Here is a 141,730-nt window from a genome sequence, read left to right as displayed (position 1 = left end):
TCATATGGATGGGTTGTAAATGCTTTTAATTAAGAAAAAAAATTATAAATAAATAGAAATTGAATGCGCAAGTAACATGTAATTTAATGACATTTTTAGGTATTGGAGAATTAACATCTAAGCCTAAGATTTAGTGAGCAAATTAAAGTAAATGACCCTGACACAATCTTATTGCTTTCAATACATGACAATAATTGGATGTGAAATTGTATATTACTGCTATATTTCTCAAATATTATGATCAAGCATATGTTAGCAAGTATTCCATGATTTTGGCTAAATGATATTCATCAGGATTGCTATATTGTGTACATATGATTTATGATGATGTAGAAAATTGCATGGAAAAATAAAGTTGCAGTATGATCATGGATTTTTGCATATTGTGACGCCAATATTCAATTTCTAATATACTTATGAAGTAAGATTTATGAAAAGCATGATATGGTTTATGAACTCTCAGATTACTATATACGGCCCTCACCAGCAGGTTATAATAGCTTGGTTTAGATCCTACCAACGGAAAATAATAGTTGGCAAAGATTATGGCCCTCGCTAGCAGGTTATAATAGCTTGGCTTAGACCCTGTCAATGGAGAATAATAGTTGGCAAAGACTATGGCCTTCACCAGCGGGTTATAATAGCTCGGCATATGGTTCTCACCAGCAGGTTATAATAGCTTGGTTTAGACTCTGTTAACGGAGAATAATAGTTGGCAAAGACTATGGCCCTCGCTAGTGAATTATAATAGCTCGGCATATGGCCCTTACAAGCGGGTTATAATAGCTTGGTTTAGACTCTGCCAACGGAAAATAATAGTTGGTAAAGATTATGGCCCTGTCACGAGCAATAATAGTGACCATAGCTGCACTACCATCTGGAAGCACGGTTTTCAAAGTATGAAATAATGGCAATGTTTTATGATGCACAACCATATTTATGAACTTGCATGATTGGCATGCATTGCTTAATGACTGATTTGGATATATGCTATATGAAATGCATACTTTGTTATAACTGTTAATTTTCTAAATTAATATACCAACATTAAGAATATTATGCTTGATCTGGTAAGATTTTACATGGTTATTTATTGAGCTTTTATAGCTCACGCCAATTCATTCATGTCTTTATAGATAAGTAGGACTGCTAGGAGCAAGGAGCTTGACTCACTCCAGAGTTTGGGATACAATGAATATTGTACAAATTTTTAGAAGTTCTATATCGCTCCTTATTGTTCAAATACTTTATGACATTCATTAATAATATAGTTCATTTGGATTTAAAATTTTATATGGTTGTGTGCTATTGCGGGCAAAGGTTTGCAATAGCACAGCCGTGTCATGATCCGAATTCGGGGCATGACAGAGAGTCTCCATGCGGAGTCGTAGTACTGTTGAGCCCTAGGGCATACTTGGCTTATTATATATTGTTGGATAGAAATGCCTGTCTGTTTGAGGGCAGGATCAGGTCGTCTCCAAGGTTGGTGGTGGACAGAGCTATGCTTCATGCGGGGGAGGTCACCACGATTGCCGCTACGTTCTCTTTTGGGATGATCAGGGACTCACTGTAGTTAGGGCAGAGCTTCGAGCAGCCTGGGAAGATATCTCTTGTGCGAGACGGGTACTGGGTGCCGAGCGTGTGTGCCTTGAGAGAGATTCTTCTATGGTGATCGACTGGATTCGGGAAGTGGACAGGTATGGCGATGCTCATTCTCTCATCTGAGAATCTCATGGACTAGTTCGGGAGCTGAGCGATTTTCAGGTAGCACATGTGTTCAAATAGGCGAACAGTGCAGCAGACTAGGTCGCTTCCTTCATCGTCCGTCACTCCGGAGAGTTTCTTTGGATGTCGGCAGTAGACATATCCCTTCCCCTGTACTTTGTACTTTCTCTTGAATTGGCAAGATGTACTCACGTTAGAGCTATATAAATTGCCGCTTTTTTAAAAAAATAAAATAAAATAAAATAAAACATAATCTCGTAGGATCTCAGCACCTCCTCCACCTAGAGAAACAAACTAGATTATAAGCATTGTGTTCTTTTTTTTTTTTTTGGTTATAAATAAACTTTGTCTAAGAATTGACAAAATGCCTCTTTTTTATTTAAGTGCGCACACGGATAGACCTGTTGTCCACGGCATTCATAAAGTATATAATAGTCTATAATTATTACAAAACACGATCTCAACCTCCATATTTAGCCTTGTAGTCATTCCATAGCTGATCGATCCACTGTCTTGCCAAGAAGCTCCATAAAGAAGTCATCACTATACCCATTCTACATCTTGGCGTTGAGTTGAGCCACCAAACCACTCTTAAGGCTGTCACAGTAGTCAAGGAACCGATCGAGCAGTGACATCGTAACCTTGATCCCACCAGTCTCCCAGCCCGGCTGCCCCGGCTTAACCCAGTGGCTTGGAACATTCCCGGCCTTCAGCCTCACAGAGTCTGCTATCCCTTCTATCAGCCCTCCCGGCGTCAACCGGTCTTTCTCCTTGAGGGGGCTGTGTTTTTTCGCCATCTGATGTTATCTTCAACGGCTGCCACTGCTGATGATGATTAGGTCGTCCTCGTTTTTTTGTTAATGCTTCTTTCACTTTAATTAATCAATGAGATCTAGATTTTGAGGTCTTCGTAAGAAGTCCTTGCGTCCGCAAATAAGATCCGAGCTCCAGCCTTGCTACCTTATGCCAGAGTTCATAAGGCTCTGCTCCTCTCTCCTCAAAAATTAGGGTTTTTTATGTCGTGCTCTTCATGATTTGCATTTCATGAAGAAGTTTGTGTTTCAATTTTTGTTATATGCGCGCCCTTGTTTCTAGAATTCGTACTTTTGGTTGCTCCATTGTTTTAACTGGATCCTTTGCAAAACCCAGCATCAATTTTGCTCGAGTCATCAAGAGAAAGAAAAATTATCGTTGCCTCACATTCGGTATATTTCGAGTATATTTGTGCACAGACTCTAATATAGGTCGGTATAATATTATGCTAGCAAAAAAAATATTATTTGATGATACAAATTGTACCTGCTGGATATTAAATAAAAACAGAACACCAAGGTAATCATCGACCTAAAATAGTACAGTGGAATCAGGTCAAAGATTACATATATATAATCATTGACCCATTCGTTTACAAATAATTTATTTTGTTTTCCTCGTTTTACATATTATCAGACCATCAGCAGCAGCAGCAGCAGCAGCAAAACCAGCAACGTCGATAACCATACAGCGGAGAGCCGATTTGTTAAGCAGCCATGACAGGCTGTGACAATGGCATGCGCATGATCGAAAATTGATGCTGGGTTTTTGCGGAGGATCCAATTGAAACAACGGAGCAGCAACATCCATGGACCTCGATCGAGAGGCAGCAAAGGAACCGCGCACACCGAGTACACAATCCAAGGATGCCGGACGGGAGCAACGATGCAAACCAGCGACCCGAAAGTGGACGCCACGAAGAAAACAGTGATGTCTTCAAAGAACGAGGCGATGGAGGGAAGTTTAGGACGGAACGTGATGGATGCTAGAGAAGAGGAGAAGAGGCCGAGCAAAGAGAAGGCAAACATGTCCATCGAGGTGAAGTTGGCGACGCTGGGCTTCATCAAAGCTTGCCCATCTCTCATGGCGATGTGGGACGAGAAGAGTGTCCCCACCACGCCTAGAGCGAACATGGGCATGCCTTGGACCAAAGTGCGCAGAGCTGAGTGGTTGCAGGCCTCCCTACCATCTCCATTTCTATGTGGGTTCGTGCAGGAGAGTCGGGATTCCGCGCCCCGGCAGCTTCCCATCTCAGACATGAGGAGAAGTGTTCGCCGTTGCACGGAGGCCGTCGCAAGTTATAGATAGGGAAGGGCAGAAAAGAGCTGGTGGGAGGGGATTTTATAGGCATGGAAGGTCTCTTGTCGAGCATGTGAAGCTTAGCATGAGATGTTCATTTCATCATGAGTCATGAGATGTCAAGCTTAACATGATATGATGGAATGTGATTGGCGTAATGCACGGAATCTTAGCTTCTCATGGGATTGGCGACGTAGGACGAGAAGTGCGTCACCACCACGCCTAGAGCGAACATGGGCATGCTTTGGACCAAAGTGCGCCTCGGCGGTAGGGAAGGGCATTTTTTTTTTTGGGTGAAGTTAAAAATCGACGCACACGCAGGGTATACAAAAGGCCGGATCCTTTTAAAATAATGATAAAATTATGACGTCATCAAGACTTTCGGTAACTTACCTGCCCCCTCAGCCTGGCATTTTCAAAGCGCAGGCCAAGACTTTTGACCAAAAGTGAAGATCCATGGGCTGAACTTGGATAATAGCTGATTTAAGGATAGGGCACATGGAGAAGTGAACTTTGTGGTTAGAGATCATTTAGATATGGAGGACGATGTATCATCGACCGGATCATCACTGAGGTAGAGCTGCAGGCTGCTTGGAAGGACGTCCTATGCGAGAAGGGTTTTTGGAGCCGGCAGGATATTTTTAAAGGGGAACCCTGTCACGATAGTTGACTGGATACGGAGAGTGGATCCGGAAGGAGACGTGCACCTATTGCTTTGTGAGATCCGCGGCTTGGCCAGGGAGACAAATTTCTTCCAGATAGCACATGTTTGTCGGGTGACGAATAATGCGGCAAACTAGGTCGCCTTCTTTGTGGCCTAGCATTCAGGTGAATTGATTTGAGCTAGGATGAGAGATATACTCTACCTTCTATATCACTTTTTTTTCTTTTAATTTGGTAGGTTGTACTCGTGTGAAAACTATATGAATGCCACTTTTAACCAAAAAAAAAAAAAAAAAAGAAAAAAAAAGAGAGCAGCCCATGGCCAACACTTCCATGCGGGTCCCGGCTAACTTTTGGCCATGGGTGATCAGCGGACAACCATCGGGCATGGAACGGCGGCATCCAAATTTCAGCCCAAATATTTGCAGGACCAACGCTCCCGTGTGTACACACGACGATTAATTGCAATGTCCTGGACCTCTATTTTTGGATTGGGATATGTCTAATTAATCGCCGTGTGTACGGCAATTGATTAGACTTATATCCCCCTCGTACGTAGGCCATGGCGTCGTTATAGTTGGTTTTTCCTGGTCGACTAATTTAATTGTCGAGACATCTAAGGCTTCACGTGCATGTCTAAACTAAAGGGGACATAAGTATTCGTGATTTTTGAAATCATTATTTTAAAAGGATCCCTCCTTTTATACACCCTGCGTATCCGTCCACTTTTCCGCAAACTTCTCCTCATGTCTGAGAGACTGAGATGGGAATCTTCCGGGACCATGGCTAAAAGTGAAAGAGGCATCCAAATTTTGGCTATGGATGAAGCTTCCAAATATAGTCTTATACTTTATACCTTGTTCTAAATAAAAAACATTATAACTGCTAGCTAATCACTTTGACCGCCCTCTTTTACATTATTAAGACAAATAACATGAAAAAAATATGGCAGTCATTATTTTTTTTATTTTCATTCTTTTTATCATAATGGACCATTATAACATAAACAGTTATCATTATTTGCACTTGTAGTTTTTAATAAAATATTTTTTTCTGAAATTTAAATTGTTCTTAAGATTTGCTCCAAAAATGATTTTTTGGTCCAATGATATATTAATTTATATAATAAAAAAATAAGAGAAAGATAATGCCATTGTATTCACTAATCTAAACCTTAAGTACAGACTTGGTGTGAAATATCTAAGAATTGACTCCACTTCTTTTAAATTTTAATTACGATTCCTATAGTTTGGAAAGATTATTTTTGGACTTCAACATGCATGTGAAAACTTTTGGCCAAAAGTGAAGACCCATGGACAAAAGTTCCATGCGGATCCTGGCTAACTTTTGGCCATGGGTGATTAGTGGACAACTTTTGGCCATGGAATGGCGGCATCCAAATTTCCGCCCAAATATTGACTCGATAAATCATGCTTTCATATGGATGAAGTTCTTGATTCGCCATGTATCTTGTGCCTGATCAATAACAATATAGCTAGAAGGAGAATCATGCTTTGCTATCTTTACCGTCATCGGGGATTGCAATGACTTTAGGTTATGTGCAGAGCCTGCAAATAGAAGGACCTAATCTTGTGCCGCAGCAGTTTCCTTGGACTGATTTAGCCTCTTGGCTAGGCTGTCCAAGCCACTAAGATACAATAAGATACAATGCCATGGAATAGTTGTTATTGACCATTTGAATAACAATTTTAAGTTTTTAACATGGGGCAGCATAATAGAATAATCCATTTGACCATTTGACCATTACACCAGTTACAATGAATATTGTTACTTGTCTCAAAAGTATTAAGACTATGTTGGAAGCTTTATCCATGACCAAAAGTTGGACGCTGAAATGACTTTTGACCATGGTCCAAGGAAACTGCTGCGGCCAAAATTTGGATGGCTGTAATGACCACTTCCCTGCACGAAAGACAAGGTACAAGGTACGAAGATTTTTTTTTTTTTTTTTGGCAGGCAGCTCACCCACAGCTCATGCGAACCAGGGCCGGCCCAACCCTTAGGCAACTGAGGCGGTCGCCTAAGGCCCCGGCCCAAAGAAGGCCCACCGCAAGAAATGCCTCAAAGACAAAATGGAAAAAAAAGGCCCCCTGTGAATTCGTCTTAGGACGGCCCACTGTAGGGAAGGCCTCAAAGACAAAACGGCCTTAGGCCCCCAAATACATTGGGCCGCTCCTGATGCGAACACAACCTAAACAGCCAAGTAATAGAAAAGAATACAAGGGAGATAAAGCGGAATCATGGGTCTTCTAGAGAAAATCTCTAGAGTAATAAGCCGCATATGATGCGCCACAATCTGCAATGCTATTGGCCTCTCTGAAGATATGAGTGGCCCAAAATACTATATATTCACCTAACAAAAGACGAATATTATGAAGCAACCGCACCTCCCTGACGGCACTACCGGGCCCCAAGATCTCTTTGATCGCCATAGCAGAGTTCTCCTCAATCATGATGCGACTCGTCTGATGTAGAAAATACCCTCTCAGATAGCACGAATCTCGGCATCTGCAACGAACTGATCGAAGATGTGCCGACCCTCGATAGTTATTAGCATGGCCTGCTGATCTCTGATGACGAAACCAATGCCGCAGCGACTATCCTTCTTAATACTTCCGTCGAAATTTATCTCGAAAAAACCGGTGGGAGGGGCAGGAAGAAATTTTGTTAGCCTTCCTGGCTCACACCTCTTCCCCGGAACGTGGTTGCATCCTTCCGCGCGAAAGAAGGACACGCCTTCCTCCGCGCCCAGCGACCGTCAGGCCATCCACTCTAAAGCGCCGTCATTCATCCGCCTGCACGCCTCTCCAAACGCGTCTAATCCTCCAATGAATCTTACTGGGATTCTGATTAGTTTGATTCATTTTGAAGACCGGCACTAGGAGTAATACGATGTCTGAGGGGAATGGAAACTGATACTTCAAGATGGGGGCAATAAATTATCAGATCCAGATCATGATGAAGGATTTTTCAACATGCAGCATGATCCAAATCGAACCCAGCTCCTACGATAGGGACGAGAGTGTGTTCGTGTGTTTTTTTTTTTTTTTTGGTTTGGGGGGGGGGGGGGGGGGGGGGAGAAAGGACACCACGCCGGAGGAGTCGGAGGAGCTGCCAGTTGAGACAAAGAAAGGACACCACCTTTTGTGCACCGGCATACCTACACAAAGCCTCATCGGTGTTTTCGGTGAGGGCCCTCCGATGCTTAAGTTAGCGTAGAGTATTTGTTGGCCAAAAAAGTCCTTAGGCGTTGCCTGATGGGGCTATTTATAATTCTCACAGAGATGCTCAGGTGGCGGAGATATGGCCCATCCTCATCATGGGAGAAGATGATGCTGGTTAGATGGCGCGCGACCACGGCTTACTTGAGGCACACGGTTTGGCTGTCTCTGCGCACAGTATGGCGCTAGCACGTGCTGCAGGGTATGACCCTTGTCAGTAGGCATGGCTGAGCCAGCAAGGCATAGCCTTTTGTTGACGTATATTGACGTGGCCATCAAGCGAAGCATGGTGCGGTGAGGTTGTCGTAAGGTATGGCCACAGCTTGTACTGGGTGAGATTAGCTCAGCCTTTGGCGAGGGCCGAGGTCGGCCTTGCCCACTTGGCAGGGCACCGAGGTCGGGCCGACATGGGGGCCACGATAAATATGCGGTGAGGTCAGCTTGGCGGGTTCTGAGATCGGCCTAGCCTCCTTGACTTGGAGGTCTGCTCAGCAGGGCGCCCCGAGGTTGGGACGGGACGCATCATCGCATAGGGCACCCCGAATTTGGCCGGGGCGGTCGTCGTTGTAAACTCCAGAGGAGGTTGCTGCAGGTCGTAGAAGCGAAGAGATCTGGCTAGGGCTGTCAACGAGCCGAGCCGAGCCCGAGCCACAGCAGGCTCGGCTCGGCTCGTTCCATAAAAATCTAGGCTCGGGCTCGGGCTCGGGCTCGGTACCGAGCCCTGTACTGGGCTTGGGCTCGGGCTCGCCTAGCACAGCCCCGGCTCGGGCTCGAGCTCGTGAGGCTCGTTTGCCCGAGCCCGAGCCTGCCCCGGCGGCCGGCGCCCCATCTCTCATTCATCAGAGGACGGGAGGAGAGAAGAACGAAGGAAATAAATAAAAAAAGAAAGAAGAGAAGAAAGAAGGGGGCGGCCGCGAGCACCACCGGCACGGGCGTCGGCCGCGGGTCGACCGCAGGCGCTGTCAGAAACTAAAGTCCATCTGAGCGCCCTCAGAGAGAAATCGAAGCGCCAGAAAATACAAGAAAGAGCAGATCCAGAGGGATTCTTTAAAGAAGGGGGTGGGTTCAAGAACTGACCGCATCGGAAGAGTTATCAGAGTCCATATCGGGGCGGAGGCGCTGGTACAGCTGGGGGCTCCGGTAGATGGAGCCAGGAGCGGGGCGGGAGATGATGCGGGGAACGCCCTCGAGGGAGACGGTGCCCATATAGAAGAGCATCCCGGCGACGTACAGGAGCGGCGCGAAGAGGAAGATGGCCTGCCGCCGGAGGAGGAGCGATAGTACCATCCACGCCAACCGCTGCAGAAGGGTCCGCGGCGCCTGGAGGGCCCGTCCGGAGGCGGACTTGGAGGGACCTCGATGCAGAAACGGTCGGATGGGGCGGCGGCGCTTCACGCTTGTTGCCTTCCCCGCCGGGGGCGACGGCATCGGGGGCGGAGAAGGGAGAGGAGGTTGCGACGAAGCTTCTCGGAGAGCTGGATCGAGTGTACGGCGTCGTCATCGTCGTCGGAGGGGAGGGGGCATCGGCTTCGAGCTTGGGGGCGAGCCGGCGAGGAGAACGGAGAAGAAAGGAGGGCTAGGGCTAGGGAATGTTCTGGAGAAACCGAGAAGAAAGAAATTAAAGAAATTAAAAATGGATTAACGGGTTGGGTTCGGTTAATGGGTTGAGTCCGAATCCGAATCAATTCAATTCGATTTAAGGATTTGGGTTAGCTCGGGTTGGGTCTGATCTAAATCCAACTGGGTTCAATTAGATTAGGATTGAAATTGATTGAGCCAAATAAAATTTAATTGGGTTGAGTCCAAATTTAATTGGGACCCAATTAAATTGTTAATTGGGCTGAGCCCTCATTTGGGCTCGTTTGGGCTCGTGAGCTGCTCGGGCTCGAGCTCGGGCTCGGGCTCGGGCTCGGATTTAAACGGGCCTCATTTTAGGCTCGGGCTCGGGCTCGTTTGACTAACGAGCCGAGCCCGAGCCGGGCTTTTACCGAGCCGGGCCCGAGCCGAGCCCGAGTAGCTCGGCCCCTTGACAGCCCTAGATCTGGCCGAGGTCGGCTTGGCCTTCGGCGAAGTCCGAGGTAGGACTGGCTCTCAGTAGGATCGAGGTCTAGCCTGGTCGGCGCTGAGATCTACTTGGTCGGAACAGGGTGGTCCCTATCCTGAGCAGGACGATCCATTTTGCCCCCATCAACAGTCACAGTGCTTATCGGATCTAGTTCGCCAGAAATGTCTGGACCATTGGTGAGAGTTGTCCTTTCCGAAAGTTTGTTGTAGAGCGGGCCAGGCTTTAGGCGGCTAAGATTGGTCAGGAGAATCTATGGGATGGATCTTTGATAGCTTAGGGCATCTAGGACTCTACTTCTGCTCTTGTAGCGTCTCGTGCGGTGTTTTTCACTTCTCACCCTTGAGTTTCCTTAAGATCAATTTCGATGGATGCGTGCTAAATAATGGCAGGAGGGAAGGTGCATGTTTTATCATCAGAGGCCTGAATTGCAGGATGGTTGTGGCTGGTGCTTGCCAGATCTTGAACACCTCAATCCTGGAGGCTGAACTGAGGGCAGCTTAGGCTAGTTTGGGTTACGCTTGGCGGGCGCTGCAACCTAGAGCTATTTTGCTTGAGGGTGATTCGGCAACGGTTATTAGCTGGATCCAGCGAAGCACTGGTGGTGTGGGCGACTACCACCCGCTGCTTAGAAATATCCAGGCTATGGTTTCTAACGAGCTGGCCTTTTAGGCAAAGGACGTGTATAGAAAAGCCAATGAGACTGTAGATTGGGTGGCCTCGTATGTGGCCAACCATTTTGGAGATACTCTTTGGGTTGGAAAGAAGGAAGTGCCTAGTGCGCTCCGGAATCTGTTATTTTTTGATTTTTTTTGAATGTATCCGTACCCGAACCATATGAATCATATATTTCAGCTTTAAAATAACAAGCTAAGCAATTGGTATGTGCATTGAGCACACAAATTTCACATATGCAGGGAGGAATTTGAAAAATTTCATCCCACACTTCAACAAAATACATTTGTAGCTTTAAAATAGCAGGCTGACATTTGTAAACCTGATTATTTGCAGTTTCTTTGTCTTGCTTGCGGAACTCAGTTGTCTTCCTAACAGCACAAGTCCCGTTGAAGCAAAAGCAGATAAAGACTGCGGTACAAGAAGAGCTTCTCTTAGTGTCTGCATTCAAAACATGAACCAAATTAATTAAACAGCAGTTATAATTTTCCTGTGGGAAAAAAAACTGCGTAATTTTGTCGACACCTTCGCTAGGAGCAGTGCAGTATCATTAGCATACTGCAATGAACTTTCCGGAATGCTTTGATGCCCTGACTTAGTTCCCAAGAGAGCAATCTAATCTCAAAGTCCACAGATAATTAACACATTCTTTAGATAAATTGATGATGATCAACTCAAATTTCACATTGTAAAACAATCAAGAATCTCACTCATATATAGCTGCCTGATCAAGAGCGGATGCCTGTCCATGGAGAACCACCACCACCCAGGAAATGGCCTTGAACACTTTCTTTTGTCACCCGTAGGTGATGTTCGTGGTTCTCGATCCCACAGTTAATTACCAAACTAAGAAATACACTATACTAGTTGAAATGCTGAAGAGCTGCACTTACCCAAAATCAAAACCAATAGCAGCACCAATGTAAGCTTTCCCTGGAGTCCACTCAACTTGTTATTCTCCAAACTGCAAAATAACGATGGAACATCGATCTCAGTTTTAATATTAAAACATATAATATAGTTGAAGTGTGCAATAGAATCTGTTACCTTCAGCATCCTGCTTTCCTTCTTAGGCCTCTCATCAGTTTTTATAACAGAACCTCTAGACAGCAGCTTCCCAGTTTTGATCATAGCTTTGGCAATCTGCAAGAATTGATACGTAATACCCATGATGGCACCGAGGATTAAGGTTAATCAATATAATTTCTACTAGGTAATTAAGCTGAACATACAGGTCATGACTCAGATGCATGATAGTCAGAGAAACTATAACCTATGTCATCACCATAAAGTATGGAACCATTAGCTGTAGCACAGTTCAAACTGCCACAAATAGTTTGCATAAATGATGATTAAACAGTTTTGTTCAAACGACTCTCTCTTCTTTGAATTCACCATGCATAGATAGTGACTCAAGCGGGGCTTTTGAGTGTACTTTTAGGCATTTCCGTGGTCTGCTCTCTGAACCTTTTTGCTAGGTATCTGAGCTGGAAGATAACCACCCAACTCCTCAACTCTCACCTGGCGATTTCACCCAAAATCAACTTGCCAAGTTAACCCTATGGTTGGCGCTTATAGCCATCAACTGCTGAAACCGCCACACCCATGATTCTCCTCTCCTAGTCTTCTACTCTTCTCCACAAACCTATCAGCCACCAAGTTATTTCTGAGCCTTCTGCACAGGGGAAAGCCAAAAACTTTAAAACAGGAAAAGTTTCAAGCATATAGTCATTAGCTTCACCAGATGTGCAACTCTTTTAAGCAAGTCCTGACTCCTAACCATCATACTCTGCAAATAATTTTCCAAGGCCACCAAGCTCTTTCAAAGCCACGTCAGTTATTATCCAGAAATACATCAATATGATTTATTCATGCCATCCTTGTCTAGGGCTGGACAAACCTTATCTGTAATGCTCCATTTAAAATTATGATGTCTTCAACGAACTAATGGATCCATATCACTATCACCAAACAATACTGCAGTAATGATGGAAGCATAATAGCACTAATAGATACGTAAATAAAAGGTCTATATTCGTTTGTCTTCTTGTGCTGCTAAGCAGCGGCTATACTTTAGTGGTTCTAAAAAGCATTTGAAAAAAAAAAAAAAAGAAAAAAGAAAAGAAAACTGTTATCACTGCACTCCCAAAAACGGTCTCATCTACCTGTAAGAGAGAGTGCCAAAAAAAATAAAATCATCTGATACACAGTGAGTTTCAACAGTGGATGGACACGCATTTTGTATATAAGATAAAGACTGTTACCTAAACACTAGGCACCAATGCCCCGTGTCCAGGTGCCTTCAATAGTCTGACCGTTCAAACTTTTTAAACCCAGCAACGGCGCACAAAATCAACCCGTCACATTTTTCAAATTTAAAAATATAACACATAATATATTTTAGAATAATTACTATCATAACAACAACATTTTGACCCATTTAATTAAGTATAAAATGAATATCATAATCAGTATTTAATCAAATAATTAATATTTTATCAAAAATTTAGAATACATACTTTGAAGCATTAGGTTACTTATCTCTTATCATTTCAAAATCCCACTCTAGTTAGACGGGCCAGGTTCTCCTGCTTTAATGTCATTAAAATATAATTAACTTTATGCTACATAGAAATCAGGCAAAATTAAACTAATATTACGGATATGGCTTTATGCTCAAATCAGAATAGATCAAAGGCAATGTCAATCAGGCGGCAGTACCCGAATACATGGGCCAATCTGAACAAGGTGAATTGAATTGATCAAAATCAGACATGATTTAAGAGACTCAATAAAGGTCAATGATGATCTAATTCCAAAGAAATCTGACAATGCCGAGGTAACGAGCCGATCTACAACCTGAGTACCGAGATAGTTCAGGGTCTCTAAACTGGATCAACTTGGACTCCGACAACAAAAAAAAAAAGCAATGCTTACACTAGGATCCTTAAGTCTGTCTATAGAGAGAGAGGGAAAGAAGAGACAATCTTAGCTTTTCTACCAAAAAAAAGGAGAGAGAATTTTAGCTTGGGTTCAGCCAGGGGTCTGGGTTTGGTCCAGTAATGACACAGGCCATCCGGATCATCAATGTATCTGGTCCACGAGTCAAGTAGAGAGAGAAAGAGAGGATTTCTCCATTTTTTAAATTAATTACAAATAGGAAAAAATGGGAAGAAAATAGAAGAAATAAGAAGAAGAAGAATAGAGAGGAGGAAGAGAGGGAAGAGGAGAGAGGGAGGGTTTGGCGGTGGGTGCCGGGATCCGGCGACTAGTACGGTGGAGCTGGCGATGGAGGTGGCGGCCGGCGGAGATGGCAAAACCGAGAAGAAAGTCTCGGTTTGGCCCAAAAATAGAAAAATGAGGCTCGATTTCAGGTTGGAACAGAGAAATATAGGGAAGAGAATCTTAACACTGCCAGGTGAGTGGTGAGCTAATGCATCCATTCCACTTGAGTGTGATCGGTCCGCCCGCCCTTCACAGAATGATGAGTAAAGACTGTTGTGTTTGTTTAGTTTCTTAAGCGCTCCGCGGGTCGATAGGAGTTATATCCTTCCATCACCGTTGGCTGCATATTTTTGTCAAAATTTTTTTAAAAAAATATAGCATCTTTTAAAAATGAGTTTACTTGGGGATTAACTGCGGATAAGCTGAGTACTCGAAGTTCATTTTAAAATCGCAAATGTCATGAATTATCTTGACTCTCCATTATCTATACGAATATATTACATATTTTATTTTCAAGATTTAGTTATTTTAACAATTATTATTATCTATGTATGAATTACATATCATCAGATTTATATTAAATTTATTTGCAGGTTGAGAGTTCTTGATATTTGTAGAACTAATCCTCCCGTGTGTACGGCGATTAATTGCAAAGTCCTCGAGCTCTGTTTTTGGATTGGAAGCAGGACAAGACCAACCAAATTTTATATAGAGCACATCCAGCTCAGTTTACTCAAATAGAACCCATTCACCGAAGAACACCAAGGTAATTTGTGGCAAACAAAAAAAAAAAGAAAGAAGAACACCAAGGTAATCATCGACCCCAAATAGTACAGTGGAATCAGGTCAAAGACGTAGTTTTAGTCAACAGTAACAATAGCTTCGCCCATCCGTTTACATATATAATTTATTTTGTTTGTCTCGATTTACATTTTAACAGACCATCAGCAGCAGCGACGGTGGCAGACCATTGGTAGCAGCAGAACCAGCAACGTCGACAACCATACAGAGGAGAACCGATTTGTTAAGCAGCCATGATAGGCTGTCACAAAGGCGTGAGCATGAGCGAAAATTGATGCTGGGTTTTGCGGAGGATCCAATTGAAACAACGGAGCAGCAACATGCATGGACTTGGATCGAGAGGCAGCAAAGGAACTGTGCACACCGAGTACACAATCCAAGGATGCCGGACGGCAGCAACGATGCAAACCAGCGACCCAAAAGTGGACGCCACGAAGATAACAGTGATGTCTTCAAAGAGCGAGGCGATGGAGGGAAGTTTAGGACGATACGTGATGGATGCCAGGGAAGAGGAGAAGAGGCCGAGCAAAGAGAAGGCGAACATGTCCATCGAGGTGAAGTTGGCGACGCTGGGCTTCGTCAAAGCTTGCCCATCTCCCATGGCGACGTGGGGCGAGAAGAGTGTCGCCACCACGCCTAGAGCGAACATGGGCATGCCTTGGACCAAAGTGCGCAGAGCTGAGTGGTTGCTGGCCTCCCTACCATCTCCATTTCTATGTGGGCTGGTGCAGGAGAGTCGGGATTCCGCGCCCCGGCAGCTTCCCATCTCAGACATGACGAGAAGTGTTCGCCGTTGCACGGAGGCCGTCGTAAGTTATAGATAGGGAAGGGCAGAGAAGCGCCGGTGGGGAGGGGATTTTGTAGGGTCTGTACCCAGCTTCAAAAAACAAAGCATTCGCAAAGATGTAATCCTTTCGCACTCCTGCATTCCCCACTACTTTCCTCCTAAAGGCCGCGCGACTGCACTCCCACTCTTTCCTTAAAGGCGGCACGATGTGTTGGACAACAGCCCTTCCATGTCATGGACAACAGCCCCTCCATGTCATGACAAGAGCCCTTCCATGTTATGGACAGGAGCCCCTCTATGTTATGGACAGGAGCCAAAGATTCCAAAGGTTAAAACTTTGGATTCTTTTTCTTTTTTGCTGGAATAGAAGAATCATACAACGTGTACAGATACAATAAAAAAAAATAAAAAGCAATACATTCGGGAGCCCATTAGGCAGCTCCGTCTCGCTCACCTATAGATGGTCCACTTAATGGTTGGCGACAAAGGACGCCATCCAATCCACCGCCCATTAACCTTCCAAACTTTTGTAATCTTTGGTCAAACAAATTTTAACGATGATAATATGTTTTTTCGCGTGACAGATTCCAAAGGTGCCGGCCTGCCGCCTTACAGAAGAAGGAATGTAGTGGGGTCCAACAGATCGAATCCGCGTTTCGGAAAGCAACAACGGGGGACCGCTTTTTTTATATGCCTATCCAGAAAGTCTTGATTTTATTTTAGAAGGATCCCTCCCTTTATATACCCCGCTCGTTCCTACGCTCAATGAAACTCCTTTGCCCTCCGTAAATTGCGACTGTCTCCGTGCACTTCTCTGCCCTTCCCTATCTATAACTTACGACGGCCTCCGTGCAACGGCGAAAACTTCACCTCATGTCTGAGATGAGAAGCTGTTGAGGCGCGGAATCGCGACTCTCCAGCACGAGACCACATAGAGATGGATATGGTAGAGAGGCAAGCAACCACTCAGCTCTGCGCACTTTGGTCCAAGGCATGCCCATGTTCGCTATAGGCGTGGTGGTGACACTCTTCTCGTCCTACGTCGCCATGGGAGATGGGCAAGCTTTGACGAAGCCCAGCGTCGCCAACTTCACCTCGATGGACATGTTTGCCTTCTCTTTTCTCGGCTTCTTCTCCTCTTCCCTGGCATCCATCACGTACCGTCCTAAACTTCCCCCCCATCGCCCCGTTGAAGACATCACTGTTATCTTCTTGGCGTCCACTTTTGGGTCGCTGGTTTGCATTGTTGCTCCCTACCGGCATCCTTGGATTGTGTAATCGATGCGCATGGTTCCTCTGCTGCCTCTCGATGGAAGTCCGTGCATGTTGCTCCGTTGTTTCAATTGAACCCACACTTTGCAAAAACGAGCATCAATTTGGCTGGAGTCATCAAGAGAATATATATATATATATATATATATATATATATATATATATATATATATATATATATATATATATATATATATATATATATTTCTATTCCATCATAAGTACATTTTAGATTTATTCATGTACCTACTCTATAATTTCACTTGGTTCATCAAGAGAAAAAAAAATATTTTTTTATGTACAGATTCTATATAATAAAAATAATATAAACTAATATAGAATGCAAAAAAAATATTACTTAATAATACAAATTATACCTAATGGTCTATATTAAATTATTAATCGTGTTTGCCTCAAGTCTTGAGTTGACAGAAGCATCTAATCCGCCTGCACGCCTCTCCAAAAGCATCTAATCCACCAATGAATCTTATTAGGATTCTGATTATTTTGATTCATTTTGAAGACCGACGTGTTGCTTTCAACTGCGGTTGTGGTTTAGGCGCGACCCTTGCAGCAGGACAGGATGTTGCTGCCCTGCTTTGATGACCGCCAATTCATATTCCCCCCATCTTATTGTATCAGTTTGCATACCCCTCATTTTGGCCAATAAGCACGCAAATTTTAACATATGCATGGAGGAATTTGAAATATTTCAATTACACTTCAACAAAATACATCCGTAGCTTTAAAATAGCAAGCTGACATTTGTAAACCTGATTATTTACGGTTTCTTTGTCTTGCTTTGGGAACTCAGTTGTCTTCCTAACAACACAAGTGCCATCGAAGCAACCACAGATAAGACTGCAGATGAGAAACCGAGTACAAGAAGAGCTCCTCTTAGCGACTGCATTCAAAACATGCACCAAAGTAATTAAACAGCAGTTATAATTCTCCTGTGGGGAAAAAAAAACTGCGTAATTTTGTGGACACCTTTGCTAGGAGCAGTGCATTATCATTTGCATACTGCAATGAACTTTCTGGAATGCTTTGGATGCCCTGACTTAGTTCCCAAGAGAGTAATCTAATTTCAAAGTCCACAGATAATTAACACATTCTTCAGATAAATTGATGATGATCAACTCAAATTTTCACACTGTAAAACAATCAGGAATCTCACTCATAGCTGCCTGATCAAGATCAGATGCCTGTCCGTGGAGAACCACCACCACCCAGGAAATGGCCTTGAACACTTTCTCTTGTCACCCATAAGTGATGTTCGTGGTTCTCGATCCCACAGTTACCAAACTAAGAAATACACTATACTAGTTGAAATGCTGAAGAGCTGGACTTACCCAAAAACAAAACCAATAGCAGCACCAATGTAAGCTTTCCCTGGAGTCAACTCAACTTGTAATTCTCCAAACTGCAAAATAACGATGGAACTTCGATCTCAGTTTTAATATTAAAACATATAATATAGTTGAAGTATGCAATAGAATCTGTTACCTTCAGCATCCTGCTTTCCTTCTTAGGCCTCTCATCAGTTTCTATAGCAGAACCTCTAGACAGCAGCTTCCCAGTTTTGATCATAGCTTTGGCAATCTGCAAGAATTGATATGTAATACTCATGATGGCACTGAGGATTAAGGTTAATCAATATAATTTCTACTAGGTAATTAATCTGAACATACAGGTCATGACTCAAATGCATGATAGTCAGAGAAACTATAACCTATGTCATCACTATAAAGAATGGAACCGTTAGCTGTAGCACCGTTCAAACTGCCACAAATAGTTTGCATAAATGATGATTAAACAGTTTTGTTCAAACGACTATCTCTTCTTTGAATTCACCATGTATAGATAGTGACTCAAGTAGGGCTTTTGAGTATACTTTTAGGCATTTCCGTGGTCTGCTCTCTGAACCTTTTTGCTAGGTATCTGAGCTGGAAGATAACCACCCAACTCCTCAACTCTCACCTGGCGATTTCACCCAAAATCTACTTGCCAAGTTAACCCCATGGTTGGCGCTTATAGCCATCAACTACTGAAACCGCCACACCCATGATTCTCCTCTCCTAGTCTTCCCCACAAACCTATCAGCCACCAAGTTATTTCTGAGCCTTCTGCACAGGGGAAAGCCAAAAACTTTAAAACAGGAAAAATTTCAAGCATATAGTCATTAGCTTCACCAGATGTGCAACTCTTTAAGCAAGTCCTGACTCCTAACCATCATACTCTGCAAATAATTTTCCAAGGCCACAAAGCAGTTTCAAAGCCACGTCAGTTATTATTCAGAAATACATCAATATGTTTTATGCATGCCATCCTTGTCTAGGGGTTAGACAAACCTTATCTGTAAGGCTCCATTTAAAATTATGATGTCTTCAAAGAACTAATGGATCCATATCACTATCACCAAACAATACTGCAGTAATGATGGAAGCAAAATAGCACTAATAGATACGTAAATAAAAGGTCTACTTTTGTTTGTCTTCTTATGCTGCTAAGCAGCGGCTATACTTTAGTGGTTCTAAAAGGCATTTGAAAAAAAAAAAAAAAACTGTTATCACTGCACTCCCAAAAACGGTCTCATCTACCTGTAAGAGAAAGTGCAAAAAAAAAAAAAAATTCATCTGATATACAGTGAGTTTCAACATTGGCTGGACAAGCATTTTGTATATAAGATAAAGACTGTTACCTAAACACATGGCACCAATGCCCAGTGTCCACGTGCCTGCAAGAGTCTGACCGTTCAAACTTTTAAAACCCAGCAAAGGGACACATCCATATAGTGCAATATATCATAATTAAAAAAATAAACATTTCAAGATTTGCTGGAAACTATAGTATGTTGGCATGCCATGGACACTTTCTGTTTAAGTAAACTTTCATTCTTGCCACAATAGCATTTAAGAAATGAAGAAATCAGTGAATTTACTAGAGGATTCTTGATTCTTTAAGCTAGTATTAACTAGCAATAAGATAGTTTAGAATTCAAATGCCATCAATTGCTATTGTGTATTCAATGGCTTAACAATTCAAGAAGACATGCTAGGTACTGACATCTATGAAGTAAGCAAGGCACCCCAATTGAGTCTAACAGTGTCATGCTGCAGCATGTTCAGTCCAAGTTTCCAAGAGTATCAGAACTCCAAAATTCTGAAAAATTGAAGTACTCAAATAACAGTAGATATCATAAACCCAGTATGACATGATCATTTTAAGTGGATCATATGAAATAAGATAATAAAGGATTGCTGCGGTTTCCTTCATTCAGATAACATACAATGACAAGGAAGAGTAAATGATTGGCTGGATTTAGAACGTAGCCAACAAAAACCTTGAGATGGTGTGGTAAGTGATCCACCTTATGCTAAATGGAGCTTGACACAAAGCAGGCATCAACAATGTAGATTCATGAGTAGAAAATAATAAATCAAAATTTTAAAGAATTGAAGTTAAAAGTGTTAAGATTTGGAGACCCCAACTGGCTGAGTTGGTAGTCTTTTGTGCTGATACAAGAGACCTTGGTTTGATCCCAACCTCGCCCCAATTTTCAGCTGGGCTTTCTCCAAAAAAAAGAAAGATGCTAAGATTTCGGATACAAAGGGAGGCTAGCGACATTGCATGACAAAAATGACCTCGATGATATGTGCTCCATGTCAAAAGGAGTAGCATATTACCTGCCATTAGGTGGTGAGCCGAGTTTCTTTCAATGTTACTGACTGATTACTGTCTACTTCAAGATGTTAATGATGATGACATCAAGCTAGAAGATAATGATGTGGACAATACAGATAAACTAGGGTAAATGTGAACCTGGAATACTTGCCAATGGATCAGACTTTGATCCCTAGATTTAGGACTTGGGTCCGACTATGGCTTGCTTGCTCTGACAAATTCCATGGCAGAAGCAAAATCATGATACAATTTGTCATCCAATCATCAGTGCAACATAGAACAATAACATACATAATGTCCTGTTAAGACAAGATTTGCTAGCATTCGCAAGTACGATCTTTAACCTGATGCAACTAAAGAATAAAGGATTCACAGGCATCCCAAGTCACCCTCCAACCGGCAGAATGAAGCAAAAGTTGCCATTCTAGACAATGAAGAAGATAAAATCATCCAATCATCAACAGCCAGAACAACAGAATATTTTTTGTTGTCAGTCTCTGAAATTAGCAGTATGATTTGAGTATCTGTGCTAAACTGCTAATTAAGGATTATCTATATAAAAGAGCAACCTAGGTCGCTTAGCGCTGCTACAGAATATTGACAAAAGACTTGTTTGCATTTGCCCTAAATATATTACTGATTCTATGATATGCCTCATCATCATCTGAGACAGGCTGGAGGAACAATGAAGTGTCTCACTTGACTTGCAAATTTTATCGAACCTTATAGGTCTACTTCTAATAAGCATCAACCATGCAGATATTTTAAGGAATTTAGAAAATACAGAATAGCTGAATATCTTAATGGGGCATAAAAATTCAAAATTTCAAATGGAGAAATTTTAATGATTATTAAAGTAGTGTAACAGCTGTAGGTCTACACAAATATGAGGGTTGTTGCAATAATTCGAATACTACCACGCAAATCTACTCAATATGATTTGGTTTTGCTTACAACTTCTTAAGTGCAGTTCCCCTGTGATATCAAATAATTGTCTAAATGACAAAGAGGGGCGAAAAAAGTTCCTAAATCATCATTAGTATATGACTGGGTTCAAAAAGTAAATGCACTATAAGATCCAAGTCTGAATATTACCCTTTGTGGCTCTCCTTGACCGTACATTCCCATAGCCTCAAATCTTCTTCCAGCAGATACCAAACGTTTGCCAAGTGCTACACCATGAAAAGGAGGAGATGGAAAATAGAGTGAGTTCATATTGCAGTTATTGATCAAGGTTTAATAGCTATTTCATCCTTGCCTGGTTTGACATTGTCAGTCAAAGAACTCTCTAAAGACGGGAGCTGTCTTGCGATGCTATTTGAAGTAGAAGTATCAGCCTGTTCCCATGCTCGAGAAAGATTTAAGAGCATTTCCCCCACCTCCTGACCGCACTGAAACAGAGATCTAGTACCGTAATATCTATGATATCCCCAAATCATTCTCGTGTTGCTCAAGTACAACAGCTTATTCGGGCCTTATTATCGTCTTAAACACTATCTCATCAAGAACCTCCGACATTCCAGATAGAACAAAACTTAAAACCCTCTTACCATAAAATTAAAGAGGAGAATTACTGACCTCATCCAGCACGGGCCCGTTCGAAAGATCAAATGCCGCATCATTTAGCTTCACCAGCACTCGAGAAGAGCGCAGGAAGGAAAAAACCCCTAAATCAGAAACCAACAATCGAACCAACCAATGGAGCTCAAATCGAAAACCAGATCGCGGGAAAGGCACTTACATCGAGCCGGAGATCCCCCGGGAGCCTTGCAAGGTAATCCGGGGGTAGCTTTAGGCAATCCTGGACGCAGCGGCCCACGCAGAGACGTAAGCTCTAACCCTAACCCAAGGCTAGAAGGAATCCACGAGAGGGAGAGGGGGGTGGGAGAATGGCGCTTACCGCGAGGTCTTGAAGGAGAGGGAGAAGGGCGGCAGCGTCGTCGTCGAGGGATTTGGGGGAATCGGACTCCGAGAGCGCGAAGGAGACGACGAGGGCTCGAATTCTCGAGGACTTCGTGCAGAGGGATTCGGAGGGGAGAAGGGAAGGAACGTTACGGGGAATTCCGTAAAAGACGGGGGCAAGGGAGGGGGAGAGAGCGGGGAGAGACGGGGAGGAGAGGAGAGATGCCATTCGAAATTTTATGCGATGGCCATGAGGAGATGTGCCTCGCTCCCCTCATATTACCTTTTTCTTTTTTTTTAAAAAAAAAAGAAATTTTATGTGATGGAGAGACACGCGTCGTCCTGGATGCGTGGTTGGCCCAATTATGGGCCTCATTAGCCCACATTCCAATGCAAACCGCTCTATTGGGCGGGAATCGGGCCCAATCCACTGCATATTTGGTTCGCTCATCATCATTCTCGAGCCATCATGATAACAATATTCTTCAATTTGTACAAGTAAAACATTTGTGTTAATCCTCAAATTTTCATTAATCAAAACATTCTCAGCCTTTTTTAGATTTCAAATTTGACACAGTTTTTTTGCGTTCTTAACCATTTTTATGTTTGACATGGTATACCTAAATATCTATATATGAATTTTTGGTGTGATAAAAAGTAATGATGCTTACTGCTTTGGTATGGTGATTCCATGTATCTCTCGCTTTAGTTTTATATTAAGAGAACGAGCTAAGCCAACAATATCATTGGATTGACTTCGTAGGATGCCAGTCACCTCAAAATTAAGAAGCTGCAAACTTTCATACCTCACCATGAGAAGTGGAAGCTAGTATTATTTATGGCGCAAGCACAGTTGAAGCAGCACACGAGGAGAAATACTATGCCACTAAATGATGAAGCATAGCATTTCCATATCACATGAGGCCTATTTCTTTTCTACTTGTATAGAAGGCAAATGATACGTCACCATCTTCTGTAGTTCTGTTTTCTTCTTCTTTCTTTTTTTTGAAAAATAATGACTTAATTGCTTGTCCAACAACTCCTGTGGCACATCTTCATCTTATCTCTCTTCTCCCAATCAAAACAAAAATATCTGAAACTTTAGGGTCTGCTTAGCATCATCGCTACTTTTGTTTTTCATAGAAATGTTGCAGGTCATTTGCAATAAATTTGAGGTCGAGCTCCATGCGGCATGGCAGGGGATCAAGCTTGACCTAGAAAAGATTTGGTTGGAAGAGGGTTTGAGCCACCATTTTTCAATGTATTTAGAGTGCCCTGTCACCACAAAAAAAAAAAAAGAAATTTATACATATTTTAAAAAATTAGATGTGTTTGATCATATATATTGCTCAGCCCATGCTTTTCGAAACAAAAATAGAACAAAAGCGATACCAAACGGCTCTAATATTTGAGTGCAAAGGAATAGTCAATCGATAACATAATTAGCTAAATATCAACTAAATTCTAAAGTTGCCAGCCCCCTTACCTTTCACCCCAGTTATTTGGTCTTAGGTTTTCTTTTTCCATATTGAGCTGCAAGGAGCAGACACGTAATATATAATAGAGGTCTGAAAAAAAAGATTAATACTATTCACCCAACAAAATGGAAATCTAACTTATTATGAGTCATGACATGCGCCCTTCAAGTCAACTATTCCTCATGGGAGATGATCGAGTTCAAAAACCACAAAATTTGTAGTGGTAGATGCAGTCTATGCTCTTCATCAGTTGATGTTATCGACTAATATTAAAAAACTGCTTCACCAAAAAAAAATTGAAGTGCAGAATTTCTGCACTCTTGAATTATAATTTATATTTTTTAAAAAAAAATAAAATTCTTTTTCCTCTCAATTTGGCTTAATCATATTAAAAAAGGGAAAAGAGAAGATCAAGACATTATTAGTTTCACCTTCTAGAAAAAAGGTAAATTTTAAGAACAAAAAATGAGAATCCTTATATGGGACTTACACCTAAGCATGAACTGGGTCTGGCCGAACTATAAAGTTGGAAACATACCTAGGCCTGGCTCGATCTCAGGCCTATATTGCAGGGCCCGAGACCAGCCTGATAGCAAACGGTAGGGCTAAACAAGCATTTTTATTTCCGCCCACCTCACGACTTAAATGGTAATCATAAACTGCTAAAAATTTGTTGAAGAAAAAAGTAGAGGGGGGGGGAATTGTCTTCCATGGCTCCTTTTTCCTTCCACTGCATTTTCTTTCCCTTTTCTTTCCAAATTCCATCAATCCATGATCATCTCTAATATTGCGACAGTAATTTTTTCAATCATTTCTTCACTGTACTGCAGGAAAGTAAACACGATGGTATTAAAAAGAAAAGTGTTTCCAAGTGTCGTGGCATGTTTGAACGGAACCACACTAATTCCAGACTATCTAGAGATAACAGGGGGTAGTTCACATTTGATCCAACCAAATTTCAGCACAATATAGCTGCCGCCGTCCCTGCAATCTAGTGGGATTTGCGAAATGGATGACAAATGTAATATTGAAAAAGTAAAGGATCTCCCTTTCAATGCTTTGGAGCAATTCCGACTTTCCATATACGTTATTGTTGGAAGCTTGCTTCAAATATCTTCAATCCAAGATTTCATTTATGATTTCTTTCCTAGAGCCAAGCTAACTCGCATAGCTCGGCCTTCTAGCTCCTGCAAATTAGTGGACAATTCACCATCAACTTAAGTTGCATTAGATCCGCCAAGCATTAAAGCACATACCAAAATAATCTTCTTTCGGATCTTAACTAGAATAAAGAACCCAATGATGTGTGAATACATCTATCTGTGCTGCATACTGTGTACTCAAGCTCTAAAAGGATATATAGCTTTATAGCAAATTATCAACATAGAATTATACATTAAGAAGAATGAAACACTTACTGCTCCGTTGAGGTATTGGAGAGCAGCAACCATCTCTTCCTTGGTCGAGTAGCATACGAAGCCATAACCACGAGATCGGCCGGAGTCTCCATCATAAAGAACTCGAGCTCCGACCACATTACCATATTCCTGAAACACTTGGGTCAAGCTTTCAGATGTAACCGACCAGGATAGATTACCCACCAAGAGCTTGTAGTCGGTTTCAGGGTACAAGGGCTCTTTGGGCTTGGGTTTATCTGAAAAGTTTACCCTCAATGTTCGCCCAGAATATTGCTGAAATAGGAAGGATTAGAAGAGCCAAGTGCATATCATTGATTGCAACACCAAAATACATCTGAGACTGCATCTAATTTTTCATGTGGTAAACAATCAAATGCAAGCATGCATGATATATTACATACATGATGCATCCATCATTACATTCATCAACTAATGAAAGCAATTTGTAATTGTTTTCTCATAATGCATGGTATCTCTTACTTTAGTCTTTGGGCTGGATTTGGAGGATGCACGTCCATCTACAAGTGGCCCTGTTCATCTAGAAGGTGGCATGGAGCTATTTGCCGACCAGGAGTATGCTGGCCAGAAAAGGTGTTAGGACTAGTACTGCGTGTGCGGGATGCCCTGACACAGAGGAATCCATCAACCATGTTCTACTTTGTTGCCCACATGCGATAGAGATCTGGAGGAGGGCTCTGTTCTCCTTGTCACGATCTATGGCTTCAGTAGAGGACTTTGTAGGCCATTTGAAGGATTCCCTCTTGTACAAAAAAAAAAGAAGGATTTCCTGCGGAGACTGAGCACAACAGAGTGGGGTATCACTAATCCCCTCTTGGCCTATCACATTTGACTTGACAGCAATGCCCGCATCTTTAAAAATAGAAGGGTAAACCCAAGGATTGTGGTGGACAGAGCTCTTCTTCATGTTGCGGAGATTACCAAGACTACCACGGTGACTTCGTCTGGGATAGCTAGGGACATATGGGGCTTCCAATTTACTTTTACAGTGTCCAGATTTGCCTATGTCTCTTGGGAGCCCGCACCCTCTAGCATCTCAAGGTAAATTTCGACGGTAGTGTGTCCGATGGTGGAGGTAAAGGAGGTATAGGTTTTGTGATCAGAGGTTATGATTCCAAATTGGTCGCAGCAAGAGAGCGACGCACTTTCGATGCGACTATCATAGAGGTAGCGCTGAGAGCTGCCTAGGAGAGCATCACTTATGCGAGACGTGTTCTAGGTGCAGATAGCATCTACCTTAAAGAGGATTCTACCACCATGATCGAATGGATTCAAGATGAGCACAGGTATGGGGACGTACAGCCGTTGCTTTGTGACATCTGCAAGTTAGTGAGAGATTGTGGCTCTTTCCAGGCCGCTCATGTCTATCGGAAGGTGAACAGAACTGCGAACCGGGTCGCCTCCTTTACTACTCAGCAGTCGGAAGGGTTCTTTTGAGAAAGTTATGTGTCCGTGCCTCATCTTTGCCAACTTCTTTTTTATGACTCTATTGGTGAGCAGTGAGCTGATGCATCCATCCCACTCGAGTGCAATCGGTCCACCCACCCTTCACAGGAATGAGTAAAGACCATTGTGTTTGCTCAATTTCTTAAACTTCGGCTTAGAGGTGACGAGAACAAATGTGGTTCGAGTGCTCTGCAGGTCGATGTGAGTCATGTCCTTCCACCATAGTCAGCTGCAGAATTCCGCCGAAAAAAAAGCATTTTTCTATAAAAAATATAGCATTTTTAAAAATAAATTTATTTGAGGAGTAACTGCATATATGCTAGGTACTCGAAGTTCATTTTAGAGTTGCAAATCTCATGATTTATCTTGCTTCTTTCTCTTCGTGATCTATATGAATATATTAAATATTTTATTTAAAAAAATTTAGTTATTTTAATCATTATTATTATCTATGTATGAATTATATATTATCATATTTATATTAAATTTATTAGCAGGTTGAAAGTTCTTCACATTTGTAGGACCAATCCTTCCGTATGTACGACGATTGATTGCAATATCCTCGACCTCTGTTTTTGGATTGGAAGCATGACAAGAGCAGCTAAATTGGATACGGAGCACATCCGACTCGGTTTACTAAAATCGAAGGGATGCTCCCAAAAGCTTTCCGAGCTAGCATCAGCAAACAAGGGGTGGTTCTATATACACCCCCCTTATTGCTCAGGACACCCCCCAAAAATTAAAAAAAAATTAAATACTCTCTACACCCCCCATTTGCCAAGGACACCCCTAAAAAATTAAAAATTCCTAAATTACCCCCCACCCTCCCCACCCCCTCACCTAAATTGCTCTCTACACCCCCCAAACCCCCCCCCACCCCGCTCTTCCCCTCCAAAACACCCGCCGGCTTCTCCCTTCCGCCCAAAAAACCTCGCCTCAAGCACCTCGCCGGCGGCCAAACCCCCTCCGTCTCCCTTTGAACTGTTCCGCCCAAAGCACCTCGGCAACGCCCAAAACCCCCCCGTTCCCCCTTCTCCCTCTCGTCACCGGCATTCTCCCGATCTCCGACCACCTCGCCGGCTTCTCCCGGAACCACCTCCCCGGCCATCTCCCGAGCAACGAGCACCTCGCCGGCGCCTCCACGACCACCTCGAGGTAGCTCCCCCCCCCCCCCCCCCGCCGGCATTTTTTTTTTCACGGTTCGTGCTCCGTTCGGCACTGGATCGCCGAACAAAAGGCTTCTGTTCGGCTGAACAGTGCCGAACAGAAGCCTTCTGTTCGGCAACCCTCAACCGAACAGAAGCCTTCTGTTCGGCTGCACAGTGCCGAACAGAAGGCTTCTGTCCGGCACTGTGCAGCCGAACAGAAGGCTTCTGTCCGGCTCTGTGCAGCCGAACAGAAGAAGCCTTCTGTTCGGCACTGTGCAGCCGAACAGAAGGCTTCTGGTGCCAAATCGCGTGCCGTGCTGAATTTTGTGCCAAACAGATCCTCTCATTTATGTATGCAATTGAATTATTTTCTTTGATATAGCCTAACATTGAATTTCTATATTTTCAGACATGGATCTCGGTCCCTTCAGAGTTAGATCTACGGCGTCAGCTAGGAGACGTCGTGCTAGGATTGCTTCTCCCGAGCCTGCTCATATGCCATCGCCCTCTCCTGAGTCAGAGCATGATGATATGCCCGCTAGGGGCGAAGACGATGAGTCCGTTGGACCATGTCCAGGAGGTCCAGAGGATGAGTCCGTCCTGATCAGTTTCAGGACGCATATAGCAGCTTCCATCTGGAGGCAACAGGTATTGTTTATTTGTCATAGCATTATATTTTGTTTATTGATGTTTTATAAAGTAGTAGTAATTATACATTTATATTACAGGAACGGGCTCCACTAAAGTGCATGAACCATACTGCCAAGGTTGGTGAATGGAAGTGGTGGTCTTCAAACCAACCAAATACCAGGTTCAAAGCACTATTGAGGCAGTCGGGCCTCATAGAGTTAGTACAGTGCTCTTATCGATTCACCGATAAGATTCTGATTTCGGGCTTCGTAGAGAGATGGCAGCCCGAGACGAACACCTTCCATATACCATTTGGCGAGATCACTATCACGTTGGATGATGTATCCGCCATTTTAGGGATTCCTGTCGCAGGTGCCTCAGTAGCAGTTTCTCCTGAGAGGATGAGTGATCGGGATGCTGAGGAGCTACTTGTGGAGTTGTTGGGGGTGTCAGCTGGAGACGCGCGTCAGGAGGTACTGTCATCGCGCGGTCAGTCTGTGAGGATGGAGTGGCTGAGGACTCAGTTTCACTCTGTATCTGATAGAGACGGCCAGCAGAGGATAGAGTGTGCAGCACGAGCCTATTTGTTATTTTTGTTAGGCTGCACACTCTTTGCTGATAAGAGTGGGACCAGGGTGCCTATAGCGTATCTGTGTTTACTGCGGGATCTGGATAGGGTGAGCACATATGCCTGGGGTACAGCTGCCTTAGCATATTTGTATCGGCAGTTGGGGATTGCGTCGAGGTCATCAGTGAGACAGATCAGTGGTTATATGACGCTTCTGCAGGCATGGATTTATGAGCATTTTCTAGCACTCAGTCCTCACCCGTCGCTTGAGTATACTGATGCCAGTCCCCGCGTGCACCGCTGGATGCCCGGTACTCCATCCCGTACCACGATGGACCATTTAGTGGTTCTACGTGAGTCATTGGACTTTTTGAGTATCGATGAGGTACGTATCATATTACCATTTGCTTGTGTTTGTCAGTACTTTTAATATGCGATATAGTATAAAACTGAAATGGACCTTTTGTTTTGCAGGTTATTTGGGATCCCCATCATCGGCTTCGGGGAGATCGCCCATATGTTGATATCGCATTTTTTAGTGGCTCCATCAAGTGCCTTGATATCGTAGAACCCTATCATCCAGAAAGGGTTCTTAGACAGTTTGGTCGTATTCAGACCATCCCTCGAGCGCCACTAGCCCCTACGCGAGCCAACAGAGGTTCCACAGCAGGCTCGTACCGGATACATTACTCCTATATGGATCAGCTTTGGGAGCGGTGGGAGGACCACGTGCTGAGCCAGGCGAGCAGGAGCCACCCAGTTACTCGGCCATCAGACAGCGTACCGGGATACATGGAGTGGTATCTCCGTATCACGCACGTTGCAGTTCAGCCTCCTCATCTGCGCTCGAGTACTCATTCTGGAGATAGAGGAGGTCATGATGATGCTGACATGCACCGGCGGCGTATTGCAGATGCACTCGGTATCAGTACCGACATTGTACGGATGGGTCCCTCAGAGGCTACGTCACTAGGTGCCGGGCACCTATTTCATGCTATTTGTCAGATGCATCAGTTACTTCTGGGTGATGAGCCTGGCCCGAGTACAGCACCCTCTCATTCGGATCCAGCACCCTCTCATTCGGACGTACAGCAGTACACGCGTCGACGACGGCGTCATAGGGATTGATGATGGAGCCTTTATTTTGATATTAATGAAAAATATATATTTTTGGTACATTTACGTGTAATTTTTGTAAAGCCTGGCCCGTTCTATTTTACACAAATATAACAGTGCACATAACAATCAATCTAACAATGCGAAAACAGATATTTTTTGATTTATATTGATGATGGAGTTTCACAGTACATGACTCTAAGAGCCCAAAAAAATTTACAACTTTCAAAAATTGTACATATATAAACAATCAATCTAACTCTACTGTCTCGCTAATTATAACATTAGGTAAGATGCTCTCTTTGAACTGTTGAATCCGGGCTTCATATGAATTTTCCCATCCGGTAGCACAAGGAAGATGATATTTTCGCCAGTTGGTTGCTACTGGCGGAACGGGATGTCCCGGCAACAAGAACACCTTCAAAATTAGAAATAAGAAAATATTAATAGCTACAAAATTATAAATAAGCAAAATTAAATAAGCAAAATTAAATATTCGCAAGTGTTGTGAACATAGTACCTCAACAAAATGATTTCCATTTACGAATCCGATAGCGATATCTTTGCGGGATAGAAGAGGTACTGGCACAGAACGGAGAGGTAGGAAGGTCAGACATTGTTGCAACGAGAGATGGTATAGGACAACATTATAGCAGGCACCTCGTAAGTTGTAAATTCGCTTGTGTAATCCAGTACAAATTCTGATCCAATTATACTCGATTCGGTTGTAGCATAGCCCTACATATAAAATAATTTATCACCAAGAATTAATGAATCAGAGGATCTGTTCGGCACAAAATTCAGCACGGCACGCGATTTGGCACCAGAAGCCTTCTGTTCGGCTGCACAGTGCCGAACAGAAGGCTTCTGTTCGGCTGCACAGAGCCGAACAGCCTTCTGTTCGGCTCCACAGTGCCGGACAGAAGCCTTCTGTTCGGCACTGTGCAGCCGAACAGAAGGCTTCTGTTCGGTTGAGGGTTGCCGAACAGAAGGCTTCTGTTCGGCACTGTTCAGCCGAACAGAAGCCTTTTGTTCGGCGATCCAGTGCCGAACGGAGCACGAACCGTGAAAAAAAAAAATTTCGAAACAAGGTGGAACACGTACCTTTGCGGCCGATTCTTCGTCCCAAATCACTAGTTGCTTGTCCATGCTTCGAATGGGGCTTAAATCTCCTTCAAAGATCGCCTAAACGATGTAAATGGATCGAGGGGTTTAAGGGGGGGTTTGAGGGGTGTTTTTTTTTTTTTTTTTCAAAACGAAACGGAGGAGGAGGAAGGGGGGTGTACTAAAAAAATTTCAAGGGCAATATGGTAATTACACTAAAGGTTAGTTTGGGTATTTTTTTTGGTTTTTGGGGGGTGTCCTTAGCAATAGGGGGGGGGTGTATATAGAACCACCCGCAAACAAGGGTCAAGCAACCTGGATCCTCTTTTTCCGACATAGCATCACCATGTTATTAATTTTCGATTCCCTTCTTTTCGTCCTCTTCCTATAGAGGGTTCATTTCTTATGAGGATTCTGAATCCTGCGCACATCCTTAAAGTCCATTTGGGCCGTAATGATTAGGTCCTTCTATTTGTAGGCTCTGCACATGACCTAAAGTCGTTGCATTCCATCATGTCGGCAAAGATAGCAAAGCATGATTCTCCTTCTAACTAGTTCCCGCTACGCCCCACACTTCAATGCCTTCGAGGGTTTTGTCATCCGTTAATGGAAAGTGATGGAAGCATCAGCGCAACTCCTCTGATCCCCCCATTCTGAAAGATGAGGTTTTGGAGCTATAATCATTACGAAATCTTTTGAATCCGTACTCGATTTTCCATAGGGAAAAATCCAACAAAATGAGGAAAAATTATCAAGGGGGGAAAAACGGTAACCGGAAGCCTAAGATAACTCCAGGGTTTTCGGAAAAGAATCCTCAAAATCCAATTTTTCCCAGCAAGAAAAACAAAAACTTACTGATCAAATGTCCCCAAGCCCAATTGGCAAGAGAAACCATCAAATCCACGCAGAAGAACTTAAAAACGAGAGGAAAGAGTGATACCCAATCGGGAAACCTCGGAAATCGTTGTATTAGGAGCTCCGGAGAAATCAAGAGGCACGAAATCCCCTGGGTCTGGTGCGACGGAGAGCTGGATTTGACTGGGAATAAAAAGAAGGCAGAATTAAACATATAATAGCAAATCCAGTAGTCACCAGAAATAAAAGTCGGAACTTTTTGGTAGAAATCTGGATGAGATTTCTTGATGAAAGCATGATTTATCGAGTCAATATTTGGGCGCACTTCAGTCCGATCTGGAGTACAAGGCGGCACTCCCCCGCTACCTTGCAAAATAAAATCGAGATTTTATTGCTACCGAACCCTTTCTATGGACTATATGAACTTGCAGGACCACAGGGGAAGGACTATATGGACTTGCAGGACTACAGAGGAAGGACTCTATGGAATTCGCTGGATTGGCTCCGATTCGGGTCTCTATGGAATTCGCTGGATTGGCTCCGATTCTCTAATGCTTGAGTTAAAGATACCTTTTTGATGAGAGTTGAAAAAGAGGAAGAGAGAATAAGAATTTCGATAGCAAAAAAAAAAAAATAGTGTTACAAAAAAGATAGTTTACATATAATTTATTTTGTTTTTCTCGATTTACATATTACCATACCACCAGCAGCAGACAGGCTGTCACAATGGTGTGCGCATGAGCGAAAATTGATGCTGGGTTCTGCGGAGGATCCAATTGAAACAACAGAGCAGCAACATGCATGGACCTCGATCGAGAGGCAGTAAAGGAACCGCGCACACCGAGTAGACAATCCAAGGACGCCGGACGGGAGCAACGATGCAAATCAGTGACCCGAAAGTTGACGCCACGAAGATAACAGTGATGTCTTCAAAGAACGAGGCGATGGAGGGAAGTTTAGGATGGAACGTGATGGATGCTAGAGAAAAGGAGAAGAGGCCGAGCAAAGAGAAGGCAAACATGTCCATCGAGGTGAAGTTGGCGACGCTGGGCTTCGTCAAAGCTTGCCCATCTCTCATGGCGACGTGGGACGAGAAGAGTGTCAGCACCACGCCTAGAGCGAACATGGGCATGCCTTGGACCAAAGTGCGTAGAGCTGAGTGGTTGCTGGCCTCCCTACCATCTCCATTTCTATGTGGGCTCGTGCAGGAGAGTCGCGATTCCGCGCCCCGGCAGCTTCCCATCTCAGACATGAGGAGATGTGTTCGCCGGTGCACGGAGAAGGTATAGATAGGGAAGGACAGAGAAGCGCTGGCGGGGAGGAGATTAATTTATAGGGGTTGGTTGGTAGGGCGGAGAAACGCTGGATGGGAGGAAATTTTACTCCCACGACCTTCCTTGGACGGTGTCGTTTGCCGTCTGATAGGCTCCTGGGGGAAAGGAGGAAAGCAGCACGGCCGGCAAAGCGGCACCAACAGGTGAATCAAAGCTACAAGAAAGAGGGAAGACTTGGAGATTTGCGTGGGACCCGATAGCGAACTGGGGGCATATATCGGGATGAAGCCGCATGAGTTGTTCCTGCGGAACCTCTTTGAACGAGGTTGTCGTAGGTGCCACGGCCAATCCCAAGCAACCAAGTAATTAAGCTAAAGAAGGATGAAAGTGAGATTGTTATGTTTTTTTCTCTCTCTCTCTCTCTCTTATATAAATTTTGATTGGCGCATATATTCGTGCGATTAATTGTGAGCCATCCACAAACAATGATGCCACAGCTGTGGTGCCACAGCGACAATTCTTCTCACTATTCTTCGGCTGCTCTGTCAATTTGGCCAGTCTTGTGATGCTCCCAATCCAAAATAGTCTTCGACAAATTTTGGAAATTTTGCTCCCACGGCCTTCCTTGGACGGTCTCGTTTGCCGTCTGATGGGCTCCTGAGGGAAAGGAGGAAAGCAGCACGGCCGGCAAAGCGGCACCAACAGGCGAATCAAAGCTACAAGAAAGAGGGAAGACTTGGAGATTTGCGTGGGAACCGATAGCGAACTGGGGGCATATATCGGGATGAAGCCGCATGAGTTGTTCCTGCGGAACCTCTTTGAACGAGGTTGTCGTAGGTGCCACGGCCAATCCCAAGCAACTAACCAATTAAGCTAAAGAAGGATGAAAGTGAGATGGTTCTGTTTTTTTCTCTCTCTTATATAAATTTTGATGGGCGCATTTATTTGTGCGATTAGTACTCCCAGCTTCGCATTGTATGGATGAGATCAAAAATTTCTTAAACTAAAATGTTTACGGTTCTAGAAAGTCTTGACTTTAGGATTAAGAGCCATCCACCCAATCCAAAATGGTCTTCGACAATGTACACACGAGAAGATTGGTCCTACAAATATCAGAAACTTTCAACCTGCTAATAAATTTAATGTAAATATAATAATAATATATAATTTATAAATGAATAATAATAATTGCTAAAATAACTAAAATTTTTAAATAAAATATTTAACATATCCGTATAGATCATGAAGAGTTAGAAGCAAGATAATTTATGAGATTCTGTAAATTATATTCTAGTATCTTATTGGAGATTATTATGGTATTCTTTGTGCGATGGATGAAACGCACTTCGTGTAAGAAAATCGTTAGCTAAGGGTGAGGTCATTTTAATGGGCCCGAGCTAAAACAATATGAGGGCCCGAGCCGCCTGAGCATGTCACGTTCGATGAATTGAGTCAATTAACCGTCCAACGCATGGTGCCGCTTTGAGAAGTCAGGCAGTGGGGAGTGCCGTGTTGTAGCGAAAAAAGGAATAAAAAGAGCGCGGCGGAGGTGGGGGCCGCCTATATAGATGGAAGTTTCGCAGATCTTGCCAGCGTTTCGGAAAACAACAGCGTTTTTCAAGCTAGACACAGACCCTATAAAATCCCGTAATGCTCCATTTAAAATTATCAGATGCCTTCAAAGAACGAGTAGATCCATATCACCATTACCAAACAGTACTGCAGAATGATGGCAGCATAATCTTGCTATCTACACTTACGGATACGTAAATAGAAGATCTACATTCGTTTCTCTTCTCATGTTGCTATGCAGTGGCCATAGTTTAGTGGCTCTAAAAAGCATTTAAAAACAAACAAATAATAATAATAATAAAAAAAGCTGGTATGAGTGTCCTCCCAAAAACTGTCTCATCTATCTCTGTTGTAAAAGAAAATACAAAAATTAATAAATAAATTGCCCTTACATACACAAAGCTTCAGTGGTGGCTGGACAAGCATTTTGTACATGAGATAAATATTGCTACCAAACATGTGGCACGAATGCCTAGTAGTCCAGGTGAGGGTCTGACAGTTCAAGCTTTAAAAACTCCCCATAAGATCACATCCATATATAGTGCAATATATCATATGCCAATCTATTCATAGTTTTTCGAGCACAACCAATATATATTCAAGTCTCATTTATTTGCAAGAGTGCATTTTGGATCTAAATATAATCGGAGTTATACTCATGGTGACTTGGTCGAGTTGGAAAAGGCCTATGATTCAACCAACTGAAACATAGACTTAACTAATATTAAGAACTTTTCGTACCAATATAATATTCACAAGCGATAACGAAAGAGTGCGTACCAGCTCTTTTTAATAGAAAAAAAAATCAATGAGGATTTGGAGGAGGGAAGTTTGCTTCCACCATCCGGCCAGCAAGGGCGGTCCCTGTTATAGCATATGCCGTCGGAAATTCCGTACTCGACGATATGACATTCGGGGAGGAGATTGATCAAGGACACTATCAACCGGGAGGCCAAAGTCATTCAGCCCAAAATCAGTTGGAAGGACAAGGAGGCAACTAGCAACAACTCCAAAAATCTACAACCACAAGTCAAGAAGTTGTCCCGTGAAGAGGTGCAAGACTTTATCAAGAAAGGGTTATGCTTCAAATGTGAAGAAAGGTGGAACCATAAGCACAAATGCAAAGCGGGCCAAGCTTTCCTTATTGATGTTCTTGATGCAGAAATTGAAGATGATGAAGCCACCAATGCAAGTAACAATAAAGAAGTATAAGCACCAACAAAGGAGGACACTTCCGAGGCTGATAATGATGATGCCGAGCTTTCCCTTCATGCACTAACCGGAATCCCAAAATCTTGCACCATGAGGCTTCTAACGTGGATTGGAAGGAGTGAGGCTTTATTGCTTGTGGATAGTGGGTCGTCCCACAATTTCATCAACGCCAACATTGTGCCAAATTTGGTCTTCATCTAACCTCAATTCAGCCATTTGAAGCCAAAGTGGCAAGTGGAGAGAGGCTCAATTGTAATGAAGTCATCTATGATGCGAAGATGAACGTCCAAGGGGTACGTATCAAGGCCGATCTTCATGGTTTTCAATTAGTAGGACTATATGTAGTTCTTGGAAATGCTTGGCTCCAAAATGTTGGAAGGGTGATCGCCGATTTTGGGTCCATGACAATGGAATTCAAGGTCGGCGGTCAAAAGAAAAAATGGACAGCAATTGGAGGTCAAGAAGTGAAGCCTTGTGAGGCCTACACAATTGAAAAACTTTGTAAGGGTGGCGCCACTTGTGTTGCCATATTATTGGCCACCCAAGGCCAAACCGAAGAAGGCATTACCAAAGAAGAATTTGAAGGATTGCCTAAACAAGTTAGGCAATTGTTGGAAAAACATAAGAAGGTACTCAAAGTACCTAAGTCACTACCCCCACAAAGAATGTATGATCATCCCATCCGTCTCAAAGACGAAACCAAAGCCATTAATGTACCCCCATATAGATATGCTCACTTCCAAATGGGAAAAATTGAGAAACAAGTGGATGAAATGATGAAGCAAGGATTAATAAGATGGAGTTCTAGTCCTTTCTCATCACCGGTGCTCTTGGTTAGGAAAAAAGATGGCACATGGAGGTTTTGCACAGACTACAGGGCACTAAATGAAGCAACTATCAAAGATCGGATTGTGCAATGCTCTATCCACCTTCCAAGCCGTTATGAATGATATCTCCCGGCCCTACTTAAGAAGGTTTGTTATTGTCTTCTTTGATGACATTTTGATTTATTCTAAAACAATGGAGGAGCATGTGGAACATCTAGATTTGGTGCTGCATATTCTTGAAGAATATCAATTCTACATCAAAGCTTCAAAGTGTGCATTTGTACAACAAGAGTTAGAATATCTGGGACATATCATTTCAGAAGACGGAGTCAAAGTTGATCAAAGAAAGATTGAAGCCATGATTGATTGGCCACTATCCCAAAATGTGTCTGCCATGAGAGGATTTTTTGGATTAACGAGCTACTACCCTTTTTTTTCAGGCTTTATCCTTTGAGCCACCACATCACCAAAAAAAAGAGAAAAATTTATGAATATTTTAAAAATTAGATGTGTTTGATCATATATATTGCTTGACCACGCTTATTTTTCTTCTTGGATTTTCGAAAAGAAAAATAGAACAGAAACAATACCAAAACGCTCTTATATTTGACTGCAAAGGAATAGTTAATCGATAACATGATTAGCTAAATATCAACTAAATTCCATTTTTTGTTAAAAAAAGGGGAAAAAAAAGAAGATCAAGACATTATTAGTTTCACCTTCTGAAAAAAAGGTAAATTTTGAGAGCAAAAAATGAGAAACCTTATATCGGACTTAGACCTGAGCATGAACTGGGCCCGGATCGATATCGGGCCTATATTTCAGGGCCCGAGACCAGCCTAATAGCAAACGGTAGGGCTAAAGAATCGTTTTTATTTCCGCTCACCTCACGACTTAAAGGGTAATCATAAACTGCTAAAAATTTGTTAAAGAAAACAATACAGGAGGAGAATTGTCTTCCATCGCTCCTTTTTCCTTTCACTGCATTTTCTCTTTTTTTTCCCCAATTCTATCAATCCATGATCATCTCTTATATTGCGACAGTATTTCTTTCAATCATTTCTTTCCTGTACTGCAGGAAAGTAAACACGATGGTGTTTAAAAAAAAATGTTTCCAAGTGCCGCAGCATACCATACTAATCCCAGACTATCTAAAGATAACCGGAGGTAGTTCTCATTTGATACAACCAAATTTCAGCACAATATAGCTGCCGCCATCCCTGCAATCTAGTGGGATTTGCGAAATGGATGACAAATGTAATATTGAAAAAGTAAAGGATCTCCCTTTCAATGCTTTGGAGCAAATCCGACCTCCCATATACGTTATTGTTGGAAGCTTGCTTCAAATATCTTCAATCCAAGATTTCATTTATGACTTCTTTCCTAGAGCCAAGCTAACTCGCATAGCTCGGCCTTCTAGCTCCTGCAAATTGGTGAACAATTCACCATCAACTTAAGTTGCATTAGATCCGCCAAGCATTAAAGCACATACCAAAATAATCTTCTTTCAGATGTTCACTAGAATAAAGAACCCATTGATGTGTGAATATATCTATCTATCTTTGCTGCATACTGTGTACTCAAGCTCCATTAAGAAGAATTGTGCATTAAGAAGAAGAATAAAACACTTACTGCTCCATTGAGGTATTGGAGAGCAGCATCCATCTCTTCCTTGGTCGAGTAGCATACAAAGCCATAACCACGAGATCGGCCGGAGTCTCCATCATAAAGAACTCGAGCTCCGACCACATTACCATAGTCCTGAAACACTTGGGTCAAGCTTTCAGATGTAACCGACCAAGATAGATTACCCACGAAGAGCTTGTAGTCGGTTTCAGGGTACAAGGGCTCTTTGGGCTTGGGTTTGTCTGAAAAGTTTACCCTCAAGGTTCGCCCAGAATATTGCTGAAATAGGAATTTATTTTGCAAGACAGGACGGATTAGAAGAGCCAAGTGCATATCATTCATTGCAACACCAAAATACATCTGAGACTGCATCTAATTTTTCATGCAGTAAGCAATGCAAATGCAAGCATGCATGATATATTACATATATGATGCATCCGTCATTACATTCATCAACTAATGAAATCAATTTGTAATTGTTTTCTCATATGTATGTGTGTGTGTGAGAGTGAGTGAGTGAGAGAGAGAGAGTCCTTACACTTCCATCAAGATTCTGGATGACTGCTTCACAATCTTCAACAGAGCTCATAGTTACAAATGCAAATCCTCGACTCCTTCCAGTATCCCTGTCATAAAGTACCTGAAAACATGCTTAGATCAGTTAGTGCTAGAGATATTGAGGCTTATCGATAAATATTAGTTAAACAGGCTAATAAATCTCAATTTAATCAAACTAATAAATCTCACCCGGTGCAAACTAATAAATCTCCAATTTAGTCAGCTCATTTAAACAAGAAATAATCAAGGTCGACGCTTCACATAAAGATGCAGTCTACTTGTTATCCAAAACTAAGTTTTATGTTCATAGATTTCATTAACTATGCAATCGACTATTTGGAGCAATTACTGAACTCTCTCAGCAAAAAAGCAGGGCCAACCTCAACCATCTCCGGGTTTGCATACTGTTGGATGATCCCAGCCAATTGGGCACTGTCGCAATTATAAGGCAGGTTGCCAAAGTAGAGCTTGGTGTTTTGTGGGGCGGGAGTGGCAACTACGACCTCCTCTTCTTTCCCACCCTCCTCCATCGTCTCTTTCTCCTCCTCCGCCTCCTCCTCCTGGACCTCAGCAGTGGCCTCCTCCTGGGCCACTGCGGCCGAGATCCTCAGGAGCCGCCACTTCTGGGACGTCGCCACGGGTGTCGAGAAATGCTCTGCGAGAATCGTGATGGTCGGCATGCGCGATGGGCGAGCGCAGGTGAGTCGGAGGACGGCATCGGAGGAGACGAGCTTCGAGCTGAGCTGTGGGGTGGCGGCGGTGGAGAAATAGGAGCCGACGGCAGCAGTGGCTGCCATTTTGATTGGATTTGGGTAGACTGAGGTGATGATGGTGGTGGCAGCAGCAGCAGGTCTCTTAGCTGATGAGGTATGAAGGGAAAGGAAGGAAGGAGGTGGATGGATAGCGTGGGCGAGAAGGGGGGGATATTTAGGATGACGTGGAGAGCCTCTACTCCAATGGCGAGGGATGACGGAAAAAGGGAAGATAAGGTAACTTTTCCACCTAAGATATTCGGCGTGTATGCTGCCGTTTCTCTTGTGGATTATTTCTGGGGCAAAGCAAGCAAGAATATACTACGGTCATCTAAAAAACTCTTCCTATATTAGTGGATGCTAGCTACTGGAAATTTTCATTGTCGATATTTTGATTTAATATATTTTTTTGTCATGATTTCGATCCCTACCATAGATTTTTTTGTTGCAGGGAACCCTTTCTATGTCAATTTTGATGGTTGCGTCTTGCAGGGTGGCCAGAGAGGTGGTGCAGGCTTTATTATCAGGAGCCTGGACTTCAGAATGATTGCTACTGGGGTTACCAGCTGTTTGACACCTTCATGCCTGGGGTGGAGCTGAGAGCAACCTGGTCCGAGCTGAGTTATGTGCGACGTGCGTTGCAGGCCAGAGATATTTTTCTGAAGGATGACACGACGACGGTCATTGGTTGGGTTTTGCATGCATCAGATGGGGCCAGTGATCACCACCTACTACTGAGAGATAGGGTCATATTGTGTGATTGAATGGTTATCCAGATGAAGCATGTATTTAGGAAGGCAAATGGGGCTGCGCATTGAGTGGTTTCCTTTGTCGCCAACCATTCAGGAGATCACCTATGGGTGGAAGAGGCGGAGATACCTATTGCTCTCCATGATGTACTGTTTTTTGATTTCTGAGTTGTATCCATATATGTTATATATGATACGTCCGTTTCACCTAAAAAAAAGAAACCCTTTCTATGTCAGTGAATGATAGTTGCAATTTCTATTTTCTGAACTTTGAATGCATGATCCATGCACGAGTGCTAGTATTACCTGTATACATCATTGCGCATACGCCCTTTTTATCAGTAAAAGAAGAAAAAGTGTTTTATAATTTTGTACTAAATAAAAAAAAAAAGCGTTACCGTCCCAATTACTGAAGCTAACATGCAAAGTTGCACGTCCAATCGGAATATCAAACATGATGTCGATTTACCGGTTGATATATAAAATCTGAGGCTGAAACTTGAGCGTAACGAAGAGATTAAAAAATCCAGGCACGAAACAATTAACCTCGGCCTCCGCGTAACCTGAAACCAGGATCAGTGAGCAGGAGTGCATGGCCTCTCACCGTTCACTAAACAAGAAAGAAATAAAGAAAAAAAGAAAAAAGAAATGGCTTCTGACCTATTTTAGATCCAATCAACCATTAGAAGCTTGAATCAGCCTGAAATTCAAAACTCACTTTATTCCTTCCTCCTCCGGGTAGCCTCTAAACTCCTTAGAGAGTATTATGTTTCCTACCTTCTCGAAAGCTTGCCGAAAACCCATCTTTTGCCTTCTCGAGATGATTAGCGGGTCGGTTGATGATCGGCACTTGGAGGACGCTGTGAGACTTCTGCTGGAGATGCCTCTCCGTGACCGTTAGGACTCGTAAGGAATGGCTCTTTTGAGGTGGCTCATGCCATCTTCGAGAAATAGGGTCGTGGGCTACTTCGAGCGGGGTGATGCCGGTGCGGTAATTTCTTGGAAACAGATTAAACAGGTCTAAACAGATTGGGTTGGGCAGGTTAAACAGGTTGGATTGGGCATGTTAAACAGGTCTAAACAGGTTAAACGGATCGAGTTGGGCAAACAGGTTAAACAGGTCGGATCAGGTTGGGCAAACAGGTTACCTATTTATTAAACATGTTAAACGGGTCGGATTACCTGTGTATTAAATATGACAGATTCAGGTTGTAATTTCTGACCTATTTAATAAATAGGTCGGGTTCAGGTTTATGATTTTCTAACCCAACCTGCATGTGACCCGACCCGTTTATGACCTGACCTGACCCGATTGCCATCCCTAGAGAGAGTACTTACGGAGATGAAGCCTTAGAACTCTTGTGCTCATTCAATTTTGGCAGTGTCATGTAAGGCTGGTGGGAGAAGAAGAGATGCAGAAAGGAGATGGAAGAAGCGGCCATGATACTGCGGAGGAATGGGGAGTTGTGGGCGCATCGGCGGAGAGACGATGGTGTGTATATAAAAAATGGAAAATTAATTCCCCACCCTCTCTTTGACCCCAGTATAACAATAAGTCCATGTTGGCTAGTTTCATAACAACCCGTCCAGCACATTTTTAACTATTTTTCATGAGACAAAAATACCCCTCCCTCAAAAATACCCGGTTTCTTCTTTCCAAACCGAAACTCACCTTTTTCTTCCCCCATTACGCCTTCCTATCCCCCGTCGTGGCCGACAGCCGCTCCCCCGTCCACTGCCTCGGCGCCCTCCAGTCCGCCGTCGCACTCCTAATTTTTCACCTCCTCGCCGCCGCCATCCTCCTCCTCTCGCTCCCCCTCACTCCATACCTCCTCTTCCTCCTCGCTTCCCTCGTCTTTGCCCTCCTCTCCGCAGCCTCCGCCCACTCGACCGCCGGCTACCAGACATTCGACCTCCAGGCCAAGTCTGATTCTCTGTCCGCTGCCGTCTTCCTTGCCCTCGCCCTCCACCCGTGCTTCTTTCCCACCGTCGCTGCCCGCGAGAGGATCCGGATGAGAAAGGGTCTCGGCTGCGCTCCACTGGCCACGTCGCCGAGCCACCTTTATTATGTGACTAACTTTATTGCAAAAGTCAACCTCAGAAAATAAGCTCCAACGGCATCTCCAGTTCTCCTATATTGTCTGTCAGGCTTCATCAGAGGCTTATTATCCATCCCGCCATCTCAACATATATCTCCCAAAATAGAGGTCTAATTGCATTCAGTAACATATATCATATTCAGTAACATACAACAGATCGACCAAAAAAATAGTTTGGATAATCATTCTATAAAAATAAATCATTTAGTGAAGTTGTTAAAATAATAAATCATGTAATTGCTAATAATTTTATCATCTTGTAAATTTCAACATCTTCACTAATTGCTTTAAAGTGTACTTGTAATAATAATATTATTTGAAATGGAACCTGGTGATAATTTTCCAAAATCCAATTTATTAAAATTTCATGAACCTTTTCTGAATTTTTAGTGGAAGTTCAATTCCTTGGCACCAGACCTATGGTTTCCTCCATTGAAGCTTTTTCATTCTTGATCCCTCCATTTCTACACCTTAAAGTGCAGCAAGACAAAGTTCTCAACCAACCTCGGGATGCATCTTGGGGCATATGGTTTGCATGTAAAATACCATAAACTTGCAAATATATTGCTGCTGCTAATTAATGCTGCCCATATAATTCTAAACGCTGCCCTTATAATTATTCTCGCATCTTGATCGACATCACTTCTTAGCAAGCAAATTATGATTCATAAGAATGCTGCAATATGTAGACTTCTCAAAAAGAATACTGAAATATGTTGGTGAAACATAAAAATAGAAGACTAGATTCCAGTGAGTGTACTAGTTTCAGATCATGTTCTTCTATTTTAAGGGCGTGAGCTATTATAAAGGGGGCAATATCATATGCACACATCGGAACAAGATGTTGGGCTTCAAACAATTCCACTTGATCATTGTCGAAACCTCCAATACCGTCAGTACCTCCATTGATTAGCCCAAGCCCATCCAAATCCCAATATGGTTTGCCCGTAAACACGACCTGATTAGCCTTCATCCTGTGCAAGAACTCATAACCGGGATCTTTTGCTGTCAGCTAATCCTTTGTGATCCACACTCAAGCTCGCATCCACGACATGAAATCCTTCCAATTTCACCCGAGCTTAACCCGTAGCCCATCCAAATGTTGGACTAAACCCAACTAGGTCAAGTCCAACTCAAATAGACTAAATCGGAAGTCCAATTGAGTCGGTCATGATTAATGGCTCTTACTTTCAGCCTGAAAGAAGGACCTTTCACTCGATCTGGTTGACGCCAATTAAGACCCATAGTTTCCTTGAGACAATGTAGCTCGGTATTCTTGGGACCCATCTTCGATCCGCTTAAGAGGTTAATAAAAGGAACGATATAATAACAGATATTTATGCTGACTGTTATGGACGATGAGGCGCGTTTAGGTGTGTCATGACGTGGAGGTTGAGTTTGGTTCGAGATTAATCACACGGTATCGGGATCGAACGAAAGTGGAAAGAATCTATTTTGGGAAGGCAATCAATCACACGGGAAATTAATTCAAACTTGTTCCTTGTATGGTTAGTGCATGTTTTTTAATACCTTATTAGTTTGCGCAACGGATTTTCCTATTATGACATGATTTTGTGTTGGATCCTTTATCATCTCTAATTCGGAAATAATAAGCGTCCATTTTTAGTAATACGGTCATAATTAATCTCCTAGCTCCTACGTTAATTAATCTTCTCCTGGGACATACGTTCCATATTAGGGTTTCCTTAAAACTATACGTTCCACGGGGTTGTTGCTTTGAACTCCCCTTGCTTGATCTGAAAGAGAGACATCATGGCTTCTTCAAGCGGGATTGGTTCCCTGCAGTCGCCAACCGAGTGGAGTTGGTACGAGAACAAAATTTTCGAGCTTGCTCTCGTTGAATACCCAGAAGGAACGCCAAATCGATGGCCTCTGATCACCGCCAAGCTTCCGGGGAAGAGTCTAGGTCAAGTTTTATATCATTACCAGGTATTGATCGATGACTTGTACCTAATTGAATCCGGAAAAGTTGAGATACCGGATTATAGAGACGAGGAAGAAGGTGGCAATTCTGGCGATGGCCGTTGCATGACACCGAAGCAACACCCATCGGATGGCCCGAACATCGCTTCCGGGTCGCGACAACAGGGTCAGGAGAGGAAGAAGGGTAAACCATGGACCGAGGAGGAACACCGGTATATATTTTATTATTATTATTATTATTATTATTATTTTATCAAAGATTTTGCAATCCAATCAAGGCATGCAGCAGATTGGAGAGCATCGTGCAAATACATACAGCAAGTACTCGATCGGGAAGATACAAATTTCGGCAGGGATTTCTTCGAAAACATGATTTAATTTTACATTGTTGTTGCATGCATGCAGGTTATTTTTGCAAGGACTTGCAACTCACAGGAGAGGGGATTGGAAGGCCATATCTCGAAATTTCGTGGTAACGAGGACGCCAGCACAAGTGGCCAGTCATGCGCAGAAGTTCTTCCACCGCCAACAACAAAACCAGGAGCACCAGAGAAAGAGCATCCATGATATTACCCAGCCTTAGATTTTCTTCCATGACGCATCTCAGATAATTTTTCATATAATTAGCAGCTGTTTTCTTGTTTCTTCGGCAGATTAGTTTAGCTTCCGAACTTGGACCTCGAATTATATGGACAAAGCTTAGCTTAGTTATAAGATGTTGAAGTTAGACTCGAGTTCTTCTGATTCTCAATGCAAAAGATGCTTGTGATATTTGTTCCTTTAGCATACGTGTATCTACTTCTCCGTGCCAAATATATATGCTCTTAATTGTTTAAGAAATGCTTTCCTTCGTTCTTCTTCCGAACGGGACACGTTCGACACTCTGCATAAAACTGGAGTTGTTTTGGAGTTCATGCATGCATTACAAATTGGGGCTTGAGTGTTCTGCCATCAACCATAGGATCAGCACTTGCATGGAGCTTCCACAAGCAGCGCATGCAAGTCTTATATATCCACGTATGTCGAAGGTTGGCCATCAATGGATCATCAATCAAGTAATACGTCACCAATCATTAGGAGAAAACGGATGGATCGTCATGTTGCACTCGGTGATCCAAGAAATCATTTAATACACGACAACTTTCTATCTCCTATATGACATGATATCTTTAGGCATGTGATATGTTTTAGGGACTAATATTACTCTACATGGATTCAGAAGTGGATGTCATGTTGGGATAATTAATAGTCTAGTTAATGTAATAGAGAACTTTTGAACTTCTATATATCCACTATACGACATATACTTCAAGTCATGAGCCTATCTATCCCTTCATATCTAAATCAGTCGAGTAAACCATGCAGCTCAAGCTTACTGCTACCTGCGATTCAACATCCTCCCTAGATATCTGTACCTTTTACCTTTCGAACTAGTGCTTCAAATTCGGAAACTAGGTGATATTCTATTATATATGACCAATAGAGCTTTAATTTTTTTTCTCACTTCACCTGGTTCCATTATTCTTTTTGCCTCCTTTCTCTCTAAAATATATATATACTAATAGATGCCCTTCATGATCATTTTTCTGTTCGTAGAGCTACCATCTATATATGCTATGCAGCCCCTCAGTACATCTAGCCTTATACAAGCATTCTCCTAAAAAAAGACCAAAGGCGGAAAGATTGCAAGTTTACCATGTCTCAGGTCTACTAGATTGCAGCTGGATTAGCTTTTAGACAAGTGAACACCAGAACTTATTCGACACTATTGCTTTTATGGTTTTTTCTGGTCAGTAGTCTTTAAACTTTGTTGTAATGGTATGACCTTAATTTGATAACGTAGAACAATATTTATCAGATTGAAATGGTCTTGGCCAGATTGTGTATGGAATAGATATGTGACCATGAGAACCCTTTCCTAGTCATGACATCCAAAGCTTTGACATGTTGGTGTAACGCAATGGGATTAAATAGTGAAAATTTCTTGACACCAAAAATGGAGCTTGGTTCATGATTTTCTTTTCCTGTGCTTCAGATTAAACCATCTGACATTCTCTTTACTTCTCAATTATGTCAGATTATCATCATGATCTGTTAACTGAAAATTAACGCATCCAGGAGAATGGAGCTGCAAGAAGTGTGGTTTCCATGCTCAAGATTCTGACAAATTGAGGATTTGCTGCCGGAGAAGAACTTTTTTTTCTTCCTTTTATCAAAGTTCAATAAAAATATGAGAAATAGTGAGAAGAATCTAAGACCTTGCCCTAATTTATATCCTAATTAACACTACAAGAGAATATGTCTTTGCCAGCACAGGAAAGTGCCGCTGAAAGCAAGAAAAAAATGCCACTAATACTTTTAGTGGCAGTTTTATCAAATGTCGACTTAATGTCGCCAATAGTCGTGTCTCTAATTAATTAGAGATGCTTTCATATGTGCCACCAAAAATATATTTTAGCAGTATTTTTTTAATATTTTCTAGCATTTTAGAAATGCCAAAAATTTCTTTAGCGGCAAAAATAATGCCACACAAAGAAAAGATAAAAGAGAATATAACAAATAGTAACACTTCAAAATGTCGATGAAGGTTAACTAGAGGCATCCAAAAGTGTTGGTGAAATGTTATTAAGCAATGAAGTTTATATAGTTGCTGCTAACAATCTTGTTTTGCAACATTTTTTTTAATATTTACCAGTAATTTTGAAATGCCACCAATTTGCTTAGCGGTACTAAAATATCCCACACAAAGAAAGGTAAAAGAAAATATAATAAATAGCGGCGCTTCAAAATGCTTTTGAATATTAATTAGTGGCGCTGAAAAGTACAAGTAAAGACATCTAGCTTGCAATAGTTATCTCGGAAGATAAATTTACTGATGTTTTTAAATATCGGTGATACCTTTATAGTTTAATTTTTCAAATACTTTTTTGCAGTGTTTTGATATGCTAGTGATAATTATTTTTAACAATCTAGCACCTTCATTTTATTCAACCTATATAGAATCTATTGGAATATATGCTATATTCATTAAAATATTATGTAATGACACGTCGTGGAACAAGAATTATAAAATTGAAAGTCTAACTAAAACTATCCATATCAAATAATAATTATCTTAATGATACCTTTTGAAAACATCAATAGCATCCCACAATATGAAATTAAAAATGCAAATTGCATTCTTAAAGCAAAAGTGCAAATACTCCGTAAAAGTGACAAACCAAATGTAGTTATCACAATTCACTAGAAACTGTGCATAGAAATATACATGAAAAAGAAAAACTTTAGTCCAGAGCAATTCATCCGATGCTTAAGCGCCATCTACAAAACAAAAGTAAATAAAATATTTAGATTATAATCATATAAATTTGTATATAAAAATAATAAAATAATGGAGAAATTAATTCTCCACCCTCTCTTTGACTCGAGTATAACAATAAATCTCTGTTGACTAGTTTCATAACAACCCGTTCAGCATATTTTTAACTATTTTTTATGAGATGAAAATACCCCTCTCTCGTAAGTATCCGGTTTCTTCTTTCCAAACCGAAACTCACCTTCTTCTTCCCCCATTATGCCTTCCTATCCCCCGTCGCGGCCGACGGCCGCTACCCCGTCCATCGCCTCTGCGCTCTCCAGTCCGCTGCCGCACTCCTAATCTTTCTTTGCCTCAAATTTCTCCACTAATGGATTGAACTTAAATATTCGCAGATACTAACTCAGACTTTTAACATAAAACGTCTTTACCAATATAAATATTGCATATAAGTCTCTTGCATAAGTAATGTCCCTTTGAGCTAATTTCTGCATATTTTGCTGACATTAGTTCAATCCAAACATAGCTATTTTACAAATAACCCCCTTCAGGACATGGAAATTGCACGCATGTATCCAACTTTGTTCCAATACGCAAATTTCTAAAGGATCTTAATTATCATTATCCAAACCTGATCTGCTTATGAGAAAAAAATAGATGGAAATCTAAAGCAATTGTTATGCAACAAGTTTGCTGTGGGTCATATTCTTTGGTATACCATCACACAAAATGTATTTCCCAGACATTATGAGTTAAGACTGTTTGATCTAAAAGGGTCAGATTCCAGACACGCCTTCGTAGGTATCCCTGATCAAGTCATGAGTTACCCATTTTTAATCTTCTAACATAGATTCAAGATGGATGAAATCCTGTTTTAAATATGAAAATTTGCTCATATCCTACCCTTAAATAATTAAAAACCAAGGCATGATTTCCCTTCAAAATAACCGGATACAATGCCTTCTTTTACTGCTCAGTAATTTACTCAAGAAGAATATCAATTTCCCTATCTTTAAGTTTGAATTTGGAAGGAAATATCCAAGATGACAATTAATATATGTTAAAAATAATTTGATTATTTCATCAATTATGAATACAATAGAGTACAACCATGTTCAGGACGACATGATTATATAATAACTAAAACTCAGCATTATCTCTTAAGGATTTTTCAATCTACGGAAGTCATCCCCCAGTTGGCATAAGTAGGGCTCGTTTGGTTCGCGGGAAGCATTTTTTCTCCTAAAAATATGATTTCTGGGAAACAAATTTATAGGAAGAGAATGCCTAGGAAAGTACTTTTGGCATGTTTGTTTGACCAAGGAAAAGTGACAAATTTACAAAGTGCTTATGTTTGGTTGGCCATCCACTTTTCTATGAAAGTTATGTATAATTCATATTATGCCCTTAATAAAAATTAGGTCTTTAATACCTCTTTAATGCCTTTTTAATATTGAAGGCCTTTTTGGGAAAAAGTAAAAATGGAGTGATTCCCGCCTCATAGGAAAGTAACTTTCCTATGTTTCTCATGGGAAAGACTTTTCCATGAAATGTGTGAATCATATTCTCATGGGAATACAACTTTCTCATCTCTCTCCTTTAAAAACTCCAACCAAACAATGAGCATCTTATTACTTTTCCGTTGACCACACTTTCCCCCCTTCTTTTCCAGCGAACCAAACGAGCCCTACAGGATTTCTCTATGTTAGTAGAGAGCAAAAAAAAAAAAAAAAACCTAATGAACAGTGTTACAGTGCTGAATAGTATCATAAAGATTTTTAAACTACTAAACTATGGCGTGTGCAATGCACATGATCACCACTATGTTCGAGATTACGCTGTGAAAAGAAATCGAGAGTACGATCAGAAAAATTATATCATATGCTGCAGTGTGCATTCTGTGGCCATGCATGCCGGCAATTATAACCTTCCATTTTGTACTGATTGAAAAATAGAAGTTAAAAAAATAATGGTTATGATTAGTCGTGGCATGCATGATCATATGATGTATGTCATGTAGAATATAATTTCTCGTATTACAGGGCAGGAAAAAATGAACCGGTAACAAAATACTTAAAGTTAGTGTGATACATTAGAATAGATGATGAATGCCGGCTTGAAGAACAAGTGCTTTATGTGGGGTCAAAGATGCAGGTGACACTTGCCCCCAACTTTTCAGCTCGGTGGTTTTTTTTTTTTTTTTTTGGATATTTCATACAATGCGTGTACGAATACATCCAATAAAATCAAAAAACACAAGCTCGCGGAGTGCCTATGGCAGCTTCTCCTCTTCTGACTACAGGGTGTACCTTGAGTGATGGGCCGCATAAGCAACCACCCAGTCGGCCGCCCCATTGGCTTTTTTGAATATATGCTTGGTCTAGGAGGCCACTCCATTCCTTATCATCATTCCTATGTCCCGAATCAGGGAGTGGGCCTGATCTCCGTCGCCTGCACTCAAGTGGACTCCGCGATAAATCTCGGTGACTCCCTGTGCTCTTCAAACGTACGAGTGTTCTTTGCAAGCCAGATTTGATGCGCAGTGCAAGTCACTCTAATGGCCTTCTGGTATGTCCGCAAACTGGCCAACCACTATCATATCATCTGTAGAAACTGCAACCTCTCACTCTAAGCCTCCTGCGAAATCTCTTGTCTGCTACAATGCCGAGGGAGAGAGAAGAATGGCCGGTCGCTGGTAGCAGCGGCCCGACCCACCAGGAAAGGCAAGTCCACCGAGATCCTGCTCCCGCACCAAATTCCCAGTTGTATCCACGGACCAGCTCGTACCCACGGACGGTCCAGATTTTTTCTCGTTTTTGTTTTCCGCGTATCTCAGCGTCCCGACAAAAAGCCGACACTCCAGCCACGCCAGCCTTCCAAACTGGGTGACGCGTCGCGAATCGCGACAAGGGCATCCATCCGACGGTGGAGATGTCTTCCCAGCGCCCCACCGGGGCTCTCAGTCTAAACCAGGCCGAGCTGTAGTGGAGAGACTAGAGAGAGAAATAGAGGGGATAAAGTGGGGAGGGTGCGTTTTAAAGCAGGGGAAGAGAGCAGAAAGGGAAGGACGGGGGAGGGATCTTTTGGAAGGTCGCTGTGGTTTTCTCTCGTGTTGGATATATTCTCTCTCTCGATCTCTTTCCGTCCTTCGCTCGCCGCCTCGGAAATCCAAGACCGAGTCCCTCTCGAGCGGCGAATCCCTCGACGGATCTTGGTTCTTGATCGCGAGGTTTCACCCTCGCCCCTCTCTGTCTCTCGCGTTCCTCGGTCTCTGCGGAGCTAGGGTTTCGTGGGGAGCTTTCTAGGGTTAGGGTTTGTTGAATCCATCTCGCTGTATGCTCGTTGAGAGCAGCAATGGCGGACGCGTTTCCGGGTCAAGTCAGTGCCGTACAGGTAATCTAATCGAGAACAGAAACAAAGGGCGGAATGAGGGATTCGGTCTAATTACCTATGCTTCTCGCGATTTTTTCCTTGGTTTTTTGTTTTATTTCCATTTTCTTGATTTCAGGTTTGGATCTCTTTGGTGTCACAGAAGAACTAACTATGCTTTTCTTTATTGTATCTTTGATTTTTGTTTTCTTGATTGCAGGTTGGGACCTTTTTCGTGGGGCAGTACTATCATATTCTGCAGCAGCAGCCGAATCTGGTCTATCAGTTCTACAACGATGCGAGCACTGTTATGCGGGTCGATGGTGACAGAACTGAGACTGCAACGACGATGATGGTAGTTTCAATTAATGTCTATATTGGTTATTGATGGTTGTTCTTAAGGTTTTCTTGGACTTAGATGTCAATTTGGAATTGTAGGAAAGTAATGCTCCCCCACCCAAAAGAAAATCTATGGTTGGTTGAATGTTTGAGTGGTAATGTTTTGAAGTTGTGTTTTTTTTCAGTTTTCTTACTTGTACCATTGCAGATCCTATGAAAAAATGGCATATGCATGTGGTTGAGCGGGGATTATCACTACTAAGGCTAATATTTTGTCTTTCAGTTCTTGGTTTCTGTATTGTAACTGTGTTTATTGCTCTGTGGAATTAACATTCTCTCTCTATATCTCTCTCTCTGAAAGAAAAGGCGGCAATTCACCTTGCTCTTGTTTGTGATATGCGAAGGAAGCCTAAATTTTAGCAGTGCCTTTAATTTTTATGTTGTAATTAAAATATAGGCCGCATAGCTCTTAGTATTGTATTTTTTTTTGCTTTGGTCTGGAAGGTGATTAGACAGCATATGTTTAGGGGGGTCCATATTTGTACTCAGGTAGTGTATGTCACATGCCGAGTATCTTGGGTCAACATGCAGACATTGGATAAGAGTTGTAAAGTGTTTGTTTGATTGTTCCAAAGAAGTGTTAGCTGAAATTTATGAATTTTTTTAGTTGAATAATTGATGTATTCGGGCCAGTTGTTAGAGTCAATCATAAGATTTCCTGTTCATCAACAAAAAAAAAAGTTATAAGATTTCCTTATCAAGTTGAAATAGTCTTAACTCTTAAGTTTTGAGTTGGTGATCTGTTGTCTTTTGTTCAACTATTTTTAAGTAGTTGTATGGTATCAACTAAGTGCCCTTCATGATGTCAATTTCCCATATTTCTGTTTTTGTATGCATGCATGTGTTTCACTATTATGAGGACCTACTTGGATTAAATCAAAGGAAAGAAAAGATTTTCTTGTGTTTCTTTCTTCTTCTTCTTCTTTTCCTATTCTTTATTTTTATTGTCTTGTCATAACTGATTTGTTTATGTTGGAATCATCATGTCACATTTGTATGATCTCAAAGCATGGTGTCTTGATTAAGAGGAAAGATAGGATGCCACGTCGAGCTTTCCTATAGTTATCATGCATCAAAAAGCACCCATTCGAGTGACTTAAATGTAATGAATTTATATTTCAAAATTACTTGCTTACAATCATCACCCATTTCTTCCTACTCCCTGCTTATCTCTCTAAAATCACTATTTATGTCCAACCCTTCGCTTATCCTCTCTAGTGTCATCTTTTGTCTCTCCATGGGGTTAAATGGGCCACTTCTAATATCTATCCCTTCCCTCTGTCACTATTTATATCCAACCCTCAGTTCACTATTTATCACTACTCGTTCCTTTGTTCTTCCTCTAATTCTTCCCCTTTTTTCCTCCTAACTCTTTGAGACTTATAACACCCAATTCTGACCACTCCCTCAAACCTTTCTAATCTAGAGACTCAATTTTATTGTTTTGTGGGAGGAAGAAGAGGCATTTCATGTAGATGAAAAGAATTGGTGTGATTGGTCTTTAGCAAGGGAAGCTTTATGAGATTGGAATAGGATTGGAAAAATAGAGAGGTGGGAGAGAATGAGAACTCAATGCAGCCATCTAGTGGTTTAAGAGAGAGAAACATGGGGGAGAAGAGATGAGCGAGGGGCATTGGTTGTGAAGTGGGCTTTGAGTATATCTAGAATAATGTTGTTTTATTGCCTAGGAGTTGGAGTAGCTGGTTTCATCTCAATCTCTTGCAGTTTTCACGTGGATATCCATCAGAAGGTGCAGGAAGTAGGAGCGGCAAAAGTAGGCGTGGCTCTGTAGTTTTTCTCCTTGATTAATGGAGGTCTACAACTTAATAAAAGCTTGTCCATGGCATGGGGTGGAAAAAATGATCGAACAAGTTATGGTACTGTTCTTGATTATATTTTTTAATGAAATTAAACCATTTTAATTTGAGCCTTTCTGAGACCAACTCTGGGCGTCTAGAAGGGAAATTTTTACCAGTTGTAAATACTTAAGGTAACAAATGTTCATTCATAATTGTATGGAAGCAAATGGAAGATGGGCCAAGGTGGAACATGAAGTAGATGATTTGTTTCTTTAACATGTAGTTAATTATGAAGGATAATCTTGAAAGTTCTTTACACGGCTTGGAAAATTTTCCAAATGTGGTCATTATGATATCCAACATTCTTGTCTATCGAACAAGAAACTTACTTGAAGGCCATTGTTAATTAAGATTACATCATCACTCTACTAAGGGTGTATTTGGTTGGTGAAAGTGGTAGAAGTTGAAGTGGCCTAGTTCGGGTGGCTTTGGTCCTTCCCCTCTGAAGTCACCAAAGTGGCTTTAACTTACAATGGAACGAGAGGGGGATCTCAAACACGGCAAACTACACTTTGGCGGTCACTTTAGGTAGCCAACACGCCGATGTGCCCACTTCAGGGGAAACTCTAGTTCAGGTATCCTTCTTCTGGGCAACCTAACGTACTCCAATTTTAAAGAAATAGATAGAGATATATAAGACTAGATATACATGTTTTGAGAGTTTTATATTCTATAGCCTCACATAATATATGGACCAAATTGAGCCCCTGCAACCTTTTCTATCCTATTCACTTATGGAGGGAGTATTAATGTACCAATAAGTTAATTATAGATCCATAAATTGAGTTTTCTAAGCAACTTGGATTAAATTGGGGGCAAACTAAATTGTTTGAGTCAAAGTAAATTTTTTAGAAGGTTGCAGGTGACAACATGCGACCAAGGTACCACCTAGCGCCTAGGTATAGAGGTCAAGGTGACCTAAGAACAAAGATCATAATTTCTTTAAAACTAAGGAATAAAAGGAAAACAATAAGATGCATTTATATTCCAATAATTGGAACATAACATGGAGTAAGTCATTGGGAAATATCAACTTGCAACTTCTACTACTAATTTGTCTGTCATTCTTATCCTTGCTGCTTAAAAATGATACAAAATGCTATGGCGGGGGCATAGGCGGCCCCGCTTGAGCGAGTTGACTAGATAACCAAGATAATGCCCTCTAGGAATAGGGGTGCAAATGAACTGAGCTAAATATTTTGCTACCCGGTCTTTGCTCAATATACAAAATGGTGGAGCCTAGTTCGAGTTCGAGCCAAGCGTCACACAAATTGTTCAAAGCTCTCATATAAGTTTTGCATGAACTTTTGTCAAGCCGAACCGAGCTTCCTTTTATTCTCTACAAGCCACTTGTGCTCAGGCTCAAAGTAGTAGCTATCGAGCCGATCCTTATTTACTGTCCTACCGAGGGAAGTTTAAGAGTGGGTGCCTATTAGTTACTCAAGTTGGGGTCAAATTGGTAAGTGGCTACGAATTCAATTTATGGATATTTATAAATAAACCTCTCTTTTGCTAGAGTTACTCTTTTCCTAGAAGAACACAAATAAAATGTTATGATACACTAAAAATGGAGGTGGTTCTATTAAGATTGTCAAGGAGAACCTTTAGTTAAGAATTATCTCCTTCCGTCCCTCTCTGCCCCCCTCTTGCGATGTCCATCTTGAACTCTCATCCGTCGGGAGCCTAGTTCCTGCAAGATTTTGTCCTTTAGCATTTCAGGTTTTGGAGTTAGTTTCTTGAAAGAAGGACATTGGCTTCCCTGTTCTAATTTTTCTGGAAACTCCCACCAAAGTGGAACAAGACATGGACACACATGATTTGAGCTATTTGCGAATATCTTGGGATCAACTTCATAATAGGCTTGTTTACACTTGGCTTAGTTAATAAATGAGTTAGGCTCAAACAGATTTTAAAGCTCATAAATAAGCTACGCTTGAAAATTAGAGGTTTGGAAAGTACTAAAGGGAAGCTTAGCTCACCTTTGTAAGAAGCTCGGTTTATATAAGCCAAGCTTGAATAGCTGACCTTAAGTTTGGCCTGAGTTCGACCCAAGCTTAAGTAACTCTTTTGTATACTATGCCATGCCCAAGCAGCCGAGTACTTGACTCGGCTCAGCTCGGCTATTTGTATGACAACAACTATATGCCAGATTTTGTATTTTAGGAATACTTTTTCAATTAAAAACTAATTTAATGCTTTCTAATTTGGTAAATGAATGTTGTTATTTAATACCAGAGTTTATGGTCATCAAGAATCCATTATGAGCGCATGGCCTCAGCATGTCAAATGTTGTCATAGGCTTAAGTTAGGGAATTTCTAAATTTAATATTTTAGGATTTCGAAGTTGCTTGGGTGTTTCCTTAGGTGGGCTATGTGGATTAATATAAATGGAAAGATGGAATGGGAAAAATCTGTAGTATTTTTATTGCATTGAATGTGACTATACTTGAGCCAGACACATCAACCTCGTAAACTTTCCTATGATGTCTAGGGTGTAAGCTCTTTAAATACTTTCTGTTTTGTTATTAATGTTTACTTCTTTACTTGTGTGTACAACAGATATGAAATCAAATCAGGTTTTAGTTAGAGTTCAATTGTCTTGTCCTTGGAATCACATCAAATGCAAACCAAAATGCAGTAAATTTTGCAATTGTGGTATGCAAGATGTGCTCATGTAAATTATGTATGCTCTAATATAAGTTAAATGAAAAAGTAGCAAACTTAGTTTGATATAGTTTTAATAATTGTATCAGGATAATGATCAAACCTTGTTGCCTCACCGAGGTTGTCTGTGTAGAAATGATTTTGGGCGTCAAGTTTTAACATCAAAACTCTAATGCAACATGAAAAGTTTAAGTTGTTGTTGATGTAAAGGAGGTGTCTAGTAATATATCTTTGTGATACTCTACTTTCTTGTTAGACAAACAAAGATGCATGGTTTTTGTTAGAGTTTCATAAAAAATCCTCGTGTTGTTAGTTGCATAAGAAAACTTGAAACTAGTCTATGCGTAATTGTCTTTTGTGGTAAAAAAAACACAACTAAATGCTCAGCGACTTTGAAGTGTGGTCTTTTAGGTTCAATATTTGTTGAGAGCTTTTGGTATCCTCTGAAACAGTGATGGATATGTAGATGGTTCTGTCCTGTAGAAGACAATAAGGCCCATGTCATATAACTCAATATTAAGGGTTGCAATTGTATAGTTCAGACTTTTCTGGACCAAGAATGTGCAAACACATAGCATAAGTGTAGCAGGTATAAGAAGGTTGAGGTTGATTATGCTAGAATTATAAGTGTTTCACAAGTTTGTTGAACAATCACCATAATCAGAAAAAAAAAGGCATCCATGTGCACAAGGTTCCTGCTATTTCACAGTCTGAGAAGGGTCAAATGTACTACCGCTGTGTGCTGAGAGGTTGCTTCCGCGTTCCAACTCCGTGACGCATGGCACAGTGGAGCAACCTTACTTTTGCGCCAAGGCCTACCCTCAATCACCAAAATTTGATAATGCTAATTCTTTTAACATTAAAGAGGTGTCACGGCGGGTCTGGTCAAGATATCTTTGTTAAAATAGTTTTGATTGTGAAGCTCTATCTCCAGCTTCAAGAAGAGAGATGACAAAGCACTGGGAACACAATAGCTGAGATGTGAAGAGATGCCATCGACAAAAGCAAGAACTTAATTCTCAAGTTATGGGGCAGCCCAATGAGCTTGTGAACTTGATTGAAATATATCAAGAATTCATCTTCTTTCCCTCTTCTGAAAAAGACAGGGAATTGTCTGTTGTCTCTGGGTTGAAGTAGTTAAATTGAACATCTGGGGAGACTGAGTGGTCAACTAGTTCAGCATAATAGAAGATGATGTCTATAAGTTGCGGATTTTCTAAATTGTGGTCACTGTGTTGCTGATTTGAAATTTCCAGATAACCTGCTAACTTGTTTGTTAAGGTACATTGACTTTATGACTTTGGCATTAGAATGTATCCTAAACTGATCTTTGGTCTATGGGATAGTTATTTCTGGTTCAGATATTGCAGAATAACAACTTTAAAAAAAATTACAGGTAGAAAACAGCACCAGTCTTTTGACAATGCTTAGTATATAGGTCATCCTGATGACCAAGATAACTATCTAACTTAATTTTGTTGGCCAAAACTTCCTGATGCAACAGCCATTATTTAAACGTTGTGAAAAGTGTGAAGCTAGAAATATCAGACTCTGATTATGGGTGTTACCCGGATTCTTCCTACTCTATGTTCTTGGTTTATCACATATTAACATAGAACTTGAAATAGGCTACTCGGTTGCAGAAATATGATTGGCCTTATGCAAAATATATGCTTACATTTGGTGGAACATGTAAGAGGTAGATAACATGGCTAAATCAATACACTCGCGCACACCATTCATGATTTGTAATCAAGGATTTCATTCATGCATTGCTTTGTTCCTCAATAATTTATGAGAGCAAGAGATTTGTATATAGGTTAACCATCTCAGGTGATTAGGTTAATCTCTGCATATATTTTAGTCTTATGAGGTGCCCAGGTGCTGAAAGTCCGACAATCTTGAGATAGACTCTTTTAGGAGAAGATGTGAATTGAGTTTCATAAGAGCCGAACGTATTGTTTGAACCTTTTATCATAAAAATATGGAAACGCAATGTCACATAAATTGGTCATATGCTCCGAGCTGCATATGCCTATGAATGCTACTAGGAGATGTCTTTCTAGCTCCACTGTTAATTTTGGTGCTTCATGTTTTCCGAAAAAACCTCTTATGTGCATACTTTATTATGTGCTTATTCTAGTTAATAACATTCTTAGGGCATTAGCTCAGTTCTCTAGATTTTTATGTTCTTGCACTAATAGTTACGTGATAGTGTCACTGTTGCTTTTACTGTTTTTTCTTCTTTTTTTTTTTAATGTAATCTGTCTATGTAAATATGTAAAAACAGTTTTTTTTAGCACTTATTATGTTAGCATCATCTGTAACATCTTGCAGGCTTGTATGTAACTATCCATCTGTCAGCAAAATCTGATTTTTTCCCCTCCATGCATATATAGGTCATTTCATCCCAATTTTAGCCTTAAGTCTAGGGTGGTGTGAGTTTGCTTTGATCAATGCTGTATTCACATAGACACATGCATGTACATGCATATGGTCATAAAAATATGTATATATATATGTGGTGCGTCTTATATGCATGTAGGTGTGTACGTTAGAACCTCACCTAGCAGTAACTGTATTTGATTGCTCATATATCTTTTGCAGCAAATCCATTCTTTGATCATGTCACTGAATTTTACTGGGATTGAGATCAAGACAGCTCATTCTCTTAATTCTTGGAATGGAGGTGTTCTCGTGATGGTTTCTGGTTTTGTACAAACTAGGGACTATAATGCTAGAAGGAAATTTGTTCAGACATTTTTCCTTGCTCCACAAGAAAAAGGATATTTTGTTCTGGATGACATCTTTCACTACCTTGATGAGGAACAATTGCATCAGCACCCAGCAACCATATTAGCCCATAACAATCACGAGAACAATTTAAATATGCCCAGTTCAGTTCCTGAGGCAGGTACAGTTCCATGGTAGAACATGTTTTCATTATTGACTTTTGGTTCTATCTTATTTTAGTTTGCTATGTGACGGCGGGTGCATTATTCGTGTAACCTGTAATATTGAACTGAAAATTCAACAATTCACTAGCAACCTAATTTTGACCTACCAATAAAATGATATGACTGTTCACTTTAGTGTAGTTAGTTTGTTCTATCCTTTTTCTTTAGTCTATTTATGCAGGGTTTTCCTCTTTAACAGGTTGAAGCTTGAGGGTCATACTTCTCAATCCTTCTTTGAATTGAATTTCAGTGCTTACTTTTTTGTACTTATGTGTTAAATATTTGCTTTATCACTTATTTCATATATCAATAGGTATTATTTATTTATTTATTCATTCACTATAATGGTTCATATGTTTTGTACTCAGAATGCCCCCAAATTGGTTTGTAACAGATTAAACAGGAGTAAGTGCTTAATTTATGCTTTTTTTATTAGTACTTAGCACTGTCTGAGTCAATTTGCAATGAACATCATCAAAGTTTTCACAGATTAATACTGTAAATATATTTTTCATCAATTGTATATGATTTTCTTTTCCATATAAACTTCAGCCTATGTAAGGTTTGTGCAGCTACCTGGCTGTTTTTCAGTTGGGGCATTTCTGATCAACTGGTAATTTTCTAGGCTGATGGCATTATTCTATTGCAAGATTTTTTATAAATTTGCATTGAGCATAAGAACCTATAGTGAAATAGTGAAATAGTTTTGACATGCAATAAATGAGGATTTAAGTGTCTCTTGTTGGACCTGTCATTGGCATGGTATCTCCATGCCGTGCTACCATTTTGCATGCGCTGGAATGGGAGCATGCTATGTACTTTTTACAGCCAGTGTTGAGGCATTGCCATATGCGGACAAGGAACTGGCATGGTATGTATTGTGTAGCCCATTCCATTTCCATGCCTTGTCCACTGTCACTTAAATCCATGGCAGTCAACATTCACACGAGTCATGAAAATTGAGTCTTTAATATCAATATTGGTGAGAAATTCAGAATCTGCTCCTATGTTAATTCATAAGATTGTTTTCTGCTGTTTCATGTTACTACTCATTGTCAAATTTTTGGCCTTACCATGTCATTTGCAATTCCATCTCTTTGACACTATAAAATGATGGCTTTGGCAGTTTCTGACTACATGTTGGGTGGAGAAATTCAAAGCACAGAATATGTAGCTTCTGTTCAGGCAGGAGAAAGTGATACAGTCGATAACTACAGCGTCATTGAGCCACAGCACCAAGTCTGCGAGCATGATGACCGAATAGATGATACCCCTGCAAAGGAGCCCATTATTTCATTTCCAAATGCGATCAACATTGCGCAGGACCCTTCTCCTGCCCCTGCAGAGGACCATGTGGGAGAACCACGAAAGCAAACCTATGCTTCTATTGTACTTTCCGTTCCTTGCATCATGCTGCTGTTATTTCTATATTGTTTCTCGGGATTGGTTCTGCTTTCATCTCTTTACCATTTAGCATTTATATTTAGCATTTATAGTGATGTGATGGTGGCAGCTGCGAATTGTAAAAGGCCAACCTAGCAACCCTGCATCTCAGCGGACTTCTTTAAGCAACACTACTATGGTGGCTCCTGACAGGCATCAAGCACCACAATCAACTCCCCAGCAGTCCTATCATTCCTTGTCAGCAGCACCTGAGAAGTCCAATTCAGAGATAGTGGATGAAGTTATTACACCAGAAGATGAAGGTCCTGTTTCCCTCAAGGCCTTAATACTTGTATCTATAGTCATTGCTTAACACACACACACACACACACACACACACATATATGGGTATTAAATTTTGATATGTTATTGTACGTCCATCATCACAGGTGAAGAGAAATCTGTTTATGTTGGAAACCTGCCCTCTTTTGTATCTGCATCTGATCTTGAGAATGAATTCAGAAACTTTGGTAGACTCAAGCCTGATGGTGTTACTGTCAGGAGCCGCAAGGTCCATGATGATTGCTTTATTTACTCTACTTCTGCCTTACCTTGAAAGGAATCTAACATCCAGTTGACTGCATTTATGTGAGTTTGCAGGATTCTGGTGGTTATTATGCCTTTGTTGAATTTGAGGATGCTGTGGCTGTTCAGAATGCCCTTAAGGTTGGTCACATCTATCTGTAATGGGATTGGAGCCTCATACTTTTTACCTAGTTCAAAATATTCCTGGGATTGATTTCCAACAGAAAGCCTTGCAGATATTTTGCACCATGCCATGAATCACCTAAAAATAGTTATTTTCAGAGCATTCAAATCAATCAAAGGGTTACTGGGAATATTCTGTAGTTAACATCATTGCCTTGGTGAAGATTCCTATAATTTGGGGATACTGCACATTTGGTTGTTGGGTGTTAGGAGTCTGATATGTATGCTTGGACCTCTTACTGAATGAATGTTCTTGATTTTTCTTTTTCTCTTTTATGTTTTTTCAAAATCTATATTGTTTGTTAGAAATAATAGGCATCATTTTCATTAAATATGAAGCATAGATGTCAATGATTCAACTATTTTTTTTTTTTTTTGTTGCTTGGGCCTATTGTCATGAGACCATTGTACACCATCATCTCTTTTGGATGTGTCTTCCGACTAAAGGTCCATGTTCATTGTCTTTTGACTTCACTCTTCATCCAGGCATCTCCAATACAGTTAAATGGGCGGCAAATATATGTTGAGGAGCGGAGACCTAACAGTGGCATGTTCCGTGGAAGTAAGTAACTACTTTATCTGATCCATTTCGCTCTCATTGCGTAAAAAAACCAAAAAGGCTATCATTATTAGTGCCAGCTCATAGTGTGTTATAATGACAATTATTTAAGCTCTGAGAGACTGAGACATCAAGTTTGATATCTTTTTTCGCCAAAATATAATTTTACATGATGGATGCGTTCGCTTTCATCTTTTTTGAATTTTTCAGTTTTTTCTTGAATTCAACATGATGACAATACCACGAAATTTCTTAAGATTTCGTATCAGTGAAATTTGTTTTCTCATCATGAAGTATATTTTGTGAAGCTGTGCCCACCAAGATGTTGAAATACAGCAAGTTAGTGCAATAATCAAAATCTTCATAGAATGAACTGCAAATATTAGGGATTCTATTTTATGTATTGGTGATTAGGGATAAATATTCTATATTTGCTGTGTCTTGCAAGAAGTATTGTGTGCTGCATAAATTTATATATATATATATAGGCAGCGGATGCTTTTAAATTTCTGTATTTCAGTTAATGGGTTTGATGATTCTTTTGCTGTGCTCTATCTTTTTTGGGCAGGAAGGGGTAGGGGTAGGGGTGGATACCAGTCAGATCCTCCAAGGGGACGGTTCGGTGGCAGGAGTTTTGGGAGGAACGGTGGAGCAGACAACAATGACAGGGACTACAGTGGTAGGCCAAGGGGAAATGGATTCCATCAGCGAGGTCCACGCCAAGGAAGGGGCATATTGGGAAGTCAAGTTACAAGGAATGGGCAACACCATTCATCAGAAGCTGCAGCTTAGATATCATGAGTTTGCTAGGTATTTTTAAGGTGTTGAAGCATGGCCTCTTTTTCCAGCATGCTTGTGGTTGGTCCTTAGCTCACAAAATGTGATCCTCATTTTTTGAATCATATTTACTTGGCCGCAAGAGATTGAGGCGCCTGTGACTTGTTCCTGTTTTTCCTAATTTATTTTGGAAGGGTAGAAGGGCAGCAGTAAAGTTGGTAATATATGGTTTAAGTTTTGACTTTGAAAATCACTTTAAATTGTTTTCAGGTTTTCTGAACGCTATACAGGAGATGCATTTGGTTAGTTTAGTTTAAGTGTTGCCTTCTGGATGCATGATGTTGTGTCTGAGTGGAAAGTTGGGGAGATCAATCTGTTTTTGCAACGACACAAGTATTATTTCTTGATGAGTTAGGAGCTCATCTTCCTTTGCATGTCGTCTATATCATGTTTTTGTAACAATCCGTCTCCTTGATTGGTAACTCGTGAATCTCGAGGCTATTTGTTGGGGGACTTGAGGGATGGATTTAGGGGGATCTGCTCTGCTGTTGCAAGTGTTGAGGCTCAAAATGAACATCATTCAGCCCTTGTCGAATTTTCTATACCTTTATCTACTCATTGGATCTGAATGACCATGCTTTTTATGTCGGTGTCCAGTGCTTTGTAACATTTTTATTTATCTATATTTTTAGTGTACAGGTACAGGGTTTTTTTTCGGTTATTTGGGGAGTAAAAGGGAGGCCAAGCCACGTGGTACAGGTGCTCACAATGTCAGGCAAACCATTGTGAGGAACAGTAAGATAAAACAATGCAGGATTTGCGTTCGCAAAGCATTTTGGGTGTATTCAGGTTAGACTTATATGAATGAATAACCGCTTTTTACCTAAAAAAAAAAAAAAAAAAAGGCATTTTCCGACGGAAAAGCAAACAAGAAAGATAAAATTCTGTTAAGGTACCGAGAGAATCATACGGTTATCAGTGGATCCTCCCACCCCATTTAAAAAAAAAGGGAAGAAAAAAAGTGTCTTCCGTCCGCATTTGTGAACGTTCGAGCACATTAACGAAGGTATCCCAGATCTTGTTGGTGAAGTACGCGCCTCTCTCTCCGGCGCCTCCGCTATCACCATTCGCATCTTCGTCCTCAACTTCGGCTTTGCCCTCCTTGATGACCTCCCCGACTAACCTGGGCATGCAACCTATAAAGATAGAACGACCGCTCGCTTGAAGAAAACTATGGTCCTCAACTTCGGCTTCGCTCTCCTCCGTCTCTCCGGATGCTTATCATAAAACTCGTTGTCCGGAGGGAATGGATTCATAAAGGACCATAGTTTATACTAATAACCATATCTATGGTCTGCTGAATCAGACCGAATCATCTTGTTCGGGCTGTACAGAGCTAATCCGGTGCGAAACCAGATCGGTTTGCTTATATTTTTCAGTTCCGGCTTCGAAACAATACCAAACCAGCCAAAACTAATACAAACCGGCCTAGAACCAGCCGGTCCATTCAAACTGGGTGGTTGACCCAATTTTGAATCAGGCCTCTTCTTTTGAGTTGTATAAAAATGTTATTTGTTGTTGGAAAAGCTCGAGCAACCTGCGAAAGCAGGACAAGATTTTCGCCGCTCCTCTTTCTTAAGAACTCAAAAATCACATTGATTCAGCGGAAGGAAGATCCAAGACTAAATAAGATATATTTTCTCTTCTCTATCTCATCATCTCATTTTCGGTTTTGCAAAAGAATGACATGGCTTCCCATTGTACTGCTATGTCGGGCCGCCCTCCTACTGCAGCAAGCCTTAAGATGGGCTGGTTCCTCCTGCTCAAGAGTTTTAAAAGATAAGATGAAATAAAATAAGAGCCAGCCACTCCCACTATACTTTCGAAGTCATCTCGGCAGCCAGCTGACCCCCACAACGAAAGACCATCTTAGCTGCCGATTTTTCCGCTCTTGAAGAATGCGTTTACACGTATTCATGCCCTCACCGGCCAAATGCAATTTCAAACTGGATGACCATGATCTTTTTTGAGCTTACCAGAAGTTTTATTTATTTTATTAATTTTGGATCGCATAGTAAGGACCGCACTTTTTATTTCATTATTTTATCTTTATTTTATTAATTTGGGATCTTAGTATGACGTGCAAGAAAAGTAGGTAACGACCCATTCAATTAAAAAAAAATTAAACAAAGGGCATTTCCAGTCCATCCACAACAGAAATTGAACAAAGACAATCTTGAACCCAACAGTCTTCAGAGAATTCACAAAGATCAAAAACATCACTTTTGAAAAATTGGGATCAACAAATAAATCACTGAAGAAAGGCACCCCATCAAACCTGAGTCAAAACAAGGGGAGCTAAACAAATTCCCTCAACCTAAATTTTTTTCATAGCAATCAAGCCAAGAATCTACATAATTGATGTAGCTACCAGCCTCACCATTACACAATGGCATTGGCTGCACTGGCAATCCTAGGCCACAAATCAGCACATTCATTCCCAATAGGTCCTGTGACGGCAGAACCTGCAATGACACAATAATAAATGTTCAACTAAATATAATTCTGACAAATAGCACGCTCACACATGAACACAAACGAACACAAGCAGAGCACTATAATTAAATCATTTAAATGAGATCAATTTTTCACCTTTCAATTTCTCCCTTTGGATGGACAATAACTCCAGCATTATCTACAAGATTGGCAATCATATAAAATATCAGAAATTCGCTAGCTTTGAAATCGCAAGAGCATGTAAAACACAACTGGTGCAAAAGCTTGAATGCAAACAGTATTTTGACAGTGTAATTTTAGGTAACATTAATAAACAAAAATAGCCAAAAGCAGCTGTTTCATTATCATACAGCAAATGCATGATGAAAAGAAGCCGTGACTACATAACCACAATTCTTCTATGAGTGTAATAGATTGGCGTCTGATAATCTCATGTGGCTATATAGTCATCCAAGTGTAATAGACTGGGCGACATCCCCAAAAAACAGGAGCCATGTTGATTTCATGGGGCATGTTGAGGTGCCGAGACAATGAGGTCACAATGGTTAACAGCCAGGTTACTGAAAATATAGCTAATGAAACTAAAAGCATGTACCATGATAGAATACACATCATCTAGCTAAACCTAACTCATGCATGCAACAGCGGACACAAGGTACTTAAATTGCATGAAATCTTCAAAGTGCTTTCCGCCTAAAGTTTAAACAGCCAGCATATGTATGCTTCTTTAATTTGACATTTACCAGGAGACAGGTAACACAATGCAACAATAAAAAGCACCATGCTGTTTAATACTGGCCAAGTTAAATGTATGCTTCTCACTGAGAAATGACCCAATGGAGGCCACTCATCCAGTAGGGAAGCAACTTCAAAAACATAAGAAGCGAATGAAGAATGTGATGAACTACAAGACATTCTTTAACCGCAGGGCCTATAAGCAAGAGTCTAAAAGTTGTTAAACATACAATGGTGAAGACTTAAAAATAAGACATTATGCTACTTAAATTGCTTTTCAAGTTACCATAAAACAGACGTGCATATAGAAGCAAGGTGGGAAACAGCATGCATCTGGTGGTGATTAGTTTAATAAAGAAACAAAAGAGAAAGTGCATGTCTGTCTCATGGCCAGTCCCAAAAAGTAATGGCAGCAATGCTGCTCCTCCAGGAGCTGGAATATGAGACTGTCATCCAGTGGAGGAACTTCCTGAAAGGATTGAACTTTCAAGAAGAACCATCAACACCTAAGGACTTTCTATGTGACGTTTACTTAGGAATTTACAAACATGATTGGTTTGCTCCAACAAGTTAAGGAGATTTTCACCCAGAAAAATCTCCTTCGTCACAGCTGACACTAGCCATTCCTTGTGGCAAGAAGCAGTTCGGTTAAAAATGAAACAACATGTCTACACTATTCTTAGTTTAAATTTAAAAAACAAAACCAAAAGAATAGAGGTGTATGTATGTCTCATGGCCAGTCCTGAAAGGTAATGGCACCAATGCTGCACCTCCAGGCCATAGAATATGGGACTGCCATCAGGTGGAGGAACTTCCTAGAAGGATTGCTCTTTCAAGAAGAACCATCAACACCCAAGAACTTTCTATATGACGTTTACTTAGGAATTTACAAAAACATGATTGGTTTGCTCCAATAAGTTAAGAAGATTTTCACCCAAAAAAACCTCCTTCGTCACACTTAACACTAGCCACCCACTCCTTATAGCAAGAAGCAGCTGGGTAAAAAATGAAACACATCTACTCTATGCTTAGTTTAAATAAAAAAATAAAAGAAAAGTGGTGTATGTATGTCTCATGGCCAGTCCTGAAAGGTAATGGCAGCGATGCTGCTTCTCCAGGCGATGAAATATGAGACCGCCATCAAGTGGAGGAACTTCCTAAAAGGATTAAACTCTCTAGAAGAACCATCAACACCCACAGGACTTTCTATGTGATGTTTACTTAGGAATTTACAAAAATGTTTGGTTTGCTCCAACAAGTTAAGAAGATTTTCACCCAGAAAAATCTCCTTCATCACACTTAACACTAGCCACCCACTCCTTGTAGTGGGAAGTGGTTGGGTAAAAAAATGAAACACATCTGCTCTATGCTTAGTTTAAATAAAAATATAAAAAAATAGAGGTGTATGTTTGTCTCATGGCCAGTCCCGAAAGGTAATGGCAGCGATACTGCTTCTCCAGGCGATGGAATATGAGACCGCCATCAGGTGGAGAAACTTCCTGAAAGAATTGAACTTTCTAGAAGAACCATCAACACCCAAAGGACTTTCTATGTGACGTTTACTTAGGAATTTACAAACATGATTGGTTTGCTCCAACAAGTTAAGAAGATTTTCACCTAGAAAAATCTCCTTCGTCACACTTAACACTAGCCACCCACTCCTTGTAGTGGGAAGTGGTTGGGTAAAAACATGAAACACATCTACTCTATGCTTAGTTTTAATAAAAATATAAAAGAATAGAGATGTATGTATGTCTCATGGCCAGTCCCGAAAGGTAATGGCAGCGATGCTGCTTCTTCAGGCAATGGAATATGAGACTGCCATCAGGTGAGGAACTTCCTGAAAGGATTGAACTTTCTAGAAGAACCATCAACACCCAAAGGACTTTCTACGTGACATTTACTTAGGAATTTACAAACATGATTGGTTTGCTCCAAAAAGTTAAGAAGATTTTCACCCAGAAAAATCTCCTTCGTCATGCTTAACACTAGCCACCCACTCCTTGTAGCAAGAAGCAACTAGGTAAAAAATGAATCATCTACTCCATGCTTAGTTTAAATAAAAAACAAAAGAATAGAGGTGTATGTATGTCTCATGGCCAGTCCCGAAAGGTAATGGCAGCAATGCTGCTTCTCCAGGAAATGGAATATGAGACTGCCATCAGGTGGAGGAACTTTCTGAAAGGTTGAACTTTCTAGAAGAACCATCAACACCCAAAGACTTTCTATGTGACGTTTACTTAGGAATTTACAAACATGATTGGTTTGCTCCAACAAGTTAAGGAGATTTTCACCCAGAAAAATCTCCTTCGTCACACCTAACACTAGCCACTCCTTGTAGCAACAGGCAGTTGGGTAGAAAACAACATGTCTTCTCTGATTCTTAGTTTAAATAAAAAACCAAAAGAATAAAGGAATATGCATGTCTCATGTTCAATCCCAAACAGTAACAGCAACAACATTGCTTCCCCGGGCAATAGAATATGAGACTGTTTCTAGGTCGAAGTACTTCCTTGAAGAATTGCACTTTCAAAAGAAACATTAACATCCAAAGACTTTCTTTGTGACATTCACTTACAACATACAAAACATAATGGGTTCGCTCCAACAAGTTACAGAGATTTTCACTCAGAAAAAAATCTCTCTATCATCATCAAATGGATCAAAACTCTCTTGCAAATGGAGAAAGCAAAAAAGATGTGATACCAAAAAAAACTTCTCTGATGTTTTGATGGACATAGTAGATAATTTAGCAATACAAACTACAAACATTCAAAATCTCAGACAGCAAAATAATAAATAAGGTGATCATATCAGCTCAAAAATTCAATAATTTCATCAAATCACAGAAGCCAATAGAAAATTGTATTGTGTGGAAAAACACATGGTAGCATGCTTAAAGCAGTTACAAACAATCATATCTATCAAAAAAATCAAAAAGTTCCGTTACCAGTTGTGCAGTAGCATTGTGCACCAGCTAACAGCTGGTGATTGGTACAGATATCATAACCGACATAATCAAAGAAGTATTAGTGCTCGGTCTTGGCTCGCCACCAAAACTGAAGTATCAACTATCAGATCTAACCATCAGATCCAATGGGTGCTACTGATCAGCGGATGCGTTAAAAGATGACAAAGCATTGCTATGATAATTTTTTTGGTAACTAGAAGAAAAATACAAGCGGAGTTTTATAATAAAAGAGATACCTTCAAAGTACATATAGACACCATCCTTTCTGCGCCATGGCCTCCGCTGTGTTACAATGACAGCAGGCATGACCTTTTCTTTCTGACTGCTTATTGCTATCAAGAGCCAACAATGAGGATTGCTTTACTTTCAAGATAGTTAATTCAGAACTATAGCTTACAATAGCTTACGATCGAAGCCGTCAACTTGTCTTAATACTCAATTCCCTTCATTCCACATATTGACCCCGCAATGCTTCAAAACATTATTGCTCTGCTACATATTTAAAAGATTGAACTGGTTGGTTGTTACCTTGGCATCCCTCTCAAAGGTGCTAGAATCATTATTCAAGACATTCAACCTATTAGATTCCACATCATGAGTCATCTTGATTCAAGGAAATGGAAAACTATATCCATTACAAGTTGTTTAACCATGATTAAATTAGTACAAAGCTTGTAATGACCTGGAACCATATTTGAAAAAAATAGCCAAGAAGTTGCTATTTCGATTTTTTGGCCCTACATAAGTGCTGAAGATCTACTCGGTATATAGTCGATGTGAAACTAAATGCACGCCCGTATTGGTCCTCAAATACTCTCCACATTTAAGCTCTAGTATTTTCATCAAACTAAAGATCCAAATCTATTCAATTCCAATCATAAATACCATGATCAGCCCATGATTCATCCAAATAGATTTGCGTCACAATATCCTATACTCCATATGACTCATGGGTTGGGTTTGCTTTGATATTATTATAACGACTCAAACCTCATCCAATAAGGTTAGCTAAAATATTATTTAGATTTCTTGGCCCGTATAAGTACTCAAAATTTATCCAATATATAGACAATGTGAGACTAAACACATACATAGCCCCATAATGCTCCTACCCCAATTCATTTTATTTCTAATGCCATTGTTCGGGCTAGTTTCATCTCTTGGTTGAACAGGATAAGTCAATGCTTTCCGTAGGGGCACGAGACCACGGGCAGTGAGCTCCATATAATTTTTGGAACATGTTTGTAGGCCGAAGGAAGGGATGGTTTAGGAATTCCAACAACTGATTTATGGTGGTCAGCCCTAGTTCGTAAGGTTGTTGGCAGGCTTATTCTTCAGCTGATAGCTTAGTTTCTATTGTTTGAATTTCCAATCCAGGTGTTTGAAACCTTTGGCAAAAAAAGAAAAAAGAAAAAAACAATCTCATCTTCCATGTGGCTAGTGCAGATCTGAATTTTGTGAGGATTATAAAGTGACCAAGAGCCTGAACCTAGATCAAATGTTGTAGTTAGCCTACCATACTTCTCTGAACAACTTGAGACACCAGAAGGTCTCTGCACAAAAATTAGCAATCCAAATAGACATAGCATGATGAAATTTATTTCACCAATTGTAATATGTTCAGAAAATTTGAAATTTGAAAGCCAAATAGCATGAAAACTCTGCTAATTTAGAAATAGTGCATAAAGTTTTTGGATTAGATTACACACTTCCAAAAGAACTGTTCTGGGACATCAATGATCATCATTGCCTTGCCTAGACAGTTTTTAAATCACAGCAATGTACATCACAGGAACTCGTTATTGATTTACCTTCTTCCACATTGATATATTGTTAAATAAACCAAGAAGTTGATCAGTTGACAACATCAACAATCAGTTTCCTTGACTTTAGAACTGACCACCTCAGGCGCCGATAGTACGCAGCTTGGAGAAGGGCAAGCGACAGCAGAAAGATCCATTTGAAACCCATCTACATAAAAAGGAAAATACACGCTTAATGTTCACCTTGATTGAATGATGGAAAATGAACATCAGAAATGTAAAAGAGGCTACAACAAAACCCAATTACCAGTTTCCTCTCTTCCATTTCAGGTTCTGCTGCCCATGATAAGAATGTCACAACATCCTTCCCCATCTAACGATGACAAAAGAAATAGTAAGTTCCATAATTTATTTGAACTTGCAGCATTACATTTTAGAGGGACAACTACAGAGAAATATAAACATGAAAAGTTAGGAATATTACTTGTGATTCAGTTGCTGGAGTGCCATCTTCATACTCGATTGCACCATCGATGAGCATTTTGGGCATTGCAATTGCACCACCAGGAAAGTAAGGATTGTAGTGCAGACCTTCTCGAATCTAAAGGTCCAGATAAGCTGGTTAGCATATTCACTCAATTAACAGGCACTGCAGCATTCATTAGAACGTTTGAATATTTGCTGCATACGGTAGAGGGCATGGGCGAACAACCCTTTACCATCCATGACTATGCATGACATAGATATAAACATGACAACAACAGAAATAATATTGTTCAGGAGAGAGATAATGCAGCTTCAGCAAAACAGAAGAAAACAAACAATCAACAGTAGGAAATAAAATCATCATCCAAGCATTTTTCCCATCAAAATAGGATTCGCAATGGACCACAGCTCTAGGTCAAGAAATCGAGAGATTGTGGAAATTTTTACCACAGGTGTCACTGTCAACCTTACACCAACACTTAAAAAGATTGTGCTCTTCTCAGCAAAGACAGCCTGAGACATGAGAAGGGCCAATGATGAAACCTAGAAGTTTAATTGGTAGGCAAATACTAGACCAAGTCAACACGATGCAGGGCATAGCAACAATGAGACCGCTGATCATATAAAAAGATATGCTGGACCTTTCTCGATGCTTTTGGGTGACTAGTGATGGCAAGTTAAGCTCGACCAACCAGGGAGCAATTCTCCAAAATTTTCATAGACTTGAAATGAGTATAGATGGAGGGAGAATGGCAATGTTTTAGGGAATTGCTCCTCCCATTATGTTAAAAGACAGCTGGTATTGAAACTCAGTCCCATGGAACCTAACACTAAATGTGCAAGGAAAAATTTTTATTTGAGCCATAGCTCCATTTAATTTATCAGATATGCCAGAATTATCATCCAAACAAAGTGAGACAAGAACTGTGATGGACATGGAAAAAAATGTCGCAATAAATACTTAAAGAACAGAGAAAAAACATTACCAAAACACCTGCAGGAGGATCACGATATCCTGTGAGTAGGGCAAAAACATAGTTTTGGCCATTGTGTCGTGCCTGAAGGAATATGCATAAGAACATTAGTAAAAGAACCAGACAGACACTGATGCAAATCTGAGTCCAAAATTTTAAGCGATACTACCTTAGTGATAAGGCTTAAGTCTGGAGGATATGCTCCGCCGTTGGCAAATCTTGCTGCTTGTTCATTTGGATATGGCTGAGGGAAACGATCACTTAATTTACCAGGACGTGTGAACATTTCACCTTCATCATTTGGCCCATCAACCACCTCAACCTCAGCTGCCATAGCCTTTGTCTCCTCTTCAGTGTATGCTACACCAACAAGATCTCGATATGAAATCAGAGACATTGAATGGCAAGAAGCACAAACTTGTTGGTAAACTTGGTGACCGCGCCGAATTCTGCTCAAGTTCATTATAATTAGTATTTCAATCATTGTACATCCACATTAAATCTAGTATACAGCTTTGCTTATTTTCATTGTGTAGATGAACAAAATGTTAGTTATCTAAAACGGACAACGTTTTTGCAGCCAAGCTACAAAGCTACTCAGGTTAGCCGTTAAATGATAACAAGAGATCTCTTCAAAGTTGATGCAGCAGATCTCAAAGCATAAATTCATTCAAATTCAGGTAATATATAATTAAATCAGTATAGCAAATATAAGAATCTTACAGAGATGAGAAAAAAAATTTAGTAAATATAGAGATAGTACTCCACTTACGATGCATGGTCATAGGAACTAAGAATGCCTTTATGAGGCCAAGGATAGATTGGACATGGTAGGCCATGCTCAGCTTCATCAGCAGATGCCAAAGTAGCCATGCTCAATATACCAGAAACACCTGCTCCAAGGAATGCCAATGCTCTTAGTGATTTCACACCAGCAGATCCAACGCTTTCTTGATCTTGCTTACACACATAAGATGGAAGCAAAAACAGGGCCTGCATATAAACGATAGATAGTTAAATGCACAAAGAATGGAAACAATAAAATTAATGCAACTTGACTAGAAACCACCACCAAAACTAGAAAATGGAACTCCCTTTAACCAGAGGAATATAATAACTGGAAAGGCCATCAGTAATTTTTGTTCTTCGCCTACTGCTCAGAGAACAAGTTTCATCTATTTGTGTAATGAAGATTAAGTACTTGGGTGGAGGAAGGGAATGGGGAAGCAGATGGGATGCTTACAGATGATTGAAATTGAGGTCTCTTCCTCAAAAGCTGGTGGATGGCTCTTCCTGCAGCCATTTTAGTCAACTCCTCAAAGAGTGAAGATCAAGTAGCTCTGCATACGCAATAAGAGAGTGTAAGACAAAAGGCATATGAATTTCCAGATTGAGGTCAGATCAAGATTTTTCCCTTACTCAAAACAGTGCACAAAGCAGAGGAGAAATTCTGAGATACATTGATCTCCAAAAATAAATATCAAAATGCATTATGGAAGAGATTTGAATTTTCCAAGGAGAGGTGCACACGCACATCTTACCCTGTACTAGGACTGCTATAATATGTGCATCATTCTCCATTTAGACTTACATCTGTCAACTAGTTTCTAATTTAAAGCACATGAAAAACTTGATTTTTATCACATTGACAATAAAAATTTTATCAAATATTGCATCCTGAAAGTCACTTTGAGGTTCAGATAATGTTCTATCAGTATGTGTTAACATTTATCGAATTAATACTCATAGCTTAGACTGATACCACTGTACAGAAAATAATTACAAAATCCGATATGATCCGTTTCGAGCAGTCCACCAAATTGATATCATGGAACACTGAACAATGACTTCGGACTGAAGCTTTAGAAATAAGGTATGTTTAGGGCTGTTAATTGGTTGAGTTTGGGTTGGGGCAAGTTACAATAGAAGAGATCATCCACGGGCTAGCCATGGAATAAGCACACTACAGATATGCTCCCATATTGCACAGCAAGTTCCAAATTGGGCTGGAAAAGTCTGTGCCCACAGTTTCAATTTAGGCAGAACTTGTTTTATCACTGGCCATATATTGATATGTGTTGATTAATTAAATATTAATAATCTCTCCATATGATATTGGACCAGACAGGATAATACGTGTTCTGTGATTTCTTGATGGTGCCAAAGACTCTACTTTGGTGTTCCATCTAGAAATCAAAGTTCTAATTCTGAACCCTATAACAAGATATCAACTTAGTCAACTCATCAACCTAAACCTCAATCAGCCCCTTTACATCTACGCGGACACCAGTATCTCAGCAACACAACATGAATAAGGAATTTTAACAATATTACTGTTCATTCTCAAATTGATTAAAGCTGATAAATCAGCTCACTCTTGATTTAAACAAATCTTAGATCTGAAATTCAGCAAAATGAGACTACTTGAGGACTTATAAGGAATAGGGAATGAAAAATGAAGCAAGTCAAGCAGCAGACTTGCACTCCAAATACAGCCAACTATTTTCTCAGATGGGGAGCCAACAGCGCAATAAAGTTTATGCGTTATCACTTGTTGGGAACTAATAGAAATAAACGTCTGGATTTTGGGCATCGGAGTACTTAAACTCCGAGTCTTATCCCATCCACTTTAATCTAAACATTCGATAAAATTTCATGATCAGCTTACAGTAACGGCTCAACTAATTACATTTTAAAAAAAATTGTAACTTGGAGCAGACTAAGATGAAATGTCATAAAATATATAGTGTAGAAAAACCAATTTTATATGACATTTACGGTGACCGATCGCAAAGATAATTCTAACGACATTTGGAGCATGTCTCAAGATCATCAAAAATCGGAAGTAAAAGGAAAGCCTGAAAAAATAGAATTGTGAGAGAATACTGGAGCGAATCTAATCGCTAAATACAGGGGAGAGGACACAGATATAATATGCTTCGGATCTACCTGAGAGAGATCGAGGGAATGAGAAAGAACGTGACTTCCACGCGCCTGCCTGGAAGCAAGATCCCGGGAGGGGACAGAGAGGACATCCGGGATAGAGTCATGGCTAGGGTTTTGAGATGGATCAGCCGGGGCCGATAGAGCAAGGGGCGAGGTGAGAAGAGCCACCGATATTTTGGAGGATGGATCGGCTGCTCCACCCGTGACACCAAATCGAATTAGTTTGCACGATGGAAACGGCGCCACGTACTCCTATTCGGCAACGGCCACATTTCAAGCCCCAGCAACCACGGGCGGCAATAGGACCAGACCCGGTCAAGTTAGATGGAGATCGAATCAAAAATTTATCAATTCAAAATTTACCTATTTATTAAATAGGTTAAAAGTTTAAGTCTCAATCTAACCAATTTATTAAACAGATAATCTAATTCGATTTATAATCTATTTATTAAATAGATCAAGTAAGATTAAATAGATTAGACGAATTTTTAACAAATTAAATTTAAGTAGATTAAGCAGGTGGTCAAAAAAATAAATAGATTTCAAACAGAATAAACGATCGGATCATAACTCGATCGAATTATTGAATGAGTCAAAACAAATTAAACATGTCAAAAGTTTGAATCTGAATCAACTTATTTAATAAATATATTTAGATTAATTGACCTATATGCGATCTAAATTTGTTTATGCCACATCCAAGTCGGATTAAAGCATGTCGTTCGTCGGTCGGGTTGCTAGGTCGAATTATAAATTGCCATCCCTTGAAGAGATGATCTTGGACCGGCGGCTGGCCGGGCATTCGCCAATCATGGTTCAACATGACAGCCGTTGTAACAGTTTCAGGCGATGGTCGTTCTTTTGACACGCAGTTATGGTGGGCATCTAGACAACAGCAGGAGCTTTTCCACTATTTTTTAAAAAGATCTTTATATAATACAGAAAAATAATCTTTATTTCTTTACTTTTACACTAAAACATGATATTTTAAAAAATATTTTTAATTGAAAGATAGTGCATTTGTTTCCGCTATTAGCCATCAGTTCTATTATAATACTAGTATAATGAAGGAAATAATTTCAAATCATATATATTGAGATAAATAAGGGCAACTATGATGGTCAGTAACAATCTTAGAGCAAATCCATTATAAAAATATTATTGTCACTGCAAGCTTCGCTCATTGGTCAAATATGGGTGCTCCTTTTGCAAGGGACTAAACCATGATATTATTATTTACATTGATTTTATGTAATTAAATTAGCATTAAGCATTTTGAATCAAATGCCGAGAAACTTCATTCTCAAAAGCACTCAATCTTAGGCTCAAGCTAGCCTGTAGACGAATCTCTTTGCCCTTCTATCCCCCCTATTAGCTAATTATCCTATCCATTCTCCAATCCTTCTCTTCTAGTCCATTGAGTAATGGGACTAAATCTCGCAGTCCCTGAGAAGTTTAATTGATTTGCCGAAAGTCGTATTAGAATCCGTCCCATCTATTATGTCCTCCACTAGTCTCCTCAAATAGCAAACATTCACTACGATTTATTTGTCCCTTCATTTAGTTGGTAACATAATTATAAAAATATATTTCATAGTTTTGTACCCTCGTAGTACACTTGGCTTGTGGTCTAGATCACTTTCTTCATGATGGTCCATTAGTAGTCCCTACCTCACATGCATAATAGTGAGGCTCGTTACAATGCCTTTATCTCCTATTGTAGGCCGATAGATCTGCTATACCCTATCCATCCACAGACATACCCAAACTTGTTGCCCTCTCGGGCAATCTCTCTGGGGCTTTTTAATTCCTTAGCCTATATAAGCTTTTGTCGTAATAACTCAAGTTCTAGGCTTTTTAGATAGTTCACCTGCTTCAAGCTGGCTTTCAAATTGAAACCCTGCTCCTCTGCTTAAAAGCTTTAGTAGCTCATATTCGGAGGCTTTACTTTTTTCGAGATTTTCAGGTGAAGAACCCTTGCATGAGGCTTTCGAGTTTTCTTATTCAAGAAAGCTCCAAGACGGATTTTACCCTAACGGATGACCAGCTTGACTTTATCAACATTAAGGTTCATCATGTGGGAGGGGTTGAGGCATGCCTTAAAGTGGAATAGTTTTCATGACGGGTAAAAGCGATTTGACATAAAGATCTCTTAGTCAAATATTTTATTTTGTATTTTAAAAATGAGCTTCCTAAATGGCATTTTTAATTTGAAAAAAGCATGCCAACACCACTAGGCAAGGCTATGCTTGGCGCGAGGAATAATCTCTCAAATAAACGAGGCTAAAACATATGGTAAGTTCATATAGCTATTAATTTGAACACAGGTACAAGCCTTGGGGAAGATCCGCTCTAAGGTTCTTTTATGGAATAGAGTTTCAAGGGCTTCTGGTGAATGGGATGCCCCAACTGATACTTTGCATAGATTTATCTCTGGACAGTGGCTAATAAAAACTAGCCTGGCACCTGGCACCTGGCACCTGGCACCTCTCTTTAAGAAAATGCCCCAGGTAACACTGCAAAAAGAGCTCTTTCTGACCCTTGCAAAAAGAGCTAGTTTAAAATCTTGTAATGAAACTTCGGAAACTTAGACGTAATATCAGCACTTCCAAGGTCGTCATTTGAAAAGAATCTCATGACGTCCAATTATGAAGTGGTGCCCTCAGGCGGGCTGCCGGGACCAGCAAATAAATTTTTCAACGAACCCCTTACTAAGATCATTATATTATTATACTCGCGTTTCTTGTGCCGAGTCCATCATTGAGCTCTCAAAACTCGAACCGCCCCTTTTCGTCTCCCTCCCCACCCCCGGCGATGTCCGACGCAGCGCCGACCACCTCCATCCACTCCCTCATGGGCTCGCGGCCCAGCGAACCCCTCCTTCAGACTCGTCGGGCTTTCAGTTTCTGTTGCCCTTCACTTTTACCCCGCTGCATAAATCGATTGTTATTGCCATGGCGTCTTCCCTTGACTTGTCTGGTGCTCTTTTGATGCAAGCCCCGAATTCATTTCCTCTAGAAATATATATATATATATATATATATATATATATATATATATATATATATATATATATATATATATATATATATATATATATAGTGTGTGTGTGTGTGTGTGTGTGTGTGTGTGTGTGTGTGTGTTACTTCTTTTGTTAGATTTGAAACACTTCATTCCTAGTGTTGATACCAGCTTGATGGTTTCATATCTTGCACATGCAACAAGCAACAATGCTGTACGTACATATCAGTTTGTCCACATTTTAAAGAGCTAATCACATAATATAATTCTTTTTTCTTAATATCTTAAACTTCTATTTCAGCCTTTCTCCGATCTACTAAATGATTCCTAGTCCTGACTCCCATACCACAGAAGACATGTAGTAGTTGATTTCTTACTTACATCCAATTCCTCTGGAAGCCAGACGAGCCATATACATCCTGGTCATTTTAAATTAGGAAAAAAAAATCCCAGAAAAAGTCTTACAACATTAAGCCTCTTCTGCTGAAAAATGCCACCTTATCCTTTATGCAAGAAAACCAAGCTTTTCTCCATTCTTCTTGGCCAAGCGTATCAACCCTTGCCTCTGTTTATTATCAGCACCTATAGTCTTGCAGAACTCCGTGATCACCTGCACACAATATACCACATACCATCAAAGCTCTTATTCTTCCCTTCATATAGCCACTTCAGACATCTGTAAAGCATGTAGTTCCGAATACCTGCGAGTGGAGAGCTATGGCCTTGCCTCTCAGCTGATTGAATCGCTTCCTGCCGATGACGTTGCGGGTGAGAACAACCAAGGGTGCGAAGAGCCCTTTGCCTTCATTCACGTTGCCCATCCTAGGCCGAGACCTCAGAGGCCTAGCAACACGAACATACGTCGGGACCGACTTGCTCAGCATCGCTCGGTCTTCACCAGCAAGCGAAGTTGCCCAGCTTCCATGGAAGGTGGAGGGCAGGGCTTTGAGCCCTGCGGCCGAGATGGAGGCAGCCATGAAGTGGGGGGAGGACTGCAGAATAGATGCAAGGGAGGGTAGAGAGGAAGCGGTGGAGAGTAGGGTGCAGGGAGAGCCTTTGGTTTAGAGACATGATACGAGCCACACAAATGGAAATCAGGATGGATTACTGGTGGTGAGTTTTAGAGGCGTGTATTGGTTGGCTATGAATCTTCTAAGGAAGCTGCTTCTCCTTTGAGTGGCTGCAGTTTCAGGTGTTGGAGAGGATGGCCCACAAACCTGGCGCTCTCAATCTAAGCAGGAAGCTCCACCAGGGGACCATGGTTTCAGCCAAAAAGTCACCAACTTCAGCCTACCACCAAGGAAAGCATGGGCTCCATGTACTGCTCCAGAAGACATAGGCATGTTTCAAGCCTCTGACCGGGCGAAGCGCATGACCAATTTCGACTTCACCGGCTCCTGGTTGTAGCCAACAATAGGTTGAGCTTCTTTACAACCTCCCTGATCCATGCTGCCAGACTCCACAGTGTTAGAATATATATAATGTGTAATTACATCATAATCGCATCTAACTTTGCCGATTATAATCCATTTTTTCGAAGAAACATGTACAGAATTACATGACTTTCACCCAGACTTTAACTGAAATTTATATGCAGACAGTTTCCACTGAGATTATTATTTTTGTTTTGACCAAATATGACTAACAATATTTTACATTTTTTAATCACTCAGTCTTCTGGCTAAAAGACCTTTGGAGTAGAGGAAAGCACACTAATTCTTCATCCATCTCAAGCCAGCAAAGCATGCATTTTCTTTGAACCAAATGTCAAACTCAGATAACCTATTAATCTGGTGCTGACTGAAAAGCTGTAATGCTTTCAATCTTTGATAAAATAAATCAAAAATGATTCACCTTGATAAGAAACATTGTGTTGCTTTATGAGTGAGAACTTGGTGACTCAGGCAACTGTAAGATTTGAAAGCAATCAGCAATCACATGCCTGCAATTCCAAATCGAGGTCCTGTGACAATAGTAGGTCGCTGGTTGTTATGATGTATATCTGCAAGAGTTCTACATCACATTACAGGTACATCCACACTCATTCTTGGAGTCGCTCGAATCACTGTAGACAAGCAAGAAAACAAAATAGTTGAGAAAATAATAAGGAGATGAACATTATTTTTGAAATTTAATTCATAAATCTCTGGATGGATGGAAAATTTCATAACCTATCTAAAGGAAGCGATCCAGCAAAATGTGAATTTGTAAAAAGATTACAATTCTTTTGCCATTTGAATAGTCTATCTCTCTCTCTCTGTTTGCATAATATATCCAGAAACGTTAATTCTCAAGTTGTCGAAACTTTTAGTAAACGACTCCAAGGGATTTTTTTTTTTTTTTTTAAGTGGGAAAGCCTCCACCTAGAAAGATTGCATTGAACTTAAATGTTTGCTAACTGTCCATGATTGAGTCAAAATATGCTTTAATTGAAAAGCATGAAGGCACGCTTCATGATTATAATCCTTCTTGCACATCTTACCACGTTCTGAGGGTGGAAGAATATTTGATTACTGAATGTATTAGTTTAGCAATAACAAAGAGCATATCACCAGCATACCAGCATAAAACCAATTGAAAAGGTCAAAGTAAATAGTAAATAAATAAAAAAAAAACAGTAGTCAAGAAATACTTCTATCACATGCCTCCGAATAAGAAAATAACATAATACAACTTAAAAAATTAGATAATTCAAATGTGATTCAGGCATACACTTTTTATCACCAAGGCCCCAGCCCCTTCTCTCCCTCTTCCTGCTTTCCTTTAAAACGTAGATGTGGTGCAGGGGAATAAAAAAGTGCATCAACTGGAAATAACAGTAAAACTAGACCATTTCAATTTAATAATTAGATTAGGCCAATCACTGAGGCATAAGATGATATGCCTCTCATATGTTCATACGCCAATCCACCATATGGAGAGAGCCATTCCTTCAACAAAATGCATCTAACAATTATACTTGCACCCACCTATCATCAAAAATTCAACATTGAGGAAGTTGAACAACAAGTCATAATATGGATTTAATTAAGGCCATATTGAGAAACAAGAAGTGCAACATGAACCAGAAAGATCTAGTTATAGCAATATGGCCAAACTGGGAGCTCAAATGGTAACGAAAATCTCTCCGAGAACCTACTCAAATCTTTCCAAGCAGCCTTCTCAGCTTAAATATTGTGCTTCATAGCTAACCCCATTTTTATTGGGTTAAGGGCTTGGATTAGGATAGTGGAATATGATTTAGTAGTATAGTACTTTAGACTTTAGACATATCAAAGAAAATAGACAAGAATACCAAATACTCCTAAGATTTAGTATATGTCGGATTCTAACATTTGTTCTGTAAAATCAGAATTCTTGATTTTGAAGAATCCTGCAAGAACACTACTCATGCTGATAGAATAGTCCAACTGATACGGACCCGGATGCTATATACATACAATTACTCTTAGGTCCTTGAAGAAAAGGGAAAAAAAAGAAATACACAAGTTTGTAAAGCTTTCAAGAAAGAACAACAAACTGTACCCCTTTTTTCTTCAAGGAACCTCTTTTTTTCTTTCTCCCGAACCAATTAGCAAGAAAGTTTAACAACAAAATACAGCCCCATATCCTACGAATAACACATCGGATGGCTGTTGAGCCACATGAAAACACATATCAAATTAAATTTTGAATTTTGATAATTTTTCAATTGCTGCAGGATTGAATCCATAAAACAAATCAGACCTTTTTGTAACAAAGATTATGTATTAAAATATCAAAAATTAGATCCTTTAATAACAAAGATTATGGATTAAAAGTATAACAAAGAAACAAAACTGAGCAGAGTTAACCTTGGCTGGAATTCGAACACCTCCTCTAGCTTGTCGCCGTTGTGATCGTTCCACTGGACATTCCTCCTCGAACTCTTCTTCCTCTTCCCTGCCAACCCTCCATTCACGGCCACTAGCAGAAGGGAGCTGCTCTTCCTTTCCTCGTCCTCCAGCTTATCAACCTCCTCCTCGGGATCCACGAAAATAGAAGGCTTTGTTCGAATACAGTAATTAACTTGCACCCCACTCGAATCCATCCAACTCTAGCAGGACAGCCTACACTCCTGGGCCTTAATCGAACCACCAAGACAAGGAAAAATCCATCAAGGAATCATTTCCTTCCCAAGTCTCGAGAGACACTAATTCAAGAACAGCCTCACAAGTCTCTGACTTTGAAACCTTCCTGAATTAATTTATTTCTTGGTCAAACGACCAAAATCTAGTTCAGCGTTATCAATCCGGAGTCAAAATATCGAAAATTGATATGAGTTGAGTACTAAACAAACACAAAAAATTTTAAAAAAACGAATTTTTAGAAAAAAAAATCGCGAAAAAAAATCGCTAGAAAGCGAGAAGAAATGAAGGAAAAAAAATGTTGGAGGGTTGAGAAGGAATAGATCGAACATAAGAAGATCTCCTTACAGGCGGTCAAGAGTTTTCCATTCGTTACAAATTAGGAGAAGAGACCAAAAAAGTCGAGAGAGAGAGAGAGGCTTGGAGAGACGAATGGAGGGGTTTAAATCCTTGACATCGTCCACGGATTCATCTTACCTGGACAGCCGCTATATCTTCTCTAAGATTTTGGGGTCCCACAGTCCCACTCGCTCCTTGGAGGAGGGGGAGGGTATGAGATAGTTCCCACCATTATTTACCGTAAGGCAACAATCTTTCCCATTCCTAAGCACATCTTATTCATTTTATTAGACATTTTATGACAACTCTGTGCCTACATGAACTACCATAAATCTCTGTATGCGCAAACTTGTAATGTGCTCGACTTTTATGTATAAGCTGCTTACATAAATTTATCTTGTAAATCTTGTCATTGATCTTGTATGTTGGAAAATACTTTGATGGAATTGTAAGAAGCATTTCCTCTTTTCTCTCAAATTTGTGATTGTTTTTTATTGAGAATCTTGGATTTGTAGACTTTATATGTTCGCTAAAATAACTTTCCCACTGATCTTTGAAATGTAAATTTAGTGTCTTGAATGAATAAATGCTCTCTGGCAATTTGTGCAGAAACCATCTGCAAGATAAACAACACAACAAAAACATTTCATTATCTGGCCAATACAACTGCAGCTTCAGATATAAATCCATTCGTCCACGAAGTCCGCAAGCAGCTTCAGATACAAATCCTAGTGACAAATGGCTTCGGTGGCTGCAGACCATATAATCATGTCATAGAAGCTTCACTGCAGAGAAATACATTCAGTTCATTGCATTGCAACAAGTAACTCGCTATAATCCGGTGTAAGAACCGAAATACCCCTATTGTGCAAGTATAACCAACCAGCCATTCAGGATTTCAGTGCCACCTAGGCCTGGTCGTTCCAGGGTCCTTTCTATTCCTTCTCAAATTGTCCGCAGGATTGATGTCTCTCAGCCACCCACGGCCACCTCTCAGCTGCACTGAAGCACTATAGGCAATCCCATTATCAGGAACTTCAAGAAGCTTGGTCTGTGCTGCTAGATCTTCTAACTCCGCAACATCTGTTGGCTTGTCTGTTACAGAATGAGCTGCAACAGTGACACATTCATCCAACTTTCCAACAGAATCCACTTCATGATTTATCATGGAACTATCGTCAGGTTTTTCTGTGCCCTTGAAAGTCCTTGTTTTGTCGGGCTTGATGATGGCATCTGTCTCCTGTTCATCTTCCACATTGACATACTGAATGGCAGGACCTGTAGAACTCTCAGCATCAGAGTCAACAATACCCTTATCATTTATAGAAGTTTCCGACAATTTTAATTCAAAAATTTTATTCACAAGCATTTTTTCACTGTCCTCTCTGGCCAAATCATTGAATTCACCCTCTAGTAAGCCCGTGGAGTTCTCTGAGCTTCCACTAACATCATTCCCATTTTTGTGACATCTAGAGCCCCCATCATCTAAATCAACAGTTCCAGCATCACTCATAGGTAATTCAAGAGGTTCTAATTCCGAACTTCTACTCTGAGTAAATTTGTGATATCTTCTTCAGCCAACCCATTGAATTCACCATCCAGTAGGTCCATGGCATCCTGTGGGGTTCCTATAGCATCATCCTCATTTTTGTGACCTCTAGAGCCCTCATCATCTAAATCAACAATTCCAGCATCACTTGTTGGTATTTCAAGAGGTTTTAATTCTGAACTTCTATTCCGATGTAACTTTGTGATACCATCTTCAGCCAAACCATCAAATTCACCATCCAGTGGGTCTGCTGAATCCTCTGAGATTCCTATATCATCATCTTCATCAGATGGGCTTGTATCCTCCCATTTTTGTGTACTCAAGTTCCCCAGAAAAACTGCAGCAGCTTCTTCCTTTGGCTGCAACTCAGCTTCATGAACTGCCAGTAGCTTTTCAATTGCCAGTTTGGAAGCATTTGAGGCCCATCTGTCATCAGGTACAACACAGCAAAAGTCGATCAACAATTTAGTATCATTTTAACTAAATCTGATAAGGTCTATCGCTGACAAAAAGGAAGGCAGGCACAACGCAACTCTTGTCCAAGCGGAAGGTGTGATTACATTTTCATGATTTTTTAATGCTTATTATTAAGAAAAAATATTATTCAGCTTCTAATTAAACCAGGCTACTCATATGCAACAATCTGGTACTAAGCTATTGCTTTCTTACAATGCCTTATTGTATTAGATAATCCTATGCATGATAGTTGTCACATAATGAGAGAGAAGCTATGATTAGTGACAGCGCATTAAATTGATGAATTGTGTAAGCTATGTCAGAAATGCAACTTAAAATTTTGTCACATGTTTACTGCATCAAAGCATAAAACTATAAAAGGTTCCTGGGTGATATTAACATGCAGGGGTCAAAGCCAATACTGCATCATGGATATATTTCAACACACAAAGAGAGACTGAGTTTTTCTCCACTTGTTTCTGTCTGAAAATTTTGGCTAACAAACATTAAGACCTAGAAAGAGTTACAAGTAAGTGTGCACTTTTGGCTCCATCATATCCTGGACCTACAGGGACAGAACTTTCAGATTTCTAGGTCTGCATTTATATAATTATATATTTATTTGGGTAGCTCCATCGGTTGAGGCTATTGAAGATGTGAGATACACCGAAATAGTACTTTTGAACCAAGTTCATTGGGCCTAAATAATCTGATACAGAAGACAGACATCAGTCATTTCTGTCTATTGTTTAGATTGAGGTTTTGCCTCGTGAGTCAAGGGTTCAAATTGCTATAGAGGTAATTTCTAATTAGCATAACAGTAAGATTGGAGCACCATGAAGATAATTTAGCTAAACTATTCTTTGAGATATTTCTTCCAATGATGAAACTGTTAGCTTTTTGTTTGGTAAAACTCCTATTTTCTTCCTAATGATATAATGCCATTGCGACATTATCCATGTAACGGTGTGACTCCTGACCCATGTTCACAAACAGAGGTTTCATTCCTTGTGTTCTCACTATAATTTATCTACTATGACTGTTCTTTAGAAAATAATAACAAAGGGTACTGCTTGTCTAGTTTTTAAGTCAAACTAAATTATTATCTTCTATATATAATACCTTAAGATACAGCTTTGTTTGTTAGCATGATCGCACATTGCAATAATTTAGTGGGATGGGGAGGTGAAAATAATATTCCTACATGCCAAACCTACAGAAGATAATAGGATTTGACCTACTAGCAACAGTTTGTAATCTTTGTGCATCTTAATCCAAAAGCTAAATTAACAGATGGAAAATAAAGACGAAAAAAAAGGAAAAGCGAAAGTAGTTCTCTAACACAATATTGTTAGTGAATGCCTATTCAACAGGTGTGCACAATTACAAACATGGAGAACAGATGGTAGTATTACCTATCTGAATTTGATTCAAATGCAGCAGATGCTGCACCAATTTGCGCTAGTGTGTTCATTGCTGCAGCCATCAGATCATCTGAACAGTACCCTCTGAACTGTGCGATTTCCATTAAAAAATGAATATCTAAATGGATCTGTAGCAGAAGGTGGAGAGCATAAGAACTTGAAGAAGCATGTGGTACAAACAAGGAATGATATATTGAGCAAAAATGAGCCCAATACATATGAGACAAATAGACAGCATAAATTTCAAAATTATACGAGTAGAAAAACACAAGTACGATATATGCAAGACCATGACTACAAAAATTTTGCACATTCATGCCTGTTAATTGAATAGTCTTCTATGTATGTTCATTGAGTTCTTTAGACTAAAACCAGAATTGGAAAAGAGCAACTGAGTTAGCCAGTATGTTAAATAGCTGGAAGCTCTAAGTTAATCCTATTGCAAGTAAATTCAAGTGTATCACAATAAAGTTGTTAGATACAAAAAAGGAGAGAAAAAAGGTTATTTTACCTGTTCAACAAAGCCGAGCTTTTGTGCGTGAGAACACTTCTCGGTATTTTCCCAAAACTCTTGGTTATCAGAAAGCCAAACAATCACAGCCTCCATTAACTCTTTTAGTAGCTTGTCCACCAACCCATCCTTGCCAATGAAGATAGATTTAGACAAATCTTCTAATTTCCTCAACTGTAGGAACAATGCCTGGCGATCATTTCTCAGAGATATCAGCAGCAATATCAACTAATGGATCAAAAAAAATCTCTTGCTATTTGTAAACAGTTCTCCAATGGCAGAAGCTCCATCTCTTTAAACAACAAAGATGGTAAAAATTTACATTGCCATTTCACTGAGATACAATTTAAAGAAGCATTTTCTCTTTTCTGTTCGTAGAATTATAGACCTCCGAATCATTTCATAAAGGTTATGGCTCTGCTGTTATCAGGTAATGTTAGATACACTGGTTTACCGACTGAAATATGAAAAGATCATTGTGGAGCAGAAAATTATAATATGGAAACAGAACAAGGTCACTTGAGAATCAAATTTCTATCAGTGAACTACCTCTTCAGATGAAACAATGGAGAGTTTAGTGATTCCGCATTAATTTTAAACAAATTCAAACTTATATCTGAAAGAAATGACAAACCTGAAAAGCAAATGAAGGCATCTCATCTTGTGTTGAGCTAGGAATCCATTGACCATTAGAACATGGTTCCAAACTTGTTGATGATTCACGTTGCCCAGTTGACATGACTTCAGTCACAAACTGACGGCAGAAATAGCACCATAGTTGATCTGTAGCTTCTTGAACCGAAAGGATCAAAGTATCGAGTTCCTCCAGTGAAAAATGATCAGCATGCTCTGAGAATACCACATTGTTTAAATGTTTGGTATCCTTGGACACACTTGCAGCAATGACTGGGAAAAGATCAGCAAGAGTCAAGGAATTGACTAGAAGAGAGAGTTGTTGCGATAATTCTTGAGAAGAACTAATTCTCTGAAAACCATTTTCTCCAGCATTTTCTCCATTTGGAATAGCTCTTTGAAGGGCATGCATATACTCATTGAACAGGTCAGCAAGGCATTCCAGGATCGAACTTTCCATTTGAAGATTTACCAATGAAGAAATATCATCCACAATTGCCTGATTATATTCAACAGAATATCATTATCATCCCATCCAAAATTTCTCTAATGCATCAGTAGTGAAAAAACCAAAATTTTGCACTTCATTCTTTGATCAAATTTACACAAAAAGAAATAAATAATAATCTTATTGACTGCATAAAGGGTATCTTTGTTCATATAAATACCAAATGAAAAGCAATACGCAACCATGACTATGAGCCCACAAAGCAAGATAAACTGAATAAATCTGAATAAGTGGCAACCTTGGAACCAAGATTTGCAGTATCGGCGCATACATCCTGTATGGGGTCCAGTACCAAGATTGTGAACCATGCTTGGAACAAATTCTGGAATCTGGATGATTGTGGGGAAGCAAACTATGCTTGGAACAAATTCTGGATGATTATGGGGAAGCGAACGATGCTTGGAATAAATTCTGGATGACTATGGGGAAAAATAAGTTGCACTTTATTTAAAGATAATCTGCTATTGGTATAGTTCATGGGATCTAACCACAATACAGAAAATATTCAAAATAGTATAGTCTGGCCACATGAATATTTTAGAGAACCACTACCATGTATAAAAAGAATGAGTCAACATAAACCACAACTATAACCGTCCAGCCTTTTCCCAACTATTTGGGGTCGATTTTATGGATCCTCATGCATATGACATTCCTATTTAGAACCACATCTAATGTTATTGCAAGCTTCTCCATGCCCTTCCTTACACATCACCTTCGGCCTTCCCTCTCCTTTTTTTTTTACAACCTTCAACATGAAGTAAAGTACGTCTCCTTATTGGAGCCCTCTCATGTCTTTATTGTACATGTGCATACCATCTCAATTGATTTCCATCACTTTGTCTTCAACTTATGCATAAAATAATCTTCAATCACTCAATAAGATAATTTTTTAAATTAACAGATTAATAGGTTGATGGAAGATCGTCTATATGATAACACAACAAATTTTTTATCAGCATCCAAGAGCATGTGACATATAGAACAAGCAGCAAGCTGATAGCTCACATAAACGAGCAATCTATAACAGCAAGAACAACAATATGTGAAAAGAAAAGGAGAAAGATAAAACACTAGGCTGATAATATGGATGATGCATCTGGGTTTCATTGCATGAACTTAAATGATTTTATACTGCATATGGAATCCATTATGTCAGAAGAACAGTCATTAAGCCAATAATGTGCATAATGCATCTAGATTCAGTCCATGACCAACAATACTCTGTTGTTCTTTCAATATGCTGCAAGCTAAGTTCTAATCAAAGACGGGAACTATTATAAGCTGCAAAAAGTCATGACAAATTATTCAGAAATGCTTGTACTGACTGAGAGTGCAGCTCTTATCGGAGAACTGAAATGGCTACTGATTCACATAAAGTAGGATAAGACATGACATTTGTGGCTATGGTCACTCGTTTAATCCATTTCTGACGCACATGCAACCATTAAACAGCAAATATGATTGGATAGTTGGATCTTGATTAGTCAGCAATAGTGCTTTTGCCACATGGTCGGAAATTCTTAAAAAATTGCTTCTACATGTGAAAAAAGAGAGTTCATTTTTAAATTCAAAATCCATTATGGGCTTGTATAGCTAATATTAGCAGCCTGCCTTAGTGAGTAGCTAATATATGATCCAAAGATTAGGAGGCCATATGCAAGAACTCTTTTCATTTCTCAAAGGTAGATATTGAAATGTGAAAGGCTCTTTCCATGCATGCAAACTAGGCATGGGTAAATATCTAATAGCCCAGTTATATTCGATGCGCATCCACCACCATGGGACATATGATTATCTGCTGAAGTCTGCCCAACTAAGAGAGACAAATGATCAAAAGCAGAAATATCTCAGTTACGCTTGATGCATGAAATAACAATGCTTGTCTCAAATTAATAAGTACACCGCAAACTGCAACAACATATAATTCAACTACATTCTTCATTTCTGCATGTTCAAAGTTCAACAAACTAGATACTAAATCATATATAGTTATGTACCATGGAAATCACAACAAATAACCATCATCAATTTTTCCAGAGGATATTGAAAGGATGGAAAGAATGAAGCATAAATCCACAGTCCTCAAAAAGCTATAAGTCTTATTCTAATGCCATTCGAGATTTTAAAGACAAGATGTTAACTTGTATCACCATAATGCATTCGGTATTTTCTAAGAAATATCACGCACCTGCATTAGCGTAACAAACTTCCTTCCACTGCTACTAAGTAGGCAGTATTCAATGCCTGTTTGAGATGTTTTGTTCCTCAACATTCCTGGAAGGAAAAATTTACCAAGGAGCCAAGTATCAGTACTTGTCCAAATCCTGACAACCTTTTTAAAGTAGTCCACATGCATCTGCAACACCTCTTCCATGCAAGGCCTGATCAATTTCATCAAGTCTGTCTGCAAAAATATCCTCTGAGTTTTTAATGAAGAGCAAAGGGAGAAAGCAGTGTTCACAGCATCAACTACCAAAAATAAGCCCCCACTCAGTTCTGGTATAGATCTGAGATGCTTATCAAATTTATCACTGAACACTTTGATTTCTTCCTTGGCCCACTGTATGAGTTCCGAAGAATAGGGAGATGCTTCACCATGCAACATAACAAAGCTTCTTGCTGCTTGAGATATGACAGAAAATACAATATTTGCAAGTTCCCTTAAATACATTCCATGAAGATCTGGTTTTGAGCGCTCCAGTTCTTGCACATAATTTGCAAGGTGTGAATGGAAATACTTGAGCAGTAAAAAGTTTGCCCGCTGATTTTCACCAAGCCTGCAGAGCCCACAGAGTGCCTTTTGCATTTCTGGTTGAGACACTCTTGGATGTTCAGCTAAACAAACAAACTGATCAGCTAACCTGTCCCTCCTATCAGATATTGCAGACGTATATGACATGATCATTGGGGATAAAAGGTCTTTCTTGTGCATCATTTGCAAGGTTTTGGTTTCCACTTCCAAAACAACTAGAGCTTCTTCTAATTGGTGTTCAGAAAGAAGAACATCCAATGTATCCAGAGTATCATACATATCAGTCCCAAAGCTTTTAGGAGAATATGGGTCAAGATCTTCCGTTCCTTCAGCTTCGTTCCTCATATTGCTAGATAGGATCTCTAAATTGAGGCTGTTCATAAGATCATTGATGAGCTTGCTTTGGGTTGAAACATGACGTTTGAGTTCCATGAGATCACTTTCCACACTTCTAGCTTCTTCAAATATTCTGCACAAAAAAACTTATTCAACAAGATACGTTTCCAAGCTCATAAATTGTACTTATTGGTTTCACTATAATATGCAAAAGCTGTCATAATAAAAAGGCAACAAATTTGCTCTACAAGCATGGCTTATAGCTCCCCACTGTTCATGAATCTTAATAATGATCTTATTACAGCTACCTACCAAGATACATAGTACTAGAACTAGCTCCTGTGCTAATAGGCTGGCAATGTGGTACAGTATGGTACAGTACCATGCCGTGCCGTTCTAGTGCAAACCGACCAAGGAAACCAGAGGGAGGGGGAGAGAGAGGAAACCAGAGGGAGAAAGAGAGAGAGAGAGGGAAGGAAGGAGGGAGGGAGAGGGAGGGGGGAAGAGAGATGTCGGAAGAGGGAAAGAGAGGAGGCTTGTAAGCCTTCCTCTCCTCCTCCGATTGTCTGCAAGCCTCGTTGGGTGAAGCCCTATTCTGAACGAAACAAAGGCTCGGCCAAAAGAGAGAGAGGGAGGAAGAGAGAGAGACAAAGGGGGAGGGATCAAAAAAAAATTAAAATCTTTGGGGTTGAGCTCCTATTTCATTCAAAACAGGAACTCTGCCCAGCGGCCCCTGTGGATCATCAGAGGAAGAGAGAAGGGCTTCTGAGCCCCCCTCTCCCCCTCTTCTAGCATCTCTTTCCCCCTCCCTCTCTCTCTCTCTCTCTCTTTTTCTCTTTCTTTCTCCCTCTACCCTTTTCTCGCTGGTTTCTCGAACCAAGGGGCGGAATTGTGCTGGTCCAGCCCCATTACAGCTCAGTACGTCTTGAACCGAGCGGTTTGGGCGGTACGACAGTCCTTACTGCCCACCATTTCCTATCTCCAAATACTCATTTTCATTCAATTGAATATCTTGCACATCAGCAGGGTTATAAACTATAAATTATCTAGTTTGGGGGAACTGAACTACCGTCTATTTTCTCATTTTATTACAATCCACAACCATTCTGTTTCTATTCAAAGCAAAGTAAAAGATCTCAAAGGTATCTTCCAAAACAAATTTTATACATGATTCAACTCCAAATTACAATATTCTCACCTCTTTTCTCTTGTAACTAAATTACTATATGGAAGGAACTGGTAAAGTCATCAATCCGAACTCCTGTAGTTGTATATGCTACATCAGAAGAGTTTTCCTAACATGAACAATACCATATGCTTAGATGTATATGAACAGGACTTCTCTGCAGCATATCCCACTTAACTATAAGGAAATGTCCATTAATTCTCCAACTTCCCTTCCTTAAGAAATCCTTCTTCAGGTGTTAAAAAATTAGACAAGTGGAATAGCAACATCTATAGCTCGTTTTTCCACCAAAGGAGAAGAAACTGCTCTGAGCTTGCTGGTTTTAACATGTCTAGTACATAACCGAATCCATTCTTCTTTTCTCCTTATACATATATAAATACATGAAAAGTCACAGCATGGCATAGGTACATGTCAACAAGGAAAAGCTGACAGCTGACAAACTGCATATGTGCAAAAAAAGTGTCCTTTTTAGGTGAATATGTTAAATAGCAAATGACAATGACGGTACAAACTCTTGTTGATTGATACATTCCAAAAAAATTAAAAATTAAAGAAAAAATATTACCTGATAAAGGTTGAATAATTTGAGTAAAGATTTCTTTGAAAATCTTCATCTGATGCTTTCTTTAACTCAAGGAGCTCCGAACAAAGGCGCTTTATTCCCTACAAGGCAAGTGATTAGATGTAAGTATCAATATTTGTTAGCACGACAGTTCAATCCATTGTAAGACAGCAGATGTCATACCTTGCCTATTGCATAATAAAACTGCCAGCCAAGTAGTGTGTTCATATGGTAATGAATCTAGAACTGACTAAAGTTAGCTTTATAACTAATATACTTGAATCTAGAGATCAGACAATCATTTAAAAGTGATATCACCAGGGGTGTAACCAAGTTGAGCTTGATTGGGCTCAGGTTTGATTAAACTTTTTTTGAAATTAGCTTCGAGTTTGAACTCCGAGATCAAGCTTGATGTGTTTACCATTATTTCAAGCTCAAATCAAGCTTAATTTTGAACCAAGCTGAAAACAAGCTAATTATATTGGCTTCATAATCCTAAATCAAGCTAACATCAACTGGAGATTAAATGAAGTTTAGTTCAAGCTTGAATGAGAACTCGATTTCTGATTTCAAGTTTGATCGAGGTTGTCATTTTGGCCAATATCTGGAGATACCGGTTCATATCGTAAGTAATAAATATCAAGCCTTATTATATTGGCCGATATAAACAACATGCTCGAGGATACATGCCAATACGATATCAATAAATCAACCAATATTTCTCAATCTCTATTTTACCATGATTCCAGTATTAAAATCTAAAACTTTGGTTATTACCATATTGTAACTAATAATCATTGATTATTGAGTTAAATATGATAATGGATTGCTGATAATGGTTGCCAGAGCCATAGCGTGTGAGCATAGTGGCTGATTGAGGGCTGGATATGCAAAATTCGACAAGGCGGAGAGAAGGGAAGAGATATAGGAGGAAAGGAAGAGATATAGGAGGAAGTGAATATCAATAATGCCGGACTGCAAGTGGCGGAGTTTTGGTGGCTGGAGGAATAGTGGTGGCAGAGGACTACAACAATCTTTGCAGATGGGACCTGAACAAGATACAGATGGTTGGGGTTGGAAACAAGACTAGGCTAGAGGGTGAGAGAAACTAAACAAGAATATCTAGTGGGATTCCTATTTTGTTACGTTGAGAGTGTGGAGTTCTGCTGTTTATTTATTAGTCCCTTAAATCAGTTGATACAATATGCCAATCAATGAGAACAACTCTCAACCTTTGGATTTTGATAGACATCTCCAGATATCTCAGTTAATTTGAACATTTTCCAGCATGCCACCTTGGCCAAGCTAAACCAAGATACTGGTCCATCTCATTATCAGTCACCCATCAAGATGACTGAAATCTCGATGCTTTAAAACCTTTATCTTGGCTTGAGGTTTGATTCGGTTAATCGATCCAAAGAATAAAAAATCCACTAATTAAAATTTAATCTAATGATCTAGCCTATATATGATTTAAATATATTTGAGATTTATTGAACCAAGCTCGATCCAGTATGCCATCTTTAGCCTAATGATCAAGGTCAAATTTGGCTTTAGCTTGAAATTAATTTCTCAAGTTTGGTTTGTTTAGCTTCAAACCAAGCTTGATTCCAGCTCTTTCTGAATCAAGCCCAAGCTGAGCTCAACCTGCTTAGACCGTTTGATACCCCTAGAAATCACAAACAATGGTGATGTGACCACACTAGTACCAAGCTTATTTAATGAATGATATAAAATCTATTTCACCATTGGCATTTACAGAAGAACAAACCCTCAGAAATGATTCACATCTCCAACACTCCCTCCAAATCATCTTGGTCCCTTCCTCCTCCTTCTCGAACCTTCAGCCTATAATCAAAACTTCCCCCTCTCAGGTTGCTGCTGGCCTAGACTGCACGCACATAACCACCTCAAATGTTTCTCTCCATTTAACTCCCATTTCTGTTTGTGCTGCTCCTACTTTCAAAGTTGGAATGAAGAAAGAAGGGAGGAGGGAAAAAGGCGGGAATCACCTTTATGAATGAAGCCCCAACTCTACATATTGTGCGGTCATGAAACTTCTTAGAGGCATGTCATATCATTCTTTGACAATTTGCACCATACAATGGTAGCTTTACGAAGTGGAAGCTTGATTGAAAAATTGCAAAATCCCACATTAATACAATGATATACAACTCTTTTTCTCCAAGCGATGGATTATGCTAATTTCTAGTAGGTAAGGTGCATTTCTTCGCAAACCTTTCAGATGAACCAAACTAAGAGTTTAGAAATCCTAGCCCGGCCTTATTACAACTTCACATGCATGCTTGCAGTGCCTGCACCCACGCCGCTGCCTGCTCCCACAGGTAGACAGATGCACAGAGAGGGCAGTTATTTAATGGTATCCATGTCAAACAAAGTTACGAGAGATAAAACGGTACAGAACATCTATCATTTTGTTGGGAAAAAAGGGAACTGATTCATCCAGTTTTCAGCTATGAACAAACGAAATAGCCAAAATTCTTGATCACCTCCTTTACATATCCTTTCATGGCCCGAGTACCAGATAAAGATCCTCCCTTCGTTTCTTCTTCTTCTTTTTTTTAATATAGAAAAGATCCTCTCCTCATATGAATTGCACAACAAGCAACCCAAAATCTTGATCAAGACAAACACAAATCAACTGATAACAAGAAAGAAAGGAAAAAGGGCAAAATCATCATATTCTAAACATCCAAACTGAATAAAGAAGGAAAAAAGGGGGAACATCTTGGTGGTGTAGGAATAGGAGACCTTTCAGAAGGAATCCCAGCGAGTGAAGAACGTACCTTTCCTGTCATGGAGTCGAGCTCGGACTCGTAGCCGCAATCAGAGCTCGGACCTGACGACCCCTCGGTTTCGACCTCGTCAGCCATCGAATCCCCTTCCGTTTCTTGGTCCCTGAAACGGAACCTCAGAGAAGAGGGCATGGGAGGAACAGGAAGTGACGATTCCGCTGGAGCTCCGGCCGAAGGCTCTTCCGCGGCCTCCAGGGACGAATCCAAGGAAGGCTATGGCAAGGGAGAGAGGGTTTTGGAGGTTTCGATCGTCGGCTGCCGCCATCAGGGGATACGGGGAGATCGATCGCCTCGGTCGCTCCGCGGGCGCGGACAAATGGAAGGGAACGGAAAAATCCAAGCCCTGATTGGCTGACGCCATTTTCTTTCATAGCCGTTGTGGTTGGGATCCAAGAGGTTGCTAGGTTTCGCCGGTAAAATAAACGAAGGAAATAAAGAAAGAAATAGCCGTTGCGTCGATGAAAGGCGGTTCTGATGGAGCCGTATATATCCGGCGCGAATCCTAGTGCAGAAGATTTTGTGCCGATGCTGCTGCCGAATCCCAATCGCTCTGCCCGGTACGGACAATATTTATTACCTTACACACATACATGCCTCTCTTTTATATATATATATATATATATATATATATATATATATATATATATATATGTTATTATCTTATTGTTATTTATTGTAATATAATAGTGTTGTATCGATACTATACCATCACTCTGAAAAAGCAATTAAAAATTATTTTATCAAACAATAAGATGCCTAAATTTATCTATATTGATTTTTGTTTTATGCGCTAATAGTAATTTTTGTTTTTGGCATACTGGGTGCAGTATGCATTCATCTTGAAAGAGAGTCAGCTACGGAAATCGAGTGGATACGAGGTCAACATGCTGTGACGAACGGACAACATCTACTCTATGACATCCAGAGGCTTGCGGAGAGATATAACTTCTTCCAAGCCATCCATATTTATTGAAAGACGAATAGTATAGTTGACCAAGTGGCCTTCTTTGTGGCTCATTATTTTGGTGGGTTCCTCTAAATAAACCAAGCATAGGGTTCCTTATTTTCTTTATGAGGCGTTGGTGTTAAAAAAAAAAAAAACAACAACAAACTGGATTAAAAAAAAGTATGGCCGTCATAATTGTAATGGACTACAGTAATTTTATTGAAATTTTATGAGCCCTTGTCCAAAAAAAAAAATGATATAGATATACCATCTCATAAAATTATATTTTATCTTGAAAAACAAGACCAATTCATCCCATGCACTTACCCCTTTTCAGCGCACAATATATCTATTGTGTTATAGGTTTTCTACGTGAACAAGATATTATTATCTACTAGTTTCATCTCATGTTGATGGCAGCACAAGCATGACTAAGATAAGTAGGGAGAGAAGTAACAGTATAAGTTAGATTCATCACAATTTAGACAAATATTATTATTTCTAATTGAATATATTTGTGGGGATTTCACACATGTAGAATTTTGATCAGCTTTAACATGGATAGATATGATTTTGGTTGGCATTGGCTAGAATATTAAGAGGATTTTGGGATACAATGCAAGTAAATATGGTCTCCATATGTTTCTTTGTTCTCACCTCCTCTAACTTCATCTTGATTCATGGAGAGGATTAGACATGCCACTTTCTTCTTGATTTTCGTATTCTTTTCTATTAATATAATACTATATATAATATAGTACTATCTCTCTCTCTCTATATAAAAGTCTAACATGTGAGAGGGAGGGGAGAAACTTTACTCTACCGTAGGTGGAGAGTATATTTATCAAATTTTATTAAAGAAATTTAACATTTGTGTCACATCCATTCACGAGATGGTCCTTCTTCAAAATAGATCGTTTGTACACGGCAGATGCCAATTACTTATTTATTGTAAACATCTTTCAACTAATATATAACACAAATACCCCATCGGACCTTATTTGGTGTGGCAGCAAAACATGCACAACCTTTTTTTTAAAAAAAAAGCGGCCAGATGCCTAAGCCTATGCCATGGATTACTTTCCAGGGAGAAGCCACAAGCAATTTATGGTTGTTTCCTTTTTGAAGAAAAAAAGGAGAAAATTTAAACCCCCAATCCCTCGATCTAAATTTATTTTGAAAACTGCAACAAAAAAAATAAGAATAAGTTGTGGATAAATTTTCAAATAGATATTTTGAGATTTGAAATTTCTTATTGCCAAACCAAATACGGTCTAAGAACATATATCTTGTGAGGATAATCAAACTTAAGTATATGAATCCAAGCAAAGGCCGTCTATAATATACATGTTACTCATTTAACTAAGATAGCATGTAATTTTTTGCCTCATAAAATCTATCTTTGTATGCACATGAGTGCCCTGATCTTATCCCTATCATTGGAATGCAGGCCAGCTGATAGTTTGTCGAATGTGATTTTATGATAAAAAAATTTAGAAATTAGGGCCGCCTCTTTAGTATTCTTCTTTAGTATCTCTACTATTGGAATGCAGACTAGCTGATAGTTTGTCGACTGTGACTTTATGATAAAAAATTTAGAAATTAGGGCCATCTCTTTAGTATTGCTCTGTAGTATCTCTACTATTGGAATGCAGACCAGCTGATAGTTTGTCTACTATTGGAATTGAAGAGATTATTAGTTGGATCATGTTCATTGCTGACCAATTCAACTAGGAAGCAGCATAGCCAAATACGGATTAAAAAAAAAAAGAAGCCAGAACCATGTTGGCTTTTGGAAGGATTAGTCCACCGGCTCAGCCGTTGGCTTGGTCCAAATAAAAATTCCGCCCTAACCCGACGGTCCAACGCTAATCATTGAGCCTATCGATGATCGACCAATGGGGGGGTTGGACTGGCGAGATTGAGCCGTTGGAAACTTTGGAACGCCGATGCTCCGTCGGATGAGATCTCTCGCTCCCTCCTCCTCCCCCGATTTCCCGGGTTTGATTCACCCAACCTCTCCCTCTCTCTCTATTCCTGCTGCGTTCCCACTCGGAGCCCGTGGTCGACGCGACGAACGGCCACTCTTTCTTCCCCCAACCAGGAAGACCGAGAGACTGCCATACTTCGTCTTTCTCTCTCGCGCTCTTCTCGGGGATGGCGGTCGAAGGAGGAGCCCAAAGGCTTAGGACGCGGCGCCTCTCTCTGCTTCTCGTACCGGTGTTCCTCGTCGGCAGCGTGGTTCTTGGAGAGGATCATTCGTCGTCGTCAGGAGGAGGGGAGCGAGACCTTTACGCGTCGAAGCTGTCGGGGATCATCATACCCGGGTTCGCGTCGACGCAGCTGAGGGCTTGGTCGGTTCTTGACTGCCCCTACTCCCCCCTCGACTTCAACCCTCTCGACCCCGTCTGGCTCGACACCACCCGAGTAATTAATTATTAACCCCCCCAAAAAAACAAATCTTGTTTCTTCCCGTTTCTTTCTTTCTTCTTGGGTTCTTGTCTGTTTACTGCGCCGGATGAGTGCGGATGCTTGATGGATGCCTTCTTTCTGATAGGTTTTGGTCAAGACCGTTTCTTGGTGGGATGTTTTCCTTGACTCTCGCTCTCTAGCGATTTTTCATAAACTTTTGTTCTCGCTGGATTCTTATTGGTTTTCTACACTGAGTTTGACTTTTTCGCTCGAGATTGTTTCTTGTCAGGATGTTGTACTCTGCTCCCGTTTGGTACCATTGTCCTTTTGAGTTCAGTAAACTCCGAGTTAAAAATTCAAAGCCAATTATGGACAATCCAAATTCAAGTTAACTTGATCTATACTACAAAAAGTGGCTAGAAACTAAAATTTATAAATTTTGGTAGTTTCTGACTTAATCATCAAGTAAGTATCAAAATGGATTTTTTTAATAGCATGATACTATGCTTAACTATGATCTAACAATTAAAACTTAGTGTCATATTTTATGATATATAGATCATGATCCTATGTGTCACATTTTTCCCAACTTGATGCATACATTAGAGACCACCAAAATACATAAATTAAAACTTAGTGTCATATTTTATGATATATAGATCATGATCCTATGTGCCACATTTTTTCCAACTTGATGCATACATTAGAGACCACCAAAATACATAAATTTTGGTTTCTAGACATTTTTATAGCATAGATCATGTTCAATGGTTTGAATCTCCAATTTGAATAGCCTTCTATTGATTTTAAAATTGTTAACGCAATTTTCAAGGAGTTAACATGAAGTGTGTGGCCCAACTTTTTTTACATTCTTTCTTTAATATATATATATATATATATATATATATATATATATATATATATATATATATATATATATTGTTATTGGATCTTACGTTTTTATTATGCTGAATCTGGGATTACGGTGGTGTCAATGCTTGATCGATGCATTTCCCATGGCAAGGTTTGCTCAAGATCATGTCTTGCTACGTGGGTCTTTTCCTTTGTTTACATTACACACTGTTTTCACACTGTTTTGTGTTGCAGCTTCCTCTTGGTGACTCTTAGGTCCTTCCCCTTCTGCTTTGATTCTCTTCTTGTTAAGATGTTTTCTTTGCTGCCAATTCCCATCAATTTCTTTTTTACTTTCTTGTAGTCTTCTTTTTTCTTCCCCCCTCAAAAAAGGTTCTGGGAATTTCAAGCTGCTTTGCCCAAGGTTTTATTAAGGTGCCGTGCTCTTTAGTCCCACAACCACCAAATTTTCTTTTAGTTTCATTATGATCTCTCTTTTATTTCTTGTATTGTAGGTGTGCTTGGTGGTGCTTCTGCTTTTCAAAAGCCCCTTTTTTCAAAAACTAGATTAATAGAAAACTACTGTCTAATATATTAACATTTGGCAATCACTTTTTTGTAACTACCTTTATAGATGTGCTTACCATATTTGAAAAATATGGAGCAATCTCGCCAAAAAAGCAGCTAAAAGTTAGTTTTCCTAATAATGCTTTTTTGACTTCTGCTTCTCCAGGAAACGCTTCTTAGATAATATTTCTAAATGCCTAACTTTTTTAGAAGGTACCTTTTTTAACTAATTTTACATTAAAAGATGCAAATGGACTTTCTTAAAGCAATACAAACATGACCTATACTTGGACTGGATTAACTTAAATACTTCATTGATTTGTCACTGCAGTTCCTCAGTGGCCACACATAACCATGTGTCACATGTCAAGAAAGTTTAGCCTCACTATTTTCTCAATGCATAAGTTTAACCTTTACCTACATAAGTGACAAGTATGATTTTTTTTGCTATTCATGTTAATTGATCATATAGCTTCAAGTGTTTAATTCTCATACTTGTAAATTAACTTTTTGGCGGTGTTTGTTTCTTATGTAGCCAAGTCCATTTTTAGGACTGTTTATGAGCTGATGGTATCATAGAACATGTCAAGATGTGTACCTTAATCATGACTTCTGCAGGTTCTTTCTGCTGTAAATTGTTGGCTTAAGTGCATGTTGCTGGACCCTTACAATCAAACTGATCACCCTGAATGCAAATCAAGGCCTGACAGCGGTCTTTCTGCTATCACAGAACTGGATCCAGGATATATAACAGGTAAATGCCTGCTTATTTTAGTTGTTGATCTACTGCCGAAATAGTGTTTCTTCAGCCTGCATTTCCTTCACTAAGTATGAGGTAGCTCATGCTTCTTTGTGCCTAGTCAACTTATTGGCTTTTACATTGTTACATGAACATGTCTCGTAATGGATGTTGGTATATTCCTCTGTTCTCTTATTTTTATTTACTTTTTTTTTGTCATGAATCCAGGACCTCTTTCTTCCGTTTGGAAAGAATGGCTTAAATGGTGCATTGAATTTGGAATCGAGGCTAATGCAATTATCGCTGTTCCATATGATTGGAGGTTATCAGCATCAAAGCTTGAGGAGCGAGACCTTTACTTTCACAAACTAAAGTTTGTATATTTCAGTTATATTATTTTGCTTATTTTCCAAATGATTTCCTTGCCAATTGCTGCAGTAGTGTTTTTTCTATGTCTATTTACTTTCAGTAGCACCTCTAATAGAAATTTGCTTGATGCCTTTATTTCATTTAATCTTTCGCATATCTTATCAGCGGCTCTGATGTTGTACTCACTTTTAGGGAAACTTCATTGTTGCGGCCTGCCAATTCAGGTTAGCAAATTTATGTTGGTAGCTAATAACAACCATTGGTTGGACAAAGGTACTTCAAAAACTGATGGGGAACTGCTTTTGAAGGCTAAAATGGAACCAATTTTCAGAAGTCAGAAAAAAGTTTCGGAAACATAAATTTTGCAATTCTAATTCTTCACATGAAGCTGATATAACAAATTTATTGAAGAAAGAGTGAATAATATCTAAATGCCAACTGCCATACTGTTTGGACATTATCAAGCAAAATTGAAGAAATTTTGGTAGTGGATATAGGGCAACGGCAGTGATTGGCATAACAAGTCATAAAGTCTGTAATTAAATATCTTTTCTCCTTTCCCTTTGACAGGATGGTAAGCTCATAGAACCTAATGTTCAGTGATTTTGTTCTTGTTCTTCATTTTCCTTGTTGTCACCAAATTGCAACAAAAGCATCAGTGAGGCCTACTTCTCCCATGCGATACCTAGCAAAAAGCTTTACCATCTCTAAATTCACGACATTTATTGGATGGATATGTTGAGTGATGAAATGGTTAAACAAGTTGTGCTGTTAGTTTTAGAACAAAGTTTAATCTAAACCCTTACAGACTGAACTTAAATGTTAATTAGTTTTTTTTTTCCTGAAGGGAAAAGGTTAATTAGAAATTGTTAAAATCATTTTTTGTCATATGCTCCCAAAACCTTCTTTTTGGCGCATGGAACTTGTATGTTTATCTTTTTGCTAAATCAATAGATACAATATCTTGATGTGAAGTTTTTTAGGGGATGAAACCCCCATAATCAAGATAACTTGAAAACATATAGGATGATGAAAGAAATCTCATAGTTGTTATATCCAAGCAAACTAATAGTCATCAAATGAGGTAAATAGTTCTAATTTGACTCATCAGCTTTTTGTTTCCGTTTTGACAGATGAATGCAATTTGCCATTGCAAATCTTGAATTCTCAATCAACCAGATTCTTTCCTGGTACAATGAATCTTGGAGACTTTCTCTCTACTCACAAGTTAAAATTGTGAAGCTATAAGGTAGGATTTGCCGGCCACCATTTACAGATTAGGTGTCATGGTGGGCTCCTTTCTTACACACAATCACCTTAGCATGGTATACTGAACTGGTCCGTACCGGCCGATTCAGCACGTACCGTACTAGTACCGTGGCCAACTGGTACGGTTCAGCTGTGGAAAATGATTTTCAATGCGTACTGGTGCGAACCGATCCGGTTCGCATTAGTACGCGCGGGGCAGTGCGCCCGCGTGCGTGGGAAAGAAGGAAGAGGAAGAAGAGGAAAGAAGAGGAAGAAAGAAGAGGAAGAAGAGGAGAAAGAGGAGGAGAAGAAAAGAAGAAGAAGAAAAGAGGCTGGGCCTCGGGCCGACCGCCTTCTTCATACCTCGACGAGGATCACCCCCCTCCTAAGATCCTTTCGCCCCTCCTTGCTTGGGAAGAAGGGGGGAAATAGAGGAGAAGAGAGGAGGAGAGAGGAGAAGAAAGGAGAAGATTCAGAAAGAATGAAGAAGAGAAGAAAAAGAAAAAGAAAAGCAAGAATTGAAATATCATGGTCACTAGCATGGTATATATTATATCATTTTGTGCCGATGGGCAAGTACTGGCATGATAACATACCAAGTACTGGCTTCCAGCTGGTGCTATGCTACTGTTGTGTGATCATTAGGCACTGGCATGGTATGTATTACACCATGCCGACTTCTAATTAAATCCATCATTAAGAGGAAACTGAAAGATTTTAATTCTAAGGCATGGATTTGAATTAGAATTTGATGATGGATTCTCATATTTGCTTCTGAATTAGAGTGTACATAATGAAGATTGGAGAGTGATGGCTTGCATTTTTCCGTTTCCGATTCATTTTGCATGCTTTTTAGTTTTTCCTCCTATCTTGCCTCATATTCTGTTTGAGACAGTTGATTATTTGTACTTTTTCAACAGTTTAATTATAATTAGATGCTTCTAATAATCACTTTAATTTTTTATTTTACCTTGCAGGTTAACTTTTGAAACTGCACTTAAACTTCGCGGGGGTCCCTCTTTGGTGTTTGCTCATTCAATGGGAAACAATGTTTTCCGCTATTTCTTAGAGTGGTTAAAACTTGAAATTGCACCAAAGCGTTACATCCAATGGCTTGATGAACACATACATGCCTATTTTGCTGTTGGTGCGCTCACTTTGCTTTCGTATGGGTTTTCTACTTGAACACTTGGCTCTCTACCTTATGCTTTTGGTTTGGTGATTTAATTTCAGGAGCTCCTCTTCTTGGTTCTACTGAATCAGTCAAGGCCACTCTATTCGGATTTACATTTGGTCTTCCAGTTGCCGAGGTACATTCATTTGCTCTCCTTAATGCATACCTCAGCTATGTGCCTTTTTTCTCCTTTTCCTGTGCTACTGCTGGTCACAGATTTATCTCCTATGTTAATAGAATTCCTAGTTGGTTACATCATTTGGGAGACCCTTGGTGAGAATGCTTCAGGAGCACCGCGTATAGAAGGCACAAATGTCAATAGTTGATAATATTGGCCAGAATAGCTTTCTGGTAATGCTAATGAGTTATAATTTAGCAGACTATGGTGGTCTTGCTTCTTGGTGTAGACATTTTCTTGCTTTTCTCTTTTCCCGTCAAAATCAATTGAACTAGTTAAACTTATTTTTGTGCAAACACACATTATATAAATTGAATTTCTTTTTTGCTTTAGCTAATTTCAGGAAGTGGCTTACCTTTTTGACATTTGGTATATGGAGGGGGAGGCTCTCCACTCTGACATAGTAGAAGCTAAAGTTATGAGATGATCGCCTGTCCCTTGGATTGTTGGTAAAAATGGGTATTTAATGTGCCACATGAAACATTAAATATAACTTACAGTATAGTGCCTTTCTTAAGGAAACATAAGCCTACAGTATGGAACACTTGTCAGCAACTTCAGGAGTGGAGACAACAACATCAAGCTTTCTATTTTACTAACAAGGGCAAGCAAGATCTTTGCCATGCCCTTTTGTTGTTCAGTGAATGTGTGGAATCGACTCTTTCCTTGTTGAGGATATATGTTGCTTCTACTATCAAAAAATCATTGATTTGTGAATTTCAAAATTTACTTAAAAAAAATTTACTAATAAAAAATGGGTTATGGAGAGATTACTAGAATTTAGGCGTTAAGCTATAATGATTTTCTGACTATGCAATGAGGAGATTCTCTTGATGCCACTCAAATCCGTGTCCATATGGTTGCAAATTAAATGGATCCAAATTTGATTCTAGGAATGAAGGGAATTCCTTGTTGGCTTGATATAACGTCGGAGGCAGTCTTAGGTAGGAATGAGAATTTGTAAAGCTGACTCTAAGGACTTGTTTGGTTCACAGGAAGAGGAGGGGGGAAAGTGTGGTCAACGGGAACATGACAAAGTAGCTTATGTTTGGTTGAAGATTTCAAATGAGAGAGATGGGAAAGTAGCCTTCCCATAGGAATAAGTTTTCCACCTCCTTAGAGATATAGAAACCCATGCGGACATGGGAAACCCACTTTCCCAACCAAGGTAAAATCCTTTTTTTCCCCAAAAATGCCCTTAATCCTAATAACTTATGTCCTTCCTTGTAGCCTATTTGTTAAGGGCATAAGAGATTTTACCCAAGTTTTACAAGAAAGTAGATGCTCAACCAAACATAAGTCGCTCCGAAAAATGTGCTTCCTATGCCACTTTTCCGTGGCCAATCAAACATGCCAAAACTACTTTTCTAGATATAATATACCCAGGTATCAGCTTCCCAAGAAATACATTCCAATGAGGTAAAATTCTTCCCGTGAACTAAACGAGTCCTAAATCGTTGGGGAAAGTTATGATGGTTAAGGTCATGATTGTTATTATGAATACATATATAATGTAGTAATATTTAGAGTTTGCTAGCTCTTACCATGAACTTTGCTAAATGATTATTCTAAGATTTTCTCTTTCCTTTCCAAATGCGAAAGCCATGTATTTTACAGGCTTAGGCATGTTCATTTAGATATACTTCGTATACTTTTTTCTCCTTTCTCACTGATGAAAATTAACAAGTTAATTACTTCTTCTCCCACATTCTTTCATAATTCTTATGTAGTCATGTCTGATTGTTGGACCTGTATATGTTTTGGTCCTAGGCAAAGGTGCCTAAGGGGCTTCTGAACAACTAGAATAGGGTGCTGAAATTGAAGGACACTAGCAGACTTAAAATCCTAAATACCAAATTTCTTGAAAAGAAGTATAACCCATTCCCTTGTTGCCATAATTTCGACTATTTGAAGGTTTTCACTTTGCACGATGCCTTATTAGGTTAAAATTGGGAAAGATTATTAGCAAGAGGTTCGGCTAATTAATAGCAAGTAGCTAACCTATTGATTTTGCAATTAGATGTATCCCATTATTATATGCCCATGTTGTCCATTCCACTTCCATTGCATAGTGTGCTTTGATTTGGATGCAACAGGTCATCTTCTAATACTTTCTTTTCGAGTACATCTCCTCTGTTGCTGATGCTATTCTATGCGGCTACAGTCTTTTACACTCAAATTATTGACTTGGTCTTAAGGCATTCTGGGCATGCTGCCCTTATTCACAAGTATTTGATAAACCTGTCTTATGTTTTAACTAGTACATTTTATCAGGGAACGGCACGATTGATGTATAATTCATTTGGTTCTTCTTTATGGATGATGCCATTCTCAAAGTACTGTAAAGCAGATAATGTCTACTGGAAACATTTTTTTGAGGAAGGGGAATATCGTCGTCATGCTTACCATTGTGATGAAATAGAATTTCAAACAAACTACTCTGGTTGGCCGACAGAAATTATAAATATTGAGCTTCCTTCTATTCAAGGTGCCTTTTGATCTCTCTCTCTCTCTCTCTCTCTCTCTCAAAGAAGTACTATTAAGCTCTATGTGTAGTCAATTTACTGTTTCAATCTGCAGGCTCAGATGCTTATCCATCAATCTCGGATGTAGCTCAGGACATGACTTCTAGCATGGAATGTGGAAGACCTATTCAATTATCTTTTTCTGCTAGAGAAGTTTCTGATGGTACCTTCTTCAAAGCAATAGAGGACTATGATCCGGATAGCAAAAGACTCCTGCACCAGCTACAGAAGTGAGTTCATCATTTTTCAGATACCCATTTTATGAACTCATGTGCATGTTGAAATGGTTGTATTCTCATGTGCACGGTGATATTATGGTTTGCATCATCTTATTGTGGCAAGTTATGCTTAGGTCTAGTTTTGCACCTTTGCTCAACCCACTATAGCTAATGCAAAGTTGCTCTCTTCTCTCTCCTTTTTCTCACACAAACTTCTACTTGTCTGTTTCTGCTCTTGCAAATGCTAATGAAGCAGAATTTCACCATCCATATCATTGGATGACTATCAAATTTGCTATTGCTGGATCCAGCTGCCACTTTAACCTGCTAGAGTTCTGATATCACTTGTTGGGATACCGGGTAGTGAATGATGATAAAATTTGGTTTGGCATCGCTCTTCAAAATTCTAATATGTCTGAGGCATAGAATGAAAAACCTAAACAATCTCTACATGGTGGACAATCCAAGTAAAAGAACCTTGACAGTTCAAGGCTGTGGATGGATGCCACAGCTACCATCTCAAATAATGATGAATTTATCTTAATTTTTAAGAGAAACATGTTATTGAAATCTGTAAACCTCAGGTACTACCAGGATGACCCAGTGCTGAATCCTCTAACACCCTGGGAGAGACCTCCACTGAAGAATGTCTTTTGCATATATGGGATTGATTTAAAGACTGAGGTATCACTTGTTTTGTCTGAACAAAGTAGATGTACATATTTTCTGCAAGCAAAATTAATATGGATTCCTTTCCAGGCTTCCAATTTTATCATCATTATTCTATTCTGCTAACTAGGTGTATTTATGTGGTGTACTAATCTTTATTTTTTTACGTATACAAATAATTCTTTACTTCTTTTATAATTCATTTAAATGCTTACGCATGTGCTGCAATTTCCTTTTTATCTTTCTTGTTATGATTTCCTTTGCAATGGATATCTGACACTTGCTGCTGGAAAACTGTTGCACTTGATATATCCTGGATTCACTTGCTTTATCTTTATAATGCCAAAGTTAACATAGGCTGTCTGCCAGTAGTTACATGTAGTTTTAATTTTACGATGGTGTTTATGCTGTTATACACTATTATTATGCCCTTAAACATATCATGGCATTCAAATGATACGGTAATTTTATCCTTGATGGATTCAAGATCTCACAAATTAGCTGCAATCTCTACTATTTTACAAATGTTTATGCAAGTGTCAAAATTTAGATTATGGAAAATAATGTCTAGACAATGTGCTCTCACCAAGGATTTTAATATTGCCTGTTCGATAAAGTAGTACTGGTATTATGATGTTCTGGTAGAAAAATGATATCCGTACAGATGCGAGAGACCTGTTCTCTCTTGAACCTGTCTGTACCCACCATATCAGTTGCCTATTGACAGATTCATACCGACCGCACCTATTGCTTTTCACTCTTCTTGATACTATCTCAGTTCGACCAGACTGTATCAGTGGTAGATCGTTCCGGGACAAAACTGGTACGTGGCTCAATACCAATGTTTAAACTTTTGGCTCTCAGATTCCCTTCAAAAATTTAAAAAGGGTTGCATGGGTTAATGGTAATGCTACAACATTACTGCAGTCAAAGATACTTTATGGTATAATGAAGAAAAGAACCTGGGAATAACTTGCAGAAGGACTTGATTCTTAAGTTCTATATTTTGCATTTTTCATAACTTATGATAACCAAGAAAAGTTGCTAATGCAATGCATTTGGGTCGGTATTAATTTATCCGCTTACATCAAAGAATTTAGTTTTTTTTTTAGCTATCAGCCATTCTTTTATTTATGTTGGAAAAATTCTGCAGCTATTCAGGATTATTAGCTGATGGATGCTCTGTTATATTTTATGAAACAGGTCGGATACTACTTTGCACCCAGTGGCAAACCATATCCTGATAACTGGATCATAACTGATGTTATTTATGAACTTGAAGGAGCCCTGCTTTCAAGGCAAGTGTCAACCCAGATCCAACTTATATATATCTAATAGTAACAGAAATAACATACATGTAGTACAGGAGTAGTAGTAGTGGTGGTAGTAATAACATTACCACTACTCGTCATCTTCACATGTGTGTGTGTCACTGTGATGCCCGTACTTCTAAATTACTAGAAAGTTGGGTCTTTTTATTGGTAAAGTTTGAACTCCCCAATAGAAGGATATATGTTTCTCTCTTCATTTGCATTTAATACAAGCTGGGAGGCCTAGCACGAGTTTTAGAGCAACACAGAAGAAGATTGAACTAGTTATTGCAAGAAATTAAACTAACTCTAGAAGTAAGAAAGCTAATATAAATTTTAAAATCTAAAGGTTGTGGAGTAAAGAAGGAATTGAGGGTTAACTAGGGATAATTAGTAGCCTACCTTGCTACCTAAGACCCTCGTTGTTGCTCGGAATCCATTGCATGTTATTGAACGAGACACCGATCTGCCAAAATCTACCTCGCCACCACCGATCTCCAGATCCACCAAGGCGCCCCAGAATCTACCAGAGTCGCGTAGAATCCACCATGCAAAAAATTTAAAGGGAAACCATGAGTTAACATGTACTCAAAAAAATTTTGATTGAACTGACATGTAAAACTAGGGTACATAGAGGGAGGGGTATTTGCAGGCTCTAGGGTCCATCAAATTATAGCAATGACTGGATACCCTTAGAGCTTGATCAAGAAATCGACAAACAAGTCCTAAGACCCCTAGAACAATTAATCTTACTGAAGGGGCAATTTTAGAAAAAAATTCATTCTGCCGCCGAGCCCAGTGCCATTAAATCGGGTCAGATGGCAGTTAGTTTGTCATCAGATTTGATGGTGAACAGGGTGTCATTAGATTCTAGGCTCTGAGTCTGACTTGATTTTGGACGTTGAAGTTGATGCCATCCTAATTTTTCAGATGATGTATGGACTGTCATTGGAACAAGCTGAGTTGTTGGACTGGGTTGCTTCAAAGGCCTTTTGGAAGGTTTTTTACCATAAGATCGTTCTAATAGCGAATTTGCTTCTGACAGCAAACTTTGTGCCGTCGCCTAACCATTTGGTCTGTGCCTGGGCCTTGGCTGGTTCCTGCTTGCATCAACTTTTTTCCAGATGGACTTGGCTTTTTTGAGGGGCGATGGAGGCATGTGCGATGTTAAAGGGTATTTTAGTGTTTTAAACGGTTGTTCGGCTCCAGAATTTATGTGTCTTCAACTTGATAGCTATGATTAGGTGGGGGAAATCATTGTTGAAGTTTGCTTAAATCATGGTTCTTGGTGCCTTAAATGCTCCTCTTCATTGCTGGAGTCTTCTGCTGCATAGAGGTAGGCTAGAGTATTCCATTGTTAAACAATAACTGAGTGATGGAAAACGAAGCTCCTTGCAGCAGTCAGGTTATTTTAGTTTGTGCAAAGTCCATATTAGTGCTTCAGTTTCTTCTGCATTGCACTATTAAGCGGTTTTCAAATTTAAGGGTGGATGGTTGTATGTCTCATTTGTCGCTTATCAATATAATTTGTTTGTTGATGGTCATTGAGGAACATGTTTATTTCATCCAAACCAAGAAATCTTATTCCAACTGAGTGGGAATCTAGCTAACCTTCTTGATACGCTGTCACTGGAATGAGACAATGTTTTGGAGCTTGGACCTCTTTGTCGGTAGCAGTGGTCAGCTTATATTAGGTTGCATAAAAAATCAGAGCCTGAGATCAATATCATCCTGCTTATTAGAGTACCATGATGCTTCAACATGAAGTAATGGACCATCTTAACTGCTAGATCAACTAATTCTCTTGGACATATTAGTGAAGTTGAGAATCTTTCAGCATCTTCAACTTCATTATTTTACATTACAATGTCTGCATAATTCCATTGGAGAGCCCAGTATGGATTGGAAATGATGATAGGTCAGGAGAGAACATGAAGAATATGATGAATAAGAGACAGGTGAATACATAAAAAGGTATAAGCAGGATGTCTTAGAATAAGTCAAGGTTTGGACTTGAGCCAATTACATTATGAGGCAGCAATTCAAGTTCAATAAAAAGAAAGGCTTCGAGGTGACAATAACCGCAGGTTGTCTTCCCAGTGTGGTCAAGAATGATGATATGTTACCAGGTATAAGTATCTTGCTGAGAATTGTGCTAAGGATGTATTGGTATTTCATATGCTCATTATGTGTCTGTAATTGTGTTTTATCAAAAAATATATCTAGTCAGTCTGTGCATATCTAGTATCAGTTATAATGGTACAGTCACTTCTTTTTTTGAGAGAGAAAAGGAGGGAAACCCAGCCTTACTGTATTACCAAGCCCAAATTTTTGAGGATGCACCACCCAATACTCGAATCCAGAACCTCTATTGCTAAGTGGAGGGGTGTGACCATTGGGATAAACCCCAACTCACAAGTGATACCACCATCTTGATTCTTAACTTTATTGTTTGTGACTACAATAGAATAGTTTGTCTTATCAAACTTCATTTTTTACACAATATTCTTCATTCTCGTGTCTGCCTATCTACCTAGTAGTTTTGAATTTTTTTGGAACTTATCATTTGGATGTAGTGCTTTTATTTTCATTCTTAGATTTATTTTTTGTATATATTCTTATCAGATCTGGTAATTCAGTCAGCGGGAATCCTGGAGCTGTGAGTGGGGATGGAACCGTATGGATGATAACTAATCTACATCATTTAGTATATGGATGTCTTTAGGATTTCGATATAGAATTAGAGTATATCTATATGATGCCCAATATTCCCAAAATTAGTTGGCATTTAGTCATCTGTTATTGAAGTTCTACTTGACAGGTTTCATATAACTCCCTCTCGTGGTGCAAAACCTGGCTTGGTTCCAAAGTAAACATAACAAGAGCTCCACAGGTATACTAATGGTCTCTTAAGCCACATTGAGAAGGTGCACTTATATCTCTCCATTGCTCTTCTATTTTTCAATGTAGGCTTTGTAAAGCTTTTGCTGACTGGCACTAAACACCACCATAGGAATGAATGAGAAGAGGATAGAAAAGCTGAAGCTATATAGATGGGATAAGGACTTCTCTATATTGATTCAGTTTTTGCTTTTGTTATACTAATTCTTTAACATTACTTGCTAGTTGTAATTTATGATTATTAGCTTATCACATTCTTGTTGTATCAATGTACTGGCTGTTGAACACTTCTGTGCATGAATATAGTTGGAAGGGCGATCCAGTTGAGGCATACTAATTTGAAGCTAGTAAATTCACCCATCAAAGAATTAATCAGTTGAATAATGAACTTGGAATTAACAGAGAACATTGGTTGAATATACCATTGTCAAATGATTTGGATTTTTGAGGATTCAATCCTTGAGTTTCTACATTAAACATTCCACTGTTTCAACTAAAACATTTGAATTTTTGGACTTCTGAACTTGTGAGCTGAAATATAGAATAAGCTAGTTTATGTCCAAACTAAGGCTAAAACTTTCTAGGAGAGATGTTTGTTTCAGCCAAGTATATAAACCATGTCCTAGAATGCTGAAGATGCCCATATCACAGAGTATGGAACTTGAATTCAACATCACACCAACTTTCAAAGGTAATAGCAAAGTTTTCAAGGCGCCACTTATACTATGTGAGGCACATATGCGTTTAGGATCTTGTGACCTCTACACATTTTATCCTTGATTTTCCATCTTGCTTTCATGCTTTCTTATTACCCTATTTCAAGTTTTGATTAATAGTACCTTATTTGGATTGAAATGAAGTTTCGATTCAGAATTATGGCTTGGTCTTTTGAAACTCTTTATACTTTTGATATTTTCTTGGAAGCATGTTCTTTATCAATGCAATATGTTGTGCTATTGTGTAGACTTATGCCTGTATCCTTATTATTGGTAGTGCAGTCTGAACATGACGGATCGGATGTTCAGATAAGCCTGAATGTAGAGCATCATCAGGATGAAGACATAGTTCCAAACATGACAAGGACTCCCCGTGTCAAGTATATAACGTACTATGAAGATTCTGAAAGCATTCCAGGAAGGAGGACAGCAGTTTGGGAACTGGATAAGGGTATGCTGATTGGTCAGATCTTTAATTTTTAGGATAAATTGATTGTTTTTATTTTTTGAATTTTATTTTCGGCAACCTGATGATTTAGAGCCTTCTTAGCATCATTTGAAGCCCTAATCACCTGGCCGTGAGTTTGAAGTGTCATTAATACAACCTGTTTTGCACCAAAACAATATCCACTCAAAAAAAGTTACAATATTTGAAATATGTGATTGTGTTCCATATGATTGTTCGTTTGCTTTCTAATCAAATTAAAGTGGCACATGGACTCTCCTAACCCAGCTATGTTCACATTATGACTTTCTTATGCTGATATCTCTTAAAAAAAAATTCTGAAGGAATTATAACTTTAATTTACTAGTGAGAAAGAGTTACTGTGAACCCATATTTATTCTGTATGAGATTTACTCTCTAAAATGCCAAAAGTATAGATAATGGAATATAAAATAATTATGAATAAATTACAAAAACCCTTTTGAAGTTTACGTTTATTACACTTACACCCAATAGTTTGTAAAATCTAAACTTACACTTGATTAAATTAACGGTGTTAGTGAAACTATTTACCTCATGTGAAAAGTCTAAATTGCTCTTGAGTGGGGTGGGGTGGGGTGGGGGATGCTTATGTTTCCTTATATCCTTGGTGGTTGTTATGTTACTTAAGGTTATTTTGATTATTTTTGATTTTTTTTTTTCTGATGCGGTATTTGAGTTCTTTTTAAGGTTAATGGTTTGACTAACATTCTGTCAATTTATAGATTAAAGTGTTGGATAAAAATAAATTTCGGGGAGATAAGTGTTGGTTTTTCAAACTATCGGGTGTAAGTGTAATTTACCCTTGATCTCAGAGTTTTTTTTCTAATTTAATCAATAATCAAATATCCCAAGATTGCTGTAAGGTGCGTCACTTCAGAAACAAGTTGCTTTGTGTCTATTATTTGGCCATGGAAATAAGATTAATAAGGATTCATGACAATCCTGAAAAATGTGTAGACATGTTAATAGCTTACACTATTTATTACGTCATTGCTTTCCAATTAGAATTGATATGATTGGTGATTCTCAATCATTCCAGAGGTGGAATATATGTATGAAGGTGAATTTACATTATACTCCTTGGTAGAAACTGTTTGGATAGGGAGGCTACTTACTAGAGAGAACCCTCTGCTAGAAGATGCAAGTTCTCCGTGTTTCCCTGCTTTTGTTCAAATTTTCCTTGTGTAGTTTTATCCTTGTATAACCGTATTATGGTTAACTTTTGTTCTTAAAATCCTCGACGTAAACTGGGGTCCCTGATTATCATCTCTCTTTTACAGCAAACCACAGAAATCTTGTTAGATCTCAAGTTTTAATGCGTGAGTTATGGCTTCAAATGTGGCATGATATACATCCTGATGCAAAATCAAAATTTGTAACAAAAGGTATTATCCCCATCATGTGTTTTTTCTGTAATCTTCTTCTCCATTTGAGTTCTGGAGTTCCTAAAATTGGCATGCGAGCAGCCAGGCGTGGTCCATTGAGGCATGCAGACTGTTACTGGGATTATGGAAAAGCTCGGTGTGCCTGGCCTGAATATTGTGAATACAGGTTATGTATTTGCCTCTGTGTCATTTCTTCTATCTGACTTTGTTTTCTGTATCAAATGTCTCATTCTAGATGCTAATCCAAATGGTAATTCAGGTATGCATTTGGTGATGTTCACCTTGGGCAGAGCTGCAGGCTGAAGAACTCTTCCACGGACCTCCTCTTGCACTATCTATAGAGTAAGCTGCTCATTCTCTCAGTCAATTATTATTGTTAGAAATGCGTCAAAAAAAATAACTCTTTTAAGGCCTTGCACACTGCAATCATTTTTGCATGCTAATATCCTGTTTCCTACTGCATCAATATTGTCACAACTCGCAACCCATTTTTGCAAGCTTCTTGTTCAGCAAGATCAAAATTTTCCATCCTAATCAGTATCTGGTCATGATTGAGCAGGGTAAGATCTTCTTTGGATGGACAGCTTTTTTTGCTTTTCCTTTTTTTCTTCGCATGTGACTTTTCAACAACACCAGAATAATCACTGAAGAGCAATTGATCCTACTTGGGTCGGAAAAGGAGACAAATGAGATGTACACTACACTAACTGGCAGCTCGCAAATGTACCAGTTGATCTTTTTCCTCTCTGAGAACTTTGTTGGCCAATTCTTGGAACTTTAATGACATCCCTGCTGGGCCGCCCTTCGGAACTCGAAAGACATCATTGGTTTGCCACAACAGCAGGAATGGCTTGAGTGCATGCGTGCATCGTGCGAGAAGAATTGCAACATGTTGTACCTGTGGCATAATTAAGCATACTTAAGCATCTACATACACCAATGTTTTTCTAACCGTAAAATTGTAAATTTACTTTATTAAATGAGTTTGTAGTTCGCCGCAGACTACCATCTTCCTTGTTCTTGTTCGAGTTCTTGCGAGATTCATTTCTGTAGCAGCAAACAAACTTCTGATGGATGCTTCGCCTGGATATCGTATGGTACAAATAATGATGATAGATTTGCTGAGACTGCAAGGTGTCAACTGAATAGCAGGTTATAAGGATCATTGGGGTGATGTTCCAAGAAGTGCTCTCTAGTATCAGCTTGCAGAGGTCTAAAGACCCTTAAAACAATTCCTTGGTTTTATTTTATTTTACAAATACAGATATGGATATAAATATTAGTTAGAAGTAAAAATTTATATCCATATCTATTTTAAATGGATACGAATATTAAAAATATGGATATAAATATAAATATAACTCAAAAAATTAAATTTTATAATCGTAGAATCCAAGATATTACTATATATATAATAAATCAAGTTAAGATCATGTTATTGTGGTTATGTATTTTTTAAAAAAATTTATTAGTGTTGTATAGGATTAAATAGAGTTAAAAATAGAATTAGATATTTCAACAAAAATTGAATAGTTATGTATTTATTTTTATATTTAATTTTTTATAAATGTAATTAGGGATACAAGTATTAATGGGATGCTTAAATTATTATCCATATGGATAGGTTCGAATAAAAAATATAAATTTAAACGGATGTTATTCGATCCACTTCAACCCCTACCGTTCTTGCAAAGCTTTCTCTTGCAAAGCTTTCTTGGTTTGTCCACGTTAGGAGCCGTCCAACGTTCTTCCCTTATCTTCTTCCTCGATCTCTCTCATTCGCTCTTATTTCGGAGAGTGAGAGGGGTAAAATGGCGGCAGCTCTGGTGGGGCACTCGGCGCTCTTCTTCGCGAGGACCGAGGGATTGAATTCTTCTTCTCCTAAGGTTGGGGTTAGGGTTAGGGTTTGGAGCGTCAGGGCTTCGCTACCCTCCAATCAGTGCTCGATGCTAGGGTTCGGGAGGTCCCAGTTGGGCGGTGCCAGGATCGGCATCTCCCAAGCCCCCCCGCCCAATCCCATCCTTCCCATTGCTCCCGTACGGCCCATCGTTGCCCGTGAGTCTCTCGATCTCTTCCTCAACTTGTGCTGCTCTTTTTTTTTTCTATGTTTAACTCTTTATTCTCCGCGGTCAGTTTTTTAACCTAATTCTGGGTATTGGATGATTATAATATCATGGAATGCGGTAGTTTTACTACTTCTAGCGAACCAAAATATTCCTCCGAAGAAGAAAAGTAGAGATATACAAAAAAAAAAAGGAAGAATTTTTGCTGAATTTTTAAATACAAGATATGTGGTATTAACGAGACTCTTTGTGATGTTCGAATGTAAATAATTTTCTCATATTTAGAGAGAAGGATGGGAAACTAAAGGCCATGCTACAACCTAAATCTATGCCAAAGGAATTGTTACCACAATTATATCCTTTTAATACCATAAAGCATTGAGTAGAGGAAGCGGAATCATTGAATCGTGCCCCTTGTACAAGGCAAAGGCTTGTTCTCAAGATTGAAACTTGTTAAGCAGTATTGATTGCCCCTCTACCTCATTTTTCCTACTAAAGACTGGATCTTTATCCAAGAAAAAGCGCATCTTCACTCTCCTTCTGGAATTGCAAAAGAGGGTCTTGTTTCTAAATCATTCATTCGTCTCCATCGCGATTTCAGTTTTGAATTCCAGTGAGAGAGAGGTAGCTCTTCCTCCCTTTTTCTTTCTTTTAAGTAACATCAACTTGTAACCTTAAGATCTTGGCACAACAAATGAATCGTACCATTTAATGAATCCAAAGTGCGTGCGTGTGTGTGTGTACATACATGCATATATATAAATATATACATATGTACACATACATACATTTGTACATACACATGCATATATATACATACATATATATATATATATATATATATGAACAACAATTTATTTTGGAGAACGAGGAACTGAACCATATCATAATCGCTTGTATGAATTCGTGGTTACCTGTAATATCTCGACTAGCTAGGACAGGATTCACTCCCTTTTCTCCTCAAATGTGTTGGTAAAATGTTAAAAGTTCAAAAAGTTTCTGGTGCACTTGAATTGTGGACTGTGAATTTAGAAGTCCTATGCAGTCGTCAATCCTGAAGCTAAAAAGATACTTATTTCTTCATCATCTCAGCTGAACATCGAAAATCCTGGATCACAAAGGGACTCCGCTCTTTCTCCTCTCAGCCTTTTTTTTTTCTTCTGATGGTCGTATTTTTATGTCGTCCCTTTTGTTTATCCATTTCATTGAGCTGTTGGATTTTTTGAATCTTTAAACCAATAGTGTTCTGCTATTCATTTTTGTCATTCCAGTTGTTATCATTCATTCAGTTCCTGTGCCGGTGCAGTTTAAAAGCCTGTGAAGTTTTTGTGATATTTCTTAAAATTGAAAAAAAAAAAAAAGTTTTGTGACTTATCAAATATGGAGTCCCGGTGCTTTCTTCGACCATTCCGACATATATTTTATTTTTATTGCTCATAGGACAAGTAACAACGATGTTCTTATAAGAGGTAGTGCACCTTAAGATCACATCAAAATATTATTTTGCTGGTAAGATTGAGTTTTATGTTGCTGCCATGGTTTCTTATTCAAGGGAACTGTATCTGAAAGTTCATTGCAAATGTTTTGGAAATTTAACAAGCAAGCTCATCCTGCTTAGGCTCTTGTTTGTGTCAGTATAAGGCATATAATTATGTCAGATGTTGGTACTTGTTACTAGGTTAGCTACGGCCAGCTCTCAACCAAACTGCATGTTGGATGCGTTCGGTAACAGGACCATTCTTGTTTGTATCTCTCAGTTAAATGACCATAAAAATTTACCCGCGAAAACCTTCATTTTACGTTAGCAACATATCGACCATACCATCTGCCCTGCTTGTGTTTGATGATTTAACTCAGAGACCTTGTGGATTCAGGTCGGGTATGCCCTTTCACTGGAAAGAAGGCGAACAGGGCCAACAAGGTCTCCTTCTCAAACCACAAGACGAAGAAGCTGCAGTTTGTGAATTTGCAGTACAAGAGGGTGTGGTGGGAAGCAGGGAACCGCTACCTCAAGCTGCGCCTGTCCACCAAAGCACTCAAGACCATCGAGAAGAATGGGCTGGATGCTGTTGCTAAGAAGGCAGGAATTGACCTCAGGAAAAAATGAGCTCATCAAACCACTTTTTTTTTTTTTTTTGTGCATGCGTTGTTTGGACAAACCTTGGATTTGCATTAAAAGGTTGGTTCCCTCCGACCACATCTATTAGTCCCTGTGTCTTAACATGGATTCCACCTTACATCAACCAGGCAGCCGATTCACCCAACAGCATGATTGTCTTTTTGAGCTTCTTAGCCTCGCCTGAAATGCGTACCCAAATCAGCAACAGGCAATTGGTTTTTGTTTGGCTTTGTAATGGCACAGAACTCGATCATCGGCCGCATGAAATGACGATTCTTACAATGTAAAGATTGCTAGGATGCATGAAATGAACTGATCCACCTGATGTTTAGCAAGCACAAAAATAAGCATGAAATAGCACTGACAGATGGCACAAGGGCTGTTGTGCCAGTGGGTTGGATCGGCTTTTCAGAATGGAGGAATTGGAAAGGGAGGGATGCACGGGTGAACATATTCGCCCAACTTCTTTTTGGGATTTTGGTAAGGTATGGTCTCTTTAGAACTGAGTTTCCGCTGTTAAAAACATACTGGAACTTGAAAAAAAGCACACTTGCATTGTACAGCCTCTTCCATTCAGTTTTAATCTTGTTTGATCTCGAGAAATATACGATCAACGGTTCTTGATTTCGAAGGAGTAGTCGAGTTCCAGGTGGCATCTCCTGTCGTCATCTTCAAACTGCAATAAGCCGGAAAGCGAAGTCAGTCTTATGCAGGTAATATTTTGTTTCTCAATTAGCACAAAGAAGATTTCGGATAAGTAACAAAGAAACTAGGACTGAAGTCGATACTTTTGATGTTTTTATCTAGATACCCATTCGATCGTACGTACCTTAAGTTTTGCTGAGTAGATTCCACGAGCAAGCGAACCAGAGGGAGTGGTCTCTTCTTCCAGCAGATGTTCGTAGGGGTCACGCCGAGGAGCAAAAGTACCGAGCATTCCCTTGCTCTGATCGACTGAAATTTGAAAGAAGGGAAGAGGAGGGAGGAATGTAAGTCGAAAACATGCGTCCACAATTATGCTTAAGCACATGAAGCCATTCATTCTCTGGCTAAGATAAAACAGTGTCAGAAATCTGGAAGTAACTATGAATTGCACCCGAAATCACCAACAGAGAGACCAAGGACCAAAAAGTTGGCTAGGAGAGGGCAACTCTGCCCACGGTCCAGCCAGCAATCTTTTGTCTGCTTTTCATGTTTTGCTGGAATCCCCGAGATTTTCAGGCTTCCATTGAAACATGGAACCAGTTGTAAAGCACAGGAGACGTCTCTATATTATTAACCAGATAAGGAAAACAGTATACCACCATTGCTAAAGGAAATCAGCAGTTAAATTACCCACATAATATAGAAGACTTATTCTGCAGTCCTTATAAGCAACAAGGTTTTTTTCTCTCTTTCCTCCTCCGTTCTTTTTTTTTAGTGAAAGACACGAAAACATCAAAGGAATGATTGAATTTTCGTTTATGAAATATTCATCAGATCTCTCTAAAATGAATAATGAAAAGAAAGCAAACTAAAATGCCAAACAGATAGTCATGGATTAATAATTATTTAGAACTTAAGAATAGAACAGAATGAACTATTTGCAGAATATTTGGTTGTCAGTCAAGCTAAACTTTGCCATCGACTACTACCTTTATCGGGTTTTGATTAAAAGTTAGACAACACTTGGTACATGATGCAAACAGAAAATTACTTTTAGTGTATATTTCTGCTGACAAGTCAAGACTGCTCTGGAAAGTGAATGTTGCTAAATGAAATTAGGGTGCCCAAATAAGATCGTAGAAGCCAGTTGTTTCTCCACAGCTGCCACTTAAAGAGATCAGGTAAAATTCTAGCACCTCCAAATACATTCTTGTCATAAACTACTTAAATCCTATCTATAGCTCATTGAAGGAACCAGTCACAATGCTATAGAAAGAGTGAAACACTCCTCTGCTCGCCTCTTGTTTCTGAAACCTTTTGAATTAAAGAACAAGTGAATGCAGAATGCCCGACATATATAAGACTACAGGGAAATCTTCCTTTGTGACCTTAATTTGGGGCTATAGTTCTCTGCTCTGAGTATACAACTACTATAGGAAACAGATAAGAACTAAACTGACAAGTAAATGTTATGCTAATTGACATATAGTCCTATAAATCGATGGTTGAACCAGATCTGAAAAATAAAAGTGGGTGAGGAAATCAGGTAAAGTACAAACAGTATTAAAGAGGAAATCTCAAGGAATTTACCCCAATGCAAAGAAACAATTTGGAGCCAGCCACATACAACTAATATTTGACTGATTCATCATAGTACAAGGTAATTCATAATTCTCAGTGAACTGTTTAAGGAACAAACACAAGAATGCCAAGCTCTAAGCTAGCAGAGTTGCATCAAATCCTGGACTTAATCTTTATTTCTGATGTTCATTGCATTTCCTTAATTCTCCAAAAGCTAGACTTTATTAAGTATTCACTATATGATGGCACATCTTTTCAGCAAAACGAATATGAATGTCAAGCTTGCTAAAAATATGGAGCAGGAAATTTCAAGGTTCTGTCATCAGTTTGGTTTTTCTAACCCAAAAAAAGAAAGAAAATTGGTGTAATGAAATATACCTTGTAGACCTTTCTTCCACACAGTATTCAAGTAATTTAAGCCAGAAACAATGTTATGCTTAACACTGAAAGTCAGCTTGAGACGATATTGTGATCCTTCCTTGAGAAAAAATAAAACACGACTTTGATTCTCTGCTACCAGTAAGGGTATTATAATTTCAGCACAGCCCTCGCATACAATTCCTATGGAGTGAAATGTAACTTTGGGTTCCATTTGGTCTGCAGAAAGGTGACAGTTTTGAATGCAGGGTCATAACAAAACTTCAAATTAGCAAGTAAAGAAAACAGTTAGACTGACCATTTAATTCTCCTTCAAGACAGCCAAGCAGCTTTTCTTTCCACCTCCTCAGACTTTCATCATCCTGCAGGGTTCATAGGATTTTAATTGAAGCTAAGATGATGACACTAAAATTTGTCCTGTAAATGCAAAAGTCCACTTCATAAATAATGGAGGGAAAAGAATCTAAGAGATGCATTAAACATCGATAAATCGGTAACCTTGTTACTCCATGGTATCATTTGTTCTATTGCCGAGGGACATAAAAGTACAAAATGATGCAAGAATCTTGCTACGTGTTCAACAATCCAGTATTATGATGGTTGCTTTCTGTGAATTGCTTTGGCAATCATTAAGGGATCTTAAAGAACCTTGGTTGTTACTTCCACATCTTCAGGATGCCCCTCGTGCAAGTTTCAACAGTACGAAATTATAGGATTCTGCTCTCAAATATTCTAGAGGATCATTGGTAAAAAAATTTCCACCCTCTAGATTAGTCATACTTTGATCCCTTGCATAAAATCTTGGATCAAATTTAGTTGTTACTCTATCAGGATATTCCAGATAATGCATGTCCTTTCTTGCCATCTCGATGAGCATCTTGGTAGCATGGTTGCCAGCAAAGGTTCACAATTCCTTATTCTCATAGCTTGTAATGTCAATCCAACTTTGACACAGATTTCGAAAGATATAAATTTACTTCTCAATTCAATATTTGGATGAATCAGGTGATGGGAAAGATGCTCTAGATATTGACCAAAGGCAAACCCTCAAACCTGATCTCGAATATAAAGCACACAAGATACACAGGGGAAACAAGATTATTATTATCATCAAAGCACATTACTTTTGGCCATATTGACACATGAAATTGTCTCAGTCCTTGACTATTTTAAAGCCTACTGGGCAACCAAATCTATCTTATTTGGAAAACCTACTATATTACCTTCTATAGGAACAAAAATATATTTAGATTTTATTAAGAGACGTGTTTAACAACAAAGCCAACCTACCAAAAGTGGTATTTTAGCCACATAAAATGATTCAGGTAAAAGCCAGCCAGCAGTTATTGAACTCTTACATAAAGGACATATGGACTTTCTGTATGTGAGATCCTGTCAACCCCTAATTGTCTGCCATATGATCACATTTCCTATGAAGGCTTCTAAAAAGTAAAGAGAAATGCACCGTCTAACATTTATGATCATATACAGCTTCGAGATTTGGTAATTATTATAATGTCAGAGCACATTAATTTAACTCCATCATGTGCGGACAAATAAATAAGCAGAGCTGTTGGAACTTGGAACTCTTGTGTATTCTATGTTAGAATAATTTCAAAATATGGGCTTACACTGATTGCGTATTTTTGTTTTATAAAATGGGTTAGACGTATGGCTCAGAATGGTACTATGATTAAGCCCAATATGATGTGTGATCATTTTGTTTTATGGGCTTTGGTGCACCTTGGATGTATAGGATTGAGTCCTATTTATTGTGGTACTTTTGGTATGTAGGCCAGGAAACCCAATTAGGGTTTTGGAGCTTTTAATGGGAAGGCTCCTCTTTGTTTCCTATATATAGGCTAGGTCCCCCTCTCCTCTCCATATGGTTGATAGCTTGCCCCATTGACGGCTATCTTTTGTGAGGAGCAAGGAAGGGAAGATCCAGCCGCTATTATTCCAGGTGATTGAGGAACGTATTCAATATGTTTTCCGCAGGTATATCTCTTAAACTTGAATACGGTATTATTTGTGATTCTAAATCTTAGCATGTTATAATTTATTACTAACAATTGGTATCAGAGCCTCCATGCTAGGATTAGAATCCTTCGTATACAATTATTATTTTATCTGGATTTATGGATTTTATGCATTGCTGAATGGATCTTCTGCATAAATGGATCTTCCATTGATAATCAAGTATCTGGTTTGATTTTAATAATGATTTGAATGAAATATGATTGAATATAATTTTCGGATTAAAAAAAAAAAAAAAGGGAAAAGGTTCACTGTTCATCTTTTTCCTTTTTCCTTCCCGTAAGCTTCACTGTTCATCTTCCATGGAAGATGTTCTCAAAAAAAAAAAAAAAAAAAAAAAAAAAAAAAAAAAAAAAAAAAAAAAAAAAGGGGATGAAGGGGAGGCAAGGCCTCCCTGGACTCGCGTCCGGCGTCCCCGGGAGGCGGACGGCATGGTCCCGCGGCTGTGAAGCCGGGGGCGCGTCCCAAGCCACCCCACGGCCGGCCGCAGGCCGTGGGGGCCTCTCGGCGTCGGGGGCTTTCTTTCGGCCACCCCACGGCCGGCCGCAGGCCAAGGGGCCTCGCGGCTTCGGGGGCCTTCTCCCGGCTACCCCACAGCCGGCCGCGCAGCGGCCCGGGGAGCCTCGCCGGCCGCTCGCAGTGGCCGGCGTGGGTGGCAGCCATGGGTGGCAGCCGCGGGCTGCCACCATGGGGCAGCCATGGGTAGCAGCCACGGGCTGCTTCCCAAACAAGGGAACAGCGGCGGCCAGGAAGAAGATAGGCCAAAAAAAAAAAAAAAAAAAAAAAAAAAGTTTTAGGGTTTTGCCCTTTGATTGGGCTTGGGCCTACTAAGCCCAACCTGAATGGGTCCATGGTTGCAGGTTGGGCTCTTTTATATAACCAACCCAATTTTATTTAATGGACCATAATGGGTTTTTAGACCTGGGGCTAAGAGTTAGTAACCTATTTAATTATTATTTAAATATTGAATAAGCTGAATCAAGGCCCTCATGCATATTAATTATTGAGGTGTTAAATTAATAAATTATTAAATTTTGGACATCTCTTGCTGCCATATATGTCTTTTGTAATTAACATTTTTTGTTTAATCAATCACATATGTTGTTTTTGATTATTTTTGTAGCATGTTTAATGGTTATGATTTTGTCACATAACTATCATTTTGTGATTGAAATTGTTGGGCATAAAGACTATCCTTATTTTCCTATTTGAGAATATTTTGAAATTGAAGTGGGTGGTAGCCGCCAAAGTGGCACACTCACTGATATTTATCTAATTTTCTCAAAAAAAAAAAAAAAAAAGGGTAGCATTGCATTTTGCCAGATCATTGAATGCAATATCTTGCCCGAAGGTGTTATTGTGTATAATGATTTGGAAAAATGACATGAAGTGATTAATGGGATTACATTAGCCTAGAATCATTCTTCTGCCCAAAGGTGATGGTGTTTTTGACAGCTGATGTGATTTTGTTAATTGGCTTCATGATATGTCTTAAGAGGACCTTATAGCGTGTTGTATTGTTAGCCCAAAGGTGACTTTACAATGATGCACCAAGGCTCTTACCGTAATTAGACTTATATGTTTTTCAAGTTTGATTACGGACTATCTAATTAATAGCCCAAGTTGATTAGATAGATATGTTATCATCCATTGATTGCATGCATCACTTTTGGATGATATTAAATAAAATATGTTGTTTCCGTTTTTTTTTTTTGAATGCCTGTTCCCTATCAAGCCAAATGTCTGTCGTTGAAACCTTGACTGGAAATAATATGTGAGATGGAAACGAGGCATAGAAATAGCACTGAGTTTTCTTGGGTTTAGATGCTGCTTTAAGAGCAGACCGAGCTAGTATAATCAAATCTGAGCTAAGTCGGACCAGAAACCCTTATTCAAGCTGGTGGCTACTTCTGATAGTTGAGGTTATATGCATGTAGAACTTGAAGCAGATTTAGGCTGGTTGGGTGCAGAAAAGGGAAAAGAATAGAAAATATTTTGAAGAAAGAAGACTTGCTCCAGACTCCCCATCTTGGTCAAGCCTTTTACTGAAACAATAAAGCCCCTAAGTTGGTTCAAACTTGAAATTAATTTTTAAGGAATCGAAACATTAGAGAAAGTAATATGTGACCTTTTCATAACCAATACAAAGGTCAACTCATCTCAACATTTTTGTCGAGATTCATCCAACATCTTTAATATGTCCTGAAATCATGGCAGACTCCATGAGGACTACTACAGCTAATTGATATGTCCTAAATATGTGGTAGACTCCACAAGTCCTACTACAGTTTATTGGCATGCCCTATCTCCTTTGGCAACCATGACATTCAATATGAACCTGCTAGCATGGTCGTTTTATGGTCCAATTTCATGATATAGTCACCTGCAATAAGGCATGTACTATACCTACTATTAAAGGCAAAATGCAATTTCCCCAATTGCTTGGAACAAAAGATTTGGTCATCGAGCCTCTGTTGGTTTTGATGCAACTGACATATTTTAAGCCATCAATAAACATCCATTTTCTGTGTTGTGGCATAAGCATTTATGCCACATTTCAAAGGAGCGAATGGAAAGATTGATGAAAGCTGACATTCTGCCCTCTCTGAATTTTTCAGATATTTACACTTACGTAGATTGTATTAGGAAAAAGCTGACTAAAACTATAAGGAAGAGATCCACTAGGAGCGATGGTTCTTTTGGATCTTATTCACATCGATATTAGTGGACCGTTACTTTCTACTATATGTGGGAACAAATATTTCATAACCTTCATTGATGATTTCCCGCATTATAGTTATGTTTACTTGAGTAATGATAAATCTCTCGCTCTTGAGAAATTCAAGATATTTAAAATGGAAGTTGAAAAACAATGTGGGAAAAGTATCAAAGTTGTGAGATCTGACCGTGGTGGTGAATACTATGGTAAGTATGACGAGTCTGGTCAGAACATGGGTGATTTTGCAAGATTTTTACAGCAAAGTGGGATAGTCCCTCAATACACAATGCCAGGAACACCTGAGCAAAATGGTGTTTCTGAAAGGCATGATCGGACTCTGAAGGATAAGGTTAGCAGTATGATTAGTAAAACAAATTTGTCAGAATTCTTATGGGGTGAAGCATTGAAATCTATCGTATACATTCTGAAAAATGTTCCTAGTAAAGATGTTGAGAAAACTTCTTTTGAATTGTAGACATGACGTGAACCCAATTTAGCCCATTTTAGAGTTTGGGGCTGCCCAGTTGAGGTTAAGATTTATAATCCTACTGAAAAGAAATTAGACCCCAAATCTACACCAGAATTTATAGATCAAAGGGCTATAAGTTCTATAGTCCTAATCATGGCACCAAAATTATTGAGTTCATTATGGAGAAATTTCTTTCTTGTACTTGGTACTAGTGGGAGTTCTGTATTAAAGAAAACTTTTACAGAACCGAGTCAAGTTGTGGTTTCAATTTTCGTTGTACAAGAAAGAGTTATTTTTCAGCTGATTGCCACAGTTCATGAAGAACGTAAGCATCAAGAAGAGCCTCACGTTCCTCCTCAAACAGTGGTTGAGTTAGTTTTTTGAACCACAGGTTAGGAGACCACAAAAAAAAAAAAAAAAAAAAAGAAAGAATGTCTGCCCTGCCTAATGACTATATTTTCTATTTACTAGCGAGTGATTTTAATATTGGGCGTAACATTAATTCCGTCCCTTTTAAAGAAGCATTAACAAGACCTGACTCAAATAAATAGCTGAATGCCATAGAAGATGAAATATTTTCTATGAAGAGAAATAGAGTTTGGAAACTTGTTGGGCTTCTACCACATGTTAACACCATAGGTTGCAAATAGGTTTACAAATTCAAGTAAGACTCAAAAGGGAATATTGAACCACAAAAAGCTAGATTGGTTGCAGGGTTCACTCGTCGAGAGGGCATCGACCATAATGAGACTTTTTCACCGGTTTCATCCAAAGATTTCTTTAGAATTATCATGGCACTTGTAGCACACTATAATTTGGAGTTTCATTAAATGGATGTTAAGACAATGTTTTTAAATGGAGATCTCTATGAAGAAGTTTACATGAGGCAACCTGAAGGTTTTGTCGTAGAAGAAAAGAAAAATTTGGTGTGTAAGTTGAACAAATCCATATATGGGCTCAAGCAAGCATCCCGATAATGGTATTTGAAATTTGATGAAGTTGTGCTTCTCTTGTTTTTGTTGAAAATACAGTGGACCAATGCATTTATCTCAAGATCAGTGGGAGAAAATTCATTTTTCTTATTTTGTACGTGGATGATATTTTACTTGCCAGTAGTGACTTAAGGTTACTTCATGAGACAAAGAAAATATTATCTGCTAATTTTGAAATGAAAGATCTTGGGGAAGCTTATTTTGTACTTGGAATTGAAATACAGTGTGATAGAGACCGTAGCTTGTTTGGTTTTCACAGAAGACATACATACGACATATCCTAGAGAGTTTCAATATGCAAAAGTGTGCACTTAGTGATGTACCTATTGTAAAAGGGGATAAGTTTAGCAAATCCCAATGTCCAAAGAATAAACTTGAAAGGAAATCTTTGAAGAACATACCGTATGCAAGTGTTGTAGGGAGCCTGATGTATGCTCAAGTTTGCACTAGAGCAGACATAGCCTATGCAGTGAGTGTCTTTTGTAGATTTTAATCGAATCCAGGACAAGAGCATTAGAAAGCAACTAAGAAAGTTTTGAGATTATCGAAAACGACTGAAGGTTATATGCTTACCTTTCAGCGTACAGATCATCTTGAGGTGGTAGGCTACTCAGATTTTGATTTTGTAGGATGTCAAGATAATCTGAAGTCAACTTCAGGTTATATTTTTATAATGACTGGTGGTGCTATTTTTGGGAAAGGTATTAAGCAAACTCTAGTGGCTTCTTCTAACATGCAGGCTGAATTTGTGGCATGTTATGGAGCTACAGTCCAAGCCATTTGGTTGAGGAATTTTATTTCAGGACGGAAAGTTGTTGATTCCATCTCGAGACCAATTACCATCTATTGTGATAATAGTGTAGCGGTATTCTTTTCAAAGAATAACAAGAGTTCTGGTGGCTCTAAGCATATAGACATCAAGTACTTGGTGGTCAAAGATAAAGTTAAAGAAGGGCAGACAAAAATAGAACATATAAATATAAAAGCAATGATTGCAGATCCATTAACTAAGGGACTCGCAACGAAAGTCTTTAAGACACATATTGCTAATATGGGTATTGTGGAAACCTTTGATGTTTTTGGTTAGTGGGAGTTATTTATGTAAGAGAACTATATTTTGGCTTGATCCTTTTTACAGGGTATGTAGGCAACCCATATGCTTCGGGTACAGCCTCTTCCAATTAAAAAAAAAAAAATATTTATCTTCCTATTTATAATTCTGTATTTTGTGCACAGAAATTATAATTATGTTTGAGCATGCATTGCACATATGTCTTTTATTATGATATCATTTTGATCTCGAGATATAATGCATAAAGACATGATGTGAGTCTCTTTTGAGACATGTGGCTTCTTTTGAAGCATTTATGAGGACCAATATGAATTAGCACACCTTTGATCACATTTTGGTGCTAAGTTCATACTACATACTACCACATTGGTTGGAGGATGGGGATCCATGTCGATAAGGATGTTAGCATTTGTAGCTGTGGAGTGGTCTTACATCGATTAAATGGTGTAACGACTTCCATGTTCAATGTTGATGTTCTTGTTGGACCGGATCATGTATCCAAGGTGATTATCATTTGAGCTATATGTGTGGCCACTTTTGTAGTCTAACCCGAGAGTCGTTTTCAAAACAAAGTTTTTAAATTAATATGACAATCCGTGTTCGCCCAAGTGGGAGAATGTTAGAATAATTTCAAAATATGGGCTTACACTGATTGCGTATTTTTGTTTTATAAAATGGGTTAGACGTATGGCTCAGAATGGTACTATGATTAAGCCCAATATGATGTGTGATCATTTTGTTTTATGGGCTTTGGTGCACCTTGGATGTATAGGATTGAGTCCTATTTATTGTGGTACTTTTGGTATGTAGGCCAGGAAACCCAATTAGGGTTTTGGAGCTTTTAATGGGAAGGCTCCTCTTTGTTTCCTATATATAGGCTAGGTCCCCCTCTCCTCTCCATATGGTTGATAGCTTGCCCCATTGACGGCTATCTTTTGTGAGGAGCAAGGAAGGGAAGATCCAGCCGCTATTATTCCAGGTGATTGAGGAACGTATTCAATATGTTTTCCGCAGGTATATCTCTTAAACTTGAATACGGTATTATTTGTGATTCTAAATCTTAGCATGTTATAATTTATTACTAACATTCTAACCCAAGGATTTAAACCTCGGGGATCAGTATGATGTTGATGGACAGCCAGTAACATATGATCTTCTATAGGTGGTGATCCTCAATAAGCCTATGTATCTATACTCATATTCAATGTAACCAAGTAGCTAAGAAGTATTTCCCAAGGTTGTCTTTGCAATGTTAGCAAGGACAATTGTACCGATTTCTTTAATATAAGATCTATTTAAACATAGAATAGGTAAATTTCATCAATGCATAAAATGGCATCATGTGAAAATTTATGCCATTGAAGAACCCTAGGTGGTATGAGAGAGAATGATAGTCAAAAGCTGCCACTTTGTTTATCAAGCATGTTGTATATATATAAGCCAAGGGTTCTCCCTGTCAGCTTCTACTGCTCGATGCTGGCTCTGTTTTGAGCTGCTTCCTTTTTTAAGCTTGATGGTGCTCGAGGGGGAAAAGAATTTTTTAAAACCATAAGAAAAAATTAGTACATTTTTTGAATTATATCAGTTTTTTGGTCGGTAATAAAGAGAGCATCAGGCATTCAAACTCAGAACATGCTCAAAAGACAGTCGCATAGAGGTAGAGATAAATTTCTGTGAGCATTTTTGTCTATTATAAAAAAAAATCATTTACAAATTAATGCAGCATGCTAGTTCTTTATGGATTCAAAAACATTGACTAAAGGAAGAACAGTAAGGAAGTGATATATGGGATCTTGACAACCAATATGACTGATCGTCAAGACACTTTTATACCAATCAGACATGAACTTCTAGGACGATATCAGAAATTTCTATCGGTATTTTTTTACCTTAACAATAATTATATTCTTTCGTAGGCCAGTCAGCTAGGTCTGTAGCCCTTCTTTCCTAATGTAGTTTGCTCACAGCTAATGTGATATAGCGACTGGGACCAGTCAACTTGTATTATTGTGCCACTGTTCATTTAAGTAAATTTAGGAAGACTCTGTTGCTCTGTTGAGTAACACTCTTCAAAGTAGACACACACACACACACACAAAGCCTTCGACAACTCAAGGCATTAAAATCTTTAGTGCATAAAAAATAATAATAATAGCCAAGCATCAAAGCTAAATAGATAAAAAAAACATTCCTATATAGTATTAAGTCATTACTTCGAGAAAAGAATAAGATATTGAAAAATAACGACTGGGTTATAAGCGACCAGAGGAAACCATACAAGAAAGGAGCATTTCTATCCAAGATATAGAAATAATAAACTGCAATAGATCAAATAGTAATGCAACAAAGGCAAATGAGAATACAATTCAAATCAGGTTATACTCATATAATACATGGGGAACACAAAAACACCATCTAAGGCCACAAATTTCTAATATAAGACAAATATGGACAGAAAAGATCTAAGAGAGAGGGAAAAAATAGAAATTTTCAAAGAGATCGAAACCCACAGGATCCATATCAGATAGCAGACATCGCCAAGAACGAAACCAACCCAAAATAACCCACCACCTCGCGACCCACGACATCGAAAGCAAACAAGAATCCAAGAAAACCAAAAAGATAGATAAAACACAAATCTAAAATACAGCATATATCAAGTCGATTGCAAAAAAAGGATCGCATCTTTAGCGGAAAACTCACGTCCCAGATCTTTGAGAAGAGGAGGGAGGGATCAAAAATAAAAGAGACAAGATCGCTAGAGAAAGAGAGACGAAAAAGAACAGGCTAAAATCAAGACCTTGTCTTTCTCCAGCTGTTCCTTGAGAGGGATCAGAGGCCCGGGAACGAACCCATCGACGCCGACCTCCTCGTCTTCCTCTCCGTCAACTTCCTCCTCATCGATTTCGGCCTTCTTCCCATCAACCAAGACATCATAGCCGCTCCCCGGCGGAGCTTCAAGGACGTCCCTACGAGTTCTCGAGGCGGAGGAACACTCCGCCTCCGCTCTCCTCTCTCCCTCCATCGTCGCCGAAACCCTCCTCTCCGATCGAAACCTCGAGGGTTTAAGAAACCAAAAGCGAGAGCCAGAGAAAGGAGTTGCTTCTAAGGTACTTGCAACGTGTCCTACCGGCCCTGCTCGTGTACATTTGGACAAGGGTTTAGAGCGGGCGCTTCCACTTGAGTCGCGTACAAAAAAAAGATTCCGTGGCTCGAGATGGTAAGTTGGTCAAATGGGTCTGGGCTGTCGGTTTGACTTGGGAGCCGCATGTCGGATCAGGTGATAGATTATTTTGACCCGTCCTGACTTTTGTCAAACTCGCGCTAGCACAAATCTAGCCTTGACCATGACAGCTAGCGCCAGGCCTCGTTGAAATTTATGCGTGGTCGGAGGACGGCTGGAATGCAGAAAGAAGAGGGAGTTTTGTGAAATTGACCATTTCATCCGTTGGTTATGGACCCACGTACCCCTCGTCACCTCATCTTGGAATATAAGTAGGAAAAGTGGGAGCAAGATGCGAATATATAATGTACATGAAATATATTATAGAAAAAAAAAAGAACAACTTAAGAGAGAAGAAAGGGAGAGAAAATGAAAATCTTCCTCCTCCATCACCATAATCTACCATCTTTGCGATTTCCACCACCACCATCGTTGGCCTCCATCATCATCCACCATCATCAATCTCCACCACTGACCTTTATTGATCTCTACTACTGCCATCATCACCAAACATCTCCATTACCATCCACCACCACCCTTGTCGATCTCCACTATCACCTACCGTACTATAAAACCCTATCAACCCCCAGCACTAACGTTATCGATCTACATCACCGTTGAAGATTTCCACCACCATGCTAAGGATTTTTATCCACTCATCACTATCAACAATCTCTAATACCACCCATCAATGTTAATGATCTTCATCGCAACCCCAATCATCCATCAGACTATCAATGATCTCATACAACAGTTAATAGTAGTAGTGGGCGAACTACTATTATCCACCACCACTGTCATCGTTCTTCAGTACTACTCTACATTATTGAAAATCTCTATTATTTTCTACTAGTATAATTTTTGCTCTATACTATCTCTCCTCATCATCGAAGATCTCTTCTTTGCCCAACACTACAATCTCCACCACCATCCATCACCGTCAACAATGGTGGTGGAGATTGTTGTTCCACGGGTTTTAAAAGGACAATTAATGCACACATTAGATAATAGCAGATGCACATGTTTTAAATTGATACATGGATATCTTAAACAGATGATGCATGGCAATCTCATGCCCATGTTTTAAAAAGGCAATATACATATTATAAACTATTAATGTAAGTACCTAACAAATGATATGCAAATGTTCAATTGCTTGTTTTAGAATAGGTGATGATTGTGCTTGTTTTCTGGGTGCCTTCACCCCTGGCTATCTTAAGGTAAACTTTGATGGTAGTGTCGGCAAGAGAGGGAGCTGCGGAGGTGTGGGCTTCATCATCAAAGACCACAGACGGCAGATCTTTGACACGTCTGTTGTATGCGCCGAGCTCAGAGTTACATGAGAGAGTGTTATATTTGCGAGACTAGTGCTGAATGTGGACAATATCCTCCTCGAAGCAGACTCGACCATAGTGATTAAGTGGATCTGGGGTCGGTGGTGCACTGCTGAGGAGAGGTCGTTGCTCCACGATATCCGCAACCTATTGGAAGAGTGTGGCTCCTATGAGGTCACACATGCTTAGATGGAGGCAAACTGTGCTGCTGACCGAGTTGCCTCCTTTACTGCTCGTCACTCTAGAGGGTTTATCTAGATGGACCACGTGTCTGCACCAGAGTCCCTGTGTAGCATTTTGTTTTCTGATCTTGTAGGCTGCATTTACACCCACAAGATGTAAGCCGCCATTGTACCAAAAAAAAACCTTATTTGATGAAAGCTAATGCACATTTTATAAATATCAAAGAGTTACAAGCACACATTTTGAATTGTTGATTCCTACATTTTCAAAAAATGATGCACTCATTAGGTAGCATCGCATGCCCAAGTTCAAATCAATGATGCATGTATCATAAATAGTTGATTCCCATGTTTTAAAAGGCAATGCATACGTTACAAACTACTAACACATACATTTGAAACTAGTGTTCGGCAAATGTTTAATTACCAGTACAGCATTGAAAGCATATGATGCGTTGGCTTTAAATGGATGATGCACTTTTTGGATGAAAATTGATGCATGTGTTTCAAATTGGTGATACATGTATCGCAAATAGGTGGCACACACGAATCTAATGGGCCCGTTTTAACAAAGTTGCAGCTTTCAGTGCACAGATTTAAAATGACCAGTCCACACGTCTAATTGTTGACGCGAATATTTTGAGCAAGTAATTCATACACTTTAAACAAGCAATTCATTGGATAATAGGTAATAGACATGTTTCAAATTGGTGGTGTACATATCTTAAAAGAATGATGCACACTTTAAAATAGACGATCCATATATGCTTAATTGTTGGTTTGCATACTTTAGTAGAGAACGAGATCACTTGAAAGATTTTAAACACAACAACTCAATTTCAAAACAAAATTAAGAATATTTGGATCACTGATTTCAAATGTATTCATTGCCTCTTAAAAATGTTTGCATTGGATTCTCGTGTATGAGGTGGTTAATATGTCTGCATCATCAATTTGGAGCACGTACACCAGCTGTCATCTAATGCATATTCTAAAATATTTCACCATTTTTGTCAATGGTTGTGGGTGATGGCCGATGGTGATGTAGTTAATTAGTAGGTGGCAGCAGGCAGTGGTAGAGACTGTCAATGGAGATTATTTGGACTCTGCTCATCTCCATCATTATTGACTTGCCATCTTTTTTTTAATTTTTGATACATTGGCGCTTCACACACACACAGGGTATGAATGCAGCCCATAAAGTATGACAGGAGAAAATACATCGAAGGCGGCACCTAAGCGTGGGTATCCCAAACAACGTCCCTGGAGTGGTGAGCTGCAAAAGATGTCATCCAGTCTGCCACACTGTTAATCTTACGGAAGACATGAGTAGCCTAGTGAGAGGTACACTCGCCCAATCCTTCATAGGTGATCTAGCCAGAAGCTTATATATAGTAATATTGCGAAGTGCAGCGAAGGACATGGATGCTTCCTCTCCTCAGCGTGTGCTAAACACTCTGATGCATTTATTTATCTTGAAAGTATCTCTAAGCCTAGTGCTGCAACTTGAATCTAATCTTAATCGCATATTACTTAAACAATATTTATGGTTTTAAAAAGATCTCTCGAGGTTGATCATTGTTTTTTCTTTTTACCTCTTTCTTTTGTTGTTACAGTTTTTAGACCAAAGCAATGAGCTTCGTATGTTACAAGCAGCATACTCAATACTAGTTTTGCAAACACCTCTCTGCCTCGCGCACCTTTAAAATCATGGAACGAGATGAATGGAGAATTAGGAAGGACGGAAACAGCTTCTACAAGTCTAGTTTCACCCTTATTTACCCGCCTGCAAGGCATTCATCAGTCACAGAATCCAGATTTACCTGAGAACATAGGTTAAGGCACAGCAGGAAAACAACAGCTAGAAGGACAAAAAAAAACATGAAAAAGAACTAATTATTAGTTTATTTATTTCTTCATAGACGAAAAATCTAACGTACTAAGGCTCTGTTTGGCAGAACTTTTGGTGGGCTAGAAAACACTTTTTCACCATCCAAAAATATTTTTGGATAGAATAGGAGTGTTTGGTAAAAAAAATCGAAAAGTTATTTTATTTTTGTTAGAAAGCTAAAACAGCTTCTTAAGAGAAGTTCTAAAATGGAGATTCTTCGAAAAAGCACTTTTAGCATGCGTCGGAAACCTGTTTTGATTTATTATTTTTTTTGACCAAAATACCCATAATTAAATATTATAATTACAAAAAATATCTCTTTATATTTATTAATACATAATGATAATAATTATAATATTTTATACATTTATTATTATATTATACTATAAATATTATATTAAATTATGTCATAATACATTGATATATTACATTATATAATATCGAATTATATTATATTATTATACTATAGTATACAATATTATATTACTATATTATAATAATATTATATCATATTACAGTAATATTATATTATATTATATATTTATGTATTAATATATATTATACATTATGCTATGTTGTTTAATACTACGTTGTCTTTTATGATCATTTTATCATACTAAAAAGTATTTTTTTCAGTTTGTTTACCAAACACATATTAAAATTCTATTACATTTTAGAAATATAGTTACCAAATAACAAATAAATTTTTATAAAAATTCTACTTCCGAAAAGTATGTTACATGGACACAGACAAGTGCTGATTGTAATCATGAACCAGGCATGTAATCTCTTGAACCTTACTTTCAGCGAATGTACGAAATTTATGTTAAGGACCAACCGGTCGCCACAATTGACGTGGGAGAAGTAGCTTTGCTCAAACATAAAGCAGCCCCAGGCCTCCGATCTAGACTTTTTCCAGAAACCCAGTGGTTGTTACAGGGAGAAAAAAAAAAACTTTTTTTTTATTTTTTCCAAAACGATATTTCATTTCATATACCTCTAACGTGAATACAGCGAGACATAGTAAACAAAATAAGACGTGTAAAACGCCATCTAAACTAAACCAGAAGACCTCCCCAGTGTGCCGGGCGACATAAGAGACGATCCAGTTTGCTGCACTGTTCGCCTCTCGGTAAGCATGGGTCATCTGACAGAAGATCAGCTCCTGCACCAAACTATAAGTGTCCCGTATCAGATGGTGACCGTCCACATACGTGTCTACACCTCGTATCCAGTCAATCACTGTAGAACAATCATCCTCGAGAATAAGTATGTCGGCCCTCAACACTCGTCTCGCATACAAAACGCCCTCCCAAGCAGCCTACAGCTCTGCTCCCACAGTCGAACAGCCAAATATGCTCTGTCTGCCCTTATGTCCCTGATCACGAAAAAACAAAAAGCCTTCGCCGCCTCAAACTTGTAATCCAAGAACTTGAACGATAAGAGTAACCATCGGTTAAAACCTCTGACACCAGACCGGATTGATACCCTGCCGACACAGTAAAATGGCAACCACTGAGCCGAAGAGAGTCAGATATGACTGTAAAAACCAAACAAGCAACACATGGGCTCATCACATCCACCCGGACCTTTTAGAAAAGAGAGAGAGAGAGAGAGAGAGAGAGAGACGAACTTTTCAGCGATGGCAGACTCATTGAACAGTAAAAATGTTACTGCGATAGAAAAGACAAGGGGTAAATGGGACCATATTTATTCCCCTAAAGACATCCAGCTTCATCAGTTCCTGTATGCACAAGATCCAAATGACGGTACAATCCCCCCCTATGAACCCCTAAACCAGAAGAGTCTGATACATATCTGGTGTTATCAAAAAACTGAAAAGTTGATGGACCCCTGTCAGCCCGGCTAAATGTTATGTTAGAAAGGTTTTGGATTTATCGGTATTTCTTTTTTATTTTTTCCATTTTGGTTACCTGCTAGTTCTAGCTGATAAGTTCCATCTGTTACAGGGATTAGACTAAGAATTGTTCTCCTTGCACTTTGTTTCGTCTTTGCATCTTCCTTTGAAAGTTCTGGGCATTGATGAATGGGAAGTTGAAGATATAGGATCAGCTTCCACGTCCATTAGTCCAGTTTCATCCATTCGTATCGGCCAGGGAGCGGCTGATCAGTTACAGGATCATAATTATACCTGCCGACACAGGAAACAAAAACAAAAGTCAAGAAGTGCGAGATAAACCAACAGGAACCCAACTTAATGAATCATATCAACTTGCAACTCTGGGATCCCCACCCTCATCTTAAAACCTCACAACATTGTGTTCTATGTTGACATGTTTTATTCAACAATTCGGTGAGAGTAACATGTATTAGAAGACTAATTATTACTAGATTCAGTAACATGTATCTAACCAAATAAGCTTTAGACATAAATCTGCACTTTTCCACAGTTCTGTTGCCTCCTTAAACATGACAGACTCGAGAACTGGAGTTATGTCATTAGTAAATTAACATTTCAAAAAGAGTGAATAATGGGGAATCATATACTTCTCTGCAAATTGTCTTTGTTGGGGTTGCTCAGCTCCAGCAAAAAATTCTTCCAATTCCAGGGCAGCCAGGGTGTCTCTGCCCGTTGAGTTCCTCGCCCTCCTGCTGTTGCCAGTTGATTTGGTCGGTTTGTTTGTAGAACTGGGGGCCTCTATAGATTCAGGTTCCCTTATCAAACTGCAAGGTGTGGTCTCTCTGGCATTCCTGCAGCCAAGCATTACAAGATAAAATCCTCTGCATGATTTTTTCTTTTTTTTAAAAAAAAAAAGAATTCTTTCAGAAAATCCTGTAAGAATTTCAAAGACAATATTTACATAAGCATGCTCTAAAGGCCATCTAAAATTTGGAAACCAGCACAAAATGGAGCAATTTATAAAGATCCGAAGACAGCCATATCAGCTATAGTGATTGGGTTTGATAATACCTGTCAGATGGAGATAAATTTCCAGAATTTATTATTCCAAAAAATGAAAAGGAAAGAACTTCAAATCTTTATTTTCCTCCTAAGTGGAGAAGCATTCTTTTCCATAACTTTTTCCTTTTTCATATATAATCCGAGAAACCAACCAGGTAACCACCACATATTATAGCCACATCAACTTGTGGATAAAAAAAATGCACCAATCAACAAGTTTTCAGTAGAAAAAAAACTAATAACTATAGTGCAACTATATGAAATTGACCTCACAATTCTTCTTTTACATGCAATCCTAGTAAGGGCCATGGTCATCTCAAATGTATAATTTAAAAGCATAAACTGATCACTTGTGTCTCTAACCACATCAGACAACCACATATGGGCCCAACATCTAATGGCCCGCTATCCTGACAAATGGCTATCTGCCAGGTGTGAATGCCATGCTTGACAGCCCTATGATCGTGATTGGATGGCTTCCAGGAGAATCCAAATAAAATTTAACGCATGTTCCCGGCACCTGATAGTTCAGCAATAACTTCATAAGATTCCACTGTCAAGTAAAAAAGAAAAAAGGCATCACAAGCACCATGACAAATTGGTTAAACAATAGAAACTACAACTATCACTATCAGCGACACTCAAAAGAGTGTCAGAAATCTAAAAGTAGCTCCAGCACTCAGCAAGGATTCCATGATGAAGTTCATCCATTTCTTGTTACACTTTTCGGGCTCTTTATCACTAGCCATAATGTATGCACAGAATCCACACAAGTTTGTGGCCAGGAATGGTCCTAAGATCACCTTTTTCGTATAGGAAATATAGGAATCCAAAAGGTGCACAAAAAAGTAAGCAAAATGCATATTACTTCCAGCTTTGCATGCTCAAATACTAATAAACTTCAAGCAACCTTCTTGTGTCAAGAAACATAATAGAAATGTAGGAAACACAAAATGACAAAGTGACCCCCACCAACTGAAGCAGTTCCTCATAACTCAAAATCATCATGCTTCAACTATTCGCAAGGGAATTGCAAGTCAGTGAAATCATATAAAACCCCAGTCAAGTTTGTCCATCACACTAAATCAAGTCGAACACATGTCTAGACAAATCCAGACCATATAGAAACTATAAGGAATAACTGGCATGCATCTCCAAAGTTCAAGAAAAATGAACTGATATAAATAGCTAGCATGAAGTTGGGAAAGAGAAAAGGCATTGAATTCAGGTATTGTCGTATATGGTAAACCCACTTGCAGAAAAAATGACAATCGAATAAAGAGGTCCCTTCAAAACCCATTTCACAAAAGTAGGACAGAGTTTCCCGCATTATTGTAATATTTTCTATCAATACATGCTTCAAAAAAACAAAAAACCTGAAGATAACAGTGGCAGTAAAGAGACAATATATGAGTATGTCCATGTTGAAGCAACAATCCAAAAGAGACAATGAAAGAAGTGAAAAGTGATGATAGAAGATTTATATATAATTTTATACAGTCTCCGAGAAGCCTGATTTCCAAAAGTACCAGAGTTTCCGCAGCAAAAACAAATACTATGTTTCCAGAAGCCAAAAAAAAAAATCGTAGCGTACAAATCAGAAGAGAATAACCCAAGAAAGAAAATGACTAGGAAACTTTGATTTTAGAAAAAAAATTTCTAACATTAAGAAGTCTCGGAGAAGAACAACATGTGGAGCGGTTTTGAGCATAAAACACTAAACCGACCATAAGAATGGCAAAGAGGAAGCGGAAGAAAATGGGCTTTTAGAGAACCAGAAAGTGTTATGATTATTTTTTTTAAATGCCTTAAAAGAATCAAATAGAGGAAAGACCCAAGAAAAATTAAAATTAAGACATATATAAGAACCCTCAATCAATTCAAGTGGCGATTTAAAAACCCTACATAATAATGATGACTTAAAAATCAAAGAAACGAATAGCTTAAACAGGAAAACAAAAATCACACTCCCACTGCATCTGGTCTTCTCCACTGGAAAAACAAGCATCCAAGATGCCCTAGAAATACGATTTTGAATCACAATTATCTCCCAGAAACGACCCCAAAGGCGATAAAATTAGAACGAAGACCAAACCCTAATGAGTGAAATTTGGAAAGATCAGAAGAAACCCCACCTGCCAGATTCGTGCTCGAGAAAATTATCCCTGTAGGAAACCTCGATCTCCGGCGAGGCATCTCCCTTCTTCAAGCAGCAGCTCCTCGCCGACACCGACCCCGCCGAGCCCGAATTCACCAGGCCCTCCGCCAGCTGGCCGCCAGGGCTGGTGCTCCCTTTAGAGCTAGCGTTGGAGCTGGATTTTGGGCTAGGGCTCGGTTTCTCCTTACAGACCTCCTTAGCCCTAGCGGCGGTGGCCACGAAGGGCTTTTCGAGGCGGCGGCTTCGGAGTTCGAGGTAGGAGGCTGGGTCCGCGGTGGGCTTCTGGAGGCGCTGGAGGGCTAGGGTTCTGGCCCGGGTGCGGACCCCCACGGAAGACTGGTTGGGGACCTCCATGACCGCCACCGCTCCACTGATCTTGGCCTTCCTCATGTCCTTCCCCATCATCCGATCTACTCCTCCAACTGCTGAGATGATCCCATACACAGGAAGGAAAGATTGGCTTTTGAAGAGGAAACACAGACACAGAACGAAAAGAAGCGATCTTGGAGACGAAATACAGAAGGAAACAAAAAGGGTTTTGGACGGAGGAGAGATAGAGAGTCGCAGATGAGGGGAAAGAAGACGGGCGGGAAGGGATGGAGAGAGGAGACGAGAGCGACACCCACACGAGGGCGTGAGAATTTCTGAGAAAGAGGCCCCTCGGAGAGAGAGAAGAGGGAAATCTTATGTAAAAGACTAAAGAGAGAGGAGGACGGTGGCTTCGGCCTGTAGAGGGAGAAAGAGCATAGGCTACGAAAGCTTGTACTTTCCGCATGTGAACGATTTTTTTTTTTTTTTTTTTTTTGGGCGCGGCGGGGGGGGGGGGGGGGGGGGGGGGGAGGTATATGTTATTTTTTTATTTTTATTTTTACACATGTACCTAAGTCATCTGATATAGTTAAAAAAATTAATAATTTTAAATTAAAATGTCTAAAACAGGATAGATATATAGAATAAAATATTTATTAGTTTATTATAATGGAGGACAAAAATTTCAAAATTTTATTTTATTTTTAATTAAAATAAATATAGTTTTTGTTAATGGTGTAGATAAAACATTATATTAGGGATATTTGTGCAAAGATAGTATTTTATGAGGATACAGAAATAAATATAAATTTTAAGAGTATATTTATGTAATTTAAATTTTTAGAAGGATATTTATGAAAAAAATAAAAAAAAAAGCTATGCTGAGAAATACTCTTTTCATTTTTTTTAATAAGTGTTATCTAATTTTCAAAAATATAGTAATTTGCCTCTCTTGATATGTGGATGAGTAGAATTTTTTTCTTGTATCTTTTATTTTTTATTATTTTAAAAATATAATATGAGAGTTAAATGGATTTACAAACGGATAATTTGGATGCTCGGTTAATCATGTATTAAACTGAGGATAGAGTGCAAGGGCTTAAAATTGCCATACTTATATATTTCGTGGAATCATCAATTATAGAGTGATCTTTGTTATAGCTTCTTAGATTATAATTTGAATTGCCAATACGGATATCCTATTTATCTTATTGCTTAATTGTGAAGATCCAATACCTTCTTGAAGATTGACTATTTATAAGTTAAGAAAAAGTTTGCAGCATTGCAATCTAGCATGCATTAAAATGAAATTAATAACACCTATAAATTCTTTTGTAGTTCTTTTCTTAATTAGCACTCACAGCAATTGTGTAAAGCATGTGAATTATTAAGTAAATTGGAGCTACTATTGACTCTAATAATTTAGCCACTGCCTTTGTACACAATTTTGCTTGCATACTTTTTGAGTGTGCTAATTTTCATATAAAAAGCTTATTTTTTATTCTTAAGATAGTTCCAACATGTTTTTTTTTTGTGGTAAAAATGATATTTCATATAGCTCTAACGTGAGTACATCCTGCTAAGTCAAATGAAAGTAAAAGATACAAGAAAGGAGGTAAAACTGTCAATGCCGTCCAGATGAACTCTCCGATGTGTCGGGCTATAAATGAGACAACTCAGTCTGCTGCTCTGTTCATCTTTCGGAACACATGTGTTGCCTAAAAAGTGATAAACTTCCGGACCAGTC

At 39.5% G+C, this 141,730-nt stretch overlaps 10 protein-coding genes, 1 long non-coding RNA gene and 1 other non-coding gene across 26 annotated transcripts; 4 read left to right on the top strand and 8 right to left on the bottom strand.

The window, feature by feature from the left end:
• Positions 1 to 11,409: 11,409 nt before the first annotated feature.
• On the bottom strand, positions 11,410 to 11,771 carry LOC103723750. Its single transcript, XR_003383006.2, has 3 exons — positions 11,712 to 11,771; positions 11,527 to 11,622; positions 11,410 to 11,443 (listed from the first exon to the last, which is right to left on the bottom strand). It is a non-coding gene; the product is annotated as an uncharacterized LOC103723750 (long non-coding RNA).
• A 5,450-nt stretch (positions 11,772 to 17,221) lies between these two features.
• LOC120104380 lies at positions 17,222 to 22,415 on the bottom strand. The gene is made up of 9 exons (XM_039115308.1): positions 22,149 to 22,415; positions 21,990 to 22,049; positions 21,827 to 21,874; positions 21,507 to 21,639; positions 21,344 to 21,420; positions 18,071 to 18,166; positions 17,917 to 17,987; positions 17,555 to 17,645; positions 17,222 to 17,468 (listed from the first exon to the last, which is right to left on the bottom strand). Exons 1-9 carry the CDS (start codon positions 22,377 to 22,379, stop codon positions 17,346 to 17,348), a joined length of 930 nt encoding a protein of 309 aa, XP_038971236.1. The 5' UTR covers positions 22,380 to 22,415; the 3' UTR covers positions 17,222 to 17,345.
• A 15,447-nt stretch (positions 22,416 to 37,862) lies between these two features.
• On the bottom strand, positions 37,863 to 39,894 carry LOC103706926 (31 kDa ribonucleoprotein, chloroplastic). The gene is made up of 4 exons (XM_008791202.4): positions 39,381 to 39,894; positions 38,981 to 39,082; positions 38,449 to 38,721; positions 37,863 to 38,239 (listed from the first exon to the last, which is right to left on the bottom strand). The coding sequence occupies exons 1-4, from the start codon at positions 39,795 to 39,797 to the stop codon at positions 38,186 to 38,188; spliced, it is 846 nt and encodes a 281-aa protein (XP_008789424.1). The 5' UTR covers positions 39,798 to 39,894; the 3' UTR covers positions 37,863 to 38,185.
• A 4,338-nt stretch (positions 39,895 to 44,232) lies between these two features.
• Positions 44,233 to 45,233, top strand: LOC113462712 (transcription factor DIVARICATA-like). The gene is made up of 2 exons (XM_026804580.2): positions 44,233 to 44,756; positions 44,950 to 45,233. Exons 1-2 carry the CDS (start codon positions 44,374 to 44,376, stop codon positions 45,125 to 45,127), a joined length of 561 nt encoding a protein of 186 aa, XP_026660381.2. The 5' UTR covers positions 44,233 to 44,373; the 3' UTR covers positions 45,128 to 45,233.
• Positions 45,234 to 50,844: 5,611 nt separating this feature from the next.
• On the top strand, positions 50,845 to 62,931 carry LOC103706925 (nuclear transport factor 2-like). The gene is made up of 9 exons (XM_008791201.3): positions 50,845 to 51,253; positions 51,450 to 51,584; positions 58,759 to 59,065; positions 60,235 to 60,497; positions 60,622 to 60,814; positions 60,941 to 61,062; positions 61,152 to 61,217; positions 61,746 to 61,821; positions 62,387 to 62,931. The coding sequence occupies exons 1-9, from the start codon at positions 51,215 to 51,217 to the stop codon at positions 62,608 to 62,610; spliced, it is 1,425 nt and encodes a 474-aa protein (XP_008789423.1). The 5' UTR covers positions 50,845 to 51,214; the 3' UTR covers positions 62,611 to 62,931.
• A 1,871-nt stretch (positions 62,932 to 64,802) lies between these two features.
• On the bottom strand, positions 64,803 to 75,172 carry LOC103706947 (cytochrome c1-2, heme protein, mitochondrial-like). Of its 4 annotated transcripts, XR_005506784.1 has the most exons (11): positions 74,991 to 75,147; positions 73,285 to 73,381; positions 72,814 to 73,034; positions 72,211 to 72,490; positions 72,054 to 72,125; positions 71,066 to 71,182; positions 70,889 to 70,954; positions 70,630 to 70,789; positions 68,798 to 69,307; positions 65,248 to 65,290; positions 64,803 to 65,120 (listed from the first exon to the last, which is right to left on the bottom strand). XR_005506784.1 is itself a non-coding variant. In XM_039115307.1 (8 exons), exons 2-8 carry the CDS (start codon positions 73,342 to 73,344, stop codon positions 70,673 to 70,675), a joined length of 933 nt encoding a protein of 310 aa, XP_038971235.1. In that variant the 5' UTR covers positions 73,345 to 73,381; positions 74,991 to 75,147; the 3' UTR covers positions 70,454 to 70,672. The 4 variants fall into 4 exon arrangements, 1 of the variants encoding a protein (XP_038971235.1); XR_005506785.1 differs by lacking the exon at positions 68,798 to 69,307 and having other exon boundaries at positions 75,040 to 75,172; XR_005506783.1 differs by lacking the exon at positions 68,798 to 69,307.
• LOC120104488 lies at positions 65,848 to 65,979 on the bottom strand. The gene has a single exon (XR_005506882.1). It is a non-coding gene; the product is annotated as a small nucleolar RNA snoR137 (small nucleolar RNA).
• Positions 75,173 to 78,223: 3,051 nt separating the features above from the next.
• LOC103706945 (protein PROTON GRADIENT REGULATION 5, chloroplastic-like) lies at positions 78,224 to 95,569 on the bottom strand. Of its 2 annotated transcripts, XM_008791229.3 has the most exons (8): positions 95,184 to 95,569; positions 92,380 to 92,477; positions 89,726 to 90,758; positions 87,028 to 87,525; positions 86,394 to 86,582; positions 85,874 to 86,010; positions 81,842 to 84,428; positions 79,732 to 80,073 (listed from the first exon to the last, which is right to left on the bottom strand). In XM_008791229.3, exons 1-7 carry the CDS (start codon positions 95,322 to 95,324, stop codon positions 83,984 to 83,986), a joined length of 2,541 nt encoding a protein of 846 aa, XP_008789451.2. In that variant the 5' UTR covers positions 95,325 to 95,569; the 3' UTR covers positions 79,732 to 80,073; positions 81,842 to 83,983. The 2 variants fall into 2 exon arrangements, with proteins under 2 accessions (XP_008789452.2, XP_008789451.2); XM_008791230.4 differs by lacking the exons at positions 85,874 to 86,010; positions 86,394 to 86,582; positions 87,028 to 87,525; ... (1 more) ...; positions 92,380 to 92,477; positions 95,184 to 95,569 and adding exons at positions 78,224 to 78,618; positions 78,710 to 79,457 and having other exon boundaries at positions 79,863 to 80,073; positions 81,842 to 82,310.
• Positions 95,570 to 98,051: 2,482 nt separating this feature from the next.
• On the top strand, positions 98,052 to 114,901 carry LOC103706944 (phospholipid--sterol O-acyltransferase). Of its 10 annotated transcripts, none has more exons than XR_005506782.1 (17): positions 98,052 to 98,565; positions 100,588 to 100,723; positions 100,937 to 101,081; positions 103,303 to 103,472; positions 103,559 to 103,635; positions 105,952 to 106,165; positions 106,258 to 106,432; positions 107,005 to 107,104; positions 107,817 to 107,912; positions 108,293 to 108,387; positions 111,025 to 111,058; positions 111,221 to 111,292; positions 112,294 to 112,467; positions 113,784 to 113,888; positions 113,970 to 114,054; positions 114,148 to 114,229; positions 114,523 to 114,901. XR_005506782.1 is itself a non-coding variant. In XM_039115306.1 (17 exons), the coding sequence occupies exons 1-16, from the start codon at positions 98,296 to 98,298 to the stop codon at positions 114,227 to 114,229; spliced, it is 2,025 nt and encodes a 674-aa protein (XP_038971234.1). In that variant the 5' UTR covers positions 98,052 to 98,295; the 3' UTR covers position 114,230; positions 114,448 to 114,901. The 10 variants fall into 10 exon arrangements, 6 of the variants coding, with proteins under 6 accessions (XP_038971234.1, XP_038971232.1, XP_038971231.1 ...); XR_005506780.1 differs by having other exon boundaries at positions 111,025 to 111,076; positions 112,299 to 112,467; positions 113,974 to 114,054; XR_005506779.1 differs by having other exon boundaries at positions 111,025 to 111,076; positions 112,299 to 112,467; positions 113,974 to 114,054; positions 114,148 to 114,230; positions 114,448 to 114,901.
• Positions 114,902 to 115,550: 649 nt separating this feature from the next.
• On the top strand, positions 115,551 to 118,215 carry LOC103706942 (50S ribosomal protein L28, chloroplastic). Its single transcript, XM_008791222.4, has 2 exons — positions 115,551 to 115,943; positions 117,826 to 118,215. Exons 1-2 carry the CDS (start codon positions 115,700 to 115,702, stop codon positions 118,056 to 118,058), a joined length of 477 nt encoding a protein of 158 aa, XP_008789444.1. The 5' UTR covers positions 115,551 to 115,699; the 3' UTR covers positions 118,059 to 118,215.
• On the bottom strand, positions 118,073 to 131,096 carry LOC103706943 (rho GDP-dissociation inhibitor 1-like). The gene is made up of 5 exons (XM_008791223.4): positions 130,764 to 131,096; positions 120,973 to 121,036; positions 120,675 to 120,893; positions 118,900 to 119,024; positions 118,073 to 118,746 (listed from the first exon to the last, which is right to left on the bottom strand). Exons 1-5 carry the CDS (start codon positions 130,986 to 130,988, stop codon positions 118,681 to 118,683), a joined length of 699 nt encoding a protein of 232 aa, XP_008789445.1. The 5' UTR covers positions 130,989 to 131,096; the 3' UTR covers positions 118,073 to 118,680.
• A 4,477-nt stretch (positions 131,097 to 135,573) lies between these two features.
• Positions 135,574 to 140,413, bottom strand: LOC103706941 (cyclin-dependent kinase inhibitor 5-like). 2 transcript variants are annotated; one of them, XR_005506778.1, is made up of 4 exons: positions 139,652 to 140,413; positions 137,102 to 137,305; positions 136,528 to 136,745; positions 135,574 to 136,082 (listed from the first exon to the last, which is right to left on the bottom strand). XR_005506778.1 is itself a non-coding variant. In XM_008791221.4 (3 exons), exons 1-3 carry the CDS (start codon positions 140,077 to 140,079, stop codon positions 136,679 to 136,681), a joined length of 699 nt encoding a protein of 232 aa, XP_008789443.2. In that variant the 5' UTR covers positions 140,080 to 140,413; the 3' UTR covers positions 136,218 to 136,678. The 2 variants fall into 2 exon arrangements, 1 of the variants encoding a protein (XP_008789443.2); XM_008791221.4 differs by lacking the exon at positions 135,574 to 136,082 and having other exon boundaries at positions 136,218 to 136,745.
• Positions 140,414 to 141,730: the final 1,317 nt, after the last annotated feature.

This window comes from Phoenix dactylifera, chromosome 18 (genome assembly GCF_009389715.1).
Source record: "Phoenix dactylifera cultivar Barhee BC4 chromosome 18, palm_55x_up_171113_PBpolish2nd_filt_p, whole genome shotgun sequence".
Lineage (NCBI taxonomy): Eukaryota > Viridiplantae > Streptophyta > Magnoliopsida > Arecales > Arecaceae > Phoenix > Phoenix dactylifera.
The sequence above is the reverse complement of the archived record's forward strand: the minus strand, read 5'-3'. Positions and strand labels throughout refer to the sequence as shown.

Excerpts from the sequence above, each read along its gene's own strand:
- LOC120104380 (XM_039115308.1), bottom strand. The coding sequence starts at position 22,379 with ATGGCATCTCTCCTCTCCTCCCCGTCTCTCCCCGCTCTCTCCCCCTCC. Across the intron at positions 21,875-21,989 it reads CGGGGGATCTCCGGCTCGAT|CTAAATGATGCGGCATTTGA; the intron begins GTAAGTGCCTTT and ends GTGCTGGTGAAG. Across the intron at positions 21,421-21,506 it reads GACTGACAATGTCAAACCAG|CACTTGGCAAACGTTTGGTA; the intron begins GCAAGGATGAAA and ends TTCATGGTGTAG.
- LOC103706926 (XM_008791202.4), bottom strand. The coding sequence starts at position 39,797 with ATGGCAGCCACTGCTGCCGTCGGCTCCTATTTCTCCACCGCCGCCACC. Across the intron at positions 39,083-39,380 it reads CAAACCCGGAGATGGTTGAG|GTACTTTATGACAGGGATAC; the intron begins GTTGGCCCTGCT and ends GCATGTTTTCAG. Across the intron at positions 38,240-38,448 it reads TCCAATACCTCAATGGAGCA|GAGCTAGAAGGCCGAGCTAT; the intron begins GTAAGTGTTTTA and ends ACCAATTTGCAG.
- LOC113462712 (XM_026804580.2), top strand. The coding sequence starts at position 44,374 with ATGGCTTCTTCAAGCGGGATTGGTTCCCTGCAGTCGCCAACCGAGTGG. Across the intron at positions 44,757-44,949 it reads TGGACCGAGGAGGAACACCG|GTTATTTTTGCAAGGACTTG; the intron begins GTATATATTTTA and ends GCATGCATGCAG.
- LOC103706925 (XM_008791201.3), top strand. The coding sequence starts at position 51,215 with ATGGCGGACGCGTTTCCGGGTCAAGTCAGTGCCGTACAG. Across the intron at positions 51,254-51,449 it reads GTCAAGTCAGTGCCGTACAG|GTTGGGACCTTTTTCGTGGG; the intron begins GTAATCTAATCG and ends TCTTGATTGCAG. Across the intron at positions 61,218-61,745 it reads CTGTTCAGAATGCCCTTAAG|GCATCTCCAATACAGTTAAA; the intron begins GTTGGTCACATC and ends CTCTTCATCCAG.
- LOC103706947 (XM_039115307.1), bottom strand. The coding sequence starts at position 73,344 with ATGGCTGCAGGAAGAGCCATCCACCAGCTTTTGAGGAAGAGACCTCAA. Across the intron at positions 73,035-73,284 it reads GACCTCAATTTCAATCATCT|GCCCTGTTTTTGCTTCCATC; the intron begins GTAAGCATCCCA and ends GTTTATATGCAG. Across the intron at positions 71,183-72,053 it reads ATCCTCCTGCAGGTGTTTTG|ATTCGAGAAGGTCTGCACTA; the intron begins GTAATGTTTTTT and ends CTGGACCTTTAG.
- LOC103706945 (XM_008791229.3), bottom strand. The coding sequence starts at position 95,324 with ATGCCCTCTTCTCTGAGGTTCCGTTTCAGGGACCAAGAAACGGAAGGG. Across the intron at positions 92,478-95,183 it reads TCGACTCCATGACAGGAAAG|GGAATAAAGCGCCTTTGTTC; the intron begins GTACGTTCTTCA and ends CTTGCCTTGTAG. Across the intron at positions 87,526-89,725 it reads AGTTTGTTACGCTAATGCAG|GCAATTGTGGATGATATTTC; the intron begins GTGCGTGATATT and ends GAATATAATCAG.
- LOC103706944 (XM_039115304.1), top strand. The coding sequence starts at position 98,296 with ATGGCGGTCGAAGGAGGAGCCCAAAGGCTTAGGACGCGGCGCCTCTCT. Across the intron at positions 111,293-112,298 it reads ACATAACAAGAGCTCCACAG|TCTGAACATGACGGATCGGA; the intron begins GTATACTAATGG and ends TTGGTAGTGCAG. Across the intron at positions 114,055-114,147 it reads CCTGAATATTGTGAATACAG|GTATGCATTTGGTGATGTTC; the intron begins GTTATGTATTTG and ends ATGGTAATTCAG.
- LOC103706942 (XM_008791222.4), top strand. The coding sequence starts at position 115,700 with ATGGCGGCAGCTCTGGTGGGGCACTCGGCGCTCTTCTTCGCGAGGACC. Across the intron at positions 115,944-117,825 it reads CGTACGGCCCATCGTTGCCC|GTCGGGTATGCCCTTTCACT; the intron begins GTGAGTCTCTCG and ends TTGTGGATTCAG.
- LOC103706943 (XM_008791223.4), bottom strand. The coding sequence starts at position 130,988 with ATGGAGGGAGAGAGGAGAGCGGAGGCGGAGTGTTCCTCCGCCTCGAGA. Across the intron at positions 121,037-130,763 it reads AACAGCTGGAGAAAGACAAG|GATGATGAAAGTCTGAGGAG; the intron begins GTCTTGATTTTA and ends TGAACCCTGCAG. Across the intron at positions 120,894-120,972 it reads TCTTGAAGGAGAATTAAATG|ACCAAATGGAACCCAAAGTT; the intron begins GTCAGTCTAACT and ends ACCTTTCTGCAG.
- LOC103706941 (XM_008791221.4), bottom strand. The coding sequence starts at position 140,079 with ATGATGGGGAAGGACATGAGGAAGGCCAAGATCAGTGGAGCGGTGGCG. Across the intron at positions 137,306-139,651 it reads CTCGAGCACGAATCTGGCAG|GAATGCCAGAGAGACCACAC; the intron begins GTGGGGTTTCTT and ends GCTTGGCTGCAG. Across the intron at positions 136,746-137,101 it reads CAAAGACAATTTGCAGAGAA|GTATAATTATGATCCTGTAA; the intron begins GTATATGATTCC and ends CTGTGTCGGCAG.